Consider the following 144,179-nt stretch of genomic DNA (forward strand, 5'->3'; position numbering starts at 1 on the left):
CTTCTCAAAAGTGTTAAGGTTGTGAAAGAAGACTGAAAAACTGTTCCAGATTGAAGGAGACAAGAGATAGTACAACTAAATGTACCATGTGATCCTGGGTTGGAATGCTGCGATGGAGAGGAATATCACTGTGGCAGTCAGCAAAACTTGAATGCAGTCTGTGGATCAGACATCATTATTATGCCGGTGTGAATCTCCTGAGTTTGATGGTTGTACTATGGTTATTTATGTAGGAAGCATCCTTGTTATAAGGAAATACACATTAAAGTAGAGATAATGGGGTATCATATCTGCAACTTACTTTCAAACGGTTCAAAAAATATTTTGGTTGCAATTACATTGAATCTATAAATAAATGTAAGGTAAATGAACATCTTTATAATGTTGAGGCTTCCCATCCATGCACAGACAATGTTTTACGATGCTTCGACATAACGATTTTTCAACTTAATGATGGTACTCATGTAACAGTTTTGTTTTTCACTTTCAGTAGTGTTCTTATTACATAAGATATGCAACACTTTATTATAAAATAGGCTTTGTGTTAGATGATTTTGCCCAATTGTGGGCTAAAGAAAGTGTTCCGAGCACATTTAAGGTAGGCTAGGCTAGGCTATGATGTTTAGTAGGATGAGTGTATTAAATGCATTTTTGACTAATTATATTGTCAACTTACAGTGGGTTTATCAGGATGTAACCACATCGTAAGTCAGGAGAATCTGTACATTATAGAGTGCTCCACTTAACGTAAGATCACCTTAAATGCCTCTTGATGTGGTCTAAAATTTTCTCCATGAAGATCTTGTACATCTTTTGTTAGGTTTGTTATTAGATATTTCAATTTTTTATGCTATTGTTGAAGAGATCTTTCTAAAAACTTTCATTTCTGTTAGCTGTCAATATACAGGAATACAACTGACTTTTGAATACTGAATTGTGAATGTAGTAACTTTGCTAAACTCTATATGTTAACTCAATTGTCTGCATATAGTCATGTCAACACATCAAAATAATTTTCTACCTCTAGGAAAAAACAAACCCAGAGAATTACACTGACTATAGCTAATTAAAAAATACACAATGGTTGTCATCTAAAGAGATGTTTATAGTTGTACAAATACTGTAAGCAGCCCAATCATAGCTGGGAATAGTGTAGCCATAGTACCGTATTTAAATTAAATCACCCAAGGAAGGGAGGTGCAGTTCTATTTGCTTGTAAGATCACTAGGCAACAAGTCTCTTGCAGGCATCATATCATCTTCACCTCTGTATCAAAAGAAATACATTGCCTAAGGTACACTAAAAGTAATTTTAAATACTCATAAATTCTAGTTCAGTTCTAAGCAAGTAAAACATACGTATCTAGGGAAGTTATGATCAACCCTTCAGAAACTTGAACACTATGCTTTCCACAAAGCTCTCTCACGGTCTGGAAGCTCTGAAAGGACTCCCCACTGCTGCCCGTGCCCTTTGCTCACACCTCTATGTGTCATAAACAACTTCCAGATCAATTGCTTCCACCACATTATTGGGGAGCAGGACACAGTGCATCCTGTGGGTACTCTAGAAACGGCAACCTCTTTTCAGGAAATATTTACCTACTGCCGTCAGGAAACTAGAAAGCATCTACAGGCTGATGGATCTAAGCTGGACAAAATGCTAGGGTGCCCTAAAGGCAGAAAGAACCAAAAGTAGAACTCTCACTTGTGAGGTTTAAGTGAATGGAAATAGGCCATTTATTATATGATATATTCTTTGACTGGGTTATCTCCACATATTAAAAAAAAACTAAGAGACTGGCCGAGCCCGTGGCGCACTCGGGAGAGTGCAGCGCTGGGAGCGCGGCGACGCTCCCACCGCGGGTTCGGATCCTATATAGGAATGGCCGGTGCACTCACTGGCTGAGTGCCCGTCACGAAAAAGACAAAAAACAAAACAAAACAAAACAAAAACTAAGAGTGATTAAAAGTATAATTTCTACATTTTAGTATAACACGATGAAGTAGTTCTGGAGATGGATAGCTGGTCGTGACTGAAGAACAATGTGAATATACTTAAATGCCACTGAAATATAAATACACTTAAAACTGGTTCAAACAGTAAATTTTATGTTATGGGTATTTCACCACAATAAAAAAAATTTTAAAGGTGCACTTTCTATTGTTAAATACTACTTGATATTATTTAGTAATCACATAGTCATTAAGAGCACCAACCATCAAAATCTGACAGCCCCGTGTTTCAGATATGACTCTGTCTATTATACCTATGGAACTTAGAAGCATGTCATTTAACTAAAGCTCAATTTCCTCATCTATAAACTCAGTTTCCCTGCTTACCCACCCATTCTAGGTTGCTGAGAACTTGAAATGAAATAATTTATGTAGGTACTTAGCAAAGTTCCTGGCACACAGAGAGGGCTCAATACATGTTGGCTCTAATTATCTTTTTAGGTTTTCATGGCAGTATGATTCTTTTATATTTTGTGCAGTGAGAACTAAAAACAAGGCTTTAACACAAAAGGGCTAATTACTCATTTCTCCCTAGTCCATTAAGTCACACAAAACTATGAAACAACTTCCCCAAAAATATATTGCATATTGTAGTCAAAGGATGTATGAGCCTAAATGTTGAACACAAAGCCAATGGTTAATAACTTTAAAGTTTCGTCCCTTAAGAAGCAACAGATAAGCCATGAGAACTTGAAATAATTTAACAAGTTAATATATATATATATATTTAATCAAATATAACATGGCCATACAAAAGCATTTACTAGAAATATAATTCACATATACAAAAAGAGGCTGTTTTATTTTTTTTGTCCCTTTTATATCCTATTTTAGACAAAATGATGAAACCCAGAAAATAACAGGAATTTACTACTTCTAAAAACTGAGAATTTTATAAATGAAACAGATCTACACCTTCTCTCAAATTCCAAACAATGAGGCTTACTGAACTGTACCCTCAGAATCAACTTAAATACATCTTTGCTTGATTCAGATGAAATACACATTTTCAATGATTGACAGTCCAGGTAGAACAAGAATATACGATTCATACATCAAAACATTTCATACAAAAGGAATGATTTTAACAAAACCCAGACAATATCAAGAAGAAATGCAATGAATTTAAAAACGTCTGGAACAGGCATTTTTTGGGACCGTTTATAAAATACCAAAAAGTTTAGAACTGCTGAAAAAAAAAAGTTTATGTTAGAACAAAGCCAAGGGGTGAAAACTATCAAATGTATTAAAACTGCCATAAGCAGAGTAAGATGTAACTGAACTATATAATTTAGAAATAGGTTTAAGTGCATTTTCTTTGCACAATTTAATTGACTACCACATGTAAAAACTGGCAATTAATTAATTTGTAGATTTGCAATTTAATTAAATACAGATTTGCAAGCCTTTTGGCAATCATGCACATATTAAAAAGTTAACTGAATTGCCAACTGAAAAGTAAAAGTTTACATATATACCATAAAAGCACAAATGGTCAAACATGCCTATAAAATTGTGTGAAAACAACATATTCATACCAAACAAAGATCTTTTAGGCACTTACATTCAGAAACATTCCCTTTATAAATAAGCACTTAGTTTCACACCAAAAATAAAGCTGATTTTCCCCAACTGCACCTATTAATTGAGAACTGTATCATATATTAGGGATATTAGGCATTTTAAATGGACCATTTTATGGGGAAAATCAACTGAATTTTTAAAAATATGAATCTACCCATTTTATTCATAACTTTAAATTTCAGAATTTAAAGACAATTCCAGTGAGGCACAAATGTAGCCCTATCAAAACATTCTGCCATTCAGTATGACCAACAGAGGATAATACACAACAACAAAACGCAAAATCTATGAATTGGCAATCCTATACAAAGGGGACCCCATCAAACATTCTCACACAAAACAAACACAATACCATAAAACAAAACAACAATAAAAGAAAATTTGTTCTGAATTCTTACAACTCTATACAAATTGTGGGATTTCATCTTCAAGGTCTTCAAATTGTTGCATTCGTTTTAGCCTTGGTCTCTGACATGCTGGGTTCACATCAGGCAAGCCATGCCCCTCACAGTTCTCCTTAGGCTGACTAATCGGGTGCCCAGGACAAGCTGTTGCAGTGTCTAAGTCGTGAACTGATTTCACCATGTGTCCCTGGGCAGCTGTGCCAGGAGCAGCTGCTCCAGAGAGTGAAGCCACTTTCTCTTCACTCCCTCTGACATTGCTGGTGGGAGCATGTGGTTTATAAAACGTTGTCCAGTGTTGCGGCTGCAGGGTTCTGGGTGCTCTGACAGAAGCGAGAGGGTAGGAATCGGAGGACCGTCTCTCTGCCACCTCTCTTGCTGACCTGACTGGCTCTGTATGTGGCTTACTGGGCTCAGTGGCACTGAGGGAATGGTCCCCACTGATCCTGATGCTCGTCGTCTCTCCTTTTCCCTGGAGTGCACTGGGTACAATCATTGCAGTCTTCGCAGTAATGTTTTGTTCATACTGTTTGTCCTGAGTTTTTTCTAGAGTTTGCTGGTCAAAGCTATTGAATTTGGAACAAACAGTAGTAGGAGTGTCTTTTCTATTAACTCCTTCAAAGGCAGGATTCTTGCAGGACTTGTCTGAATTTACATTTCCCATATTTCTGCCATGTCTCTCATGAGGAGGACCTACAAGAAGTCTATCTACAGGCAAACTGACAGGTCTAACCCTGGTCCTTGGAGCATGCCTCTCCACATTGTTTGTTGCCCTATCGGATTTCAGAATAAGTGGTTTAGGAGTTTTATAAACATTTTCCGTCTTTTGGGAAGTTGATTCAATGATCTGGTCTATAAGCAAAAACACTTCGTTGTCTGAAAAAGAAAGAGATTTATTTAACTTTGTGGCACATGGTTAACAAGATGGACACTCTCAAAACAAAAGAAGCCTTACATATTTTTCCAATGTGATATTCTCAGTTATCTATGCAGAGGAGTTAAATATTCATACAGTATTAAAGGTTCACTATGAATAAAGAAGTTAGAATTTTTTTTTTACCTAAATCAACATAATAAACAGGTACAAAATACATTGCAGTTAGTAAAAAGACAAAAAAAAAAAAAAATCAAGAGACTTGCTGAAGTAATTTCTTTTTATGTTCCATGCATAAACAAGTATTTTCTGGGTCAAAGGACTGTTGGTGATTTCCACAGGCAGATGTTGGTAAATTAGCCCCGGAAAAGTTGTACCATTTTACCTGCTAACTAAATGTAGGTGTGCCTTGAATCCTAAGGATTTTACCAACTCACTTAATCTGCTTTTCCATTATACTCAACCCACAGTAAGAGCACATTATATCAACTGCCTTAGATGCTCTCCATATATGATCAACTAATAGAGTATAACATCCATTCCGTCACATTAAGGTTCAATAGTTTTATTTTAAGTAAAAAGCACCATTCTCCCCATTTGCTCCCAGATTTACTTTCTTCTCTAGTCTAGACAATGGTACATGTTTTCTCTCCTAGAACCCTCAGCTTCTCCTGCCTTGTAACTTTTTGCTGTGTCTGCCCTAGAAATTCCAATTCCAGGAAAGTTCTAGCCCTCTGCTCATGCTCCTCTTCACTGCTAGCAACATCAAATGACTGCGTGCCTTGACACCATCCTGACTCTGAACGCAATCCTTTTACCTGCTGCCCAGTCCCTCTCCCACACCTCGTGGGCAGTGGCTGCAGACAGGTGCCCACTGGGAGCACTGGAAAAATAACATTTATTATTATTACTATTCTTAATTGCAAATCCAGTTTAATGGGGCAGTGAACAAAGGTTAAGTTTAGAAATCAGATAGAACTGACTTTGAATCCTGACTGAACAATTTATCAGGGGCATGACTCTGGCATTATTTAACCTCTCTCAGACTTTAAGCTATGAGTTGCATGTGGCTAATGCTATGTACTTTTTACTGCAGAACTGCAATGAAGATCAAATCAGATAAATGGTCTCAAACAATAAGCACAGTGCTTAGCACAGAGCAGACAGATACTTGTGAATGTTAGCTCCCTTCCTTTTTAGATCCTATTAGGCTATGCTCATTGATATTTGATTATATATCAAATTTAACTTATATGGCTATATTTTGAAAAACCAGAAGTTAGCCTAATAACGTAGAATTACAGTAACAAACGAAAGCTTTTCCACCAGCTTGATAAGTACCAATCACTGCAACTAAAGTTATCATACAGAGAAAAACAGTGAATGAAATCACTAGTCAAGGAAATAAAAAAGACACATACATATGTGTGCTTAACACGTTAAAGGTAGGTCACAGGTAAAAGCATGTGAAAAAAATTTTAGGAGCCTAAATTTTTTGAATTTCAGAAATTTAGTTTGATTTCTTCAGCAGTTAGATAAATACACCAAACTATGGTAACAGAAGATGCTAAGAAATTGTCACATTTCTGCCTTAACTTTAATTGGTGGCAAAAAACAAAACTGTAAACAAAAAAATTTTCAGGAGCACAAAAAACATCTAGGAATTCCAAGATGTCTTTTATAAGAAAGATTATTATGAAGAATTACATTCATTTAAATGCATGGTTTACTAAAAGGCAACTTTCTCAATGGCTACCAAAGATTTGTTAACTAATAAAGCTTCATTCTCTGACTTCTCTCACATTGGCTTTTAATCATGGTCTACCAGCAACATTTTAAGTTACCAAACACATTTTTTTACATGGCCACTCACCAATGAGACATGCATCACATTTTTCTAATGCATTTTGCTTGTGTTCTGATTCCTCAAATGATGTAGCTGGTTCAAAACTTTTGCTTTCACTGTCTGCAGTATGGATATCCTGCTGATAGAAGAGAATTTTTAAACTTGAAGAAGCAGCACACACCTCACAATAAACAGTTCAAAGGTTTTTAACTTATTAACAAATTTCTTATATAATTCCATAAAGGCCAAAACTCACTTCCTTTGATGAAAAAAATAGTGACTTCATAGAATGTTCTGGGTCTCTTTCTTCTGGTGATAATAGAGGCTTCGGAAGACAGCCTTGATCAACCTGAGGTGCAACAGCACCTGGACTACACACAACATCTTGTGGCTGTAGAGACCCATCGAAGATCTTCTGTGAGTAAGTGATGAGGAACTCTACCAGCCGAGCCTGATGTGAATACTCAGCAAGAGAGGACATGGTGACAGGAGCGGTTGTGGGCCTTGGCCTAATGAGACTTGGTCCAAATATCACCCCCAGGTTTTTGGAGTTCATCTTGTTTTCTTCTGCATGATCTACTACCCTGCAAAGTAGAACCAAAAAGCTGTATGAGATTTGCCTATCAGAGTTCCTTGATAGTAGTTTGCTATGGATGGGAAGGGTAGAGGAAAAATGGGCTGCAGAAGTCTGGGGAAAGTGTGTCATTACACCCTAATAAAGCCGGGGGAGAAAGTCTAAGAAAAGGATACCTTTATTTGATTAAAATGTTGACCAGATACCACAGTGGGTTTCACACTACTGTATTAGGATAAAATTCAAGTAAGTAGAAGGAACTACTGCAGTTTTACCAAGAAGAAAAAAATACTCCTAAAAACTGCTCCTTACTCAGTATATGGTATATCTTCCCAGGTGCTTACACTGGAAACCAAAACATCATTGCCGATTTCTCTCTCAGTGCCCACAGCTGGTCCTCAAGCCTAGGTGATTCTCCCTCCTAAAGATTTCTCTGTTCTATTGCCACTCCCATTGCTCTGGCCTTACTGCAAGCTCTTATTGCCTTTTATTTCTAAGACTATTCAAGGAGATCTGAATTGCAGTAAAGACCTCCCCTCCAACCCATTCTCCATACTGCTGCCAGAAAGATATAACAGGCAAATCTGAGCATGTTAAATTCCTGGCTCAAAATTCTTTAGTGGGTACGGAAGGAAGATAGTCAGCTCATCTGCCAGGTATGTAAGACTTTATCAGGCCTCTCCCTAGTGCACTTCCTGCTACTGCTTGCTATGCTGTAGCCTAACCAAACTACTTATACTCCCCAAATGCAAAATGCTCTTGTGTCTTTGTGTCTGTTACCCACACTCTGCCTGGAATGCTCTTCTGAACATTCTTTGTCCACCAACCCACTACTCAGTTCTTTAAGTCTGACTCAAGGGCTACCTTCTCCCCACATCTTCTTCTGCATGCTGTGCATAGCTCTGTTAAAAAAGAATGATACTATACTGTGCTTGTCTGCAGGTCTGTCCCCCAAGCTGAGAAACCCAACAGATGGCAGAAACCCTATGTTTTCATCCTTGTTTCCCCAGCCAGAGCCTGGCCTATAGGAGGCATCTGAGGGAACGATGCTGGCTACATGTACATATATTCAATGTCTCCCTTTCCCTAACACATATTAGAAATGAAATGCTCATTTAAAAAATAACACCATGACATTATTAATCTGTGAACATTAAAGTGGGTAAGATGGTAATTTTCTTATGTTCATTTTACCACAGTTAACAAAAAAATGAGAAACTAATAATTTATCCACCCACTAATGGATGCTCTATGTATATAAAATTCTTACCGCTTAAGATGTACTATAAGGTAATGAAGACTGTTGAAATTTGATGCTGGCAATTGTCTTAAAAGGTCCTTGCTTTTTAGAAGAATTCGATTTATTTCTATATACGTATTTGGCAATTTTTTATCCTCAGGGTTATCTTTTTTTGTCTCTTGTTCTTCATTTACTTGTTGAATCTCTTTTGCAAGGTCTATAAATTCCTTGTACAATCGAAATAAAATAAATGGCTCTGGGAGCTAAAAAAATAAAATTACAATAGGAGTATCATTCGATTTTTATTGTTTATAGTCAACTAATATTGATAGCTACTGAATGATTTGGCATGTCCCTTTAGATTAACAAGATTGATAGATTTCTCTCTATATATATTTATTTATTTTGGCAGCTGTCTGGTACAGGGATCTGAACCCTTGACCTTGGTGTTATAACACCACACTCTAACCAACTGAGCTAACCAGCCGGCTCTAGATTAACAAGATTTAACAATCCTCTTTTAGAAATGTACACGTTTGCTACAAATGTAATTTATAAAGCGAATCTGAAATCATTGCCATAAATTATATCTATATTAGAAATGAGTTAATTGATAGTAAAACTCTACACTTAAAAAAGGGCATGATGGAATTTAAGAACTCTGATATGTATCCTATACCAATTACATTCATGATTGGTCCAAATTTAGCATGATCTTCAACTGTTTTATTGAAACAAACCTAGGACAATGCAAAAAAATAAGTCAAATTAATTAGAAAAAGCTGATAAACTGAATTTTATTGGCACAGAAAGAATAAAATGCTATAGGTCCCTGGTGTTTTACTTGGGCCAGACAGAAGATTAGCATCAGACAATATGACTGTCAACATTTTATTTATCTAATTTTTCAACACAATCTGAATTGCCATAAGTAGGTCAAAAGAAAAAGTTCCTCTCTCTAACTAACAAAGGGCATGCTATTTTGATCTACCCACAAATTTACCATAACAAATTTCAATGTTTTCACTGCTGCGTGATGGAAAATAGTGTATAATGTAGATGTCCTACATTATTGTTGGTGAAGTAGGTTCCCCCTTCTCTGGTTTTTCTTGCTGGTCCTAGAGAGGGGCAGCCTTGAGATCAATGTCTACCTCCACCACCCTGGGATCTGAAGGAAGTCACTTAAGTTCTTAAAGCTTCAGGTTTCCCACTCAGTAAATGAGTAAAATGAAGGCTACCCTAACATTGTTGTAGGAATTGAGCATGGTTTCCCCATGAAAGTCCTGGTCACATGATATTCCTGAGACAGAATGAGAGCTGATAGTATTGGACCCCATTCATTTCCTCTCCCTGACTGTCTAGAAAAGATAAAGATGATTCATTATGAGATTTATAGTCATTCAAAGGCGCTCAGCCTCCATTTCTCAGTTGAGAGTCCTGTAAAACGTGATTAAAGTGATATCAATAGTTTCCTGGGCTAACATGGCAGAATGAACAATTATACCTAATTTCTTTCCCTCCTGCAACACCACTAAAATACACAAAAGCCCACGAGGATTAGAAGAATAGGAGAGGAAACAAAAGCAACATTTCACAAGCTGAAAAGCAGATGAGTAAGTGCTGACTTGGCAATTCTGAGATAGATGAATTCCCAAACTGTGAACCAACATGATTTACAGAATTCTAAGGAGACTTGGGAACTGTCAGCATTAGCTCCTGTGATCCAGGGGGAGAGTGGGCTATCTGAGAAGGCTTAGATCTCTAGATCTCTGCCTCTACTCCATGCTCCTGAGCAACTTCTTCTCCAGAAGTCTGCAGATATCTTCTCTGAGTGGCGTAAAACAGACAGTCTGGATGATCAATGCCAAGCACAAGGAATAGGTGGGCACTGTCTGAAAATGGTGATCTAATGACTGTATGCGTGCTGAATGCAGAAATCTTGCAGCCTTCTGACCCCACTTGGCCTCCAGGGTGCTAGCACCACATTTCTAGGCAAGAAAAGACCCTTCTATGGGGTATCCAATCAGTCCATGAGCAGGGACCTAGATATATAGACATTGGGTGGTTTCCCCAACAGCCCACCTAGATCACCCTATAATAAAGCTCAAATATTTCAAAGCCTTCACAAGTTCAAGAGCTTCCAAAGAGATTTCAATCCCCAACTATTTCATTTTAAGCAGACAATCATGGAAGACAAAAATCAAAATGGGTACAAAAAAAACAACTTGAAGGTCTAGAACTATGCTGGCCAGTAGCCACATGTGCCTACCGAACACTGGAAATGTGGCTGGTCCAAATGGAGATGTGCTCTAAATGAAGAATGTACACCAGATTTTAAAGACTCAGTAGCCAAAAAAAGGTAGAATATTTCATTAATAATTTAAAAATACTGATTACACGTTCAAATGATATTTTTAGTATGGTAAATAAATATTAAAATTAATTTCACCTGTTTAACTTTTTGAAGCCCCCTCGTATATGTGACTTACATTTTCTACTAGACAGAGCTAGAGGATAAGCAGAGAAAGAAAACCTTGAGAAAAAAACCTTTAAAAAAAAAGCCTATGGATATCCTCAGGTAGATAAGATACTGCATTCATTAAAAAGAATGCTATAAAAGGAACAGAAAACCAGAGTTCCTGGAAATTAAAACATGATCCCAGGAATGATATAGTTTGCAACAAGGGAGGAAGATAAAGCTGAGGAAATCTCTTAAAACATGTTGAAAGAAACCAAAAAAACAAACAAAAAAATGAATAATAGAGGAAAGGTAAGGGAACTAGAGAACCAGTACAGGTTGTCAGGTATCCAAACAAGAGTTCCAGATAGTAAGTACAGAGAAAACAGACGGGAGGGAATGAGCAACAAAATAAAGAAAAGTTCCAAGAACTACAGGACTAACCAGACTGATAGAGCTCACGGGTGCCCAGAATGCAGATGAAGATGCACCCACATCAAGGCACATCACTGTGAAATTTTAGGATAACAGGGAGAAAACAAAGATTCTACAGGCTTTCAGAGAGACAAAACAAGAGGCCACACACACAGAGGCAGGAATTAAATGAGAAGGATGTCATGCTTCAAAGAGAACAAAAAACAATGCCTTCAAAATTCTGAAGAAAAATAATTTCCTGCCTAGAATACTATATAACCTTCCACCCTTTCTACACTATTACATTTCCATTAAAGACAGAAGAACAAAGACATTTATGAATAAACAAGGTTTCGAATACTTACTCCTATTTCACCTTGCTCAAGAATAGGCATGACCAAAACAGGAAAATCAACCAAAAACAAGGAAGCCGTAACAGGTGTTCACTCACAAAAAGGAGAGAGTAGAGAAGAAAGATCCCAGGATGACAGCTAGTCACCATATTAAAAAGGATCCAGATTGGAGCAAAAGAACTTCAGAGACCGACATGCTGAGGACGACCATCACTATTTTCTCTGCCACTGTCTCTTCATTTTCACTCAAGGACAGAATGCCAGCTGGGCCTGGCCCAGATCTTTTCAGCACTTGGCTCCTGACAATGTGCTGACTAAGTTCTGCAATCCCTCCATGAGCTGCTTTCTGAAGCCACTAAGATCATTTATTTCTCTCCACAGATGTGTTTTCTTTGCACCTACTCCTGCAAACTGCAGGTACGACAATGAGCACAGAAAAAGAAAACAGAGTAGCCCACTCCCTGACCATATTCTGCTAGATTTCCAGTACCCAGCTTATAGGAGAGCCCTGCCTGATGCCCCTAATATGGTAAATTTCATGTTCCCAGGATGCATTCGCGACTCCCGCAACAGCTATTTTAAAACATCTGTAAAGTCAGAGCCAGAGTATGATTCAAACACTGTTCTACTTACTGACTCTTCATATAACAAGGTGAATAGAATACTGGCCTTTCCTTACACAGACAGCTAGATTTATGCTTTCAAGTTAGTTTTCTAAAACTTATTAATACACTGTTTAAGAATAAACAACAGATACTAAAACTATTAAGAAAAGAGAGGGAGTTGGGGCTGGTCTATGGTAAGATCAGTTGGACAGAGCATGGTGTTATAACAACATGGTCAAGAGTTTGGACTCCCATAATGGCCAGTTGCCAAAAATAAAAATAAAAAACAAAAGAGAGGGAGTTATTAATATGGTTAAGAAAGACCTCTTAGGTAGAATTGGGAGGCTGCAACTTGGGAGAGGCACATAGGGGTCTTTTTAAGGTACTATATGGTAACATTCTATTTTTTTAAGCAAGGTAGTGGGAAATGAGTTTGTTTTTATTGTTCTTTAAACTGCATGTATATTTTATACGTTCTTTGAGCTGTATATTAATAATCAGAAAGATATTAACATTATTTATACCAATAAAAAAATTTATAGGAAATGTTATCAGTAAAATACAAATCATATTTTTGCTCTTTTTTATTTAATGGTAGGTTTCAAGGGTAAAAACTTTACCTGTCGAAGGTATAACTTCAAGACATCACAGATGTCATGTGGACTAAATTCTGAAATGTCTACCAAGTGCATTCCATTTTCCAAAGCTTGACACAGTTTTTCGGTTTTTATTTTGTTTCCACACACCCGGTAAATTCCCTTGAGTAGAAAAGGAAAAAAATTTGCAAAATTCTGCTTTAGTTAAATGATTAAATGTAGACATCTAAATATATTTGATGTGTCTACCTCTATTTTTATTGGTACTTTAGGAAAAAACGAGTCAAGACCACATGAGGTAACATTTTCCAAATAAATCTGCATAAATTCAATTATTAAAAGTGGAGAGTACCGTTTTTCTTTAAAGTCTCCTTGTCATTAAAACAAATTACACAGGCACTTATGTTTTTAAAATTTTAAGAGTTACAATGTACCTGTAGACATAAGGCTCTATTTTCAATCTCTGAGATACATATTTTGAGTATAAAGGGGATGCCATCTGGTTCCTTTTTTGCAATTTGTGTAAATTCTGCTCCAAATAAGTGTATTTTTCCCAGAAGTTTCTGATGACCACAAATGATGACTAAACTTTCCAAACATTTTCGGTGACAAACAAGGAGACACTACAAGAAAATGATAGTTTAAAATGATAGTTTAAAACTGTGCACAGCTGAGAAAACTACAGTTATAGTAGTAACATAGTAAAGTAAGATTAAAAGGTATTATTTGTGACGTTTGAAATACATTTCACAGTAAAACAAAATACAAAAATTATATAAGGTATGATGTAGTACAATTTATTAAAAACAGATTTGCAAAAGATCCAAGTAAACAAAATTAATAACAAAAAGCATAAAGCAAAAAGGATAAAGGGGCTGATGCAATTCCAGAAAGATCTTACCTCTTCACATTCAACACCTTGGAATACTACAATGCCTTCACAATCCCTACATTTCGTGGGGGATCTCCATTTGCGAAACTTGTGAGTGAGAGCTGCCTTTGACATCAACGTTTTCTTAAATGTTCCAAGGGAACTGGGTCCTTGCCACAGAAATAGGTTGGTATGTAAGAGTTGTAAGATGACAGAAAAACTATACCATATAATACTATATTTTAAATAATCTCTAGACTTTGCAATCATTCATATATTACAAAAACTATTATTTTAATAAGTCTGTAACATCAAAATAAGCATCAAATTTATAGATCTCTTACAAGGTACACAAATTTATCACATTTTAGCTATGAGTAAAAATCACCACCAAACCAACAAGATAATTCTAAAATAGCATGGCATGTTTCCAGAATTAGCAAATTTACAGTTACTAATACATTCTTTATAGACCTGGGAGGGGTATTCATAGACGGCATTACATTCTTAAAAAATGTATGAGGTTAGCATACAGCTATTATTTGCATTAAGGATAAAGCTATTCTTAATTCATTAGAAAATTACAGATAGGACTAGTTAGTTATATATCAATACGATACTGGAGATCAGATATTCCATTAATTTAGGAAATGATGCCAAAACAGGTATCTGGAGGTATCAAATGTACAAAACTAATTTATATGAGTCTAATTCAAGTCATTAAGGTAACTGACTTTACTTTTACATCCTTCAATACCCACAACCTTCCTTGTCTGCAAGTATACTTATTTACTTTTCCTGCTTGGCTTCTTGTATTGTTTCTTTTGAAAGGGCTTTTTCAGATTTTCTCATGCACTGTACCCCTTTAACAGTAAGTCACTGTCGTAGTTTTATGAAAGAGCACAAAAGCTAGCCCATTTCAGCACCATGCCAATACACTTTAGATCTAGTAGTTTTGCTGCTTATTCTTATACTTGTATTTGAAACGTTTTATTAATACATTATCAACCCATACTATAAGTAATTGTTGGGATATATTTAAGTCATTGTGATGCCTTTTGCTTAATACATACAGCAAAGTAATGATTCTTTCATAGTATACTATCTTTCTAATATCATGCAGTGCTACTAATTCAACTGGTTTAGGGGGACTTAATTCAGGTGAACAAAATACCAGCTTCTGAAGGGGAAGGTGGCTCTCTTTCATCTAAATCATCTGCAGAAGACATGGTTCCACTGGATGGAGTTCGTGGAAGTTTTCGATGAAAGTCTCCTAAAAGAAATTTGTGGATATAATTACCGACCTTTTATTGTTGAATTTTAGAAATGGGTAATGACAACATTTTTGGAATAATACAAATCATACTATTTTATTAGCTTCAGTGTAAGTATTTGCTTTCATCTTTCTCATATGCTGGGATAATATGGAATTCTGATACTCCTGAAAACAAAAGGGAATTTAACTAAATCTGATTTTGCCAAATAAATTTAAAACTGAGGATCATATATTTCAATGAGACCTTAAACTGCCAACTTCTGATAGTAGAGTATTAGAGATTGTGAGCTCCATAAGGATAGGTTGTATTTTCTTTTCATGCCTTATATCTAATATTTGACAGAGAGGCTGGCACAGTAGTAAAGTTATCATTATATGTTTGCTGAATTAAGTTATAAATAAAAGCATACAACAAAAAGCTTTTAAAATATACAAAAATCTTTGAATACCACAGTATAATAGTAACATCACATTTATGTTACTAGTAAGACAGGAGACTGGGAATCAGAAACAACAGCCCTGTGATCCCTGGAGGGCAGCTATGACCAAAGGATAAAGGATGCAAAGGACACTTCCATGTGTGTCAAAGCATGTCTGGAAGTAGCCCGACTAGCAGTGATGTTTATTTACTCCCTGCTTATATTACAAACAGGCTTGTGTCTAAGTAGAAGAATTCACTTCACTTTAACTCAAGGGCTTAATCATTATAAGTTCAGAGTTAGAAAAGCTTCTTTTAAATGATTTCAAACAATATCCTCTCCCCAAAAGGATTTTTCTTCACAATACACTTAAACATGGTCATCTAGTTTTTGTTTTAAATGTGTTCCCAATGACTGAGAAATCACAAAGGTCACATATTCCATTTTGAAACTATTGTAATTGTAATATGGCTTCTTTATTACTATTGAGCAGAAATCCGTTTCCCTCTAAATCCAAGCCTTTGGTCTTATGTTTCCCCAAAGGAGCAAACAAGCGCTCTAACTTTAATTCCTTTTCACTTCCAATATTTGAGGATAATAATGTCCTCAAGTCTCCTATTTCCAAATGAAGCATCCCCAGGTTGTCACCCATTTATCATCACATGATCTGGTTTCCAAATTTTGCCTTTATCACATGAAATCATACAGGATCCCAAATAATTTAGGGCTTACTCTAGGGTCATAATTTCTAGGGTTGGCTAGAACCTCTTTGTTTTTACAAAGTGCATTACAAACACTCAGTTAAGTATTTAGGCTCACATCTCTAGTGTGTCTCTAGAACAGCACCAGTTTTAAAGGAGGAGAAAAAGTGGCTGTGATAATCAGTCTACAAACCCCAATGCTGTGTGGAAACATTTTTCTAACTTTAAATTCAAAAGATTTATCTAAATAAATAAAACTTCTGTAATATGTAAAATGCTTTAAAAGGCCTTGGAATTTGAGGTGGGTTAAATCCCATAAAATATCTCCAGAGATCCTAGGAGGAAGGAATGTAGCCAGAAAGAACAGGACCAGAGCAGTCTTTGATAGAAAATTGAAGAAAGAGTGCCAAAGTAAGAATCTCATGGATTCAAGTGCTAGCTGCTTCTCCTACTAGCTGTATAGCCTATGGCAAGTTACTCTCTTAGAAGCCACTAAGGGAAAGTTCAAAATACCTACTCTGCCTCTCTGAGGATCATGAGACAATCTGTCTCAAAGTATCTTAAAGCACATTTATAAAAAATTAACAAGAATAATCGCAGACACAGGAACCGGGCTACTGGCATTGCTAGTTATAGCAACTTACAAAACAACCCAAAAGATAGATAATAATAGTTATGTTCATAGAATAGAATACTATTACAGCAGTGAAAATAAAGACAGCTACCCACATCGACAAGGATCTCAAAAAAAGATGCATGAAGTCACAAAAGAGTAGTATGATTCCATTTGTATAACATTCAGAAGAGGACAAAACTCCACTAGTTAAAGGGACTAAAAACATTTAAAATAGGTAGAAAGTGATTTTAAAAATTCAGGATAATGTTTTATTCTGGAGGGGAACAGGGCAATGTTATCAAGGAGGCATACACAGGAGGCTTCTAATGAACTGATGTTTTGTTTCTAGGCTGGGTGGTGAATAAATGAGGGTTTGTTTTATTATTTTTCTTTTTTTTCTCTACTATTATTTTTCTTCAGACTGTATATATATGTGTACATCCTCCTCTCTATGTATGAGCAGTTCATTATAAAAATAATGTAGTTAAAAATAACCCAGAAAAGGATTATTTTAATCATTCACTGAATTTTCACTGCTAGACCTAAACATTTAGGTACCTGGACTTATAGATTCTGAATCCAGAGATCTAGATTCGCTGCTCCCTCCAGTACTCTCAGAGTCACTAAACATCCCAAATGTCCATGGTCTTATAAAAGGACCTTTAAGAAAAGAATATTTAAAGTCAAAACTTGTTTAGAGGTGGATTTCATAAAGCAAAATATTGACATTATATAAAATGAGACCATGCAAATTTCTTGAAAAATAAATAGTTATTGACTTTAAGACAGGCAATGTGGCTACAACTGTCCCATAAAGTTACAACTTAAGGCCTGATATTTTTAATTCCAGAGCTCCAACTTATTTAATAAGCACACTTAAACTATTTGATCTTTCATAAATAAGAGCTCTCATTAGCGTGAAAAACTACCTGTTATATCTGCACCATTAGAGCATCTGTCCTCTTCAATTTTACTAGAACTGTCAGGAAGGCGTACAACGTCCTCTAAAGAGTCGGCAGGTCTATATCCAGAAGTTTGGGGAATATTTGTTAATTGTTTATTTACATTCCTAAGAAAAACCCAAATAAAACTCAGCAATCAGAAGAATGACTAATAATCAACCTATTTTTTTCTATGTTCAGAAAAATCTATTCATTTAATGAATGTAGATAGAGTAATTAAACTAACTAAATATTAAGAACAAACCATATTATATGACTCAGCCTCTTATAGGAGATGTGAATAAAACTTTTAATTATTTGTACTTATTACAGCTGAAACATAGAAAGGAGTAGAAAAGCATAGTTAATAATTCATGTCCTAGTTAAACTCTTCTAGCACAACGTCTGTGGAAAACATAGGTTAAATACTGTGGACATTCAAAATAGGTGTGACCATCATTTGCCTTTCCCAGAGAATTTTTAAATCTCAAAGAACTGAGGTGTGTGCCAAAATAGAAAGTTTTACTCTCAAGCAAGTTACATCTATTCCTTAAATATCTTTACTTAAAAGCCATAAAATAATATCAAAATAATTAGAAATTCTTAAAGTTAATTCTGCCAATGTTAGAAAAGATACCTCCTTAGATAGAAATTTAGCCATAAATGTTTTAGCTCTTGAAATAATTTCATGTATACGTTAATTCTCACCCATCAACTTTTTCTCCTTCAGTTGAATTTGTGGCCTTGACAAATTCACTGTACTCTTGGCCAGGATCATAGAGTTTGGCACTGTCACAGAGAGACTGTAAACTGCTTGCAAGGGAGGCAGCCTGCAGGTGCTGCATCTGGAAGAGGTTAACTGTTACCTATGGCCACAGAGAGAAAAGGCAGAATAACTCATAATATACAGAATTCTATGTAAATACAGATTGTTTCAATGACAGCATGAATAAAAAGGCCACACAGTGAAGCTTACAACACTGAATATCATTGTGAGCATACTATGTTGCCTGAAACTGTGCAAGGTCTAGACTGGGAGAAAAAAAAATCATTCTAATCTAATACCTAGGAGTGATCGTTTCCAGCAAAACTAGGTTTAAACTGAAAAGTTCAAAAATACAACCCCATGCCCCTACTGATTCACAATTTTAGGAGATGGATGTATTTCTGAGGATACTCAGCTCTGTACTCTCATGGTCTGACCACATCTGCTTAAACTCGTAAGTGAAAAACATGGTGGAAAAAAATCCAATCACAGCACTATGATTTTGACTGTTTCTACTTTTTCAATTCTGTAAAAACAGAAATGCTTTATTATTTATAATATTCAGTTTTTATTAGATATTACCTTGAATCTATTCAAAATAAATTATTCCACTGAGTTTCTACAAATGTCTAAATATACTTCACTACTACTCCTTATAGTAACAACTATAGCAACTGACAAGTGTATACAATATGCCAGACCCATTCTCAGACCTTTTCATGAATTGACTAATTTGATGTTCACAAAAACCTAGGCTTGGGCCGGCCCTGTGGCTCACTTGGGAGAGTGCGGTGCTAGTAGCACCGAGGCCACGGGTTTGGATCCTAATAGGGATGGCTGGTACGCTCACTGGCTGAGCGTGGTGCAGAACCATGCTGAGGGTTGTGATCCCCTTACCAGTACAAAAAAACAACAAAAACCTAGGCTTTGGGTATATTATGGCAAACAAATGAGATCTCAGTTCTCCTGGACCTTTACCTTCTCCCGAGGGTGGTAAGAGTGAGAGGAAACAAATCATGTTACAAGATACTTTCTGGTACTGAAAAATGCCATGAACACTACATAAGAATGTGAAATTATGGAGCATGATCAGGTATATGTTTGTGGAAGGGTACTTCAACCACTGCTTTGAAAAAATTAATGTGCAAATGAATCACCTGGGGGATCTTATTCAAATGCAGATTATTATTCCAAAGCTCTGTGTTGAAACCCAAGATTCTACATGGCTTGTAGGCCCTCCAAAGTAATGGTGGTGTGACTGGTTCAAGGACCACATTCTGAGAAGAAAGGCTTTCTAAACTTTAGTTTCCTCATCAGTAAAATGAAGCTAAAAACAATTACATTTACATTTTAGGATTTTATAAGAATTAAATGATTAGTATAGACAAAGAGCTTAATAAACTGACAGGAACATATTCAATCTTAGCTATCATTAGCTATTGTTTGAGATAAAGGGGATTTGTCAAAGGTAAATGGTTGCCCTAAATGACTTACAAGGTAATTTTTAAATCTGGGAATTCATAATTCTTTTAAATCATTTTATGATTCTGTAAGTTAATCAAATATTAATTAATCAAAATTTGGTAAATGAATGATATACAATTTTAAATACTCAAAAACACTTTAAGAAAGGTTTCAGATCCAGATGGAGTAAGCTCACTACCCTAGGGTCCCAGTGAATTCACTAAAAAATGCTGGACAGAAAGCACAGAACAGCTATCTGAAGACTCTGAAAAGTAAATGGTAGCAGGTAGATTGTGGATATGAACTACAATTCAAGGTTTGACCAATCCAGTGATATGTTTCCTTGCTCCCCTCTGCCTCCCACCATGTTTTCCAGCCTATACTCCACTCCTACACAAAAACAGTCTGCTTTCCAGACGTGCAAAATGGGTATGGACAGAAAAAGCTCCTAGAGAGGTCCTCTTTGGTCCAAGGAATGAAAGGGGATGGGAATGGAAGATGTGACTGAAAGAGAAGGGGAAACCCACTGGTTTCTTCTGTATGTTTGTTTTCTCTCTTGCCCCAGTTCCCAAGCAAGCCAAATCCCTAAGACACAATCTTGTAGCAGAAACAGTGATGGCAGTAGCAGCTCAACAGACACCTAAAATCCTTAAGGGAATCATCCTTTATGACAAATGAACTGAGTGGTCTGAAGGGTAAGGGGTTTGAAATTCCTTTTTTCTCTTTATCCTCCCCCTACCACTTGGCCCTGGAGAGCAGTAGAGTGGGTAGACTTCAGTTTCATGGCCAAATGACTAAGAAGGGAGTCAAAAAGGAGTTGAAGAGTGAACCTAACAAGACCAAATGCCTGCCAAAATTTTTTAAAGATCAATGTTCAATACAGGCTATAAACAGAACCCAGAGTCACATAAAGTAATATTGAAAATGTCTAGGATACCATCCAAAATTGCCACACAAAGGACCAGGAAAATCTCAACAGGTAACAGAAGAAAAGATAATAAACAGACACCAACTCTGAGATGACTCAGATATTGTGATTATCAGATAAAGACTCTAAAAGCAGATATTATAATGATTTCAAGAAGACAAACAATCTTGAAAATGGGAAGACAGAGTATCAGCACAAAAATGGAAGGTATAAAAAAGAAACAAAAAGAAATGTTAATACTGAAAACTAATATATCCAAAACAAAAAATGTACTGGATAGGCTGTATAGGAAAACGGAGATAATAAAGGAAAGAATCACTGAACTTGAAGACAGATCAATAGAAACCACCAAGAGAAAAAACATAGGGGAAAAAAAAAAGAGAGGACCTTCCAGACCTGTAGGAGAATAACAAAAGGTCCAGCTTTTGAGTCTCTGAGTCTGAAAAGAGGAGAAACAGTGCTACAAAAAAAAACTTCAAGAGACAATAGCCATAAACTTCCAAAATTTTGCAAAAGTCAAACTTGCAGGTTCAAGTTGTTTAGCAAATCCAAAACAGGAAAAACTGAGCATAATTCATGCACAGATACATCTTATACATCTTAATCAAACTGCTGAAAACCAAAGACAAAGAAAAAAATCTTAAAAGCAGCCAAAGAAAAACAACACATACCACTGAGGGAACAATGATTCAAATTATGACAGATTTCTCATGAGAAATATGGAGGCTAGAAGGCAATTTGTACAATATTTTTAAAGCAGTTAAAGAACTGAATTCTGTATTTAGAATTTTATATCCAGTGAAAATGTCCTTTATGAATGAAAATGGGATAAAGACACTCTCAGATGATGTACAACCAAGAGAATTCACTGACACCAGACCTGCTATAAAAGAAATGGTAAAGGAAGCTCTGCAGACAAAAGAGAAATGTTATCAGAGAGGGAAGGTGAAACTACAGGAATGAAAGGGGAATTAATAGAAATGGTAAATATATGTGAAATTATAATAGACTATTCTCTCTTCTTAACTTCTTTACAATACATATGACTTTTAAAAGAAAAAAATATAAGGTCTGGTAAGGTTGTTAATGTATATAGATACAATATACATATATCAACTACAACCCAGAGTGGGGAAAAGGACTTACAGTGCAAGGTTCCTACATTCCACTTGAAGTGATAAAATACTAGTTCTAAGTAGACTGTGAAAAATTAAATATATATGCTCGTATACTCCAATCCCTAGTGCAACCAAATTTAAAAAAAAAAAAAATACATAAAGAGATATAGTCAAAACCCAATAGATAAATTACAATGTACACAAGCAGTTTAGATATATTAAAATGTAATTTAATAGATAAATAAAAATAGATTAAGTTAATTCCACAATAGATACATTAAAATGTAATTCTAGAAAATTATCAGTTCATCCAAAAAAGGCAGCACCGGAGAAACCGATGAAGAGAAACAAGGTATAAACAGAAAAGAAGTAAAATAGTAGACCTAAATCTTAACATATATTTACATTAAAAATAAATGGTCTAAACACTCCACTTAAAAGACAGATTGTCAAAATAGATTAAACAAAAAACTAGAATTGATGCATATGCTATCTACATGCTATATAAGAAACCCAATTTAAATATAATGATAAAGTTAGAATAAAAGAATAGGAAAAGAAATACCATGCTCAAAACAATAAAAAGAAAATTGAAATAGCTATATCAATATTAAATAAAGTAGATTAAAAAGCAAGGAAATTTACTAGGATAAAACAGACATTTATTTCATAAGGATAAAATGATCAATACACCAAGATCACGTTACAATCATTAATGTGTTAGCAACTAACAACAGAACTTCAAAATACATAAAGCAAAAACTGATGGAACTAAAAATATACAATATGTTGGAGACTTCAAAACTCTGTTCTCATTAATTGATAGAAGTAATAAAAACAAAATCATCAAGAATACAGAAGAAATAAATTACACCATAAACCAACAGGAACTAATTGACACTTACAAAATACTCCAGCTAATGATAGTAGAACATTCTTTTCAAGTGCACACATGAAACATTCAACGGTCTTTTCAAAGAAACAGTTTATAGTTTCATTGATTTTTCTTTATTTTCTGTTTTCAATTTTATTAATTTCTGCTTTTTATTCTTTATTTCTGCTTGTTTATAACCCATATCCTCAATCACAAAATAAACCATAACAAATTAAAGAGAATTGAAATCACACAAAGTATTTCTCCCACTATAATGGAATTACAGTAGATATCAGTATCAGGAAGATATCCAAAAAAATTATCAAATACTTGGAAATTAAGCAACAAATTTCTAGATTTTCCACCAGTCAAAGATAAAGTATCAAGGGAAATTAGAAAATATTTAGAAGTGGGCAAAAATGAAAACACAATATTTCAAAATTTGTGGGATGCAGATAAGCAGTGCTTAGAGGGAAATTTAAAGCATTAGAAGGTCTCAATGAACAATGTAAGCTTCCACTTTTAAGAAAGTAAGTGGGAAAAAAGGCAAAATAAACCCAAAGCAAGCAGAAATAAAGACTAAAAAGCAGAAATTAATAAAATTGAAAAAGGAAAAAGGGAAAAATCAAGAAAAATGAAGGCCATTTCTTTGAAAAGATCAATAAAATTTATGCCTCCCACCAGAATGAACAGAGAGAAGATGCAAATTACCAATATCAGAAATAAAAGAGAAGATATCACTACAGTCCACATAGACATTAAAAGAATAAAAGGATAAAGGAATACTACAGACAATCGTATACACATAATTCTGACAACTTAGATGAAAAGGACTAATTCCACAAAAGCCACAGACTACCAAAATTCACCTGAGAAAAAATTAACTTGAATAGGCCTATATCAAAAGAAAGTGAATATTTAGTAAAAAATCTCCCAGAAAAGAAAATCTCAAACCCAGATACTTTCACCAGGGAATGCTATCAAACATTTAAGGAAAAAATAACACAAATTTAATACAATCTCTTCCAGAAAACAGAATAGGGGGAACACTTCCCAACTCATTTTTGGGGGCCAGAATTACCCTGATATTCAAACCAAAGACAGTATTAAAAAAAAAAATACATACCAATATCTTTCGTTAATAGAGGAAAAGGGCTGGCCCCATGGCTCACTCGGGAGAGTGCGGCACTGGTAGCGCCAAGGCCATGGGTTCGGATCCTATGAAGGGATGGCTGGTGCGCTCACTGGCTGAGTGTGGTGCAGACAACACCATAACCGGTCAGAAAAAAAAAAAAAAAAAATAGAGGAAAGAAAAAGAAAAAGAAAAAATACAGAACGAAATATCAGCAAGTTAAATCAGGCAATATAGAAAAGAAACAATGCCTCAAAACCAAGAAGGGCTCTAGACCAACACTCAAATATCAACATAATGCACCATATTACCACACTTCTATTCATTATAGAACTCTCAGCAAAATTAGAAAAAAGAGAAATTCCTTAACCAGATAAATGGCATCTTCAAAGAATTTACAGCTATCATTACATTTAACAGTGAAAGACTGAGTGTTTTTCCCCTAAGATGGAGAATAAGGCAAGGATGTTTTCTCACGCCATTCCTACTCAACAATGTACTAGAAGCACTAGCTAGTGTAAAAAGAAAAAAGAAATAAAAGAAATACAGAATGGAAAGGAAGATATAAAACTGTCCCTATTTGTAGATAACATGATTTTCCATGTAGAAAACCACAAGGAATCTATAAAAGTCTCCTAAAACTAGTATCAAACTACAAAAATCAATTGTATTTCTAAATCTTAACAATAAACAATCAGAATTTGAAACTAATTGAAATCTATACATACATACACACATATAGTGTGTAGATGCGTGCACAAAGATCACTCACACATAAACACATATATACACAGGTTTAAATGTAACAAAACGTGAGAGAGTTATATGTTGAAAATTATGAAATGCTGATTTAAAAAGACCAAAATAAATGGAGAGACATATTGTGTTCATGGACTGGACAACTTACAGCTAGGATGCTACATATACAGTCAGTTCTTCCAATCTGATCTAAGATTTAGTATAATTCCAATCAAAATACTAGCAAGATTTTATTTGCAGATATAGATAGATAAGCTGTTTCTGATATTTTAATGGAAAGTCAAAGGATCTTAAATATTCAAACAATTCTGAAAAAGAAAAAAAAAAGGTGGAAGTCACACACTACATGACTTTAAGACCTGCTAAAGCAAAAGTAACCATGATAGTGGGGTTTTGGCAAAAGGACAGACAAGTATGTCAATGGAACAAAATAAAGAATCCAGAAAGAGACACATACAAATATGGTCAATTGGCATAGATGCACAAATTTTGACAAAGACGCAAAGGCAATTTAATGGAAATGGTATAGTGTTTTCAACAAATGATATTGAACAAGTGGATATCTGTATTAACCATGTTTTTAATTTTCTGTACTTTATGATGTTTTGACATCTTAAAAAGTATGCCAGCCAGAGAGAGATTGCCCTTCCCTGAGCCAACCAATTCTTAGAGACAGCCAAGGGCTCAGCTGGGATCACAGCTTTCATATGCAAACCAATTCCCAAGTCGATAGCCCCAACCACCTCCTTATCTAACTCTTATACACCAAGTCAATTATTTCCTCTTCCCTAAATCATCCGAGGCCAGGTACCAGGCTACCATAGATCAGCCTATGCCCCAAAGCCTACCAGAATTATTCAAACTAGCCAATCCTGAACTGTTTACTTTGCCCTCCTTGCCTTTCCTAAGGAAACCCCAAAAAAGGCTCTGTACTCAGCTTTCTTCTCACTCTTGGTTCTGCCTATCAAGCCTATTTTCTATGTAGCCCTGCATGGTATGACCTGCCCCCTTCTCTTGGAAAATATAAGTAATAAATTCTTCTTTCAACGGCATTGACCTCTCTGTGCTGGTGCTCAGTCACCTCCACAAATTAAAATCCCATGGATATAATTTTAATATAACATCCATATACTAAAAATGAACCTTGACCTATACCTTACACCTTATACAAAAATTAACTCAAAATGGATCATACATCTATATGTAAACTGTAAAATTTTCAGTAGAAAACACAGGACATGTGATGGTATTTATAAGATGGAAACTTTTTTTTTAAAAAGGGAGAGATGTTTGTCATCTTGAGTTAGGTGAAGTACTCTTAGAATATCAAAAGCATGACACATAAAAGAAGAAACTGATGAGTTGAACTCCATCAAATTTAAACCTTTTGCTCCCTGAAAAAAACTACTACAGGAATAAAAAGATAAGATTCAGAATGAGGGAAGATATATGCCAGCTCAAAAATAAGAAAACAAACTAAATTTTAGAAACAGCCAAAACACAGATTGCAAATAACTCCTTGAAAAGATGCTCAATATTATTAGTCATTCTGGAAATACAAATTAAAACCTCAATTAGATGCCACTACACACCTATTAGAACAGCTGAAATTTAAAAATGACAACCACTGACAACTATCAAGGATGCAGAACAACTGGATTCTCATACACTGTTGGTTAGAATGAAAAATATTATAGCCACTCTGGAAAATAGTTTGGCAGTTTTCTATAAAGTTAAATATACATTTAGCATACCAACCAATAATCCCACTCCTATTTACTTGAGATATATTAGAACTATGTTCAATAAAAACCTGTAAACAACTACTCTTATAGCTTTATTCAAATACACCTCAAACTGTAAACAACCCAAATGTATAACCAGTAAATGGATAAATACTGTGGTACAGTCATATAATGGAGTACTACTCAGTGATAAAAAGAAATAAACTATTGATATACGCATGATGAATCTCAAAAGCATTATGCTGAGTAAAAGAATCCAGTCTCAAATGGTTACATACAATATGATTCCATTCACATAATACTGGAAGACACTCAACTAATAAGATGGAGAACAGATCAGTATTGCCAGGGGTTTGGGTGGGTGCAGAGTTTGACTACAAAGGGGCAGCTTCAAGGAATTCTTTTTGAAGTGATGGAATTGTTCTGAATCCTGACTGGTGGTGGTGGTTACACAAATTTATATGTGTTAAAACTTGTGAAATGTATACCGATAAAAGGTTTTTTGTATGTAAGGTTTTTACAAAAAAATTTTAGAGGCAAATGAAAACACTTGAGAACTAGAACATTTTGTCTTCAAATAAATCACTGCATTCAATTTTAATATTTAGTTTACTCAAATTTTGAAGAATAGATCTCAGAGCACTGATCAAGTTGCAGGGGTCAAATAAATTTTATCGACCAAGCTAAGAAAAGCAGTGGCTTACATGCAATTTCAAACTCTCAGCCTTCAATTTTAACCAAACAAATCATCAATCCAGGGGACATGGGGGGAGATCAAAAGTAACTCGAATTATATAGTATAATCACTATTAAAAACTGAAAGTCAATTTTCAAACTCAACATGTTCCATTAATCTCAGAATTTAAATCTCCTAAGAATCATGACTCATCAGGCATCCCTCTCCCTTCTGCAGATACACAGACTCTTTTTTTCCTTCTTGCCTTCAATATACTGAAGAAATTACTTACAGCTTTAAGAGTAAGATCACACTGGAAAACAAGTGTTCGGAGTTGTGTTAAAATTTCTCTTTTGGTATTTTCTAGATCATTTCGTCTTTCTTCAACGCTTGTCACACAAACTTTGTAGAGTTCATTTGCTTCTTCTACCTTCAGGAATATCACAGAAAAAAATAACACTGCTCACTAGAATTTATATTTTAAAACAAATACTTATTTTAGTAAAGCTAAATTTAAATAATTGAAAAGCCTTTATGTCATGAAAATCCTGAAATATTCTATCTATATTTTAAATAGAATATTTCTAAAGATAATCTGTTTTTATCAAAGATTCAAGGCCCACCAATCTGTTTTAACAGATGATCCAGGCATATGCTGAAGTTTGAGAACCAAACCCTTCACAGATTATTGCTAACTCAACTTGCAAAAAACAAAAAAGATTATTACTTTTTGAAGAGCCTCCTCTTCCAATCTTCGTTTTTTTTCTAGTTGCTTGTTGAGATTTTTCGCTAGTCCACCACTTGAACACAAATGCTCCTCTTCTGCACGAAACATGGAAGATTTTGCCTTTTCATATTCATCTTGACGTTGCATACACAACAATTTTGCCTTTTTAAGAGCAGTCTCTGTTTCGAGCTACAGAGAAAAAAGTATTAAACACAGAATATGAAAGAAATCCTACTGTATGAGTTTCTTTAGCAGATTCAGCAATATAGTTAAGCCAGCATTTTAGAAAAACAACAGAGTAAAGGTAGATGGTGATATAGTGCAGATGATTTTAGACGTTCACAAATAGGTACATGGAACTCCATGATAACACTAACCATTTTATTTTGTTCCTGTTTCCAAAGTTCTTTTATTTCTTTCCTTTGTTTTTCCATTTCATTTTTCCTACCAAGTAGAGGCTGCCAAGGGTATTTTTTTAAAAAGAAAAAAAGAAAAAAGCTGTTTATTAAAGAAACACAGTTGTAAAGAATATGCGTACTGTACATATAAATTAATTTTTACCTGCACAAATTTGTTGGCTTGGAGAGCTGCAATTGTTTGTTGTAAACGGTGACTGCTCTCTACATCACTAAGAAGAGCATTGGTAAATAGAGACTGCAGTGGCATAAACTCCTAGAATTTAAAATTGAAAAATAAATTTTACAATAGGAATGGTACTAGAGTTCCAAACCCACCATTATTCTTCTTCAAAAAAGAAAAACTTTAAGTTTAGACATTTTCCCCCCAGAAAAATGACTAGTCATAAACATAACTATATGAGAAAAAAATTGAAGAAAATTAATAATTATCTATGAAACTAGTTAGCAAAATTAGTAATTACCAGGATAACCAATATTTGTATAAAATTGTGAATTGCCAGATTTTTCCTAATAAACATCCATCAAAATTTAAAAAGATTTTACTTTGTCAATGAAAAGATTACCATTTAAGTTCTTTTCTTTATTAACTGAAATTTTCTGATATTGTAAGGCACTATTGGGAGCTCATCTGACTAGTCTGTACAAATTCACAGAACATTTACCTGTACTCCAATGTTAGTTCTAGTTGCCTCTGCCAACTTTACAATATTTTTAGCAGACTCCAATTCTGAAAAGGTCAAAGAAGGTATCAGAAGGTAAAATTAACTTATTTTTCCCCTCTATACTCTATTATTTGTAATTCCCCAATTAAAAAGTGAGCACAAATACTACAGTGCATCACGATATAACACAGTGATTCCTAACCATAAGTGCTCATCAGAATCAACTGGGAAACTTTTTCAAAATGCATTTGCCTAGACCTCACCTCTCTGAGGGATGGGACCTAGGCCTGCATATTTTCCCTTACAAGGCTATTCGGGTGATTCTGCTTAGCATTTCTTATTAAAAACAAACAGCATAGTAGAAAGAGCATAGGCTTTGGGTAGATTCTGTATTCTTCCTGTTATGCTATATGACCTTAAGCAAATCTGCTATATGATCTTAGGTAAATCGCCTGTCTTGTTTGTCTCAGCTATAAAATGGGGATGACAATTCTTATCTTGCTTACTTCCATCTTGCCTACATCCCAGTATTTTTGTAAGGATTAAATGAGATAATGAATATAAAAACATTTTGTCAATTGTAAAACACTGCGGAAATATTAGCTATTACTAATTAACATTAGCTTAATAATTAGTTAATACTTAAAGTTAGCTTCTATGCTTCCATTGCCTTCTGCTCATACATCTATTGTTGCTTTGGTCTCCTTTTACCATATTATCTGATTGCATTTCTCTTTACCCATTAGAGTATGACTTCTTTACAGGCAGAGACAGTATTCTATTTGGTCCTTGTGTCACTAGGTCTAGTGGTTGGTCCATAGCTAATGTTTGATAAGTATTTCTAGTGTAAGAAAAGTCTTTCCTATTTTAAGAAGAGAAAATGAATAATGATTTTATTCATTACGATGAAACAGCGACTTATTTGGAATCATATTACTTATGGTCTATAGAAAATGTGTCACAAACAATTTGGTTCTCACACTCCAAAGTTAATCAGATGCTCCAAAGGGCAACTCACCCAAGTTAAGCTTTTTCTCAACCCATGAAATTATGTTCTTGGTATATTTTGACCATGTTTTAGCATATGACAAAGCCAAATCTACAGAGTCAGTGTTCTTTAACAGCACGCTGTCTAGTTCTACTGGAGAAAAATTTCCTGAAAATAAAAATATCACGGTAAGTTATGTTAAATATGATCACATAATAACTCTAAGCAGAAGCACTCAGATCTTAAGATAGTCTTCAATAAAAACTGGCTTTAAAAAAAAGTGACAATTTAGAATTAAAGGGCCACAGTTTAAACTTAAAATGATTACAAACTGTAATCTATTGTTATCTTAATATGTATTTCTATTATTCATCAAGTTACAAGCCTTATACAATTCTTTATCAGTCTATATCATCACATTATCTCTCTACTCTGGCAGGTTTTTGCCCTTAAGTGTCGTATGTAAAACTTTATATAACATTTTACATTAAAAATGAACACACTAGATTACTAAGTAAGAAGAGATTAAGTAATCCAAAACACTTATCAAAAGTAACTGCAAACAATTCAATAAAAATTATAAGTACCTTGAGCATTACCTTTTTCATTGGACGAGTCCACTGATTCCACAGAAATGTTTTCAAAAGACTTACAACATGGGAGAAAACAAATTTAAGATTAGAGCAGAAGACAACAAATCTTTGCTTCAGAGATTGTCCACCCTAATTTGTTACTCTGACATAATTCCTGCTAAAGAATTTCAAGTATTTAAAACTCAAAGGGCCTGAGAAGTCTGTTTAAACGTCAGAACACTATATAAGAATTATACAGCTTTTTACAACAGCAGTTCTCAAGATCTAAGAATGAACAACCTCACTGTTTACTAACAGCATTAGTTAATATTAATGAATCATTCAAAACTTTAAATTCTGCAGATGCCCAAAATATTAGTCTGAAAATTAGAGAAGCAATCCAAATATATTGCTAACTAAATAGAAGACATAGATTCTGTCTTTTCCAGCCATGTTTTACCATTTTATTATGATATGATAAGCATGTTTCTGAAAGTCAGCTTAGCACAGAACTTTCTACGATGATGGAAATATTTTATATCTGTACTATCCACTATGGTAACTACTAAGTACATGTAGCTACTTGAACATTAAAAAGTGAGACTAGGAAGTGAATTTTAAATTTTATTTAATTATTAAATAATTTAAATTTAAAGAACTATATGTGACCAGTGGCTACCTTATTGGACAGTACTAGAAAACATCATCTACCAAAACTGTGAGATCTTAAACAAATTTAATCTATTTAGCCAGGCAATACAGGGTATGCAGGGATTCAACGTAAAAGGGATTGAATAGACTATGGTCTGAAGTCCAGATCTATTATAACATGTATGGCATTGGGTTAAATATGTAAGCTCAACTAACTTTAGTTTGTCGTGCTGTAAAAAGGGGATAAGAATACTATTTTCATAAGGCTGTTTTAAGGATTAAGATGATGTAGGCTTAGCACAGTACATGGTATGTAGGAAGCACTACTAAATAAACTACAGCTACTATTTTCAAAGGGTGTTTTTTCAAAACCCTTCATTAGACAAAGTAATTTTATTACTAGCATTATATCATTATGGGCTTTTTTATTCCAATCTCCAGGGCAAATAAAAAACTTCCAAAAAGAAAAAGTATAAAAGAAAAAAAAAGAAAGGAAAAAGTATTTTCCTATTAAGAGTTAGCATGTGTGTATAATAGAGGCACAGGAAATATTATTAACACCTAAAATTTAAATTGTTCAGAGCCTCGCCACACAGATAAAATGTTTTATTATCTTGTGAAGTAGTGTCAACAGCTTGAAAAAGTAAAATTAAGGAAGAATAATGAACAATAGCAAAATATTTAAAGATCATTAAACTCTATTCTTCATTCATCAATTGATGGATTCAAAAATAGTCATTTTGTGGCAACATTGCAGTACATATAACAGATGTCTTAGTCACTCATATTTTGTATAATTTTAAGAAAGACCTGAAATTATAAAAACTTCATAAAATTAAGTACCTGACACATTCCCAATATTTGCTGAAATCAAATATTTAGATTAAATCAAATATTTGGATTTGATCATCTTTAACTGGAAATGATCAGTATATGTCTCTGATGCAGTTTGTTTAAATATCTTGCATTCAGTGAAAAAAAAAAATTCAGTCTGAAAATATTACTACTGCTATAAGTTTTTAAAGAAATATTCTCCATACATTCCTTATGTTCTATTACTCCACAGCAATTTTTCTTCCCATTGAAAATTGGAACCCCAATCCTGTGACATGCTTAGGGAGAACAAAGATATACAGGGCTGTTAACAAGTATTTCATGGTAACAAACATAAACTGTAGGATGTGTGAAAAGATACACATCCTTTTTACTTCTTGCATCATTTTTCTAGGTTTTCTCCAGTCTTTAAGATCTGTGGCAATGTCAAGAGGGAAAAATTTGGTTAAAAAATTACTTACTAAAATTTTGGACTATATGACACATGGATTCATTACATAAGATGCTATAAAATTATCAGATATGTTCTTTTAACATGATAGTCCCACTTAAAAAGTATAACTAAATTATTCTCCAGAAACTGACCATAAATTGTCATATTTAAAATGAACTGGTCTGTTTTTCTTTCTATAATATGCTAATTTTTAAATTTGAAAACTGTCAAAGAGTAATGCTGAGATTAAGATTAGTAAATAGATGAATATTAAATAAAAAATATTAGAGGCTTTGCTGTCACACAAACTTAGCTTACCTTACTTTCCTGAGAAACAGGCAGTTGTAGTAATGAATCATTGCCTACATCTCCCATAAGGAAGTTTGTAAGGCTATCCAGAGAAGTTAAAAAAAGAAACAGAAATAAAAAGACAAGTCACTACACTTCTTTGTCACAGGCTTTACATTCAACATGTCACCTAGAAAATATTTTTTTAAGTAAGAACCTTAGAAATAAACTCCTAGAGGGCTGGCCACTTAACTAGGTTAGAATGGAGGCTTGTAAAACCAAGGTCACGGGTTTGGGTCCCCATACTAGTCAGCCACAAAAAAAGAAATAAACTCCTAGAAATCTGCTCCCACAAACCACAAACATATTCACTTGAAAATGGATGTTGCTTATAAATAACTACAAAGACACTTCCAAATATAGTAAGTAATAAAGTGACACAGAATGTAGCTTTTCTAAAGTTGTGATGATACTTTACAGTGGTTAATACTTTATTTTTCATGTATCTTACTGGATTATGAGACATACTCTCACTAAGACATCTAGACGTTAAATGACAGTCCTCTACTTACATATTCCCAAAGGTAAATGCCAAAGTTTCAATGGAAGAAAACACTTCACGGAAGATAACGTTTTTGTTTTCTTCATTAACTTCTGTGAAGTTCACAGCTATAGGGAAAGGTTGGTTACAGTAAGTAAGGAAGAAAATATTTGAAACTAGATTTATGCAAAATTATTTAATACTTTAAAAAGTTACCATTACTACTTCAAGAAGCATTAGAAGATTCAGAAACTAAAAAGCCTAATAAAATGGATATGATATTAAATTCTTCATTAAGGAAAGCATACAAAAGAATCAGCTTGCATAAAAGTAGCCAGCATTCCAAACTAACTACTCCGTGCATTACATAATTTGACACATCTAAAAAGTGACTCAATGTGAAATCAATTGGTTTTGGAGTCACAGAATCCATGTTACACCAGACCTCTCTTATTAAGAGTGTTCTGTGGTATTTTCTCTTGTTTACTGCTTTCAGGCATTTTTAAAAACAGTTAAACACACTGTGGCTCACTGAAGTCAATATAAAATTCATTTTTTTACTATGAATTACCTATGAATGAAGTCATACATACATTTGAGATAGCATAAAACCTATAACAAAGCATATCACATAAAAGAAAAATCCAGTGCTTTAGAAAATCTAAATTTCCATTAATTTATGACCTTATTTCTCACAACAAGATCCAAAGTCCACATTAATTGACATATAGTTGCCTTTTGCTTACAATGGGGATATTCTAACATTTTGTATTTTGTTAAAGCAAATTATGAAACTTAAAAAGTTTTCTTATTTTTAACTTATTATAACTGAAAAAGATTTCTTATTTTAACTCCTTTTGTATGCACTCTTGTTAAAAGCCCAAACACAATTTACCAAGACAAAGTCTGAAGGTAAAATTGGCAATTTTTTTAAAGTAACCCATGCTGCTCAGGCTAGGTATAAGGGTTCCTATATCCCACCCTTACTAGTATCCTTGCCAATAAAGAGAAGGTAGAGAAACCACATGGAGAGGAAGCCACCCTCTGCTTTATTTATGGCCACAAAACAAGTCTTAATACATTTAAAAAAGAATAAGACCATAGAAAACATGTTCTCTGAACACAATAACAAAAGGAAATTTAGAAAACTCACACATGTGTGAAAATTAAACAACACTCTCCTAAATAAACAATGGGTAAATAGAAAAATCACAGGGAAATTAGACAGTACTTTAAGATAAAAATCAAGACACAACATATCAAAATTTATATGATGCAGGGCTCATGCACTGCTTAGAGGAAAATTTATACTTGAAAACACTTATACTAAAAATAAGAAAAATCTCAAATCAGTAATATAAACTTCTCCCTTAAGAAAACATAAAAAGAAGAGCAAACTAAACCAAAAGCAAATATCAGTAGAAAATAACAAAGATTACAACAGAAATATATGAAATAGGGAATTAAAAAACAATAGAGAAAATCAAAATCAACAAAAACAAAAGTTGATCCTTTACAAAGAACAAAATTTGCAAACCTTTATCTAGACGGACCAAGAAAAAAAGAGAGAACACCAAAATTACTAAAATCAGAAATAAAGGAGGGGCATTATTACATTGCCATTACGGTTTTTTTGTGGTGATAAGATTTAGTTTCTCTTTCTCACTTGCATTTTTATTCTACCAGTGGGTTTTGTTCTTTCTTGTGTATTCATGGTAGTGATTATCGTTTTTTTGGATTCCAGGTGCAGTACTCCTTTGAGGATTTCTTGCAAGGCTGGTCATGTGGTGGTGAACTCCAGTTTTTGTTAGTGTGGAAAATACATTACTTCTTCTCATTTCTGAAGGATAGCCTTGCAGGGTATAGCATTCATGGCTGGAAGTTTTCTTCTTTCAGTATTTTGAATATATCATCTTATTTTCTTCTGGCCTGTAGAGTTTCTGTTGAGAAGTCTGCTGTCATTCTGATAAGGGCTCCCTTACAGGTGATTCAATGCTTTTTTTTTTTTTGCTTCTTTTAAGAGTCGCTGTTTGTCTTTGAGCTTTGCCAGTTTGACTATAATGTGTCTTGGAGAGGATCTTCCTGGGTTGAATCTCTGGGAATCTTTGAGCCTCTGGATCTGAAGGTCTATGTCTCTCCTTTTACCTGGGAAGTTTTCTCTCACTATTTTGGTGAATAGCTTTTTCCATGACTTTTCCTTTCTCCTCCCTTTCTGGAAGACCCATGATTCAAATATTTGTGTGCTTAAGGTTGTCTGCTAGTTCTCTTAGATTTTCTTCATCTTTTAAAATTCTTTTTATGATTTTTTGTCCACCTGGGTTATTTCAAAAAGACTATCTTCAAGATTTGAAATTCTTTCTCCTGCTTGTTCTAGCCTGATGCTTAAGCTATCAGTTGCATTTTTTTATTTTGTTGAGTGAATCTTTCAGTTCCATGAATTCTGCTACATTATTTTTTAAGGTATTAATCTCTTTGTCAATTTCCTCTTTCGTATCCTGGATTTTTTTCTTATTTCATTAAGTTGTCTGAGTCTTCTATATTAATGAGTTTTCTTAAGATTGTTGCTCAGAATCCATTTTTCAGTCATTTCTAGGGTTTCCTGCTCTATAGGATCTGGTATTTGAGAATTACTGTATTCTTTTGGTAGAGTCATTTTCCGGGTTTTTCATATTTCTAGTATCTCTACGTTGATATCTGGTCATCTTTTATAGAAGTTGTTTCTTCTGTTACTCTGGAGTGCGTTTTTAGGAGAGAGACATCCTCTTCTTTTTCCAGTCTCCACTGATGACTCTCCTTGTGTCAATGCAGTGAAGTGTCTGGTAGGCCATCTGCACGGTGGCTGTGGCTACTGCTGTGGCATTGAGCTGCTTTTGCAGCAGCCATGGTTGTGGCAGTGGTTCTGGTTGGTCAGCCATGTGGAAGTGGTTTTTACCTGATTATGGGTTGAGGGGGCGCTGCTCTTAGCAACTTGCCTAGGCCCCCAAGTGTGCTGTCTTGCCTGCTTCCAGGTGGAGCACCCCTCTGCTTTAAAACAGAGTTATATTCAATCTCGGCTGCACATTAGAATTACCTGGGGAGTGTTAGAAACAAAGTCTAGGCCCTACCACTAAAGATTCAGATTTCACAGGTCTGTGGTGAAGCACAGATATTCACTCTCCCAGGCGATTCTAATGTCAAATAGGGTTGGAAAGCAAGAATTCTCAGGTAGGGATGAATTAATCCAGAAGCCTATAAACCCTATGAAATTACAAACAAAATTTTACATGTATAAATCTTTGTAGATTTGGAGGGGCAAAAGTTCATACCTTTCATCAGATTCTTCTAAATATCCCTGATACAAGCAAAAAAGAAAAACTTAAGAACCATTGCAAATAATTTAAAAAATATTCTTGGACTCCTTCTCAGAACAAGATGGGGAAACAGATTACACTTTTGCCAGAAAGGAAGAACTAAAAGAATCCCAAACAAAATATAAAAAACCCAGTTTTCAAGACATTGGATAGGACAATAATCCCTGACAGATAAGAAATAAACCACGGTAACTCTACATTTGCCCAAGTTTACTGCCTAATGTCACACAAAGTAGATTTCTAAGCAAAGAATACTACCAGGGATTAAAAAAAAAAAAAAAGGTCATTTTATAATTATGAAGGAGTCAATTCATCAATAGCACATAATAATTCTATACATTTGTACACCTAATAGAGTTTCGCAATGTACGAAGTAAAAACTCTAGAACTGTAATGAGACACAGACAAATACACAGTTACAGCTGGAAATTGCAATAACCCTCTCTCAGTAACTGACAGAACATACCAACAGAAAATAAGTAAGGATACAGAAGATCTGAATAATACTATTAACCACCTTGACAAGATAGACATTTATAGAATGCCCCACCCAACACCAGCAATATTTACTAAGATAGACCATATTACAAGCCATAAAACAAGTCTCAATGAGTTTAAAAGGATTCAAATCAGGCAAAATATGTTCTGTGACTACATGGAATTAAATTAGAAGTAAATAACAGAAAGATCTCTGGAAAATCCCCAAATATTTGGAAATTAAATAACGTATTTCTAAATAATCCATGGGTCAAAAAAGAAAAAGGGAAATTAGAAAATACTTTGAACAGAATGAAAGTGAAAACACAACATATGAGAATTTGTGAAAGGGGCACAGGGAGATACAGGCAGAAAGGAAGAATTACAAAGGGGCACGTATTAACTCGGTTACAATGATGATTTCAAAGAAGTATCCATAGGTCAGAATTTATCAAATTGTACCCTTTAAATATGTACAGTCTTTTGCATATCAATTATATACGAATAAAGTAGTTTTTAAAATTTCATTGGAAAGCAGATTTAAATAGTAAACTATAATACTGTGCCATCAAAAATGTAAAGCCTATTCATATTTCCTAACTTTAACCTGTTAGGCTTTAAAGAAAAAGATTTTATAATACTATCTAAACCTCTACAATTATTCTTCCTTTCCTATAAATATACTTTTTTCATGGCCCTAAACATGACTGGGAGATTAAAAAATAATGATTGCAATCATTGTGAATAGTGAAAAGACAATTATTTGCACCATCTTCCTTCCTTGTCTTCATCTCTATTTGAATGAGGTTACAAGCATCTAATAAAAATTCCTATTACTGCCTTTGCCACCACTTCAAAACAGCCCTGTATTTCTCATACCCCTTCTCCTTTTTGCTCCTGCTCAGCATTTCAAAGAAAAGTCTTTGGCTGTTTTCCAATATAAATCTCACCACTCGCTCTTACACTCTCCACTACCACATTACTCCTGCCTCATAGCTTCACTATCTCCCATTCAATAGACATTTTTTCCTTATTCTACTAATATACTCAAATCTTTCCTATGTGGAAAAAAAATATTCATTTTACCATATTTTTTATTAAAGCTACCATCCAATCTAATTTACCATCCATTCTAATTTCTTCATTGCCAAACCAATAGGTCATGCCACGGACTGTATTGCTTTCTCTCTCAAGTTAATCTTGAATTCACCAAGATTTGGCTTTTCACCCAGTTTAATGGTTACCAGGGGCTGAAAACTTTTTCTGTTCAGGGACAGATAGCAAATACTTTAGGCATTTCAAGCCATACAGTCTTTTGTAACTGTTCTACTGAAAGGAGCCACAGATGACACATAAATGAACAAGAGTGGCTGTGTTCTAGTAAAATTTTATTACGAAAACAGGCAGCAAAAAACAAAAACAGGCAGCAGGCCAGATTTGGCCCACCAGCCCTAGTTTGCTGACCCCTGGTTAAGAGGATGGGTTCTGAAGCCAGTCTACATAGGTTAAATCCTAACTCTGTCTCTCACTGGGTTACCTAACTTAACTCCTCTGTGCTTGGTTTTCTCATTTATAAAGTAGGAATACTAACTATGTACTATAAGAATTGTTGTGAAGAGTAAATGAACTTAGAACAGGAGAAACATTCAATAAATGTTAGATATTATTTTCATATAATACCAAAGAACAACACTTTCAACAATAACCTCCTATCAGTGAAAAGAGGAGGTCTTTTTTCTTCTAAGTCTTCATCCTATTTGACCTTTCTGCAACTTTCAACAACTCTACCGCTTAATGTGTATGCAACCTTGGACAAACCTCTCTCTACACCTCGCTTCCTTATCTGCAAAATGGGAAATGATACAACAATAGCACTGACCTCAAAAAGTTGTGAGGATTAAATGGGATAATCCATGTAAAGAGTTTAACTGTGTCTGGCATACAGCAGGTATGTCCTCAGTAATGTCAGCTACAATTACTATAAATATTAACTACTTCCTTCCATCTTGAAGTATTCTTCTCTCTTAGAAGCAATGCGTTATAGTAAATGGAAGTAGCAAGGCTTTGGAGTTTCAGAGCTGAGTTCAAATCTGGCCTATACCATTTCCTGTGTTACTCTGGATACATTACCTAACTTCAATTTCTTCATGTGCAGAATGGCATATTATTGAAGTGAATGAATGACTGAGAAAACAAATGAAAACACCGAGAGTACAATGGTTGGTATTCAGTAAACATGAGCTCCCTTCCTCAGTTCTATTTTCTATCAGTAGACAATTTGTTCTTCATAGTTTTCCCCACTCAGCCTATCGTTTTCATCTTGGCTTTCTTCTCTACACCATCCCCCGCACAGAACTTCATCCACTTCCGTACCTTTAAGGCAATGAATCCCTGAAGTACCTGCCTAGTTTTAACTTCTGAGCTCCAGATCCACATTTCCAATAGTCTGATATGTTTCTTCCCCTACTTCCTACTGCTCTTTTCCAGACATTTCTTAGCTCATTAGCTTTGCTTTCAAATGCCTCTAAAATATTGTTTCTTTCTTTCCATTCCCATTGCCACTGACTTAGTTCAAAAGCTCATATTTTACCTCTACTCTGGACTATTTAACAACCTGCTAATTGGTGTCTCTGTCTCCACTCTCTCCCCTCTATTAACAGTTTTTCAAAATCTCATCAAAATGTTGCTTAAGGTTTAAATAATTGTCTCTCTTGGGTTCCCTATTAAGTCACAACACTAAACACTAAGACATTTAGTACCTCTTTAAGAAATCACATTAAATCTTACATGCAACCTACTAGAGCAGCAACTTTCAAATTTTTTTGACTACAAACCTTCAGACAGAGAAACATATTATATCATGACCAACGATACCATACACACATAATAACAGTTATGTAACAACTATAAAGTTTCTAAAACATATTTAAGTCTTATGCAATGATGCATTATGATTTTTCTTTTCTATTCTCTTTCGTATTTTAGAAATGCTGGCCACAATCCACAAACTTGATGTCATGAGTCAGTGCCCGCAGTTTGAAAACCCCTGAAATAAAAGATGTAGTGGAAGAAAAGCCATAATTTGCATGTCCACACAAAAGACAACTTGAAGAAATGAAGTGAATACTACATTCTTGTATAGAAATACTACATATGGAAATTCTCCTTAATTTAATCTATAAATTTAACTCAAATCATCCTCAGAATACCAATAAGTATTTTTTGGAACTAGACAAGCTGATTCAAAAATACTGATGGAAAAATAAAATTCTAAACAAAAAGAGTAATGGAAAGAGGAGCTATACCTATAGATATGAGGGTACTTTCAAAAGTTCATGAAAAATAGAATTAAAAGGTAATACAAATCTTTTCATGAACTTTTTGGCATATTTTAATAAAACATACTATAAGACTGCAGTAAAAACTAGTACTGGTGCATGACTAAACAAATCAATGGGAGAGAATAAGGTCCAGAAATAGATATAAATATATGTGAGAATTTAGTATATTTCTGATAAAGGAGATATCTCAAATCAGTAGGGAAAAGATGATTTGATAAATTAGTTAGACACCTAGATACTTTAGAATGTATATAAGACTTAAATTTAATCAGTGATACCATGAAAACATCAGAAGAAAATACAGTGGAGATTCTATTACAACCTCAGAGCAGAAAATTCCTTCCTAATACCTAACCCCCATAAACCATAAAAATACTAATAAATTTAAATGCAAAAATAAAATAAATTAAAAGACAAAAAACAACAAAAAAGAAAATTTGGAACTTATGTCAAAGATTGAGCCAATTTTATTTATACAGAGAGTACTAAAAAATTCTTTAAATAGTGAATACTAAAAAAAGACCAACCACTAAGAGAAAAACAAATAAAAAGTCAATTCACACAAAAGGATGTACAAATGGCTCATGAAAGGATGCACAACTGCAATCAGAATGAGGGAAATGGAAATCAAATTTACACTGAGATACCAATTTTTACTATCAGACTGGATAACAAAGCTTGGTAACCAGCTCTGCTGGCAAAGGTGCAGGAAATCAGCCTCTTCAGCACTGCTATCAAAAGGGCAGAACCTCTACAGAGGGCATTTGGCAATATCAAAAAATATAAACACACATGCTCTCTGATCCAGCAATTGCCCACTTTGGAATCTGCATGGCTATTTATTGAAGCATTGTTTGTAATAGAAACTGGAAATAATCCAAATACCTATTAGTAGTGAACTGGTTAAATAAATAATAGTATATCAATGTAATGGATTACCACGCAGTTTAGAAAGAAGAAAAACAAATTAATAACAACGAAAGAATAAGGAAACCCTTTATATGCAGATACCTCAGAACACTGAACAAGGAGAAGAATGCTTTTACATTTATGTAAAAAGGAGGTTAAAAAAAAGAATACATACATGTAATTGCTTGTATAAGCATAAGATATCTCTGCAAAGACAAACAAGAAACCAGTAATAGTTGTTGCTTATCTAGGGAAAGGAATGGGTGGCTAAGGGTCTGAGGTAGGAAAGAAACTTCACTGTTGAATACCCTTTTATGCCATTTGCATTTTGAAACATGTGAATGAAGTACATATTGAAAAATTAAGTTAGCAAAACAAAGAAAACATGAGGCTTCTACAATCTTGGAAGCATAATTAAGGCTTATTTTTCTTTTTTGTTTGCCAATTTTTAAACACAGGGCAAAATATAGATCATAAAAAACCTCAGTAAAGAGTTCTTTTCATTTATGTTACAAATAAGATTGACCAAAATAACTGGAAATAATAAAAACACAAATACCAAGTACATAATAAATTACTGACTTCTGAAGATGTCTTTATCTGCTTCAAAAATAGGCTGTATCTCTCTTACCATATTGCAAATATTTAGTCAGACTGAACTTCCTGCTTGGAAACAGGAGGAGACACAGGAAATACAAATCACTACTAAAATGAATGGGGAAAAGCTAAGGACTTTTGTTTTAAAGCTGTTAAAAGGTAAGCTTAACATTTAAAATAAAAAATAAAGGGAGTTAAAGATTCTAATTTCTCATTTCTTATAACGGAAAGTGGGTAGATTTCATGCATTCAAACCTGTGATAACATAAACAAGATTACAAATCCCTGGTTCTAAAGTTATTCTGTATATGTTTTCTTGAACCGCTTGGCACATTTGAAAAATGCATTTGATGGTTAAGACCTCCAAAGCAAGTCAGCTGCTCAGGTCCCTGTTATCTTTTAAATATAATCGGGGGTTAAGACTAAATGATCTAAAGGATCTCCACATTCCTGACAATTTTCTAATCCTACCAAATACTAGCTTTTCTTTAAGTTTCCATTTCTAAAATAGAGATAATAAAAATGTACATGCATAGGTTTCTTGCAAAGATTGAAGTATGCAAAGCACATAGACTGTTTAGCACAGAATAGACATTCAAAAATGGTTTCTACCTATCCCCTGGCTTTCCAGGTTTTGAAATTGAAATTATCATTAAATGAAAGGATTAAGTAAATTCTGATTTGACCTCCATTTTTTAGGTCACTGGATATTTTTCATTTGCAGGTATCAATGATATTTTTAGACGGTCTCAACAGTGAGACCGGGAGCAGGGAGGAAGGTTTTACTTAAAAACATGATTTTTAAAGTTTCTAATCTCATGGAGTCCCACTGAAACAGAATAAATTTCCCAACAACAAAGTAATCTTCTCCTTTTAAATTTCATCCAATACAAAAGTAAAGCAGTAACAACAATCCCGAGTGTAAAGACAGTCATAGTGGGAAATAATATTCAAAAGATTGCTTTACCTCAAAGATAAAAGGATCTTCAAGGCAGCTGAGAGACCACTCTCTTCAAGTCTGTTTCTGGAATGTGTACACCAACTACACACAGGCACACTCCTTCCCCAGGACATCCTGACTGCACACAATAGCTACTGGCAACAATTGAACTAGGTTGCAGTTTCCAAGCATGGAAATTTTCCTATCTATAGATACAAATCTCCCTATCTAAGTTAAATGTCACTTGTAAACAATCTATTTAAAAACAAATTTGGTTACTAAGCACATTTTTAAAAGTCACAACAGAAGCTACCCATGTTTCCCATTTAAAAACCATCTACATTTTTTTCAGTGCTTGAAATATAGAAAAAAGGAAACCACACAAACATGATAAATCTATGTCAGAAAGAAGTGGGGGTTCCTGAAACATGTCATCAGAAAAAGAGAAAAAAAGAGGGCGGGGTTCCCTAATGGACTATACTTTACTGACAAAGTTTTTATTTTCTCTTCCTGCCTCATCCCTTGACACTTGCCATTTGCCCTCTCCAGGTATGAGTGTGTTCACCAATCTCATCATGCTCTTCACATCCAGTAACCTCACACAAGAGGCCTACATCACAGCTCCATCCCCCCCCCCCCCCCCCCCCCCCCCCCCCCCCCCCGTGCAGTTAATGCCTACTCTACCTTTGAGACTCAAGACAGCTAAGCCTTCTTCCTAAAGAAACTTTTCTTTCCTTACTCAGCCTAGGATGGGCTCTTCCCTGTGCCCCATGGTGGCTGTGCACACCTCTGTCACAGAACTGATTACAGGATTGCTGTTACCTCGTCAGTCTCTGATTCCACTACCACCGCTACCTAAAGTGCACCCTTTATAGTTACATTACTTGAATCCATATTACCTCATCAGTGACATTTAACACTGATGATCACTTTTTAAAACTCCGAACTTTTAAAATTCCATGACACCTCTCTCCAGATCATCTCCCTACCTGTTAGGTGTTTCTCCAGTTCCCCACCTTCTCTATCCCTGGGATCTCATATCGATCCTCTATTTACTCTGCACACCTTGAGTTGGTGTCATCCTTTTCTATTACAACACGCTCTTCCATACATCACCAATTCCCAAGCCATGTCTTCACCTCCAAACTTCTCCATAACCCCTATCATTCAACCTGTCTTATGTTCTGTCAAATCAACATCCATCCCCTCTACCATATTCTACCACTACCATAACCCAGCTTCTGCCTTAGTTGAGACCTTCAACACCATCAAGCCCATTACTCCTAACAATCCCCTAATTGATCTCCCTGCCTCCAACCTCATCTCTTCTCAAATATTCCCTTTATTCTTCAATCTTTCTTATATATTGCAGCCCAGAACAATTTTAACAATTTTGAGTGGCAAGTCATTTTATCAGAGAATATGTCTCAATTTTCAATTTTAAGTTTTAGCACATATATACTATACATACACACACATACATACACATATGAGATAAATTTATTTTCTTATTTTACAATTTTGATTTCATTTCCACATTTTAAAATAAGGTTCCAAGTAAGCCCTCTTTTTCTCCATTTCCCTTGTTTAAGTGGAGTCCACTATAAATAATCATTTTCTAACATCAATTGTCCTCACTAATAAACCACCTCAGAACAGCATGTACTCATTCCTAAAACTGAAATTTTAAATGTCAGTTGATTAGATTAAGTTAGCATTTTTATAGCATTTGCTGTCAAATAAAGTTTTTGTTTTTAAAAGAAAGAAAACTTTAGGTGTGACTTAGTGGGAATATTTAAATATTAAATGTCGTGAGAGGAGATGGCTATATAGTCATTAGGGACCAAAATGTATCACTTGGATCCTTTTTACCCACAGCAACCCACTTTTCATATATCTTTCTTACCTTTCACTTTTGCAGTAAGCATTTCTGCAGCATTCTGAAGATCAACAGAATTGAGGTTCTGATGTCTATTCATTACAGACTTTAAAACACGGAGAAGTTCATCCAGACGTATATGAATAACTTCTTTAAAACAGTCTTAAAAAGGAAAAAAAAAATTTTGTTTCCAAAGCAAAGTTCTGGGATTTTTTTTTTAACTACAAAAGATCATCTGAAGCACATTCCAAGTAGAAGCTCTGGCTCTACAATCTTTGCCTACTACACGTTCACTTCTACTTTCACTACCGCAAGAATTTATACAGCCTTCAGAAAACCCTTAGTCATTTTGATTCATCAAGGATTTCAAAGGTTCTCATAGTTATGGTCAATTTAGGACTACCTTTTTCAGTCTTCTCAGTCTAAATATGCTCTCTAGATTTCCCTTGAGGCAACTTTATAAAGTAAATTTTTCCTGTCTTATAGTTTTTATATCATACACTTTTTAACACAGATGGTGAGAGAGTTAAAAATCTGATTATTAACCAATATTTTAAGGAAAAAAACACATTAAGTTTCATGTTGTAATTGTTTCTTTGCATTAAGAAATTGTCAGTTAAAAAACAGTAACTCATAGGCATATATTAGGATCACCACTTGACCTGCGCACTTTAAAACTTATGACATAACTTACATATGATAAAATGCACGGATCTTTAGTGAATTTTTGTAGTTTTTAGAAAAATTGAATTAGTTGCCAATGATGAAAAATTCAGGGACCATTACAGAAATTCTAGATTTCTTCTTACTCTCAAAAAAATCAAGATCTGGTTATACCAGGCCCACATTGCTCCTTGGCTACAGCAGCTAGAACACAGCAGTCCTACCCTCTTTGACGTGCATTCTTTCCCACTATCCACTTGTCTACCCCCTGCCTACGTCACCCATTTACCTCATCCCTGGTCAGAGAGATGTAGACAGTTTTACAACCTCTGTAAATAAGGAAACCATGTAACTTATCATCCAAACCAAAATACTTCTAGAAGTGAAAAGGGGGGTGCTAGGCATCATCATGCTAGCACAACAAGCATATTTCTGGATCATCACCCCAGGCAAACCAGAAAGTGTAATAATCCTCAAAAGTTTGAAAACATACCATCTTAAATACAGTACTCTAATTTTCTTTTCTGCAACCTTACAAAGCACTAGTGTTTAATAATAGTGAGTATTTATTACGTGTGTACTACGTGCTAGGCAGTGTTAAAAACACCTAAAGGACATGATCTCATTTAATGTCCACATTGATCTATTAGGTAAATAATCTAAAAATCCTTATTGTACAGATGAGGAAATTAAGGCACACCTAAATTTACCAAGTTTTTAAACTGTGAAGCCAGAGTTTGAATCCAGGTTGTATAATTCCAGAATCCATGCTCTTAATATTATGCTGCCTCCCTACTGAAACTGCTTAAAAACTTAAAAAAAATATATAGTGTCATTTTATAATTACACAAATTATTCATTTTTTTCAGAAATGCTAAAAGACAAAACTAGAAAGAAAAACTATAAGATAAAAAAATAAAAAATAAAATATTCTATCAATATCCATCAACTATTCCATTCATTAACAGCATTACCAATAGAGAGAAACATGTAGGATGAGAGGAGCAGGCAAGGTGGGGAGCTGGGTATATCAGTGCAAAGAGTATTCAAGGGAGAAGCAATGAAGAATAGTCCAGGTAGCACTGGAAGCAGAGAAAACACAGTTCCTTCCAGGAGAAAATATGACTCATTCATCCAACAAATTTTATTGACAGAAAAGGAAATACAGAGGAATAGGTGCTAGCCCAAGTAACTTTGGAAATAAATGGAGTCTCTAAGACTAAAAGGAAAGGAAATGCACTTTAAGTAGTATACTCTAGTTGATAAAGGTTTTTCAGTGGGGGTTTTGGATCAATAATTCTGATACTGCTATACATGTATACTGGAATTGAACTGCTGAATAAATGAATGGCAGATGGTGGGAGCCAGGTAACTCACTGTTAAGAGTGTAAATTTAGAAATGAGCAGGGTGAGAAGGCTATAATGATCCATGTTGCAATGGATTAAAGATGAATACTTCAGTAAGAACTAGTGTTTAGCTTAATATAGATATAGATGGCTACACACAGAAATATTTAGATATATGTATATGTATACATGGTTAGTATATGCACATACATTTCTTTGTTCTGTCAGCTGAGAGGGCCTAAAAGAAATGACATTCCAGTAGAAATGAGCACACCCAGCACCCAGATCTTGGTTTCTAATACCATTCTCCAATAAAAGGAATCAAGGCTCCTTGGAGAAATGGTTAATTCTAGGACGGGGGCAAAAAATGTACAAGCTAAATCAGGAACATTTTGTAGTTCTAGAAAGTAAGGAAGAACTTAAAAAAAAAAAAAACTAAAACAAAAAACTAAAAAGAAACCTACAGTAAAAGGGCATTCCAAACGTACACAGGAGCCAACTGAAAGCATTCCCACTGGCCAAAGCTGGAACAATTTGAGCAACAAATAAATAAAGTAGTATTGGATTATAACTTAAGAATAAAATAAATATTCATGCATCCATACTCATATAAATGCCTGAATAAATTAATAAATGGAGGAGAAGAAACAAATCTCTTGCGTAACAAATTCTAAATAATTTATGTAGATACTTTGCCCTCTGGGAGGTAAAGCATAACTCCCTTAAGTGTGGGCTATGCATGCTGACTTCTTCCAAAGAGTATAGAAGGGAGGACAAAAAGAGTAACTTTATGGTGGAGAAATGTGACAAACACTACTTAAGACAGGTGACCAAGGTTGATATCAACAGTCATATATCTTGTTCATAGTAAGTACCCTTTGATGTGATGTGATGTGATGTGACGAAATGATACTTCACATGTGAGCATCTCAGTCTAATCATGAGAAAAACATCAGACAAATTCTAATCAAGGGGCATCCTACAGAATACCTGACCAGTACTCCTTAAAACTGTCAAGGTCGTCAAAAATGAGAAAAGTCTGAGAAACTTACAGCCAGGGAGGACCTAAGGAAACAAGACAACTAAACGTAATGTGATAGGATCCTGGAGGAGAAAAAGGACAGTAGGGAATACCCACAGAAATTGAATAAACTATGAACTCTAGTTAATAATAATGGATCATTATCATCGGTTACTATCAAATATTGGCTCACTGACTCTAACAGGTGTAAGATGTTAATAAATAGGGGAAACTGGGTATAGGACTATATGTGAACTCTGCACTATTGTCTCGATTTTTCTATAAATCTAAAACTGTTCTAAAAAATAAAAGTTTTTAAAAGTGAAATACAAGTGGCAAAAATTACAGAAATTTTATATACTATTGAAATTGTTCCCATAAACATATTATACTTTAAAAAATTTATTTATAATTTCTTCAATTCCTAGAGAAAATGTGAATAACAGTTTAAGGAATTATCTCAACTAAATAAGCAATCATTATCTATTTTATCAGTTTTATAATTGTGGGTATTAGTTCAGTAGGTTTACTCATACAAGGCAATATAGTGGTTTAAAAGCATATCCTCCGGAACCAGACTACCTGACTTTGAATTCCAACTCCATGGCTGTAAAAACCTTGGCTAAGTGGCTTAACCTCTCTGTGCCTCAGTTTCCTCATCTATAAAAAGAAGACAATAGTAGCTAATTCATAGTGTTGGATTAAATGAATTAAAACACATAAAGCATTTAGAACAGTGGCTGGAACATACAAAGCCCTCCATAAATGTTTGCAGCTATTTTTATTATTAGTTTACACATCAGTAGAAATAGGTTAACCCTGAAATAAAATCTAGTAACTCTGAAATACAAGATATTTCTGAGAAAATAATGTAATTTCAATAGCTGTAAGAAATAATAATTATAAAACCTTCCTAACTTCCATTTTTCCCCCCAGTTTTGAACAGCAAAGTCTCTTTTTTGTTTGGCACATATATAAATAAATAAAGCTAACATATGCTAGTACTCTGCATACTTACCAAAACCAAAGTTGAGTGATTGCCTATTATCACAGACAGTTGTACTACACTCTTTTTGAAACCTAACCTTGGTTAGCCTTAAAAGAGGGAAGAGTCAGTTATTTCTATCCCCTATTCTAATGTTTCACAATAAAATCTACAGATATTAATATACTTAGGGAATACAGTGGGAATACTTTGTCTTATTTTGAATTCTCAGGACAAAAGGGCTTAATTTTCAAAGAGTGTCAACAACAAGCATCATAGTCAAAATTAGTGTTGGATATTAAGCAAGAACTACAAAATACTAATGCCCTAAATGGCCTAAACCAAGGTAAAAAATGCTGGTCGTCTTAGAGTCAAGGAATTAAATAGTAGAAATCAATATACTTCAAAATTATTAAATGTATCTCAGTTTTCTCAGTTTTAATTCTTAATATGGTGTGCAATATGTAACAGATACAATCCACATAAACAAAAACTCTCTGGGATCCTCAATAATTTTTTTCTTTTTTCTTTTTTTTGTTTTCTTTTTTTATTTTTTGTGGCCAATTACCGAACCCTTCCTCCCTCCTCCCTCTCCCCGCTCCCTCCCAACAATGTCCTTTCTGTTTGCTTGTCGTGTCAACTTCAAGGAATTGTAATTGTTGTGTCTTCTTCCCTCCCCACTGAATATTTTTTTTTAACAGTGAAAGGTGTCCTGAGAATCCCTGCTATAGTTTTTCTCAAAAATCACTGCAAAACATCCCAAAGACTGTCACCATAAATGGTTTACCAACTTGCAATTCCTTTTTTCCTACAATAAAGCCCTTACAAACAGATACTGAAGTTGTTCCAAATCAATATACTGAAAAACAGTAACTGAGTCAGTTAGTAAGAAGTTACAGAAATACCTCAAATTTCACTATAAATAATTCCAATTCCTGTGACTGAACACACATTTGAAGCCCATAAATCAGCAGAAATGAATGAGACAACGAAATAAAGAAAATGTTAATTACAAAGATTCATAAACTTTCATATTTGGGCAGAAGGATCAACTACTAGGACATCAACATATCCTGGTAATACTTCAGGCTGGGACTTCATAAATTAGCAAGCCTTCAACTCTTTGTGCCATAAATGGTAAAAACAAGTTCCATTTTTACCAAATGTTTTTCCCCTTATAATAAAGTACCTCAGAGTCTTTTTATAAGGCAAAAAGCCTCTAAAGCTGAAAATATAACTTTTAAAAAAGTTTTAAGGAGTTTAGGCAGCTCTTTCATCGACACTAAATATTCCTTCTTCTCCCCCCAAAACAGCAGCAGCAATGAGTAAAGCAAAAAAGGCAGTAACTATTCATCCTCAATATGAGGAAAGTTTAAATGGCTGCTTGGCATGGTAGAAAATAGATTTAGATCAAGAAACCTGGGTTCTAATCTTTGCATTTGCCACTTCCTTGAAATAATAATATAAAAACTCTCTGATCTGATTCATCATTGGTAAAATGCAATTGATAAGAATACCTGTTTTACCTATCTTAAAAGTTTGTTGTGAATATCAAATAAACTAATAGAAATTAAACTGCTTTATAGTCTTAATACATACAACAATGATTACTAGTAAATTGTAAGCTATTTGAACTAAATACCTTTGAAAACAGATTTGACTCACATCGAATTATATTAAATAATATTAAAATTTTATTAAATATTAACATTTAATTACATTAAATTATATTAAATAACTTATGGTCAGGTCCCACAATCTTTTGGCTAATGAAAAAAAGACATTAAATTCATTTAGTTTCAATTTCATTTTATACATAAAATCTAAATTAGTAAATTAATGGAAATAAAACAGTAATTGAGGATACATTTTTTAAAAATATTTCTAAACCTGTCCAGTTAAATTATAGTATTTAATTTAGTCACATAACTAAATACAAGATAATTTTTAAATGGGATAGTGGCACACTGTAAATGTAACAAAATTTAATTTATACTACAAAGGTATTATAGATGTGAATTACAAAAGTTCAACCAAAGTCTTAACACTAGTTATCTGGAACAGTAGAACTCCTATATCCCCACGTTTGCTTATTTATCTACTATTCCTGTAATCTAGTAATCTAAATTTTAATTTATTGTTTCACCTATTTGTGCCATTAATTTTCTGTTTCATTCACCTTATCAAGTGAAAACAGATTAGCCAGCTCCATTTTCTGGTTCTCATGCTTTAACACAATACCACAGTGTTTATGTTGCAAACACTTCATGGAAGTGCTTAAGTAAATAAATGAAAAAACCATGGTGTTTTCCTTGATTTAAAAAAAAAAACAAAACCTGACAATAATTTTAAAATCAGCCTTATTAATTCGGCTTAATCTCTCCAGGGAAAGCAATGAAAACAAGGAGGAAGAAAGTTTCAGAACTTATCACTAGGAAACTCCTATTTTTTGCTGTAATGACTTTTACATGTAGAGGATGAAAGTGAAGCCTGAGGAACAGCAGCTTTCTTTATCCAGCTACCTGGGGATTGTAAAAATAGTAATAGCTAACATTTAAAACACTTATTCTAAGAGCTTCACATATATGAACTCATTTAATCTTCACAAAAACCCCAATGAGGTAGGCACTATTACCTCCTTTTAACTGAGGTAGAAACTGAGGCACAGAGAAGATAAATAACTTGCCCTCAGTTATAAAGAAAGAGCAAGTAGGAGAATGAGGATTCCACCTTAGGTATTCTGGCTCTAGAATTTGTGCTCTTATTTACCATGATATATTGCCACATGGTTAAAGAAGTTATAGCTTAATCTGCAATCAGTGATCTAACAGGCTTTAATTTCCAATGAATATGCCAGTTACTACTATAAATGGTGTTAAATTATGTAAGCATTCTAGGCATCTGAGGCGAGTAACTTAATGTTCCTAATATTTTAGAAAATGTCACATTGTGATGCCAAAAGGTAAGAGTCATCAATGGTAAAATTAATACTCAATGACATTTGTCTGAAAAAAATTTACACATCCTCCTGTATATTCACCTTGAAAAAACTGAGTTAAGACACAAGACAGGACTCTGACTGTTTGCAAATTTATGCAGAACCTCTCACAAAAGAACATATTATTTAATGGCATTAAACTTTGCATTTAACTCCTACTGTTTAATAAAATTTGCTTCAGGAAGTTAACATACCTCTTCGACTACAGTACTGTAAATCTAGGACCTAGAATTCATCGGAAGCTATCACAAATTCAGAGAATGTAATTAGCTTATCTTATACTGGTAATAAATTTTTATCTTCCTTTCTTGCCTGTTTAAAAAACAAACAAGCCAAAAAAAACACACACAAAAAACCCAGAAAAACAAGGCACCATAGTCACAATAGTAAGCTTTCATTAAATTGCATTTAAAAATAGTGCTATACAATCAAAAAGCTATAAGAGGTATTAGAATGCTGCTTTTCCTTCAAATATCGCTTAGAATGGCAGTCAAATGTCCAAGCACTGAGTAGCAGAAAAATTAGATAACTATGTGATTCTTTCCAGCCCAATTAAAAAGACTTGCACTTTTCAAGTTTCCAGATTTTGAGCTTCCTTGGATGATGTTCCACCTGGCAATGGTGAGGTATGTCACAAAGATAGACTTTAAATTTACTGTATAAGCTACAGGAACATTTATGAATGTTATTTGGAATTTAGAACACATTGCTCCTCAGGGGAGCCACCTAAACACGGATTGGTACTTACACTGCATATATATTAATCTATGGTGTTATAATTAAAAACAAAGCACATATGCTTAAATGAGTGCCTTCAGCATTTTAATAAAAGATGCAAATTTTACCCCTACACTTATTCATAATGCACCTTTAATGACACTAGAAAAAGATCTAAAACTTCAAATTCCATATCTGCTACTTGTATAAGACTACAGGGTAACCTCCTCCTGCAGATAAGCAGTGGAGGGAGAATCACCAAACTCTATCACTTATCCTATCAAGGCAAGAACAAAGTGTTTTCACAGTCCTCTGATCTCCCACATTAAGCTTTCCATTTTCATCTGTAAATAAAAACATTAGAGACAAACTGAATACATATATTAACCCTGCTGTGGGCAGAGAGCTTTTAGGCAGACATTTTTTGTAATCAGCTCTTCAACAACTATGGCAATATGAGCTTCATATTATTATTATTTGGGAAATTTCCATAAATACCGCATTTAAGATAGTCATTATAAAACTCACAAAAATTCCTACAGACTATGGGGAGAGAGGGAGATATCCTCTAAAATGAATTACATAATTTGACAACAAATACTTAGCTGTCTTCTTCAGCTCTAAACTGTTAATATTCAGAACAATGTACAATCTCCAACTCGAAATTTTGAATCACAGAATCATAGAATTGATAGCATCTGGTGCAAGTGCCTCATTCTTAAAAGATTAAATGCCTTAAGCCATATTCCAAAGCTAGTCAGTAGCAGAACTAGGCCTACAACCTAGATCGTGTTGATTCTCTTTCCAGAGCTTTTTCTGCCATCGTTTACTACCAATTTAACTGAATTGTATAACCTGGCCAGAAAAGGATCTGCTGGTTCAATCAAAGAATGGCATGAAAGTTACATTCCAAAGGCAACTTAAGGAAGGGGATTCCAAATGGACCCCTATTCTATATAAAATTTTCTTAAAAATTTAAAATTTTTATTTTAAATTTAAAATTTTTGCTTCAGTAACAACTTTCCTAGGCTTCCTCTAAATGCTATAAAAATAAAAAATATTTATAGCTTAAGAATTCATCTTAATATTTTCAATATTGATAAAGGCCAAAATGTCTACACCAGCACTGCCTGACAGAAATATCTGCAACAACAGAAATTTTCTGTATCTTCACTGTTCAATATAGTAGCCCCTATCCACATATGGCTACTGAGCACTTGAAATGTGGCTACTGTAATTAAGGAGCTGGATTTTTAATCTTAATTAGATTTAAATAGCTATATGTCTAGTAGCTACCATACTGAAAAGTGTAGGTCTAGATAATCCCCACAGAATACAAAATTGGCTAATGAAATAATGAAAACTGAGCAGTGTTTTTACAGAGTACCTGCCTTGTGAAGCAGCTGAGATAGCATGGAAAGAATGCACCATTTTACATTCATGCTGCCTGCATTCCAAATAAGACCATTTTTTATCAGGAACAAGAGGCTGACGAAATTACATAATCTAAATTATACTAGGGTACTGCAAAAAGTTTGTGGAAAAATAGAATTAAAAGATAACGTGAATCTTTCCATGAACTTTTTGATGTACACTTGTACATACATCTCATCTCTGAAATGGGGCGACAATACCTTCTTTGTGGGGACTGGGTAGTTAAATCTGTATGTGAAAATATTCTGTAAAATGAAAGCAACAAATACAATTATATATAATTTCTACAAGTAGTCTGGGGAAGGAAAAACATGGACATAAACCAATCACAAAGCTATTAATGGAAGTCTAGCCTCAACAGTGTAATTAAACACCTGAGGCAATAGTCAAGTGATTTTGTACATCAGTGCCTCATTAGAGGTAAATAAAATATACACCTTTAAAGAAAATGATATTCTAATTAAACAAAAAGATGATTTAATTGTATATCTACATTCTTCTTTTTTTGTTTTTTTGTTTTGTTTGTTTGTTTGTTTTGGTTTTGGGGCTGACCAGTGAGGGAATCCTAACCCTTGACCTTGGTGTTACCAGCACTGCACTCTAATCAATGAGCTAACCGGCCAGGCTTACATTCTTTATTCTTTAAAACTAACTTTTAAAGCTTTTTAACAGCTAACAAATTTGAATTAAAAGGTAATAAACAATGCCAAAAGTTTGGCATTCTTCCTCTTAAGAAGGCAAAAGACAAAAAATACTGGCAAGACCACTGAGAAAATATTGGCAAGGCTCATTCACTTGAAAAGAAAAACAATGAAACAACTCTGCTGTTTGGCTATGATTTATAGCCATGGTGGTAACTTCAGAAGTAGAAGTCCAGGGATATTTCTCAATACCCAGGAGACAAAATCATGGCCCATGTCTAGAGGAACATAAGTGATAAAACTACCTTAAATAGTTACAGCATTTTAAATGTTTTACCTGTTTTCTGGAAGACATCTCATGTGATTCTCACAACAATTCTATTAAATAAATAAGGAATAGTCTGATACTCTAAGAAGCTGAAAATCATGATTGAAATTAAATGCAAGCATATCGTTATGTAGCATTTTCCTTATCTTTTATAGGTGTTCATTTATGTTTATACATACTTCCTTGTTTAAGGAAAATAAGAAAAGGTTCTATCAACTCAAATTAACTAAACAGTATATTTCCAGATTTTGACAATAATGTTCCAAGAACAGAGAAAACAAATTCTTATTAAACCCAAAATTTATTCTGACATCACACACACACACACACACACACACACACACACACACACACACACACACACACACACACACACACACACACACACACACACACACACACACACACACACACACACACACACACACACACACACACACACACACACACACACACACACACACACACACACACACACACACCCTTTTAACCCTGACTGAAGAACTAACTAAGCATTAAAATCAACCCAAAGGTAAATAATGAAAATCCTCTGGCTACTGGATACTAATGAGAGTTGGTTATACAAAAACTAGTTTTTCCATTTTTTTAAAATTAATTTACCAGCTATAAACTGCAAGCTTTTGATTACTAGTGATATATTCTAGTATTTAAGTTTTGAAATACTGGCTTGCTTATTAAAAGGATAATGTCCTTAAAGAATTTTCTAAATTAAGCTTCAGTGAATAAACATATTTCTATACACATGCTTTTATCTCAAGGGGAAGTCTCCTTCTGTATCTTATAATTATTACCATTTTTCTCTTTCTCACTCAGGACCAACTTTCAATCCTCTTCCTTCCTAATCTCTGAATTGTCTACTCATAAATTAAAATTCACATAAAAAGACTTTGAAGATAAGAAGTGGTCCAACTTGTTTTAATTTATCATTTTAAATCTGTGAAACAAGGAATAACTATGTAAGATAAAGATGTTAAAGAATGTAAATCTCATAAGAAAAATAAATTAAAACAAATAGAAATCCTAACTAAGGCCTGGCCAGTTAGTTCAGTTGGTTACAGTGTGGCCTTATAACACCAGGATCAAAGGTTCAGTTCCCCGTACCGACCAGCTGCCCACCCCCACACAAAAGAAGAAATCCTAACCAAAAATCTTACTTATATTAATGAAAATTTATTTTAAAATACATTAGATAAAATCAGGCTTTACCCTAAATTGAGGTAAATGATTTGTCAAAAACACATCATTTTAAATTTCACCTTAAAAATTAACCCCATTAATGAACATAAATCAAAAAGAATAAATTCTAATGTAAATTTTAAAAACTAATTTAAAAAATTAAGCCATTTAAGAATAAATCAATATTACAAAGCTATACTTCTTTAAGTAAACTGCAGATGTGTCATTTGGTAAGAAATTTGTTACAATATAACACTTACTGTATTTAGAATATATTTCCACAATAACAAGATAAGTTAATTGCCCTTTAACCATCCATTAGTAGACTTCAAAATCAAGCTAGTAAAATGAACAGAAGTGTGAGCAACTTCTTTTCTAATAATATTTATATAGTCTCAAAAGAATGACTTATGGGAAAATTCAAACAGTAAAATTTTGAAGATTCAACTCCAGTCTGGTTATTTTGGGCTCTTCCACCAGAAAATTAGTTAGGTTAGGAATAAATTCTTAAATTTAGTACAACACAAAATGTAGTTTTAGTTTCTATTTTTTTCAAAACATATATCAGAAAATAAATATTTAACTTGTAGATATAGAAATATTTGTTGAAATCCTGTAAATTTCTATGAAGCCCCAGGAGGTCTCATATAAACAACACCGGAATCTTCACATTTACTCTATCTAGGCATACCATTATGAATGTGGAGATGAACTGCTCCTTCTACTTATCAAAAAAGAAAAGGAGCTGTATCTTTACTAGTAATTATCACTGCAATCAAATTTGGATATAGAAGAGCCACTAAAAGTTGAAAGACCTAGGTACTAAGATTGAGTCAGGAATGTACATTCCTTTACTTCAGGAGAATCAAGTCTCGTGCTCCATTATCCATTTCTAACTAGACAGAGAATAAATTCTGTTGGTTATCCCTTAATTCAAGAAGAGGTTACAGAGAACAAAACAGAATTAAGTTTGATTTTTGAGAAAAAAAAAAATTCACTCAAATGTAATCAATCCATTGAGATTAAATTCCAGCAATGATATGGAAAGCTGAATTTAGGCAAAAGTGTCAACAATGTAAATCACAAGCATTAGTCTGCTTATTAAAGACCAATCAACGCCCTGTGTTACCATTAACAAGAAGATTAAAATTCCAAAGATCTCAAATTTTCCTATGTCAAATGGACCTAATGGCTAGGAACCAAAGACTGATTTTACTTTTTTACACCTTTGCTCCCTCACACTTACCAAAGTTTCTATTATGTATCACACTATTATCTGATTATAAAATAGTTTATACTGTAAACAACAAATATTTGGGGCAAATATATATATATATATATATGGCCATAAAATAACTAAAGCAGAATACCCTACTCCTACCACTGTGTACACACTTATCTGTGGCTGTGCTGGCATTTAAAATTTTACAAACTATCCAGTAAGAATGCTAAGAGAAAACAGTTGACAAACCTGAAAGAATAGCTTCTTTCAAATATAGTAACATATGGGAGAACTTCCTGATATCATTCACCAACTCCTTGATGTAATCCGGATCAAAAATGGAGTTGGAACTTACAGACTTGAGCCCCATTTCAGAAGTTGTAACATCAATAGAAAGTTGGTTTGATGCCCAAACACGTTTTTTCTTTGTCTTTTTCTGTTTGTGAGCAATCATCCTTTTATTTAACAGTCAAAAAAACTGAAATCCTTAAAGAGACAAGAAACAAAAACAAAACAAAAAAAAGTGAGAGAGAAACACAATTACTACATCACCAGGGAAACATTATATTAGGCTTCCACAAACAGCCTGCAGCACACTTCGGTACTCTACTTTAAAAATTTTTTAAATAAATAAAACACTGTATTACTACTAATAGCAGCTTCCATTTATTAAGTGCCCACTTTACAATATGCAAACTACTGTTCTTTTCATTCCATAAGTGAGAAACATGGGGCTTAGAGATTAAAATTTTGTCTAAGCTCTCAATTGATAAATGATGAACTGGCAACTTAAACTTAAATCTGTCTTGATGCCAAAAATTCATGCACTTAATAACTTCCTCTGAATTCCTAGGGTATAGAAATTTTTTTAATTGTAAAAGTTACTCTAAAACATCACATAGTGGAAGGTCATATTCTCCCCCTGCGACATTAATAATTGTAAGGATTAAGTGAGACAATGGCATAGAACTGTCTAGCCCATAAAAAAAAGTTCAATTACACTTAGATTTTCCTAAACACACACACACACACACACACACACACACACACACACACACACACACACACACACACACACACACACACACACACACACACACACACACACACACACACACACACACACACACACACACACACACACCCCCCCCCCCCCCGGTTATCAATTCTCATTAGGAACATTTCTTTGTTGGAAACAAGCTCTAAGGGTGTTCACTAATCTGACATACCTTGGTTGGTTGAAAAAATAAACGCATGATTATTGGAACAATATTTTTGGTAATTTCAGGATGATATAGCAAAAAGGCAATTTTTTTTTTCTATGAGAAAAATTTAGATTTGAATCCTGATTCTAATATTCCCTAGATGTGTGACCTGTACAATTTACTTACAGGCTTGTGTGAGGATGAAAATGGATCACAAAATTCAAAGACTTCATATTTTAGTTAAAACATCTAATCCTGCCACATAGTTGGAGCTCAAGAAAATCTTAGTTTGTTTCTTCCTCATCCTCATTTTACCTTCTCAGAATTAAAAGTCATAATTTTGTTCATATCTCTTAAAATCAAAAAGAAAATGGCTGGAGGAATTAAATTAGTTCAAGCATCATCACTAAAATGTTTTTCAAATATTTCATCTCGAATATTTGGATACTTTCAAAATGGTAGAATGACTAAGGATTTCTGCGAAATTTATAATAGAAAGTTTTATGTAATATTTCCCTTTCTAGTCATATGTAAGATATATTATTGTAGCATTTACTCTTTACTATACCTCACCCAACTCGATAGATTTTTTTCCTTCCTCATCCACAGTTCTTTAATCTATCTTTCTGTCTCTGATGCTACCATACCAGTGAATCACCATCACTTCTTTTCTGAACTACTATACTAATTTCCTAATGACCTCTTCTGTATCCATTCTTGTTCCATTCCAAATGTAGTGAGTGAACTTTTCAAAAATATCATTATTTCATTTCTCTGCTCAAAACCCTTGCAAAGGACAAGTGAGAAGCTATCATACGCTGTAAGACTTGACATGAGACCTGGCCCCTACCTACCTCTCCAATGACATCTGGAGTCATGACTCCTGGCTCTCAATACTCCTGTCACACACTCCTCCTTCTCAGTCTTCCAACAGTATTTGTTTACCATGACCCACAGCAGGAAATAACTTTACATCATGAGCCACTATATATGTTAAGTATGTTATGTTTATGTGTGGTACGTGTGTAAGAATGCATTTGTGCTTCATAAAACACAGACTCTGGCTGAGGATCCATGTAATGTACTTGGATTTATTTTTTATTTTATCCCATTTCATTTTTTAAAATGCTGCTTGCAACTCACCAAATTGGTTTCCTACATGTAATGAGTCGTGACTCTATAGCTTGAAAAACACCAGTTGTTTTTGTCAGCAGTTCCATTTTCCTAGAATACTCCTCCCTCCTCCACTTACTCATTCTGATCCCAGCTTAAAGATCGCTTTCTTGAGAAAACCTTCCTGGATCCCCCCAACTCAATCCCCCTGTAACCACTACCATCACCAAACTAGAGCAGAAATCTCCTGTTAGATGCTCTATAGCATCCTGTACTTTTCATCATTGCACTTAGCACAGTTCGAATAGATGGTTCATGTCTTCCCATCTAGACCTATAATCTCAAGACCATGTCTGTTTGCTAAATACGCGTTCTCTGCTCATAGCATAGTGCTTGACATATGAAAGATGAAATACTCAAAACTATTTATAGAATAATGAATTTGCAGAAACAATAATGGGCTTATAAACTCATAAAGTTTCAAGTAATATTTATAGAAACAAAAAGTTAACTCTGGGTTGTTGCAGTGTTTTGAAGGGAAAATATATATTAGAAAAAATCTCTCTCTAAAATGTTATCTTTCCAAAAAAAAGCATATGAAGATGAGTGAAGGCAAGATTACATAAAACTAAAATCAAAGTTGTATTTTTATTGTTGTTTCTATTATTAAACAGTGTGCCCCAACACTTTTCTATTATAACAGCTTTTAAAGTTTCTTTATTCAATATCCTTTTGTTAATCTCAAATTATTTCTGAGGATGTAATTTCTATACAGACTAGTTTCAAGCCTATCTAACATTAATCCTTAAATGTGCAGATTATTTCTAAAATGAACCAAGGGCAATTTTTGAGCACATTACACCTACATGTCGCTTCCCACCAACCAAAACAAACAAAACAAAAAACTCAAGTGACTTCTTCCGGCAGCTCTTTTACAAATCACTGAGAAGGCTATTAGTCTAACAAACCTTATCACTTTTGTAATTTACTTAATAAAGTCATTCTTTTTCATTCTGACAGCTTTTAAACTCAGTGAATTACAGAATCGGTCATTGTCACTGGTAAAGATGGTTACAAAAATTAAAGACACATATCACAAGTTTCAAATAAAACAATTCCTATATCTCAGCAAAAAGAATTTTAGTAACTATGTGTCAAATCAGCAACCCAAAATTGTAAAAAGTGTTTAAAAAATGTTTGAACATTTTTAGGTAAGACTAAGAAAATCTGTAAAAAAACAAATCAAAAACAAAACCACATTGGGGGAAGAGGAACTAAAAGGATTATACTCTACCCCTGGTCAGCATCACGAAGATTAATGTGCTAATTTTGTTATATATTCCTTACCACTTTTCATACTTTAAACTGCAAAAGGAAACATTACAATCGAAAAAAAATGTTTAAAATAACAAACTTAATCCAAGCTTTCATAATTGAACTATGATAATGAGAAAGTTTGGACAATATACACTTTCTAATATCATATACACTATTTTGCCATGTGCCAAAAAGAACATTCTCTAGTTGGTGGTAATATAAAATGCAGTTACTAACAAATTGCAACTGGCAATTTAGTTAAATTAGGTAATAATGCATGGAAAGTACTTAACACAGTGCCTGGCTCATCATAAAGACTCAATAACTGTTAACCATTATCACTAGCACTACTTTACCGCTGTAAACTGTTTTTGAACATACTTAAGTAATGAACAAGATGTAGCTTCACTACAATAATGTGTAGATTGTGAGCAAGAAATATAGGACTAGAAACAATTCCAGGAACTTAACCTACTTTGTGGAAACCTACTAAAAGGCTTCCAAGTGAAGTTTGAACTGTACAAACTGTACAGATTGTTGAGCAAAGTATTTGTGAAACTCTAATTCTCGTGCATCTCCTTCGACTTCAAACCATCAACATGAAAAACATGTATTATCCAATCCCCAAAGAATTCTTTAGCAAATAGAAAATCACTGTGCAAAACTACTTTCTCCATATGTTCTGAATCCTAAGTAATATGTACATTAGAAATTTAGGCACAAACTTCTTGGTCCCCCAAAACATGGCTTTTCCAAGACTTCAGTAGCCTGTTTCAATCAAATGTCCCAACGCACATTATAGAAGTGTTTTCATTTTAGGCACTGGGCTGTCTAATTGAAATGTAAAACTGTTCCAAATATCTGTACTTGATAGTACCTATCTTACTATTTCTATCTGAGGAAAAATTGTCATAAATTTCAGAAGTCTGCTGTTAGAGCACAACTTCTGATTTCGGTAAGAATCCACCTAAAGATGCTAAAAAAAAAAAAAAAAAAAAAAAAAAAATCAGGAGAATCCATTCGGAAGGCCTCAAATTATATTTTTAGGCTGGCAGACTAGCTCAGCTGGTTAGAGAGTGATGTTATAACACCAAGGTCAAGGATTCGGATCCCCCTACTGGCCAGCCGCCAAAAAAAAAAATTTTTTTTTTTTAGGAAGGACTCCCCACAAAAACAGAACAGGGATATGTCATAAAGAGTTTTACCAGTTATACGCAAACTTTTTCTAAAGGATGATGGGCAGCACACAAACTTCATTTCTGTACAGTTTGGACCGAGCACGCTTAAAGAAGAGGGAGCTGCCCAGCCTCCCACGCCTCCAGAATGTCTAGCATTCCTGGCAGACAGGGCTCTCCTTTAACCAGCCAAAACTACCCAATCCCAAGGAGCACGTTCCCCATCCCAGGATTTAAATGCAAAAGGAAGAACGGAGCAAGCGAAAAGGACAGATGACGTTGATACCGATGGACAGAAGATACAAAATGGACAAGAGTCACGAAAACAGAGAAAGGGAAAGGGGCGCTCAGCTCCCTCCATTAGCAGGTAACATCCTGCCCTCCGAAAATGCGTAATGCCATTACCCTCTTAAGAGAGTTAAAAGAAACAAACAAACAAACAAACAAACAAAAAAACCCCCATAAACATAGAGACACGAGCCTCAGCAGTCACTGGGGCTCCACGCTGAAACGTCTGACATGAGCTTAACCCCTCCAAAAAAGTTTTTCTAAAGTTTTAATTAAAACCGTCAAACCCCACAATACATCCAACAACACAACCGGGACAAACCGCTGAGACTGAGGAGGCCTCTAAGCGAAACTCCTTTTCTCAACCCAAAAGAGACGAGAACAATGCACCAAGGAAGTCCTAAAACGTCTCGGGAATGAGCGCCCACTTGGAGTGAGGACGGCAGCCTGCGAGAGGGCAGGACGGGGATCAGAGGCAAGACCACAGGCTCCGCAGTGGTCAAAAGCACAGACCCCCGAGCAAAAGCGCCTGGGTTTAAATCCTGACGCCGTCAATTACTAGTCTGTGCGCTGGGACAGGTTCTTAGCCTGTTTCCCCAGGTGAAAGTCAGTTAAATAATCATGGACCTGTCATGAGGATTAAAGGAGTTAAAAATGTGCAAAGCTCGTAAAACAGTACGCGGTCGGTGGTACGCGCTCTGTGTTGGCTTTCACTATGCTCTTCATTATCTGTTCCTGGCCAGCGCCGGCCTCGCTGGGGGCGCCCCTCGCCCCGGTCGGACCCTCCTGAGGACCAGCAGCCCCGAGGGCTCCGGCCCCAGCCCAGCCTGCAGCCGCCTCCGCTCGGGGCCGCCGCGTGGGCCACCCAGACCCCGGATGGCACCCGCGCGCGCCCACACTCACCGCGGCGCTCCATCCCGCGTCGCGGACGCGGACGCCCGCCCAACACTTACGGCCACCGCCACCGCGGGTCGGAGCTCGCTGCCCCCATCCCCCACAGCCCGCGGACGCCCGGCCGAGCCGCCGCCGCCGCCGCCCCTGTAGCTATCGCCACGACCGCGCGGCCCCCGCCCCGCGCCTCCCGCCTCCGCCCGGCCGCGGCCCGCCCCCTGGAGCTCGGCCCGCCCCCTGGGGCTCAGCCCATTGGCTCGCGATCCCGGGGGCGGGGCTCCGGCTCCCCGCAGCAGGTGGGGCTCCGGCGGTCAGCAGCGCCTCGGCCTGACACCGTCCCCCACATCGCGGGACGTGTCGGCCGCCCTGCGCGGCTTGCAGCAGGGCAGGCGGAGCGACTTAGGGAAAACTCACCCGATGACTAGATCTGGCTAATGGGCCTTCTCAGATGAGCAATCGACATTTCGTATGAGGTACTTTTTTGGACCACCTTTTTTCCTCCCTCTCCAATAGCCTTTGGAGGGGCGGGCGGGGGAGGATCCGCACAGGTAAAGTGTAGTTTTGACGTTTTTTTGTTTTGTTTGTTTTGGCGGCTAGCCAGTATGGTAAATGTAACACAGGCCGGGCTGGCCCAATACCTTTCCAGAAGAATGAACTACCTCCAAATCAGCCAACTACTCTGCCCTCTATAAAGGGTAATATTTTCCACTTAGACCTATATTACTTTTTTCAACTGCACTCTCAAACTCACCTCCAAATGAAGAAAAATCTGAGAAAGGTGGAATAATTAAAGAAAGCAGCAGGGGCCTGAAAGCAAAGAAGCTCTCATATCATACTACTTACTGAGACAAGCAATGTCATTTATCTGAGTGCTGGAACATTCAGAAAGAACTGATGAAGAAACTGAGGGAGAAACATGGGGAGGGTGACCACGGGTGGTGCTGAGGGTAGAGAGAAAAATTATCATACAGGGGAGAAAACGAAAAAGACTCAGGAGAGTGTAAAGAGAAGTGGATAGAAAGTGGGGGTACAGACATAGGGAGAGAGAGGAAAACCAAGAAGGCAGAAAGAGAAAATAAGAAAGAAATAAAAGAGAGAAGGGAGAGACTGCCCACTCTGACAGAAAAAGGAAGAGAGCCAGCAAGCCCGGTTGTGAGAAAGGGAGAGATCCCAATACTCACCGACAAAGAGAAGAGGGATACCTCTCATATCCTTGAACCCTTACACGACAAACAACGTTAGGGAAATAAAACAAATTTGCCCCTCAGATATGCTTGGAAAAGATAAATATGAAAACATTCAGCTCCTCGGTTGCTTTAGCTCCACGCTAAATTTTACAGAGTCAACTTACACAAATTTACCCCTGCAAACCCCCAACTTGACAGTACCAAGGACATGCCACAAATACTCAGGAAACCTCAAAACCAAACTTCCTTCTAACCACACTGAAAAAGAAAAATTCATCAAGGACTCTCACCATGGAAACCGATGATGCCTGAAAAGAAGCAAACTAACCAGAAGAGAGGAAAGAAATCCCAGGGCCAAAAAGGGGCTGGAGCAGTGCAACTGTGATTAAATCCTTAGTAAGTTTTTTGGAAGGAAATCTGAGGAAGTCCCTCAACCTCAAACACCCCCTTAAGTCTATTTTGAAATATATTATTTTGCACGTATCCTATCTGTCATTCCCCTTAATAAAGATCATTGTGTTCCTGATTAAAATGTAACTGGCAATGTCACTGACAATATCATGAACAAATTCCTGATGGAGAGGGTATGTAGGATGGAGGTGATGCTGTGACAGAGATGAAAAGGAGCACACAGGAGGGAGGGAGAGAAATGCAGAGCAAGAGGGGCAAAGAGAGTTATGAGAAGGAGACAAAGAGAGGGAAAGAACAAAGACCAAAGAGGATGAGGTGAATGCAAAGACAGGGGGAGGCAGAAAAAGAGAAAATAAGATGGAGACAGAGATAAGGAAGATAAGAGAGACAAACAGAGATGATAAAGAAAGAGGAAGAAAGAGAAAGACTACCCACTGATAGAGAAAGGGAAGAGGGACATTTCTCACATGCAAACAGTTCTGGGGGAGATGAAGCCATTTAGGCCCCTGGGTTGTTACCTGGAAAAGACAAATATGAGAACCTAAGGCTCCTTGATTAGCTGGCTCCACAATTATTTTTCAGACTTAATTTTTAAAAATTTACCCATTAAGCCTTACACATAAGTGTACCAATATCAAAAGCACTGGAAATACTGAAGGCATCTAAAAAACAAACATTCCTTCAAATTGCTCTGGAGTAGAATGATCCACCATAGACACTCAAGAAAACACTGATGATTCAAAGCTGAAGGACACAAATAGAGGGAGAGGAAAGGATTCTGAAGGCCAAGGTGGGTGGGGGCAGAGCAACCCACAGGGAGCTCAAGGAAGCAAAGTCTGCCCCTCATATCTGCTCTGGGTTATCTCTACACCCTCCACACCAGATCTACCTCTAAACCCTCCCCAAACAGCCAACTACTGTGCATAGTGCCTGACACAGAGTGGGTCTCCAACGAATACTAAATGGTTTTTTATTTTTATATTTTGGCGGCTGTCTGGGGTACAGGGATCCAACCCTTGACCTTGGTGTTACACCTGGTGTTAGAAGGCCGCACGCTAACCAACTGAACTAACTGGCCAGCCCTAGATGGTTAAGGTGTAAGTAAGGTTGTCTGAGGGGAATTTCAAGAAGTCCCTCAATCTCCATCTCAATCTCAATCTTCCTCTTAAATCTTTTAAAAAATACATTATTTGTCATCCTCCATCCAGATGATAATGACATTTGGAAATATTCACAAAAATGGTAGTTCACTTTTAAGTTCAAAGGGTTATTTCATGAACCCCCCTGGACTTGCATTTTGTTTAAAGTAATTTTATATCACACAAATACATTTTAAGTATGAAAAGTACATTATTGCAATAACCTTTCGCAAGTCCAAAATTCTTGGTTTGTAATAAAATTGTGAAGTTTTTTTTAAAAAACAGTAAAACCATCAGTGTATCTATTGTAAAAGTCCAATGTTCTAAGTTCAACAAGTTGCAGAAAAACATTTCTGAAAGCAACATATAAATTGAAAAGAAATTACCTGCATTTTTACCTCTATATTATTATCTCTAGTATTTTCTCCATCTCAAACATAAATTCACATACTCTATAATGTTGCTCTTGAGTCAGCCATTCCATGTGGCCTCAAGTTACATATTCCTAAAATCTTCACATGTTCTCTTCAAAATGTCTCTGGTAACAGACTGAACAGATAATCTTTTTATCTGCAGTGGTGATATCATCTGTATTGTTAATTTTGCTAGGTAGGTGTCTTCACATTCTTGAAGTTGATTCTATAACTTTGGTAGCCTACTTCTCTTAGCAGAACATATGTCTAAAATCATTTGACAATGTCTGGAGACATTTTCGGTTGTCACAGCTGGGAGGGGGGCTCTACTGACATCTAGTGGGTAGAGGCCAGAGATGCTGCTAAATATCCTACATGCACAGGAAAGCCCCCATTCCCCCAACAAATGATCTGGCCCAACATGGTCAACAGTGCCAAGCTTTAGAAACTTTGTTCTAGATCCAACTACCACTATATAAGCTACAGGACAGAGGAACATGTTAAACTATACAAGAGGATGCACCCAGCAAAATCTGGACTGTGGGCCATTTTATAGTACAAACAACATTTCTTCAGCAAATAAGTTGCAAGAAAAAAGACAGTAAAATCTCTAGATTAAAAAAAATCCTTAAAAGATATATGAATATCTGGTCTTATAAAAAAGACCAGACTTATCTTTCCACTGTAGTAAACAACTACAAAACTAGACAAAATATATATTGTTTTCAGACAGTGAAGTAAACATAGCACAGGACTGTGATCCCTGAGAGATGGGATCACAACAAACGAAGTAAGCCCTACAACTGCCCCAACCTTCTGCCTAAAAGTGCATTCTAGACCATGGCACAGGAAGGGAAAAGCCAGGCAGAGTGTGGCACTCTTGCAAGTTGAGGAGACAGGGATCATAATTCCAGGAGACTGGTGTAGCTAGAATCTGTAGGACAGAGTACCAGAGAGGAAGGAGGTAAGAAGAGGAAGAGCTCTAGAATTTGCATAGGGAATTTCTTAAACTCTTACTGAATACTAAGCTGCACATGTGTAGAACAAAACCTCACAAGGATGGGCAAAGCATTTCTAAGAATCTGTAGTTGAACAATTCCCAGGTTTCCCACAGGGCTGGGTGACTGCAGCCAGAGTGGAGACCTGTTGAACACCCCAGGGGAGATCCCAGAAGGGCATGCCCTTGTAGTACATATTACCTAGCTCTAATAAAAACTGTATTTTAGGCCCATCCTAACAAAACTTCAAAACAAGCACATTTTGTAATTTTTTTTTTAAAAGCTGATGTTTAAAACAAAAGTAATAACAATGTATTGTGGCATTTACAACATCTACAGAAGTAAAATGTATGAAAATAGCATAAAGAAGAAGGGAAACAAAAGTATACAGTAAAGTTCTTACATTATATGTTAAGTATTATAATATTATTTGCAGGTATATTATCAGTTAAAAATGTATATTAGAATCTCCAGAGGTATGTTAATAAGCCAATAGTGGACATACATAGAATTTCAAAAGTGTAATCAATCCAAAAGAAGACAGGACAAGAAGAAAAAGAAACAAAGAAAAGATACAGCAAATAAAATACAAACAACAAGGTGACAGACTTAAACCCAATAATATTAATAATTACATTAAATATAAATACCCTAAACATTCCAATAAAAAGGCAGAGATTCTCAGATTGAGTAAACAGTGTAAGCCCCAACTATATATATATACACACACACACATATACATATACACTGCCTATAAAAAAAAAAAGACTTGAAATACAAAGATACAGATATATTGAAAGTAAAACAACAGAAAAACATACACCATGCAAATACTAATGATAAGAAAGCTGAAGTGGCTCTATTATATCAGACAAAAAATTTTACCAAGGATAAAAGGCAACCCTTCATAATGATAAATGAGTCACTTCATCATAAACATATAACAATCCTAAAAGTGTACATACCTTAAAAAATAGAGGTCCAGAACATATGTGGCAAAAACTGACAGCAATGTAAGGAAAAACAGACAAATATCCTATGATATTAAAGACTTCAACCATCCTTTTTCAGTAATTGATAGAACAGAAAATAATTAAGGATCTAGAAAACTTGAACAACACTATAAACCAACTTGACTTGATAGACATTTACAGAAAGCCTACCCAACAACAGCAGAATACACATTCTTTCCAATGCACACAGAACATTCACTAAAATAGACCATATATGGGATCATAAAACAAGTCCCAATAAACTGAAGAGGACTGAAATCATACAGTGTATGTTCTCTGACCCAAACAAAATTAAATTTGAAATCAACAACAGAAAGATATCTGGGAAATCCCTAAATATTTAGAAATTATAGAACATACCTTTAAAACAAACCATGGGTCAAATTTCCATAGGGAAATTTTAATATATTTTGAAGTGAATGAAAATGAAAATATATTTCAAAATGTGGAGATTACACAGTAAAAGTCATAGTTAGAGAAATGAACAGAATTAGATGCTTTAATTTAAAAAAGGAAGGTTCTAAAATCAATGATCTAAACTTCCACTTTCAGAAGATAAAAAACAAAGAGCAAATTAAACCCAAAGTAAAAGGAAGGCAATAATGATAAGAGCAAAATTCAATGATACAGAAAACAGACAATAAAGAAAAATCAACTTAACCAAAAGCTGGTTCTTTGAAAAGACCAAATAAATTGATAAATATCTAGCTAGACTGATCAAGAAATAGAGAAAACACAAATTACTAATCTCATGAATGACAGAAGGGATGTCAGTACAGACCCTACAGATATTTAAAAATACAAGGGAATGTTATAAATGTCTTGCCAATGAATTCAACAACTCAGATTAAATGGGAAAATTCTTTGAAAGATACAAATGACCAACCTCACACAAGAAATAGAAAATCTAAATAGCCCTATATGTATTAAAGAATTTTAATTCAAAACTTTCCCCAAAGAAAACTGTAAACCTAGATGGACTCCACTGATAAAATCCATTCAACAAGGTAAAATAATCCTATACAAACTTTTGGAAAATATAGAGTAGAAAAGAACATTTCCAAATTCATTCTATGAGGCCAGTATTACCCTGACACCAAAAACAAAGATATTACAAGAAAACTACAGATCAAATTCTGTAACACAGTATCAGCAAGTCAAATTCAATGATATATAAAAAGGATAACACATCATGCCCAAGAAGGGTCTACTTCAGGAATACAAGCTTAGTTTGTTATTCCCTAAAGAAAAACCATGTGAACATCTCAAAAGATGCAGAAAAAGCATCTGACAAAATTCCATGCCCATTCACGATTAAAATAGTCAGCAAAGTAAATACAGAAGGGACTTTCTTCAACCAGATCAAAGGCATCTCTTAAAAAAAAACAACCCTATAGCTAAGTCATAGTTAATGGTGAAAGATAATGTTCTCCCCTTAAAGTCAAGATTAATATTGTTACTGAAGTACAGTAAGACAAGAGAAATAAATAAAATACATTCAGGTTGAAAAGGAAAAAGTAAAACACTTTATTCAAAGACAACATATTTGTGTACCTAAAAAATCCTAAAGAACCTATGAATAAGCTACTACATCTAATAAGTGAATATAGCAAGATCACAGAATACAAAATCAATGTACTATAATCAATTTTATTTTTATATACTTGCAACAATCAATTGAACAATAAAAATTTAAAAGCCAGTATCATTCACAATAATATCAAAAAACAAGATATCTTAGGGATAAATTTGACAAAACGTGAAAGATTCTAAGTTGAAAACCATAAAACGCTACTGCAAGTAATTAAAAAATTGAATAAAGGGCTGGCCAGTTAGCTCACTTGGTTAGAGCAGGGTGTTATAACACCACGGTCAAGGGTTTGGATCCCCATACCGGCCAACCAACAAAAAAAAAGGTAAAAATTCAATAAATCAACATGTGTAGCACATTAATGGTCTGGAAGACTCAATATTCTTAAGATGTTAATTCCTCCAAAACTGATCTGTAGTTTCAAGCCATCCCAAACAAAATCCCTTTAGGCTCTACTGCAGAAATTGACAAGATGAGTCTAAAATTTAAATGAAAACGTTAACGATCAAAACAATTTTGAAAAAAAATAAAGTTGGGGAATTTATACTGTTTGACTTGAAGATTTACCATAGCACTACAGGAGTCAAGACGGGGTGATACTGGTAAGAAGAGACATATAGATCAATAAAACAGAAGAGTCCAGAAGTAAACCTGTATTTACATGGTCGTTTGATTTTTGACAAAGGTGCCAAAGTAATTCACTGGGGGGAAAGTAGTCTTTTCAATAAATGGTATTGAGATAACCTGATATCCATATAGGGAGAAAAATGAATCTCAATACTAAATTTCACTGCAAACCCTAAAATTATCATAGACCTAAAAACATATAACCTAAAACTATCAATCTCTGAATTCAGGGGTGAGAGGGGGGCAGCTGCCTATTTTTATAAACAAAGGTTTTTTGGGGGACACAGCTATATTTATGTATTGTCTATAACTGCTTTTGAGGTACAACAGCAGAGTTGAGTAGTTGAGGCAGTACCACCTGCAAGTGTGAAATATTTACTACCTGGTCCTTTAAGAACAAATTTGAAGATCCTGAAAGAAAACATGGGAGAAAATCTAGGGAACGATTTCTCAGATAGACACAAAAAGCAAGAACCATAAAAGGAAACACTGGTAAACTGAACTTCATCAAAACTTAAACCTCTGCTCTTTGAAAGACACTGTTAAGAAATGGCCACAAATTGGGAAAAAATAACTGACAAAGTATTTGTATCCAAATTATATCAGGAACTCTTACAAATCAATAATAAGAAAACAAACCAACCCAACAAAATAAGGAGTAATGAAGTGAAAAGATACTTCACAAAAGAAGATACACAACTGGACAATAAGCACATGAAATAGAGTTCAATATCACTAGTGTCAGAGAAATGCAAATCTAAACTGTAATGAGATACCACTAAAAAGCCACAAGAAATTTTAACGTCAGTTAGACTGAAATAGCAAGTGTTGGTGAGGATGTAGAACAACTTTAACTGTAATACAAGGGTACTTCAAAAAGTTCATGCAAAGATTTGTATTATTTTCTGATTCTATTTTTCCTTAAACTTTTTGAAGTACCCTTTAACAATGCTGCTAAATAAGGTACACAATAGTCTCTCAAACTGAACTTATCCCATTCTCTCATACTTTTCAAAATATGTGAATATCTCCCACTTTTTCCATCTTCTTCCTTAGAAAGGGAGATTACAATATTTGAATACTTTTCTCAGCAACGAATACTGGAAAATTTTTTAAGAAAAAGAAAAATTTTTACCTAGAGAGGCAGTATCACCCAACATCTGCTCTCTGAACAAGATGATTTATTTACTTATCAGAGTAATAATGAAGACAAAGAATAAAGTACATACTTTATCCTCCACAAAATTCCTTATCATACCAGAATGTGCTCCTAACCTTCCTTTTAACCCCCCTTGTTTTTTACACATGAATGTGCCTTTATGTGTTGTGGCTCATCACTATGCTAAGGTGAGTGGGAAATTAAAAACAAACAAACAAGTCTTTAAAGCTTCAAAGCAGAAACATGAAAGCTGTATCAGTGACATCCTGGTATGCACTAGAGATAATCAGCAATTTTGTCCAGAAGGGCCCTTTTACTTTTGTGCTTATTAAAATCACTGTCTTACCTTCAAGCTCACACAAAACATCATAACTTCTTCCAAGAAGCCTTTTCATTCGATCCACTGAAAATAAATCATCCCTCTGCTTTCTCATAGGACATTCAACCTACTTCTCTTAGGGAATTCATTATATTATACCTCAGGGCACTATTTATTGGGTATTGTCTATCGCTACCCAATAGATGGAAAGGTTCTACAGGACTTTATCTAGCACAGAATGGAATCATTTTAAATTTTGAGTGAATGCTGAGTGAATCACAAATGGCTAGAGAATGAAAATCTTTCCTAGGCACAGTCAGTCCTGGCCTAGTGGTTAAGGTGATAGACTTGTCAATCTTTCCAGGGTGCCTTCTGGGCATGAGCTTTGTTCATCATAGTGCTAACTCCCGGGAACAACAGCAGTGGCTGTAAAAGCCCACATTCCTAGGTCAAGGGCTTTTACAGCTGGGAAGTGAAGGTGATGATAACTTAGATGGATGTTCTATTTCAGGGAGGTGGGGGGAATGAGAATGACAGCCACCGTACATTCGCTGAACAGTGCTTTCTTCATTTCAGTCGAGTTCTATTTCCTGCCAACTTGGGGACTGAAACATTTTCTCCCCAGGCCTATCTTACTTTCTTCAAGTTCACTCTTAAACTCCTCTCAGAATCATGAGACCGGAGTTATAAGTACTGTAAAATTAACTAAGCTTAAGTGTCAGGGTTGCTCATTTGGCAGTTCTTACAAAAAGGAAGCATTGCTAAGTAGGCATTTCTGGCAAACTGCCTAAAGAAATCACTGAAGAAAGGGACCTAAATCTCCAAGACTCCCATAATTTGTTGTGATTTCTTTACTCATTCTAAATATTAACTTTCATATCTAATCTTGAATCTTTTTCTTGAAGAGGGAAGCCCCTCTCCCAAACTGAATAAAGAAGCGAAGCTAATTCTCCAAAAAGAGGAAAGAAAAAGGTAAACGTAGAACAAAAAAAGCTCCTCGGCTATTTCAGCTCCACCGCGGGTCTTGGAACTTTCACAGGACACCTCCTAACACTCTCCACCCCTACCCACTCCCCACACACGAAAAGATTCACCGTTAGAAAACAAGATGTCAAAGCTCCAAAAACACAATGTGGTGCTCCACGCTTTATCTTTAAGGAGGGGTAATGGTGAAAAAGTTAGGTAAACCCTGAACATGTCAGAGGGGCACAAAGACAAGGAGAGTCTTGTCTATCCTGTTCTGGCCAAAGCAAGGGCCTCCCCAGGAACACCAAGTTTCGATCACAGACAGGATCCTGGGACATTCAGAAAAACAAACTCACAGAGACACGCTCTCCTTGTGGCAGCTGCAATCTCCCATGTCAGTTCCCATTTTGCAAGGCACATGACTTGCCCTAAGCCCACAGATGGGAAAAGGTGGATGGGAGCGAAGTGCGGGGGGAGGGTAGGTGAGTGTGGGGTGGGGTGAAGGGACAGCAACTAAGGGAGAAGGGGAGTGGGGGGGGGTGGAATAGAAGGGGGTGAAAGAGACGCACCAGAGGGGGCACTAGGGGAGAAAGGGCAGTAGGGTATTTTTGCACCTTCAGCTCCCCCTCCCCCAAAGTAATAAACAGCCAAGGCCTAGGTGAGGTGAAGTGTGATAAAAAAAAAAAAAGTAAATATGGAACACAAGATGTCTGTAATTTCATCTCAGCCTTTGCATTTGTCAGATCTAAATTTTAGAAAACTTCACCAAACATCCCAAAAAATCCCCAATGGGGAAGATGGACGTGAAGACCCGGTGAAGGAAATCAATGGGGGAGGGTAACGGTACCCCTAAATTCCGCAGGGAGGCGATGAGAATGGATGGCTAGAAAAGGCAGCGGGGCTGCCGGACGCTCTGGGCACCTGGGACGGGAGGAAAGTCCGTCCGGCGAGCCTATCCCCGGCGGCCCGCGCGGCGTTGCCCACCTCGGGGAGCGCACCCGGGGTCCGTGGCGTCCCCGCAGCACCCGCTAGCGTCCTCCTCGCTCGTCCTCTCCTGCCTCGCTGGGCGCGCCCCTCGCTCCGGTCGGACCCTCCTGAGGACCAGCAGCCCCGAGGGCTCCGGCCCCAGCCCAGCCTGCAGCCGCCTCCGCTCGGGGCCGCCGCGTGGGCCACCCGGACCCCGGACGGCACCCGCGAGCTCCCCACACTCACCGCGGCGCTCCATCCCGCGTCGCGGACGCGGACGCCCGCCCAACACTTACGGCCGCCGCCACCGCGGGCCGGAGCTCGCTGCCCCCATCCCCCACGGCCCGCGGACGCCCGGCCGAGCCGCAACCGCCGCCCCTGTAGCTATCGCCACGACCGCTCGGCCCCAGCCTCGCGCCTCGCGCCTCCGCCCGGCCGCGGCCCGCCCCCTGGGTCTCAGCCCATTGGCTCGCAATCCCGGGGGCGGGGCTCCGGCTCCCTGCAGCAGGTGGGGCGCGGGCGGTCAGCAGCGCCCCGGCCTGACACCATCCCTCACGTCGCGGGACGTGTCGGCCGCTCTGCGCGGCTTGCAGCAGGGCAGGCAGAGCCACTTAGGGAAAAGTTACCTCTTGTACCCTCCATCAGGGAGCAGTCCCTCCATCGTTTAACGGACATTTATCGTTTAATTGGACATTTCTCAGGTGGACACTATGAATTCCTGCCAGACACGACTCATCTTCAGCGTGTTTTGTGGGCCTCCTTCCCCCACCCTTCTTTTCCCTTTCGAAACAAAAAAACGTTTTGTGCTTAACTCTGCAACGTCCCACTCTTTTCTGTCTTCAACTGGTTGTTATTTTCAGAAAACTACTATGCACAGTACCTGGCACACGGAAGATGCTTAATAAATGCTGGTTGACTGTTCCCCTAACCATGCTACTTGCTTCCTATCATTAAATGCTCCTTGAGTAATGGGACTTGTCAAAGGGTGGGGGAAAGGAACAACCAAAATCAAAGTACTTATGTAGATGATGGGTCACACATCATATATGGGGGGGGAGGTACAGCATTTAAATGAATAGAGTATATGTTAGTAACACTTAATAACTCTACCAGGAATACCCTCTTGTCGTCTGTGCTGACACATAAAAGGCACTACATGAATATTAACTGACAAGTGGATAAAATTATGGAAAGGGAATTTGGAAAAATTCTTTAACTTCATCCTCCCCTTAAATCTTTTTCTAAATATAGTAAACATTTACTATATTCTCTGCTCTTCTTCATTAGTCAGGAGGAATATGATACTTGAAAACATTTTCAGAGGAAGATGGTAGTTTATTTTTACAATAAACTGAACACAATTATTAACTGAGAGAGAGAATGAATGTCAAATATCTGCTATCTGGGACGGGTGGCTGTGTTTGGCAGAGAAACTAAGGAATAAAGGACAATACCTACACCAAATCCTCTAACAGCGTTCCAGCACATGTCCTAAATTATCCTTATAAGCCAATCTCTTTTTTTTTTTACCAATAAATGTTTCTTGGTTAAAGTGGCTCCTGATCATGGCTTTGGAGGACAAGGAATAACAGACAAAGAGGAAATGAAAGGGTAACTGGACACTGGATTAATAATGAAATACATATAACAGATGATATAATATTGTTATTTTATAATTCCAGTATGTATTAACACATTTCTGCATTGAAATATTCTTTCTTCCTTCCATGACAGACAATACGGCCTCTACTCTGAAGCCTTCCTGTTCTCACCACTGAAAATCAATCATCCTATTTGACATCATGTGGTATATAGGATAGTATTTTTGTGGCACTTGTGGTTCTGATTCCATGTTTATTTGGTAGTGTTTATTTATACTAACTAGATTTGATGTTCTAAGTACTACATTACCTAGGTCTGTGTCTAAAACAGAAGGGGAACCCACTAAGTATTTTCTGGAGGAATGTTGAGGGAATAATCAGTGGGTCTGGGAATAAAAACTCTCCCGGGGTGCTTTTTATTTTATTTTATAACCATAAGCTGTGTTCATCTTCATGGTAACTAGTAGAACCAAATGCAATGGCCACAAAAACCTCATGCCTAAAGCAAAGGCTGTTCCAGATATCTTGTGCCCTGAGGTGAAGGGGCTGTTCATGGAGGTGCATGTTCCCTGTGGGCAGTGGAGGTGGAAGCCCAGCACCACAGGAGAGCACAGTGGACAGGTGCTCTTCATCTCGGCCACGCTTCAATGGCAGTCTGTTTAGGAGGCTCCAACACAGTCCACCAGGCCTATCCTATTCGTATTCATTCTGTAAATATTTATTGAGTACTTCCTATGTGCCAGCTATTGTTGACTAAGCACAAGAGGTATATTAAGAATCTTTAAATTCACTCTCAGATTCTCTCCAACCATGATTAAATACCTAGGAGAGGGGAAGAAATAATGGAAGTGGGCAGGGGTGGCCCAAAGGCAGGAAGACTCTCTGGACTGCTGCTGTCCTTGACCTCACTGCTGGTGCATTTGGAAAGAACAACTTACGAAGAGCCCAACAGGCCACAATGAGTACAAAGGCTCCAGATTCCAAAGTGAACAAAACTCACCAAGCAGGTTATTAATCTTGATTCCATGATGGTTGTAATTGAGAAACAAGGAATCAATTCAGACCACATGCTGGAAATGAATGTGAAAGACATAGCAAACGTCCAAGAATTCTGTGTTGTCACGAGGAGCAGAAACTAAGACTGACTGATGAAAATAAAGAAAAACTTAAGTATATGGATATGATATTCCACTCATTTTATGTCTGGATTACGGTATTACACTTCAAACCTCAATTGTATATGTATTTTAAACTTTCTTGTAAGACTCTTAATGACACAAATCTCTGTGCTTGAGCCACCACATAGAACAAGCCTGCCTAGTGGTCCTAACAGCGTGAGTAAGGAAACTCCCCTGATAATCAATGCTCAGTACAAAAAACAATATTGGCCTTTAACAATGCAATTATTGATACTGCTCTGAATAAAGAGCTGATAATGATGTTGCTGATAATAACCGTAACTAGCCATCCCTGGTTTACTCTGTGCTAGACACTGTTTTAGTTACACCCTACATTTAGTAAACCATTTAGTCATCACAAAAACCCTATAAGGTACTATTATCATACCAATTTTACAAATAAAAAAACTGAGGCACAGTACAGAAGAAGTTCAATAAAGAATTTCTGCTGGATTTGATGAAGGAAGTTTGACCATACTTTTCTTAGAAAAAGATAGTGATGAGTCACTCCTCTTAGTCTCCCTCTGCCACTCTGTCCTTGCTCTTCCTCAGATACCCCAACGTCCCTCTTGCCGCAGGGCTTTTGCCTTTGCTGTTCCCTCTGCTTGGAATGGGCTCTTCCCATTTGTCTACCTGATTCGCTCCTTGCTGGTTTCTGTTCTGTCCTTAAATGGTCCATATCATTGATATGTTCCCTGCTCACTCCATAGAAAACAGCATTCCCTCTTTTTGATGTTCCCTGTCTTCCTTCCTCTGCTTTAATTTTTGCCATAGCACTTATTCCTTCACTGACTTGATATAGAGTTATTATATTTGTTTGTTTGTACTTTCTTGTTTCCCCTCACTAATGTGGGAATGGAAGGTCCCCGAAAGAAGGGACTCTGCCTGCTTTCTTCACCAATGCGCCAGCCCCTGGAAAAGTACTTGGAATTAATAAATAAAGGGTTTAAAGAAAATAACAGTACATGTGCCCAAACATTACATTTATCTTTTGAAAAGATTAGCTTGTTAACATTTTGAAAGCTTTAATCAGGTAAGAGAACCACATTGCACTGTTTGACAATGATTTTACATTAGTGGCTGGTAACCAACATACTAACACATGTAAAGTTTAGTTACTTCACCAAATCTTTATCTGAAAGAACCACAAATGACTCTAGAATCTGAAATTATCTCCTTCCTTCTTTAAAGTAGAAGTGGAATTTTCTACTAATGTTTTTCTTTCATCTATTTCACCAAATGCTGAGTAGATGAAAAAATAAATACAGATATTTCCAACTTGTGTATTCTATTCTATGATGCTTACAAAAACCCTCTAAGATGATAAAATGAGATACATTTTTCCCAAGAGAATTTTATAATTATCAGTCAGAGGGATGTTAGATCTCATCTACTCCAATCTTCTTTATTTTATAAGGAAAGCCCAGCCTAGCTTTCCCAGAGATCACGAGGTTAGTCATCAGCCTAACTAGACTGCAACTAAGACTAGGACTCTTTCTACACTAATGGATAGGTTTTAAAATTTCTGCAAGTCTATGAAATTAAATCGAAGCACCTTCCTGAATCATTCTTAGTTTAATGAGTAAATATTAAGATATGCTAACATGTTTAAATATGAAATTTGTTCTACAAATTTGCTCCCATTATTTGGAAGGTTGAATTTACTGTTACTAAAAAACAATGGCCCTAAAAATTGGGTGGCTTACCAATGAGGAACTTGGTTTGCTCTTGAAGTAGAAAGTTGCCCTGAGGCTTTCTGAAACACACACACACACACACACACACACACACACACACACACACACACACACACACACACACACACATTACTGCCTTTCTCCTAGGGAGAAGGCTGGCTTTAGGAAGGAGTAGAACCCAGTGGAAACATTACTAATCTCTTTCTTTATCTACCCACTGAACAAATATATTACTGAACCCTCTGAGAAACAATGCTGCCACTAGTGACTTTAATGAGTGTTTATCTTTCTAACTACATTTTGATATAGGGGTGCCTGCCTGTGGCCTGCTTACCAGAGGATTGAGAAGTGACTGCTTGTAAAAGTTGAAAAATATTTGGTTTACAAACCTGTTTTTAAGTTTACTCAAGAGGACATTACATTTCATAGCATCAGAAGAACTACTATTATCCAACCATTTAGATACTTGGATTTAAATGACTTTATTCTGAAATTATCACAATAGCTGACAATGTGAGACTTAAATTAAAAGGAAGAAAATACAGAAAAACATAGTACTATGAGTTAATAATCCTATAATGGTGTCCAGAAATGTCTATAGATGCTTTTACTTCAAAGATCTTCAAAAACATTGATTGTCACTGATGCACTGACATCCTTGACCTTATTCTGCTTAACGACATATTCAGTTTAGGATGTTCATCAAGGTAATTAAATTTTGTCTGGGAGCTACATGATACTAGAATATATGAGGTCACAGACATAACCATATATACTACTAGCCAAAAAACTGATGAAACACCTGTTATGTAACATCACTGAAACCAGCAGCTCAGTACAGTCAGGGCGGAGAGCAGATGGAATGGCAGACGAGGCAGCATGACAGTAAGTAGCCTTGCTGAGGAGTTAGCCCAAATTGAGCTGCAGGGTGAAATATGATTGGCTCTCTCCTTCGAGTAAAGGAAGACAATGCTGCTTGGTTGGAATGGACAAGGCCAAGCCAACTTCTAGTAAATTCCTTCTGGGTAATGACTAAGAACCAGGGGGGAAAAAAGAAAACTCCATTCAGGAAAAATGACTAAAAGATAAAACAAGCTTATCAAGAAACTAGTATCTAAGGAAATGAGTAGATCATAGACAAGAGATTTTATATAGACCTTGCAGTTTCTTAGAGACTCAAAAAAAGTAGAAGCATAGAATGTGGGTCAAGGGACAGTGGATTTTAGAAGGATCTTTTGAAGGTGATTCATAGAAAATTGGTATTTTAGGGCTGGCTGGTTAGCTCAGTTGGTTAGAGGGTGGAACTGATAACACCAAGGTCCAGGGTTCAATCCCTGTGCTGACCTGCTGCCAAAAAAAAAAAAAAAAAAAAAAAAAGAGAGAGAGAGAGAAAGAGAAAATTGGTATTTTAATTGACACAAGCTCTTCTTGATCACCAGCAAGTCAGTGAAATGGAGCTGCCGATGCCAAAAGCCATGTTGTATTCATGAATCAATGTTTGAAGTGCTATGAAAACTGAGGGGGCTAGGTGGTCTTGGTAGCACGGGCAAAGCAGGACTGTGAGGAGAAGGAAAAGATAAAAGAGATAAAGATCACAGCTTAGGGAAAATGCCTTGAGAACAAAGTAGACCACTGATTTAGCAGATAAGGTGTGCGGGCTGAACTGTATCCCCCAAAACTCATATGTTGAAGTCCTAACCCCCAGTACCTCAGAGTGTGAATATATTTGGAGATAGGGCCTTTAAAGGGATACTTAAGTTAAAATGAGATCATTAGCATGACCCGTAGTCCAATGACTGGGGTCCTTACAAGAAGAAGAAATTAGGACACAGACACACACAGAGGGAAGATCATCTGAAGACACAGGGAGAGAACAGCCAGCTATCAACAAGCTCAGAAGACACCAACCATGCTGACACCTTGATCTCAGACTTCGAGTCCCCAGAATTGTGAGAAAATAAATTTCTGTTGTTCAAGCCAACCAGTTTGAGATGTTTTGTTATGGCAGCTCTAGCAAACGAACACACAAGGCAACACCATTTAAATTCTAGGAATTCAATAATAACAGGATCAATGTGTTCTAGTTGGACCCAAGATCCCCCCACCTTCTCTACCCTATGGAAATATTAAGTCCAACTGTGGCTGACAGTTGCCATTACCTAACTCTTTAAGTGGGGCATTTTTTTATTACTAATATTCGCAAGTCGCAATGAGTCAATATCACTCCTACTCTCAGGTGTGGGCCAGGATGCAGCATCATATCCATTGTAATATTGTTATTAAAATCAGAAGGCAGGATGTTTACAAGCCTGGTGTTCTGTAAGTATTTTCAGTGGGAGGAGACTGACTAGTTTCTGCTCAGATTTGAAAGGATGCCCTGGTCTCTTCATTTGTATCAGCAAAGGAAGATTTAGTGTGGCAGTTTTAAAGATAGTCTTGCTGCCACTGCAATTGGTATCGGTGGCTAGTTAATAATAGTAATTCCATCACAGTGCTTGGTTTGTAATATGAGCTCAATAAGCATCAATTTACTTTTCTATTCTTTTGGTTCTATTGCATTTCACAGTGTACAATGCTATGCCACATACATTATCTCAATTAATCATCAAAACAAGTCCGTGAAATATGAATTATTGCTTTGTCCTTATTTGGCTCTTAAGAAAACCGTATCTCAAGGAGGATGAGCTATTTACTCAAAGTTGCACAAGTTAATAGCAGAGATTGAACTCAAAGCAAGGTCACCTGCTCCTCAGGCAAGACTCTTTCCAATACACCCACCAGCTCTAGAAAGTTCTATTCCATCCTGTAAGTTTCAAATAATACACTTTAATTAAGAAATGACATTTTCTGTATTCATCAAATATTCTTGGTAATAAAGAGCTTTGATATTTATTACACAGATTGTACCTACCCTACAAATATTACATGAATAAACATTTTGCACACATAAAGGGGCAGAGGAGGAGAGTGCCAGCAGAACCCCTTCTTAAGTTACTTCTCCCACCATTGCCCTTGGTTCAGAATTCCCAAAGAGTAAGTGCTTAGAAGATACTTTCTCTTACATAAATAAAGAGTTTCAACTTAATCAATATCCAGGAATAGAGTTAACAGTACTCATCTTTATATATTCTATGGTTTATTTTTTATTTTACTTTGAGTATGTATGTGCACGGGGTGGGGAAGCAATGACATTGTTTCTATAGGAATATGCCTTTTGGATTCTTTATTCTACAATTACAAGCAAACGTTTGGAACACAACCCATTTATTGGAAGGGGGACTCCTTGAAAATTAAGAATTTGCAAAGAATTGGTTTATGTTTCTCTCAAACCAATCCTTTTATGATTTAGAAGGCACTTCAAGAATCTTTCAATGTCTCTAAATGATTATCATGACATACGCCACATTATCCCAATGATATATGCCCTATAGTGCAGAGAAGGACTAGTGAGTAAGACACTGGATGATGATAGATTGACAACTCATTGACGACATTGCATAGGTGGTGCTATTCTACTGGAAATCCTATCAGAACCCCTGATAGCACCTGAATGAAGTCCAGCACATGCATTGATTTGAAAACTCACTCCACACCTTCTCATTCTTAGAGAAGGAAGATGATAGAAGCCCAGAATAAAGATTAGATTTTGATGGTGAAGGACTAATTATTTGGTATTATATAAGAAAGTGTTAAAATAGAGGCTGAAAACTCAAAACCCTAGAGGTAGGAGCAAACCGAGAGACCAGACTCCCTACAAGAGGCATCCCTTCCTACTTAGCTCTAGACCACAGAAGTCACGGGTGAGGTGAATGACCACACACCCCATTTGGCCTGGGATCTCTGTTAACACCTGTTTTTCAGCATAATCACTAAAAGAACCTTCTCTCACAAAGTGTGCCAATTTTACAATACGATAAATGGGCACTCTAATTCATAGGAGAATTCAGGCTTAGTATTGTATGGTCTTCCAACTTTTTAAGCCAGAAATTTGGATTTTTATGGACCACCTCTGGATTTTGAAATATGGGCAATAAATCCCAAACTCTTTTAATTGGCCAAGCCAAATAAACTCATTGTGGGGCAGGGGGTGGAATCTGGCCTGAGAGCTGCCAGTTTGCAACCTCTAGGTTAAAAACTCTGGCTTGTAATAGAATGCTCCTTGCTTTGCTTTTTTGAAAAATTTGCCTCTCACATGGCAGAGAGGAGAGGGTCTTAGGGTATCCCCACAGAGGAGAGACTTTTGCTCTAGGAAGTTCCAGTGGCAATCAGGGCAGGGGCCAGGAGAAAATAAGCTTGATATGGGCAGTTTAGGTCAGTTGTTGCAGGCTGTACTAGTCTGTTTTGTGTTGCCTATAACAAAATACATGGAACTGGGTGATTATAAAGAAAAACAACATTTATTGCTTATGGTTTCTGAGGCTGAGAAGTCCAAAGTCCATCTGGTGGTGGTGACAGTAGTCCAGGGGTCTCACACTGCAAGATGGTGGAAGCAGAAAGAGCAGAGAGAGAGAAAGACAGACTCTCCTCTTTTTTTAAGGCCCTCAGAACCACACCCCTGACCACCATTTTTAATCCATTCACTACTGCACATCCTACAATCCAATCACCTCTTCAAGGCTCCACCTTTTGATGACCATAATAGGATTTCCAGCCCTCTTAACAGTCCCAGTGGGGGCTAAGTTTCTAATACATAAAACTTGGGAGACACAATTCAAGTTTCCGTGAGTTTTAGGGCGACATAATTCAATCCACTACACAGGCCTTAGCAATGATTATAGCTAGCACTTCCCATACACTAAGGGAATTACACAGATCATCTCATTTACCCTTCACAGTAGCCTATGAGGAAGATACTACCATCTCCATTGTTCTAATGAGGCAGCTGAGGACACTAATTAGTTTGAACAAGTTCACCCCGCTAGTAAGTGGCAAAACCAGGATCTGAACTCATGTCTGATTTGATTCCAAAGCCTACACCTTTATTCTCTGTGTCTGCTGCTTCCCATGGTAGAAGAATCAACTTTCTCTTTCCCTTGGGACATTTTTCATTTGGGTGCATCCTTTTTGAACTGTCATTATGGAAAATTATAAAGTTTTGACTCTGGGTCTGTAAGAAGATATAGTTTTGCTTTTATTCAGGGCTTGAGACCAGAGCCTCAGTGGTTCAGCCCAAATCTTTAGGAATTGTTGGGTGGGGAGGGGGGATATTGGAGTTTACAGCCAGAATCCCAGTTAGTCATAAGCATTGTTTATTTACTACTTGTCCCTCTTGCCTAGATTTCTTGGGAATCTCTGCTGGTGATAGGCAACTGGTCAAAGACATGAAGTTTCACAATCCCAGTCATCTCTGTGGCCTTACCTGTTTTAGAGATACAAGAAATAAATGTACCTCATCCAACTGAGGCTAAGAAAAGCATAGGGGTAGAGACTCCCAGTCAAGATGGTGGAATAGATGGTCCCCAGCATCACCCTTTCCCACAACCAATCAATTCACAACTATTAAAAAGCAACAATTACCAAGCTGGGGCTGCTAGAGCTCAAGGGAAGAAGAGGAGAGACCCAGAGAGTTCATGAAGGCAGGAGAAGCCACAATGAGAGAAAGAAAGGCCCGCTCCAGCCGTTCCGAGCCCCAGCCATTTCAAGGCTGGCTCTGGTGAGCACAGGGAGCAAGAGCTAGAAAAAGCTGCTGCTGTGCCCTTTGTGTGAAGTTGCCTGGAGGTGGCAGGGGAGAAGAGGGTCTTGGTGGCCCCCAAGACCACTAACAGGGTTCCAATGGACCCACATAGGAGCAAGAGGCCACAGACAACTGAAAAAAGGAGCTACTCGGGGGCCAGTGTGCAAGGGACTGGCACACAGCCCACACCATGGGAAGTGTTTGGAGGATGGCAGGTGGGGGAGACGGGCCCACCAGGGGAACACTGAGGCACAGCATGGAGAGCTGATCTGCCCTCCAATCAGCACAGAGACACTCAGTGGAGACTGGTCAGGAATATAGAACTGCAGGGGGTGCATTTTGATGAAAAGACTCAGTACCAGACCCGAGTTTCCACACAAACCAGGTGTACCAGGCCTCACAAGACCCAAAAGAACTTACAAGGTCAACCATTAAAACCTGAGCTGCACAAAAAGCCTTCCCCAGAGGATCAGCAGCAAAGCAGAAATTTAGCTCAACCACAGGGCTCAAGTGCTTGTCCCCACAGGAAGTTCCCCCATTTTAGAAGTAAGCAAAGGACAACAAATTAGTTCTAGTGCAGAGTTTAAGTGGTGGGAATAGTGAATAATCCAACACAAAACTGAAAGAAAGCAAAAACCCCGCAGAGATCAGAGACAACGTTCTGATATTAACCAGTAAAGGTCTAACACCACCAAAGAACACCTGTAAAACCTAGAAGGACCAGAAGCACCTGGGCTCCCAAGCTGGGGTGGGGGGCGGGTGACGAGGGCCTCAACCATGCCCTCTGATGTCCATATTGAGAGCTCAACCACAACTGAGCCACCGCTGTAAGTCCCCTGAGCTCCCCTCCCAGAATGAAGTGGGTGCCACAGATCTCGACCGTGCCCCCCCCTTTCTCCTCCTCCCACCGTATGTATCCCCCTCCCCTTTTCCCTCTCTCCCTCCCCCCAACTGCTCCACAATAACATCCTAGAATGCAAAATAAGAATAATAATTATAAATAAATAAATTTAAAAGAAAAAAAGAGAAAAGCATAGGACTTTTTTGCATTATTAATTTGTCCAAAGATTAGAAAATATTTAACATGTTGTAGTGAGTTGAATAATCTTCCCCCAAAATTCATGTCTACCAAGAACTTCAGGATGTGACCTTATTTAGAAATAGGGTTTTAGCAGATATAACTAGTTAAAAATGAGGGTGGGCCCTAATCTGATGACTGGTGTCTTTATAAGAATATAAAATAGAGACACAAAGAGAAGATGGCCACATAAAGACAGAGTAGAAAGTGGAACAATACCGCTGTATGCTGAGGAACACCGAGGACTGCTGGCCACGGTCAGAAGCTACGAAGAGACAAGGAGGGATTCTCCTCTAGGGACTTCAGAGGGAACATCGTCCTCCTTACACCTTAATTTTGGACTTGTAGCCTCCACAACTGTAAGAGAATCAATTTCTGTTGTTTTAACATCCAAGTTTGCGGTAATTTGTTAAAGCAGCCACAGGTAGCTAATACACACATTACAGAAGAAAATTTAAGTAACGCTAATGCCCTTTCAAGATGGAATGGAGGAATCTGTGTTGGATGTTTAAATTCAGAGTTCCAGGGCCGACCCCGTGGCTCACTCAGGAGAGTGCGGCGCTGGGAGCGCCGAGGCCGCGGGTTCGGATCCTATGTGGGGATGGCCGGTGTGCTCACTGGCTGAGTGCGGTGCAGGCGACACCAAGCCAAGGGTTATCCCCTTACCGGCCACAAATAAATAAATAAATAAATAAATAAATAAAAATAAAAAATAAATTCAGAGTTCCAAAGTCAAGATTTCAGGAAGTATTTTCTGATCCACTATTTGCTAAAGAATAAACTGTTCAGAGATGAAAAGTTTCCTACCTATATAATGCAAAAGCATCTATGGAATTTCTAGAGAGGACCAGAGGTATCCAGCCTGTTGATTCAATATGGCTCAGTTCTGAGCTAATCCTGACCAAGACTGGCTTGTGTTAGGAAGCCCATCTACCAATCTACCACCATTTGTCATGCCATCCCAAGCCTGAGATCCGTTATGCCTGGGGTGAGCCATGGGCGTTTGAGTATCCGTTATGTGGCAGCATTTTCCCACTCTCTGTCATGTTAACCCTGTCTATCTGACTGGCTTCTGGCTCAGTTTCCCTTCTGGGACCGTGATTCTGACAACTGCATCAGCTTTAATTACTCTAAAGGCAGATCCCTGCCTTACTTTAACCTGTGGCTGGGTCCTGCCTCAAACTGAATGGACTCTCCGCATTAGGGAAGAATCTCATATACCTTCAGTTCCTGGAATGCCCATATCCCCTTCTGAGGAAAGCTGACCACAAGCTCCTGCATCCCAACCTCAGCCAATTCAACCAAATTTGGGTGTTCGATCCAAGGGCAGCCCATCCATAGTTGTGTCAGTGTTTTATGAAGTATTCTGGCAAGGGAGCTCTACCTAATGAGGAAAAGAGTAATCAGTAACACCAATAAGACCTTCTGTCTTAGAGAGTTTAAATAGAAAGTTTTGGGGGGTGGGGGGGACAGCTTTGAGGGATAGAGGTTGAAAAGACACACAGAGAAGACACACAGAGAAAGACACACATAGAAAGCAGAAATCATGAGACAGCAGATGTGCCTAGTGAGCAGAGGCCATGAGACAGAAAGAAGAAAGGAAGTTGGCTGGTAGTGGCGGAAATAGTAGAAACAGAGCACAAGCAGCTGTGTCATTGTAAAAGTGGCTGAGCATTAGAGTCAAGGCAGCTGAAGCTGTGCCGAGGGGCCTACAGTATAACCAAAGTTGCGTTGTATTCTAAAGCCTCTTCTAGTTCTTAAAGGGTGTTCTGGTCTCTGTGAGGCACAGCTGTGCAGCAGCTGAGTGTCTTCTGACTTCTCTACACCCTCGCACATCCCTACACCACCAACATGTTACTCTTGCACTCCCATTAACTAAGGTAGAAGTGTTCCCTGTTCCTGAAACTTTAAAAAAACAGGCCATGAAACCACCATCTGCTGCTGCTGAATTCCATCAGACTGGACTTCCTTGATACCACCCCAGCAATCCTAAGCTCCCATCTTCATCTTTTTTTTTGGTGGCTGGCCAGTACAGGGATCCGAACCTGTGACCTTGGTGTTGTAAGGCTGTACTCTAACCATCTGAGCTAACCAGCAAGCCCACTCCCCTCTTTGACATTGATGTTTGGGCTGTTCCTTGCTACTGCTTGGCTAGTCCTTATCTCCAGCTCTGCTGCGTCTCCTTCCCCAACTCACCTGCTGCAGAAGTTCTGGCATACTTTATAAGTCAAGGCATATGAGTTACGATAACACTGATTTCATTTAATGTCACTTCATCTCCATAACTGAACATGATAAAGTAATGAACACTTATTTGTGTTTATTACAAGAAGTCTGGGTCTTATTTGGCTTTGCTGTGCTATGCATACAAGTCAAGTAAAGCTAATCTGAACAAAATTAAAGGTAAGAGAATTAAAGAAGATTTTATAATTTAGAAGTAAGAGACTTGAGGTCTCATGTGTCTGTTTTTACCTGCAATCAGAAACAGCAGTGCTCTAAAGATGTTAGAAATCATGCAGACCATGTATGCATGCGTAATTTTGAAGCTCAGTTATGAAATATCACATATGGAGGCAGAGCTCCTCAGTAATGAACTCCATCCCCTTCCCTATTTCCCCCTGGGTTTTACACGATGTATTTATGTTTTCTGTTTAGAATGATACAGACTAATTTTAGAAGATTTGTGAAAATTCTAAGATAATTAATAATATCACTATCCAACATAGTGATTATTAATTCCTTGGAATTCCTCTTTTCAGTCTATTTTCTTCTCTTTGTGGATATATTTAAATTTCTTCACAAAATTGAAATTATTCCACATATACCACTTTGTACTTGTTTGTTTGTTTTGTCTTTTTTCACTTAGTACTTCACAACATGAGCGTTTTCCCATGGCATTTAGTATTATTCTTCAAAAGCATGCTTTAGCACGGCCACAAAATAGTTTGTTTTCCAGAAGTTCCTTGCTTTAGACAGTTCAGTTTTCTAGCATTGAATGTTTGCATTGTTCCCAGTTTCCCTTGGGTATAAATATCATGACAATGAACTTCCTTGTATGTAAAGCTAAGTTTGCATCAATCCTTATTTCTTTAGTTTGGATCCCTAGAAGTGGGAGTTTTTGGTCAAAAGCTACCTTTATAGCTCTTCCTACACAATGCCAAATGGTCTCCAAAAAGAGTGTACTTATTCACCATCTTGGCAGTAGTACATTAGAATCCTAGTATACTACTCTACACTAGCCCTTCATTTCTTTCTCCCATGATGTAGATAAATCTCATTGAGCCTCAGAGGCTCTTCAAGCTCCTCTCTTAGTCCTGTGTGAACATCTGTGTGGATCCTCATCTCATCTCCACTGTTCATCCAGCTGTCCAAAGCCTGCATCTTCCATCTCGAGACTGAGACGACTCTGGCTGGGAAGAACGTCAACAGCCCCTGGATGCCTGTCTATGGCTCCCGTCCACTTGCTTCTCCTGGGCTCCTGAGTTCACTCAGAGAGTCCCACCCTAACCTCTGCCGTCAAGCTGGCACCTGCCTTCCCTGCATCATCCTTGCCTACCCCATTTCCTGGGGCTGGGCCATCACTTGCTCTTTTCCACCTCCTATTGGATAGACATTCCTAAGAGATTCAGCTTTACATCTCACAGTCCTCCATCCAATCCCATCCCTGGTCTTTGCCAGAGGCCACTGAGGCCATTCTCTTATGCTGCTCTCCCATGTTAGCTGTCCCTTTGACCTTGGCATCTATGAAATGGGACTATATTTTCCATGCCTTTCCTTGGTCTTGGTCCCTTATTGCCATCCTCTCCTTTGGGTTGCCACGTCTGCCCTAGCTTTGCCCTGACTCTGGTGACTCCCTCTCACTTTGGCTCACTTCTCTGTTCCCAGCATGCTCTGGCTCATATGCTATAAGTCCAATGAGGAACTGTCACTTCAAGGCTTTGCTTCAGGATATTAAGAGAGTATGCTAAATGTGCAGAGAAGGCAATGGCAGTTTGCCAGTTTCATCTTAATAAACGCTATTCCAGTACCCAGACATCTCTTCCCCACCCTCCTTCCATTTGGTCCTTCCTGCCTCCCATTTGTTTAAGTTCCATCTCTGGCTCTGGCATCTTGGTGGACCTGCCCTCTGCTTCTAGCCTACCATATGATATCCCAGTGCCACACTTGGCTCTCCTCTCCTGCCTCGGCATTGCTGGCCAGGTCTGGCTTCCCCATTAGCTGTATCCATAAGCTACCCTGGCAGGTATATCCTGGCATTCCTGAGGGCTCTGCCTCCTTCCTGGCTCTGGCCCTGCTCCAGAAGCTGTGTGGATAGGATATTTTAACCCCTCAAATTTCAGTTTTCTCCTGAGAAGTAAGAGCCTAATTCTTGCATACAGACAGCCCAGGCTCAGACCATCCACTTTTCAGCAAACCCTTTCTGGGGACATGCCCGGGGAAAGAATGTGGAAAATAGGGGCAGCCACTCAGATTTGAAGGAACTCTAAGAAACGAACCACCAACAATTGCCTAGAATGTCCCAATCATCCCTCTATAGGGTGTTCTTACCCAGTTCCATATCATCGATTTATTGGGAACTGCCTACGTGCTTTCACCAGATGGCTGGGATCTCTCTCCTTGCTACTGCTCCTGCTCCCCAAACCCCAGTGACTTTTTCCTTCTACCTGCTGCTGACTGTCTGAATTCCCCTGCTTCAAGGGCGGGGGTGGCTGTTCACCTTAGTGAGTTCTACAAGGCCAGGGGCTATTTCATCAGAGAGAATGGGAAGCACATAAACTGAGAAGAGGAGGAGATGTTTCTTGGTTTGTGGAAGCCAAAGTCCAAAAATCCATGAGAGTCTGGTGCCTCTCCATTCTAACAGCTGTGATAAACTTGGCATAAAACCAGGCATGTGGATGCAAGGAGACTGGGAAGAAATACTGTCCTGGTTTCTGGCCTATTTAATGAGCCAGCAGGGCAAGGCACATGGTGGTGTTCTTTCTGGTCAAGCTGCTTTTGATTAAAAGAAACTGAAACCTACTCAGAGTTCAGGCAATTGGAAGAGGAGGAAGGGCTGGCCCTTCTAAGGTTAAAAAAAAGGCTAGCAGGAAAGTAGGGAAAGACAGGCACTTTGACTGACATGCCCAGGGCAGCGGGTCAGCTAGGCTCAAAGCCAGGCTCTAAATGAACACTGGTCGCTGTCATTCTGCTCCTTCTATGTATGGCATGCTCATTCCTGGGCTTCCTCTTGGCTACACAAAGACTGTGAACTCCTGATAGCCAGGCTATTCCAGAAACTGCTCTTAACAAAGTCAATATTCTCTCATCTCCAAACTATGTTGGGGAGTTACCAATGCTTTGAATGGTGTTCTGAGTCTCCCTTCCTGATAGAGAGGGTTTAACTTTTTCTGAATATTGTGCTCACTGTGCTAATCTAAAAGCTAACGCCATCTCCTCGCCTCTCCTTTCGCTTCCCCTTCATGCCCAGAGTCCCTTAGTGCTATGGCCTTTGCTTCTTTTCACCTGCATTGTGGTGGGCCTCAGGGTGTGGATCACACAGAGAGGCTGGGAGAACCAACTCATTCCCATAACTCTAGTTCTAAAGAGGACCCTTCAGGTGGAGTACCTGTTGACCTACTCATGCTAAATTCATGGTAACTTACCTCTTAGTGTTCATAGCCTCCCCAACAGTGGAGTTTCCCATCCTATGCTTACTGAATCAAACTTGCCAGTTGCCCTCAGGTCCATAGACACATATATGAATCAATTATTTGTGACAACCAATAATTAGCTCCTAGAGGAAGCACACCCTTTGGCATTCTTTAAGCTTTGCAACTTTGGACATCATACATATGTCTCATAGAGATGAAGTGACTAGACCAAGGTCACATGAGTCAGTGATAGGGCCAGGACAAGACCTTGATCTTCTGCCCTCAATCCATGGATCTTTCCATTATGCTATCATGCCTTCTTCAGGATTTCGTTCATCTCTGGTTTATGCAACACTATATCTTGAGTCAAAATTACTCCCATAGCTTAGAAATAGGTCAGTTGCCTCATTAGCATTTACTTTCTGGCTTTGAACAGGGGATCCTCAAAATGTTATGGCCTGCTAAAGTAGAGAAGTGGGGTATCACAGGGTCATCTTAGATCCTCAGCATGTGTGTTAGTAATCCCAAATCCTGGAAAGTCCTTGTTGGTGTGTTCTCCATGATGATGTGACTTACAGCTTTGGTTTCCAAAAGCTACAGTGTCACAAGTCTTGAGTATGGATTATGGCCATGAGCCTCCTTGAGTGATCTATGTAAAGTTCTGAGATCGGGGAAAAGTGCAATGTGATTGTCAAATCCTATTTACATTTCTCCTCTGCTCTTGTGAAGATTTACTTCATCTATGGTTTACCTCCCACCATAGACAGAAATGCAATAGTAAAACATAATAGAGAAGCAGAAATGCAATAGTAAAACATAATAGAGAAGCAGACTCTCTCTCATGAATATTTCTAGGTACCTAGAATAGAGCTTGGGACACAGTAGGCATTCAGTAAATACAGTAAGTACTGGTTGAATATTTGTTGAATGAATACACTGGTATATTTAATTAACATAGATCTACTTAAATTACCAAATGATTATCTTCTGTAGTATAAATATAGACAATCTCTGACCCACTTGCTTCTATTTGTTTTCATATTCTCCTACTAAGTCAAACTAGACTTTAGCAATGACTGTTTATATAGGTGTGCATGTACATATATGTTTACACATCTACATATATAATATGCATATAAATGCACATACATACACATATGTAAGACTTTATTTTTTCATGGTGCAATAACTTTTAAGTCTCTTAACAGAGTATAATCTTTTTTCTTTTTTTTCTATTTTGAGGCAATGTTATTTCTAAAGAAATAGATACTTCATCACATATCCCACAGAGCAATGAATGCCCTGGGGTAAAAGTCCACAAAAAGTTCCTTTCAAAACTCGCAGAGTTCAGTCCAGTTTTGCCCAGACCCAGTTAGATAATTGAATCATTTGCCATGGTGCTTGAATATGGGGTATCATTTTAGAGTAAAGCTCAGAAGTCTGTTTTTATCTAAATTAAACATGTTAGTTGCTGCTTAGCTCTGTCAAGGTGACTTGATTCATTTATTCATGAACATTCATTTAATTAACTTATTCACTGTCCATTTTTTTGTCAGGCATTGTGCTAGTTCCTGGTTATATATGATGAAAAGACAAAGTTCCTTTCTTTAAAAAAATCTAAGCTAGGGGAAGGGGAAGTAATGGACAAGTTAAAAAGGCAATTATAATGTACTGTTTGTGCCTCATTACAGCTGACAACAGGATGCCAAAGGACCACAAAGAGGTTAGGATATATTCATAGCCTCTAAGTAATACAGACCACTGCCAAGTTCACCTTTACACAATCAGGTTTTCAGAATTGGACCAACTCTTTTGTCTGCTCTGAGATGGCAATTGGCTCCGGCCAGGAACAGAGGGAACACAATATATTATCATTATTACTGTTATTATTATTATATTTTTACTAATAATGATGATGGTGAGGAAAAGGCATTTTATAGAACAAGAATCTTACTCATAATTCAAGTAATGCAAATTGAAATAATAACGCAATAGCTTTATTCAATTATTGAGTGCCTACTGTTAAAAGTGCTGGGGACACAGCAGGGACTAAAACTGACAAATACATAGTTCTCAAAGAGCTTATATTGTAGTTGGGGAGACATAAAATAAACAAATGAGTAAATAATAGGTAGATTCATGAGCTTATAATCAGAGTCCTGGATGAAGGCCAGTTTAGAGGGGGTCCACTGAGTTCGTGGATCCAGAGGAAGGTCATTTTCCTAGTCCCCAACTGTATAATTGACATCAATATAATGAAGTTGGAGAAACCAAGGGGATAAACAACAACACTGCAGTTTTGCTCCATGGCTATGTTAACTCTCCTACCCTCTGTCATAATATACTCTGAGAAAGAGAGCTGGACCCTTCAGATTCCCTGAGAACATTATTACATTGATAACATCATGATGATCAGGTAAAAACTCAAGAAGCAGTTAGTATGCTGGAGACTTTGGTCAAATACATGCACTCTAGAATGTAGGAAATAAACTCCATGAAGATTTAAGGATCTGCCACTTCAACAGTGTTTTGGGGGTTCAGTGGTCAGGGGTATGCTCAGATATGCCTCCAAAGTAAGAGACACATTACAGCCTCTTACATTCCCTACCTTATCAGGAAGTACTGCGCCCAGTAAGTCTTTTGGGTTCTGGAAGCAACGCATTCCACACCCAAGAATATTGTGCCACCATCCACTGGTACAGAAGGCTGCCTGCTTTGAGTGGGACCCAGAGCAGATAAGGACTCTGCAACAGGTCCTCCAGGGCTGCTTGGGCTGTAAGGTCTGGCAGACCTGTGCTGGTGGAGGTGTCAGTGGTGGGAAAGTGGAGTTTATGGTGAGTCCCAGTGGGAAAATCATGAAGCAGGCCCCTGGAGTATGGGAGCACCATTTTGCTTCTTTTGAGAAATAGCTCTTGATGTGTAACTGAACCCTGGTAGACATGGAATGTATGACCACGGGACACCAAGTACCCACAGCTACCCATTATGAGTTGGGTTATTTTGGACCTGCCAAGTCATAAAGTCAGACAGATCTTGCAGCAGTCCATTAAAAGATGTGACCGGTACATATGGGATCCAGTCCAAGCAGCACTGGAGGACCAAGTAAACTTCACGAGCAGGTAACCTAGACCTTCATATCACCAACCACAGTTGCACCAGCACCTCTCCCTCAGCTTGCACCTATGCCAAATAGGGGTCCCTGTATGATTAGCTTAAACAGAAGGAAAAAGCCTGAACTTGGGTTATGGGCAGGTCAGCTTAGCATGTGGGAGCAAGCCAAAAATAGACCACAGCTACATTATTGCCTCCCTCAGGGGTAGACTTGAAAGAAAGTAAAGAAAGTAAATCTCCCCAGTGGGCAGAGCTGCAAGCAGCATTCCTGAAAATCTACTTTGTGAGGAAAGAGAAAGTGGCCCAAGACAAGAATATATATTATCTATCTATCTATCTATCTTTCTATCTATCTGTCTGTCTGTCTGTCTGTCTGTCTATCTATCATCTATCTAATCTATATCCATGTCTATATATCTATTGCTGCATTACAAATTACATTAAAATTTAGCAGCTTAAAACTACACATATCTCACAGTTCCTGCAGGTTAGAAATCCAGGTGTGGCTTGGCTGAATCCTCCACCTCAGGGGCTCTCGCAAGGCTGCAACCAAGATGTTGGCAGAGTTGGAGTCATCTCCAGGCTTGACTGAGGAAGGATCTGCACCAAACTCACTCATGTGGTTAACAGGACTCAGTTTCTCATAGGATGTTAGACTGAGGGCCTCAGTCACTGGCTGCCTGTTGGTCAGAGGCCTCCCTCAATTACTTGCCACATGAATCTCTCCATAGGACAGCTCACAACATGGCAGCTGGCTTCTGTGACAGTGAGCAAGTAAAAGAATAACACAGGATCTGCAAGATAGGAAGCCAAAGTCTTTTTGTAACTAATCTCGGAAGTGATATCCCATTTCTTTTGCTGTGCTCTATTTGTTTGAAGTAAGTTACTAGGTCCAGCCCACACTCAAGGATAGGGGATTGCATAATGGCATAAATACCAGCAGGTAGAGATCATTAAGAGCCATCTTAGAAACTACCTACAATACAGATTCCTGGGCAATGGCCAGTAGCAGTGGTTCATTAGATGATTGGAATGGCCTGCAGAAGATGAAGCTGAAATGCCAATTTGGTGACAATACCCTACAGGATGATGTGCTATCCTGCAGGACACAGTACCTTTTAGAGACCTCTTTATGAGACTATACCCCCTCTAGGAAGAATACAAGGGGTGCAAGCAGGAGTAGTCTCACTTACCATTACTCCCAATGACTCATCCTGGGAATTCCAGATTCTGCTGGTTAGAAATCATGATCCCCAAAGGAAGTGCCCTCTTGCAAGAGAGATAGGGCTTCTTTTTTACAATGGGGGCAGGGATGAACTTATGTAGAACCCAGGCCATCCATTTGGGCACCTTTTGGTAATCCCTTACCCAATTGTAACTGTGAGTGGGCACATGGAACAATCCTGGCATAGGAAGGATATGAATACCAAAGGCTCAGGCCCCTCAAGAATGAGGGTTTGGGTTAAACCACCAGGAGAGCCACCAACACCTGACAAAGTGAGAGTTGGGGATGAGGGAGACTTAGAATGGACAATAAAGGAAGGAAAAGGCGAGTGCCAGTTTGACTCTAAAACTAACAGACCATTCAGATATGGGACTGTAATATGTTCCAAGGACCTCCTTTTTCTAAGTTTCTCCTCAAAAAGAGAGGACTATGGGGACCATGGAGGAGCTGCTCCTTGAACTTGTGAGGAGAAGTAGATCAGTAAAATGAAGGGTGAACTGTAGTGATCGTGAAGGTGTGTTGCTCAGATCTCCCTTTGAGAGAATTGGATGCAAGGAGGTAGTTAGCCAACAGCCTCCAATTGCTGGACATTTAGATACATCCAAGCGTTCACTCCAAGGTCCCAGTCTATCAAGCCAATGACTGAAACAGTGGGGAGATGGGGTAGTAGAGCCATTTATGCCCAACATGAGACTCCTGTGATGGACAGTCTTAGCTCTGGAGCCCTCCACTGGCCTTGCTGATACTCCCGCAGAGTTCTGAGGTTCCTCCTATCCAATTCTCCTTCCCCTTATCTCCCTTCACGTATGTCAGACCTGCATCACACAGTCTGAAGGTTCTTTCTGCCTACTCTTGCTCCCTTCCCCTATATCCCTGATGGACCTTGCCCCCAGTAAATCACATGCATATCTAGTTCCTTCTTTTTGACTGCTTCTTGGAGGACCCAAACTGACACAGAAGAGAGTGAGCTTATCTCTTTGAGTTCAGAGTAAAATTCCAGAAGAAACTTCTTAAACCCAATAGATTCTAATCCAATGTGTGAATATTCCAAATATACAAATCCAGACTGCAGTCAAAAATTTAGAGTATAGATTTATGTATTAACAAAAACTGTAAATTCCTATTGCTATCAGCAGTTAGGCACTGTGCCCAAGCAGGTAATTCCTTGGATGGGTAAATGAATGAGTAGAAGTCAAAGTAGGAGTTGCCTACTGCTGTAAATTCTCCTATGGCAGAGACTTGGTCAGTGCCAAGACTTTGGAAATCTTAATGCTAAAGGGAAAACTGAAATTCCATTTAAGCTCCATGATTAGAAAGAGAAACTAATAAATAAAATGTTAGATGAGTCAGAGTGCTGTCCTCCTTTGCATGAGCTACAATCCGCTCCACAGGACATCTTTCTGATTAAAGTGCTTAAGCCATTTATGTTAACAAGAGTGGTCAGTAGGCTTTCCAGCAATGAAGGTTGCAAGTTAAGCAAAAGATACCCTTGGAGATTCTTGGCTTGGTCTCTTATTTATCCTGCAAACCTTTCTCGTTACAAAACTATTTGATATTTTTAGTGCTCCCTCCCACCCCACCCCCCAGCATTTTTAAAAGAAATGTGATAGAACTGCTTGGGTGTTTGGTTTCAGAGGCAATGGAATACTCTGTAAGATATATACCAAATTAGGGGATAAATGTATGTGAGGTCAAGCCTTACTTTGTCTATCATGATTAAAGCTTGTGCAAAACAAACATCTTGTATCAAAGCATGTTTATTAAACATGCAAGAGATCTTGCCTTGGATTTTTTATAGAATTAAAGAATTTTTTAGAGTTGTTGTTCTGAGGAGCTGAGTAGTTTAATCATCAAAAAGTGATTGAACCCAAAGTTCTTTCAAATGTCATTGTCCCTATTAAGGCTAAGGGAATGCTCTGGATTTATTTCGATTAAAAATTTAAAAAGTTATAAAAATAACAGCTCATATTTACTGAACACCCACTATGTGCATGTTTACAGGAATTTTCCTGTTTATTCCAAACAAGAATGCTGTAAGATAGGATGCCATTATTATCCCCACTATCCAGATGAGAAAACCAAGACTTAGAGAGGCTAAGCAATGTGCCCAATGTCACACAGCCATGTCTGCATGACTCCAGGGTAGGAGTGGGCAGACCCTTTTATACAGGGCCTGATGTAAATATTTTCAGCTTTGTGGGCCATATGGTCTCTGTCTCTTCATTGCAACTACTCAACTCTGCAGTTTTATTATAAAAACAGCTATAAATGATAAGACAAATAAATGGTTGTGACTGTGTTCCAGTAAGATTTAAATTACAAATATGTACCAGCTGGATTTGGCAGGTGGGCCTAACCACTATGAATGTTGTTTCTCATTCTTAGGTGGGACAGTGTTTTAAATTGTGAGGCACATAGATTGCTTTTCAAAGTAAATGTACTTGGAATCCTGCAGAGAAAATTCTAAACAAGTTAGAACTAACTTAGCTACAAAATTCATTCATTCAGCAAATACTAGTTGAACGTTTAGTGCTGTGATGTTGACAATACAGTGGTAATAGATACCTTAATAGAGTTTACTATGAAAAAAAAGACAAGTAAATAGGCAATTATTGTTTTCAAACACTGTTAACAAGTTCTGTATGATGGGGCAGTGATTGAGAACCAAGGAAACATAGAGGAAGGTCAACTAACCTGGCCTGGGCAATCAGGGGGCCTCTGGCAGAATGGGCCAGTGGCCCAGTGCCAACTCTCTGCTCCTAACACTCAGCTCCATTCTCCAGGAGCAATGGTTATTTGAATAACAACAGCCGGAACATGGTTTTAGCTTGCTGTTCAGTCTCCATTGGTTTCAAGCTCAGGATCTTTACAATGTAAATGTTTCACATACCAGGGCTCGACAGTGTCACCTGGAGGTCCATTCAAAGAAATCACCAGTTTACCTTTGAGTTGTAGTTTCTCTAACGTTGCCTGAATCCTGACCTCTCTAAAAAGCCATGGTGCTCATTCTCAGTTATCATCTACTCACCCAAAGAACAGTATGCCGAGCAAATGGGTAAATATGGATCGGTCTGAAACCCAGACAGTTCTGAAATCCGGCTGTCTATGAGCTATTTATTTGAACTAGAGCTCTAGGGGCCGAGCCCGTGGCGCACTTGGTAGAGTGCTGCGCTGGGAGCGCGGCGACGCTCCCGCTGCGGGTTCGGATCCTATATAAGAATGACCAGTGCACTCACTGGCTGAGTGCCGGTCATGAAAAAATGACAAAAAAAAAAAAAAAAAGTGAACTAGAGCTCTAGGACCCTGATCCTAGTGGTTGTCATTTAGAAAATATGAAGGTACCTCAAAAAGTTCCTGGGAAAATAGAATGAAAAGTAAAAATCTTTCAATGAACTTTTTGAAGGCCCCTTGAATTTATTAAGTGTCTGAGAATCCAACTTTTTAACAAGCTCTACAAGTGTTTCTGATGTGCAAGAACCATGTTTGGAAACTGCTGGTTAGGAGGATTTCTAAAGTTGCTTTTAACCTTTCCAGCCAGCTGTTTATTGCCATGACTACGTTTACAAACATCTTACCAAGAAGGAAGGAAAAATCTAAATGGTTTTAGGGATGTTTGCCATAGTTTCTACCTTCCCATCACAACCATATAAGGACAATGGTTTGTTTGATAGGCTGTCATGTGGGAGTCAATTTTGTTGCCCTAATATGCTGAAGAATGGTCAGGAGTTCCTCTTTGTTAGGTAACAGAAGAAAAATGTGAGTCTTGGATGGATCATGCCTGCATGCTCACTTACACGGTAAAAGAGCTGCACCTGTGTATAAATTAAGCCTAGCAAAACACAAGCAAGATTCTTTCTGCCTCCAAGTTTGGGACAGGTAGAGGGTTTGGCAGTCTTCTTAGTCCCATTGTTGGTTTAAACTAATGTCCAATAAGGCTACTGTGTGCCAGTTGGCAAAAGTTATTAGCAGGAGAAGAAAAAGGGTAAAGAGAAGGAACATAGGAGAGAGTTAGAAAACAATGAGAAAGAAAACAGATGTTGAAGTGGTAGAAAGTCTCCTATTTTCTGATTCTGATTTCAAAATTAGATCAATTATTGGGTTTGGGGTTCTTTCACACTCCAAAGACCTAGGATTCTCAGCTTCTATCCCAAATCAGGGCATTTGGGGAGAAGCAGAGCTACAACATCAGCAGGAGGACTTTCAACCTTAAAAAAAAGGTTTTGGAAGCCATCCCGGATATTAAGTTCTTGTATTTTTCTCTTCAGAGGATAGGGCAGGAGAGCATCTTGTTAGGCTGCAGAGATATGAGTAAGATGGTCAAATAGGAACAATCTTACAAAGGTATAAAATGGTCATATTAAGCTATAATTGGACATTTTTAGAGATTTTTAAAAAGATGCAATATAGGTATTAGAAATTCCTGAGTCCCAGTTCTCCATTGCCACTGTAGTTCCTATTATTGATATATTGGAAAAGTTCTCATCCTGTATGTTCCTCGACTTCTTTTTTTGTAATACTTGTCACCCTGCTCCTGAGCATTGTAAAGGGCCAGCTAACTTTGCCTAATAATTATGACCCAAGCGTCTTAACACTAACCAGCCAATGGGTTTAACTTCCGTAGCCATGACCCCCCAAATTGTTACTGAAGCCTTTATGAATACTGAGAATGAAAACAGGCATGCTTTCAATCAGTTTTGACACAGCAGGAACTTTTTCTCAAATAATACATTGGCTTTGGAGTAGAGTGCACTTTTTCATCTTACTTTCGATTGTGTTTTTATTCTAACATTTGAATACGGATGTTTCTAAAGTTCTGGGAATTCAAGTGGACTTTAAATAAAATAATGTTGCCATTCTGGGAAGATCCTGCTCTGCGGAAATTGGAAGGCAGGCCAACTTCTCATTCTTAAAGATGAGTGGAATATGCAGAGGGAGGGAGTAATGTGCACAAAGAAACTGAAAGGCGGATTTGTCATGGATTTGAATAATCAACATTTGTCTGTACTGAATGAGACAGTTCAGACCTTGTTTTCCTCACATCATGCTCTCTCATATTACTGCTCTATGTGAAAGCAAATGCCCATTTTAACTAGTGTTTTAAACATATTATAAATAGTTAATTTTTTTAAAGTATCAATTATTTTTGTAGGCACTAGGTAGATCAGATTCAGCATTTTATTCTATCTTGTGTTTTTGGTTTTTTGTCATAATATGAAAGAAAAAAAAAATAGAGGATTATACTCCCCAAGTCTGCCTGGAAAGGAGAAGGACGTTCAGTTGCAGCAAATGAAGCAGTTGATACTTTGATTTTCTTCTTTTCCTGTGTCTGTGATTCTCTCCTCTTTTCCCACCAAGGTAAATTTCCCACCAGGGGATTGGCCTGACATGGCAATGGGAGAAAGGAAGGCAGAAGGATAGGCTGGTGATTTGCTTTTCCCTAAAATCCCTACTGGAGGGAGGCAGATTGGTCGGTCTATTCTTCTCCATCAGTTGCTGAAGGGGCCTCCCGGATGCAGCTCCCAAAGGGAAAATAACCCAGGGCTAAGTAATTTGGGGAAAATAGACACATCTCGGTAACTATAGATTGTCTACAAATTTTATCTGTACATAGGCCAGTTAATAAAACCTTTTAAGGAACCTTTCTGCACACCAATAACATACCCAATCCTAATTCTACTATTTGCATAAAGCCACTGATTGTTTGCAATTCATTTACGCACACTCACACACACACAGAGTGTAGTTTTTGTAGATTAGGAACCTCTGCCTCCCTAAAGGGGAAGCACTGATAATAGCCATTCCACTGTCGCATTAATAGAAGGTAAGAACTGGAAGGATCTTTGAAAACTTTGTTCAAATCTTACCTTCATAGAGAAGGAAAAAGCAGCCCAGAGATGTTTAGTAATTTTTCCAAGATGACACAGTTAGTACCTGGCAAATTAAAGATTAAGATCCATACCCAGTGCACATGCATTCATGTGTGTTTCTCACCACATCTAGGGAAGAAGTGTCCTCAGAGACGTTCTGAAACCCATTTAAAAATTAACCTAATGGAGGTTGAAATTAAGGGTGTCTTAATTAGTTATTAAATTTATTAAACCAAACTCTTTGCTGAGGGCCCTCAGGGCACTTTCATATTAAAATATTTTAAGCCATATAAAAGCCCCACTTTAATGACTAAGTATGCATGCCAGCCTGGAAGGATGGGTTTAGACCAACCTCACTGTCACCAAATACAAGCAAATGCTTAACAGCCCCAAGTCTTAGGCCTGCGTACCTGGTGCAACTGTGGTGCTGCTTTGGTTTGTCGCGGGCCTTAGAGTAAGAAAAGTCATGAGAACTGTATTCAGGCTTATTGGATAAAGGCACAAATGTAATCTCAGTGACCATTAGGAAAAACACTTCTGATGCATAGGAGAATAAGGTGGTGATAATATTGATCAATTTACACGTGTAAGGAACCAATGCAGTAACTAACAACGTGTTATTTATCTGGCCAACATTCATATGAGTGTTAGACAACAACGTCCTACTTTCTAGTTTTCTACTTTACTTTCTAGATCATTTTGGCCAGACTTGTTATTTTTCAGGTTTTCCTTTTATGCGTGAATATGGTGGTCCTCAAAGACCAGCTGTGAGGGTCCTCCAGATGGTTAATTTCCGGTAGTATTAGATTTCCGTGCCAATTAGTGGGCAGCTGCTTATAGCATGAAGCAGTGCTTTATTTGCCGTGCAATTTCATGCCCCCTTATATGTGCTGTACCCTCTGCCTGGAACACCCTGTCTCTCTTCTCTCACTTTTCTGACAAGCTGCTACTTCAGAGACTAGATTTAGGTGTCATCTCCTCTATGAAGTTTTTCTTGACACCCAAAGGGTGGCACTAATGTCTCCTTCTACTACGTTCCATGGCCTTTAGCACATAACCTCTATTATAGTTCTTTTCAGACCATATCAAAATTGCTAATTTAACTTTCTATCTTTCAAAATAGAATGGAGAGCCTTAAAGGCAGTGACTGCAACTTTTCCATTTCTGTGCCCACAAGCACTGCCCTGAGTAGGTCTTTAGTCCATGTTTGTTGAATGCGTACCATTGCTTCACTGTTCTGTGACTCACTAAATAAGTGTGTTCACAGACTCTCTTCTCTGATCCAAACTTCTGTCTTAGTTCTTGGGCCCCACCTTCACCCCCTTTCCCACCCCAGTGCCCTGAGGCACCTCTAAAGGTGAGGGTTGACTTGGGCTTTCACTGTATCTACAGTCTTTCCCTCATGGTCTTTTTTTCTATTCATTCTGTTGGGGATTTGCTAAGAAGTGCTCTTTTGGGCCAAGGTCTTTTCTAATCTGGTTCACACAGCATCTTACCAACACCTCCCACTGTACATCCTGGCCACATCCAGCCTTTACACACTGTTCATCAAATTTCCCTTGCACTTTTACAGTTCCTGGCCTTTGTTAAAATTTGGCCCTCATTCATTTATTCATTTGTGTATCTGTGCATTTCATTTATTCATTCGGTAAATAATTACTGATCACTTACTAAGTATCGGGCACTGTTCTTTACTGTGTTCTGCCAGGATTACCCTTCTATCTTGAAAATTCCACTGTCTCCTGATTTACCCTAGTTAGACCTAATGCTTCCTTCTCCTTCAACCTCGTAGCACGTATGTACTCTAGTGGGTTTTTAATTTTAATTTCATTTTTTAAATTGTATTTTGATGGATTAAATTTTAGGTCTGGCCTTCTCCAGCTAATAAGGAGCTCTTAGAGGACAGGAAATAGTCTGCAATGTTATGTCTACCACCCAACCTGGCACAGCCTTTTGCAGGTAACTCTCCCACAGTAAAAGTCTCTGGAATTGAAAAGTGGGTGAATGGTAAGGAACCTGTAGGGAAAGATGGAAAGGTTGGAGGCTTCCAGAGTTCTCGCTTGTGCCATCTTATTAATCTCTCCCACACGCCACATATGCTAGCCATATGAGCATGGTAGACTCATTCAATTTACCATTTCAGAAGTACAGACATTTAATGCCACTGAATTGTACACTTTTAAATGGTTAAAAATGACAAATATAAGATGTATATTTTACCACACAAAAAAAGAAGTACAGAAATATTTTTCCCTGGAGTTAGGGAAATGAAGAATAAAAGAATACAAACAACTTGGGGGCACTAGCAGGAAAGGAGGTTGTTTCAGGAAGGAGAGAAAGAATGCCTAGAGCTTATTCTGATTCTTTTCTGCAAACTACAATCCAATTCTCGAACTATTGCATGGCTCATTCCTCTTCCCTAACCATGAGGATGAGATGGATTTGTCAAATTACCTTACAGATGGAGTTATGGCAGATAAGCAGAGAAGATGAATGTCGTCCCTTCTGTCCTCCTCTGCCACCTCCCTATTAATACTGATTTTCTAGGAGTCACTTCCCAACAATAAATGATAAGTTCCAGTGAAATAGAAGCGTTTCAACCCTTTCAAGGGTTAATTATACCTCCATAGATGACAACTGTGCTCTGTTATGATTATTAGATACAGAAGTAGTTGTAATATTGTTCTTTGAGATACAAAAAGCAGTGGAATAGTTGTGTCATGGTATATTGGTGTACACATACACCTTAGTATCACACATATGCACACTCCTATACACACATAATATGTATCCACACATATGCATTTGTAAACTATTCATATAGATATACATGTATTCTCATTTAAACTCCCTTTTTAAGAAGGATCTGTAGCTTTCTAAAATTACACTAAATCCCTGTGTTGCCAAACATGACAGCATGATAGGGAAGGAATTGGGGCCCTTGTGCTATCATATCTCACTGGCAAGCACAAAGCAGGAGGTGTGCTAGAGGCTGCTCTTCCTGGGAACGGCCCAGCACTTAACGCTAACCCTGAGATCAACACAGTCAGTGAGATGAGTTACAGGACTTCGTGGCAGAGCATCACAGAAATTCAGGAACATATCAAAGCATTCGTCACTCTGGTGGCAGGAAATAAGCTGAAAGAATTTAGAGAATTGCAATCACACATAATAGTGTTATCATTGGGGACTGTAGAATTTAAATAATGTGCACACAGGCTTTTTAAAAATGAGTTCCTCCTGCAGGTACTGCTTACAAGCACTCAAGGAAAAGGGGTTCTGGATAAAATCAACTAGGAACCAGCTACACACAGTTGGAGAAATGTTATGCAGTGTAAACAGTAGAATGGAGTACAGCCAGGGTGGGTAAAAATCTATCTGAATGGTAAGTGAAGCTTTGGCAGCATTGCTGGGGATCTCCCCCCGGGGGGGATGTGACAGTTTAGGACTGTCATTATGATGGACATGCAGTCACTGAGTAAGGCCCCTGCATGTAACATTTTCCGTCCATAGGCTTGTGCTCCTCAGCATCTACAGTGGTGTGGTGTATGTGTGAGAAGGGGGACAGCACAGAGCAGTGGTGGCAAGAGCTGCAGTTCTGACCAGATCTCTCTAATTTCCAAAATGATCCAAGCCCCAAGCTTAGTCCTTTTACCAAGGGTGGAGGCCTCTCAATACCCCTTGAAGTTGGCAGATTATCAGAATCACCAAGGAACTTTAAAAAACACAGATTTCTGTCTCTACCATCTAAAGTCAGATTCAGAAGAGCTGGACAGGACCACAGAACCCCATCCTTTTAAAAAAGTTCCATAGGTCATTCTGCAATCCAATAGGTTTTGGAACCATTAGCCTAACTGATAGTCCCCTTTTGCCAATGATTGGTAAAAATGAAAGAGAAGAAAAAAAGAAAGAGAACAGAATTGGATTTGAGAGTACTATCTCTCAAGGTCTCTAACCTCTTCTCTGCTGTGTAGATATCGATGACTCTAAGGTTTTCTTTGGATGATATGAGGGGAAGCCTGGCAGCCTGGAGAGCTATGAACTGCTTGATGCCAACAAAGAACCAAAAAACACACCATGTAAGCTGATTAAGGTGATTTCCCTTGTGTGGTTTGTCTCCAGGCAAAAATTAGGATTTTGGATCCAAATGAATCTAAATCACTCAAATCCAGCTCAAATGGTATTTCTCTTTCTGTGAGTAAGGGAGAATGTATTTTTTTCCCTTTTGTGGACATGGCCTTTCTGTCACATTTCTCTCCCTTGACAGTCTTGGCCCTAGTATTTAGAGCTTTATAAATAAATATGAAGTTTAAAAGTTTTACAAAGACATAGATCAGTGGTCAGCAATCCTCTCTAAGCTTAAGAAAAAATGCATAAAAGCATTATCCCAAACTTTTATGCCAACCCTGTAAGAATCTTGTTACTGAGTATATTTTAATGAGATTACAAACATGGAGCACTCTCTGTTTTTGTACCAAATAGAGTACATTGGTTTGAATGGCAGCCTGGCCACCATTGCTTTCTATCTTGAAAGCACTTCACAATCACTAAGGACACTCTGCACAAATTGGCATTGCTGCGGGATAACCTGGTTGCCATGTACTCATGATTCACAGGGATGACTGATTTAGAGAAGTCTTGGAAGGTGTCACCCATGTGATTCACAATCATCACTTCTGTAGCTCCCTTCAAAAGAAGTTTCTTGAGAGATTAAATTGGAAGATATAAAATATATTCCAAAATCTTACTTTTGAATGCTTTCAACTGCATAATTTTTTTAAAAAAATTACTCTTGATAACTCCCATGGTTACCAAATTTTAAAAAGACCTAGAATCAATTACCCGTTGGAAAAAAATTTCAGCTCTCTGCATATATAATGTCTTTCAGTCATTCTAGGAAGAGAAATGAAAAAGCAGCAAATTATTATTCCACTTAGTTTTTAATGGATAAATCCAGAAGAAATATTACTAGGATTTGTGTAACTCTGTACATATATGCCAAGTCAGAAAACCATGCTCTTAGTTCTTACATTATGTGGTAGAAAATAGTATGTAAATTTAACAAATAAACAGGACACATTTAAAAATAAATATTGCTAAAATGTAACTATAAACTTGGAAAATTAATGAATACTGTGAAATGATAACATAGAGTCCCTTCAATTTCCAAAATCCTTATCAGCACCAAGAAATTCTCTGGATAGGGAATATTGCTAGTTTCCAGTGATGCAAAAAAGTATGAGAAGTCATCCTATATGCAGTTACTTACAATCTTGTTTGGAAAACAGACCTTGAACGTGAAGAAAAGAATAATAAATCATAGGATTTTTATCTAACCTCTTTCTTCACATATCATCTTGATTCTGGCAAAAAGCTTAAAGTCAGAGATGGAAAAAACATCAAGCCAGTGCTGGAAACTTAATTTAGACAGTTCAAGTGAGTCTTAAAAAAAAAATTCAAAGGAAGAGACAACTAATCAACTTTACTCTTAAGTGCTTAGAGAGCTTTACTTACAGTAATTTTTCATGGTGAATATAAAGATTTTTAAACTTTTAAAAGAATTTAAACTGAAATATCTACCATTTTCTGACAGAACAATGTGCCAAACACTTTACATACATTATTTTGCATCCTCACCTCCATATTCAATGCAGAGATTATTATTATAATTTTATAAGTGATCAAGTGGGGACTTGAGCAGGCTAGGCCATATAGTAATGGTAGATGATAATACTGTTCACCCTTATCCACCCTGCTCTGTGTGAATCCAGACACGGACATATGACTTACTTTGGCCAGTGAAATATGAGCAGAAATGATGTGTGACACTTATGGGCAGAAGCTTTAAGAGCCAGTGCATGGTTGACTATGCTTTTTCTCTGCCATGAACCAGCAGTGTTCCAGAGGGAGGCAGCCTGGGTCTTGGAGTCAAGACTATGTGCCACAGCCACATTCAGACCATGATGGACATTTAGCATGAATGAGAAGCAAAACTGGACTGTGATAAGCCACTGACATTATGAGATTGTTTGTTTCTGCAACAAAACCTAGCATATCCTGACTGATACACACAGTAACTGGCAAAACTAGGAATTTTAATCTAAATCTGTTTAATTTCCAAGGCATGGGTATGCTTGACACAGAGTAGTCACTCCATCACCATTTGTTGAAGGAAGGAATGCATGGTTGTTGCCCAGAATTCAACACAATACTTCAGATGTGATCTGATCCATATAAGAGTCATTAGGAGTACAAACACTCTTTTTTATACTGAACATCTGTTAATGAAGGCTTAGGGTGCATTAGATTTTTTATTGACCATACTTATTTCTTTAACAACAAAAAAATATTGTCTACCTACTGTGTACAAAGCACAGAAATAGGTGTCATGGCTGATACAAAAATAAAAGATAAAAATAATTGTCTTCCAGTTGTTCATAATTTCATGAGTCAGAGTCACACATTCACAACCAGCTGTCACAAGGCAATGAATAGAAGGTTGGAGAGAGAGTTTTGTTGAATGCAGACTGAGTGTGGAACTAGGAAGCCATAAATTTCAGTCATTCATTCCACAAATATATGTTGAATATCAACAATGAGTTGGGTGCTATGCTGACCTCTGCAGATACAGATAAAAAAAACACAGTCCCTGATCTCAAAGATCTCACAAGCTAGTGAGAGAGACAGGTTAAGTAACAGGGAATTACAATAGAGCATGATAAGAGCTGTAATTAAGTTAAGCTCAAGAAGCTATGGATATGGAGGAAGAATATGGGATCAGCCTGGAGGAGTCAAGGAGGAAGTGATTCTTAGGTTGATTTCTATCAGACAGGTGAGAGTTTGATGATGAAGAAGGGGTGTGGATGTACTGGAAAGAAGAAGTACATTCAAGCCCCAGTGAGCAACTGGTGAAAAGACCAGACCACAAAGACAAGATAATTTGAAATAGCATGATTTATTTCAGAGGACAGCAAGTAGTACACTCAGCTCAGGCTGCCATAACAAAACACCATAGACTGGGTAGCTTAAACAACAGAAATTTATTGTCTCACAGTTCTAGAGGCTGTAAGTCCCATGTTAGGGTCAGGTTCTGATGAGGGCTCTCTTCCTGTCTTGCAGACAGCTGCCTTCTTACTGTGCTCTCACATGGTAACAAGCGAGAGAGAGAGAGAGAGAGAGAGAGAATCTTTCTGTTTGTATAAGGTCACCAATTCTATCAGGTTAAGATCTTACCCTTATGACCATATTTACCCACAATTACCTCATAAAAGCTCTGTCTCCAAATATAGTCACATTGGAGTTTAGGGCTTCAACATATGAATTTGGGGAAGACACAAACATTCAGCCTATACCACACACCATGGCTGGAAAATAAAAAACAATTTGGGGAGTTATGGAGAAAGAAAATGAGAGGTAGAAAGCACAGAATATACAGGATACCCATTAGATGTACTATCGGCTCATAGTGATTTCCTGTTCTTGAGAATGCCCTGTATACAGGAGGGAGTCCCTGATGGTCACACCTCTGCCATGTGCTCCCCAATTGAATCTAGAAATTAATTGATTTAACCAAGTTGGGCCAATCAGAATATTGTTTCTGGCAATTTTGAAACTGAAAGCAAGGGACATAGAACCTGGGAGTCTTTAAATTGAGTTACATTAATGACAGTCCCATAGAGAGAAGGGCCACTACAAACAATGCACAGTTGGTTCTTCCTGGTGCTTGGTTGTTCAATTCCATGAGCTTCCCCAGTATCTTCCCAATAAATTATCCTCTTTTTCTTCTTCTTATTTTTTTTAAAGATGACCAGTAAGGGGATCTTAACCCTTGACTTGGTGTTGTCAGCACCACACTCTCCCAAGTGAGCCATGGGCCGGCCCTCTCTTTTACTCTTGAGTTAGCCAGAAGCTGATTTTTGTTCCTTGCAACCAAAGGCATTTACACTATTTGGGATTATTATATCATGCTAATGTATCTGGATTTTACCATTAATGCAATGGAGAGTCATTGAAGGGTTCTGAGAAGAGAAGTAACATAAGATTCTATTTTTAAATGATTATTCTGTTGGTGGTATGGAAGACGGAGTTTGGTTAGAAGGCTGTTTTAACATTCTAAGTAAGAAATAATGAGGCCAGAAGAAATAGAGAGGATGAATACATTTCAGAACTATTGAGAAAGAGGTAGAATCAACAGGTGCTTGGTGATCAAATGAGTGGGTAAGAATAGGTGTATTAGGAGTAAAAGATGACTTTGGTAAGTTGAGTTCCAGTGACTGGGAAAGTGGAAAATGGTACCACTCAATGAAGGAGGAGGATTTGGGTAGAGTGTAGGGTGGAAAATACTATCATTTAATTTGGAACATATTAAGTTGTGGGTATCGGTCAGCATACAGTCAAAAGTCAGCAATTAGATACACATAGGAGGAAAACTTGACCCCTAGTCCTAGAGACGATCAGTGTACAAGTTGTTCATCTAGTAATTATTGGCAGTGGATAGGAAAACCTAGATGAGATGAGAAGAGGGCTGGATGAGAAGGGCATTACATAGAAGAAAAAGATGAGAAAGGGGAAAATAATGAAATGCTGGGAAATACCAACATTAGAGAAATAAGTAGAAGACAGGAGATAATATTATCCTAGAAGCCAAGACTGGAGAGATCTCAAGAAGGAAATGGACAACAATGTCAAATGCTGTCAAGGGGCCAAATAAGGCAAAGGCTAAAAATGTAATTATATTGAGAAATTAAGAATTTATTGCTGAGTGCAGTAAAAGCAACTTCCGTGAATAGTGCAAGACTGAAAGAGATTTGAGTAAATTAAGGTGAGGAAAGAGGCAAGGAAGGTAAAATAGCAAGTGTAGACCCCTCTTTTCAGTTCAAGAAGAAAGTTTGGAATTGTGTTGTTGAGGGGAGAGGGAGATGATATTGACTAGGGACACCTAGAAGGGTCAGAGGTGAGGTTGGAGATCTTAAAAGAATAGTGACACCGGTATGTACAAATGTCTGTTGCCCCTTAGCAGCATTAGGTATATGTTAGAGAAGGTAGATAGTTGGATTGATCCAGAATTGGGATTTTTTCAGGGAGGTAAGTAGAAGAATGAAGGGGGAATGAAATTGAGAGTATTAAGCAAAAGAAAGATTGTAAAAATAATTTTTTTTTTTTTTTTTGGCTGCCTGGAGAAGAAAATGAGAAGAGGAGGCTGAGAAATTGGGGTGGAGTGGAGGAGTCAAGGGGCTTAGTAGCTTTGATGCAGTTAGAAACCACGCATTGATAAGAAGATTGTGCTCAGATATTAAAGTTTAAGAGTTCAGAGATGGAACAATTCCTGTTGATGATAAGATCTAAGCTGTAATCAAGAGTGTAGGATAGAAAAAGTTTAGGAAAAGATTAAGGGTCCGTGAAGCCAGGATACTTGGGCATGTTTATATGTTGATGGGGAGAATTCATTAGAGAGGGAGAGTGTATCAGTCAGCAGGAAACACAAGAAATACGCATCCTAATTCTAACCTGGAATTCTAACATCACATAATGTGGAATATCCTAATTCTGCATTAGGATAATTTGAGGAAGGAAGTACTTAGAATGGTGTAGTCCCAATTCCTTGAGAACCAACAAGGGATTGTAAAGTATCCTGAGGAAAGAACGGTGGAAAAATTACCTTAGATTTAAGGGGATGAGGGGAGGGAACAGTTATAAAAACCCAGAAGGATGCTGTCTTGAGAGGACAATGACTTTGGTCAAAAGAAACAGCCAATCCAAGAAGATTTTGCAGGGAAGAAGTCAGAAAAGTAAATACTCCTAACTCATGCCCCACCCTCATTCTGATCTTTTGCTGGAGTTTCCTATTAGCTGAACCCACCAGAAAGTAAAGGGCAAAGAAGCCTGTTGATACCATTCATACAGACTTCAGCTACCCCCAGCACAGAGCAGGGGAAGAAGGATGAAAAGAGGCTGTGGAGAGGCGAACAGAGAGCTGTCCTGCATAGTGAGATTGAGGATACAGCTGGGAGAAGGGCAAACTAAGAGTGCCGATTTCTGACAGGATGAGTGGGAATGAGGTCCCAGTCTCAGAGAAATGTAAGGGATTTAAATAGGAAAGATAACACTGTTATTATGAGGAGAGACAAGTAATAAAAAATGGGATATATTTGCAGACAGCTTTGTGGTTTCCATTTTTGTCTGTAAAGCAGAGGGCATCTATTGAGATGGAGTGAGTGATAAGAGTGAGGAAGGAGAGTTGTAAAAGGTTTGAGAACAGGGAGAAAGATTGGATACCATTAGGGAAGGTAAGAAAGCCCAACAGAGAAATGCAACAGGACTCCCGTTTGCAGGAGGGTCCGTTTAAGTTATGATCACTTAAAGTGGAATCGATCTGCTCTTGGGGTGATTTTTCTCTGGTGTAGTTTAACTACTCATACTCAGGTATGGGGAAAGCAGGTGCTTAGGCTCCGTGGATTGAATTTTGCCAAATGGAAGTGAACCATAAATCTATGTTGCAGAAGGAGGAAAGTAAAGGCAGAAGGGGACTGTTGGATATGGAGAAAGTGGGGAAGTTGATTGTAGACTGGGTACTCTACTAAGGCATAGTTGAACAAACAAGCTAGAAAGAAGACAGTTGTGGAGAAGAGAAGGATGCTTGAATTAGTGATTTTGGAGGTTGCATTAGTCTGTTCCTTTTCAGTTGCAAGTACTAGAAACTAAACTCAAACCAGCTTAAACTGAAAAGGAATTTATTGGTTCACATAACTCGGACTTCCAAAGGAAGAGGTGGCTTCAGACATGTCTGGATCCATGTGCTGGAGGACACTATCAGGGCTCTCTGCTTTCATTTCTAAGGTTTACTAGCAGTTTCTATTCCTTACTCTGTCTTGCAGTAGACAGGCTTTCTCCATATGGAAAGATGGCTGCTGGCAGCTCCAAGCCCAGCTCACGGCAGCTGATCATCCTTTAGGAGGAGAGATTCTCCCAGTGTCCATAGAGCAAATTTCCTTCAAAGACTGTAACTGGCTCTGCTCAGGTCTCAGCCCATCCCTTGATCCAATCACCATGGACAGGGGATGGTCTTCCTTGCTTGGCCAGACCTGGTTTGCATGACCCTCCCTGGAGAAGGGAGTGTGGAGCAGAGGGGAGCATTGCAATTGACAGATTTTCCAGCCTCAAAAATAATAAATAAAAAAAAGTTATTCCCAAACAAAAAGTTTTCCCAAACAAAATAGAGGTGTTGAGAGGACAGCAGCAGATACCCACTGCAGAGGCGGGACATGATGTTGATACGGCAGGAGCACGTGAATGCTCACTTAGACTCTCAAAAGACTGCTTTGCGGAACAACACTCATTGTATGTATGTGTCCTAACAAGTTTCTTTGAAAGTCTCAGAACTTTTTTGTCACACATATTATTAAATCTTAAAATTCCATATAATGGCTAATGAGGGTAAAAAAGTAGTGTTCTAGTGAGGCTTCCAACAGCAACAGCCATCACTTCTTGAGCACTTATGGGAGCTGGGCACTATGCAAACTGTTTTATATCCATAATATTATTTAATCTTCATGAGAAGCCCTATGATGTACTGAACCGGTTGCTTCTCTACTACCCATTCCTCTTCCTTCTTTCCTAGTAGTGCCTGGATTTTCTTTGGGGAGATAGAAGCTCTCCATTCTTAGCAACATTGTTAAAGGACAGATAATCCCTGGCTGGGTTAAGCTAATCAGAGTCACCCATCTCCCTAGTTTCAATAATTGGCCCAGAGCTGGGCATGTGAGAAGGCCTGTCTAGTCGGGGACTTGGGGGGTTTTGCTGGGAATGCTGGGACACAGGCTGTCTCTTCCTCCGGACTGTGTGGTGTGAGAATGGGAGGCCTGGAAGGGCTGCAGCTGTGAGAGGAGCTGGGCTGAGGATGCAGTGAGCGCACAGAAGAGGGCAGAACTGGGAGAATGTTAAGAGACGTTGAGCTTGGAGCCCCGTCAGGCTAACTCCAAACTTCAGTTACATGAGCCAATAAAGCCCCTTCTCTGGGAAAGCTATCTATTTTCTCTGAGACTCCATTTCTTCATTTTTAAAAAGGTAATGATAAAAAAAAAATTGCTGGCTTATTCTAATGGTTAAATAAAATAACGTATGGTCTGGAAAACATTGATCCTCTAAATACTTCTCTTTTTTAATTTAATTGAAACATATTGATTGTACATAGTTATGGGGTGCAGAGTTATATTTCAATACATGTATACAATGTGTAGTGATCAAATCAGGGTAGTTAGAAAATTTATTATCATAAAAATTTATTGTCTCTTTTTGGATGAGAACATTTAAGCTCCTCTCTTTAAGCCCTTTGACAGCATACAACAAATTATTGTTAATTATAGATGCCTAGCTCTACTATACACCAACAGAATTTATTTTTCCTACCTAGCTGTAATTTAGTGTCCATAACCGACCTCTAACTTTCCCCCCTCTCACTCCCCTGTCCTATCTCTAGTAACCACAGATCTACTCTCTACTTCTATAAGTTCAACTTCTTCTTATTATTATTGTTTTTATTTTAGCTCCCACATATGAGTGAGAACATGCAGCATTTATCTTTCTGTGCCTGACTTACTTAACATAATTTTCTCCAGGCTCATCCAGGCTGCTGCAAATGGCAGAATTTCATTCTTTTTATGCCGGAGTAGTATTCTATTGTGTATATATGCCACATTTTCTTTATCCAGTCATCTATTGATGAACATTTAGTTCAGTTCCAAATCTTGGCTATTTTGAATAGAGCTACGGAGTGCAGGTGTCCCTTCAACATGTTGATTTCCTTTCCTTTGGGTATATACCCAATAGTGGAATTGCTGGATCATACGGTAGTTCTCTCTGTAGTTGTCTGAAAAAACTCCATACTATTTTCCATAATGGCTGTACTAATTTGCAATCCTATCAACAATGTATGAGAGTTCTTCTTTCTCTGCATCCTCGCTAGCATTTGTTATTTTCTGTCTTTTTAATAATAGCCATTCTAACTGGGGTACAATCATATCTCAATGTGGTTTTGATTTGTATTTCTCTGATGGTTAGTGATGTTGAGCATTTTTTCATATACCTGTTGGCCATCTATCTGTATGTCTTCTCTGGAGAAATGTCTATTCAGCTCCATAGCCCATTTTAAAATCAGATTATTTGGTTTTTCATTATTGAGTTGTTTGAGTTCCTTGTATATTCTGGGTATTAATCTCCTGTTGGACACATATTCTGGCACCAAAACAGACACATGAACCAATGGAACAGAATAGAGAACCCAGAAATAAATCCACTTATTTACAGCCAACTGATCTTTGACAAAGATGTCAAGAACATACATGGGGGAAAGGACAGCCTCTTCAATAAATGGTGCAGGGAAAACTGGATATCCATGTGTAGAAGAATAAAACAATACCCCTATCTCTCACCATTTGCCAAAACTAACTCAAAATGGACTAAAAACTTAAATGTAAGACCCAAAACTATAAAACTTTTAGAACAAAACACAGGGGAAACACTCCAGGAAGTAGGACTGGGCAAAGACTTTATGAATAAGACCTCAAAAGCACAGGCAACAAAAGAAAAGAAATAAACAAATGGAATTATATCAAACTAAAAAGCTTCTACACATCAAAAGAAACAATAGAGTGAAGAGACAACTTACAGAATGAGAGAAAATATTCGCAAACTCTAAATACTTCTTATTCTAGTAGATTGTGGGACTGATTCGTGTGTAGATCTTTTTAACTTATGTACATATACTTTAGAAAGCTTTATACTGCACAAATAAAAAGAAGCAAAATTACTTTTAAAATAACATGACTTCAACATTTTTCTATTACAAAATTATGTCCACTGTAGAAAATATAAATAGCTTAAATATCATTTATAGTTGCAATAAGTGTTTGTGATCATTTCTATAGAGATTGAGCATCAGATAAGTAGCAAAATTCTTCATTATTTATTGTTCTGTAGGAAATTGCCTTAACCATTTTCAACTTATGTTGCCTAATTCAGAAGCATCAGCCATGACAAACAAGAGGATTACTTGTATTAAAGCAGTTTCTCAATTTCCCTCTCTCTGTTTCTGTTTCTTTCTCACATTCTTTCCTTAGATTTATGTTTACTTGTGTTTATAGCATTTTATACAAAACAAGTTAGGCATGATCCTTAAAAAATTGTTTTTGTTTTTACTTAGCCTACAACGTATGCATAAAAACACCAAATGCGCAGTGAAATAAATCTCTTTTCTTATGGTTAAGAACCCATGATGCTATTTGTCATAAAAAGAGAGATGGAGAAATAGAAGAGTAAAAATATATAATGAGTTCATTTATGTGATTTCACATATTTAATGTTGCAAACCCAACTCATGACAATAAATTTATGAAAACAAAACTTTAAAAAACTTAGAAAGTAATAATAAACCATAAACACAATGCTGCCAAAACTCAGCTGCATCATATCCTCAGTCCTGGTTTGGAGGTAACACAAGTGTTTTAAATTGCATTGGGTGGAGGCCCTGGTAGGAAGGAAGCATCGGATATTGCTGGAACATATCTTTGTTTGAGCAACAGCTAATGAGAAAGGTCACCATTATGCTTTGCTTTCAAACACTGTTTCTGTTTTGAAATTAGTACTGAACATTTCATCACAAATGCTCGTTTGGAATCATTGAGGTACGCAATCCCATAGTATTGATGTTTTTTTTTTTCCTAAGTGGAGAATAAAAAACAAAGTTTATGTTCTCACTGTTTTGATCAGAATATACCAGGAAAAGACAGAACGACTTCGTATTTATGGGCTCTGGGGTTCCTGGTTATTTACAAAATTCCAACAGTAAATTTAAAGGAAATTTAGCCTTCTCATTTTTTCCCTGCGGTTTTCGTGTCATTTGTACTCTTGTTAAACTCATTGCCAGGACTTTGTTTCCTAACATTTATCGCATTTGTTTAGTGGATCAAGTGAATGGCAGCTGAGATCCTAAGAGAGAGCTTAACTTTTCTCCATGCAAAGTGTTTGCTGACAAATGCAGTAAACTTCAGAAGACCTCCTCCCAGGAAAGGCTGACTTTGAGAACAGTAAAAGCAGTATATAGCAGACATTTCTGCCACAATTTTGCAGGGCAGAGGTGGGGGACAGAAATCTATTAAATGTCTCAGTTTATATTTTTGGTTTTCCCTGTTGGCTAAGCTGTTGTATTCCCATGTCCACAGCACATTCCACTGTGGGAGCCTGGAGCTCTCAGAATAAACTTTGGGAAAGGCTGGGCCCACCCTCTGGGGATAAGGGAGCCAGAGGGAGGAAGGGGAGGGGGAAAAGGAAAAGGGAAGGGGACGGCTGTCTTCCTGTGTTTGGATGACCTTTCCTTATGTTTATCTGGAGGGACTGGGCAGCCATGCTGTGTTTGGTGTCAGCCTTCCATGTTGCCTCATGTGATTTCTTTTTCAGCTTTATGTGGGTAAAGAAACTTAGCCTCTGCTGGGAGGACTAGATTTAACTCTCTGAGTCTTTTTTAAAAAGTGTACAAGTCTGCTAGAGACGAGGGCCTAGAGAAAGAAGTCTTATTATATGCATATGCCTGTGTCTAACAGAGTCCCTAAGGGAAAGACCCCGGGGGTCTCTCTGGGAGCCACTTGAGAAATGGCCCACTTGTGCTTCTGCCCTCCTGCTGAGAGCTGGGTGGGAGACTGTCCCCCTCCCAATCCTCATCATTTAGCATAATGCTCCCCACCTGTGGGTATTCCATAACTATTTCCTGAATGAGTGAATGAATGAATAAATGAGCAGAGTCACTGAGATGTGACTGGGCGACAGGCTGTGGGGTCCCTATAATACCTAATTTATTTGCCAGTCCCTGCTCTAAGGGCCTGTGTAGCTCCACTTCAAAGAAACCAGTTTCAAGCCTCTGGGTCTCACATTCCTGATGGCTGAATCACTGGTTTCTCAGGAGTGGGTCAGATCAACTCCTCTGGTTTCCACCTTTCTTTTTCATTTCAGTGCTGACCTCTCACTCGGCCTGGCCTTAGCTGAAATGTTATTTCCTCAGAGAAGCTATCCCTTCCTCCTCCCACTCTCCTCCGTCTATATTAGATCCCTCCAATGCATCGCACACTAAACTCTTTCCATTTTCTTCCCAGCACTTAACACAATTTTAATTATATCCACTTGTGTGATAGTTCATCCTATGTCTTTCTCCACTAGATCACAAACTCCTTGAAGAGAGGAAACCATATTTATTTTCTCGTCACTGTATTCTCAGCACCTGGCATAGTGCCTGACATATAGTGAGCACTCAGCAAGCACTTGTTAAATGAGTAAGTGAACAGATTAATGAATAAATTATATTTGGCAGAATTTATGCTAGCTTACTGAGTGGAACTGAGGGAGAAAGGCCAGAGTCCAAAAGCCCTATCCCAATTGGACCTTGGACACATTCATGAGTCTGAGATTCTGGAAGAGGACGAAGCAGTTAGCAGACATAAGTAATATTGTGCAATTAACTCTGGAAGCTAGCTAGCACTCCGGACTCCTGGGAGTACCAAACCTTCTCTCCCAGCTCTACCCCAAATAGCAAGTTCTTCCACCTTTTCTGTAATAGCGCTATTATTGGTCACCAGGTATCCAAACCTCAGAAGGACCCTTGGCTTTTCCCTGCTCCTCACACCACACAGCTTCACAATGCTTCTTGTTAGTTTCTCCCTTTCCATTCCATGAGGACCTTTTGATCATCTAGTGCATTCGTCAGATTTCTTTCTCTTGCAAGTTCCAGACACTCAACTCCACTTAGCTTAAAAGCAAAAACTGGGAATGTATTTGATCATGTCTCTGGGAAGTTGATGGGGACAGTTGCTTCAGACATACCTAGATTCAGGGGTTCAGATGTTGCTCAGGACCTCACGTCTCTTGCCATCTCCCTGCCAAGCTTTAAAAATGGACACCTACAGGCCCTGGCTCGCAACCTCCTCACAGCACCAGAGAAGACTCTGATTGCAACCATGTGACCATTCCTGAATCAGTCATCATTGGAGGGGCTCTGACTGGCCTGGACTGGGTGACATGCTCACTTTTGTGATCCTTGTATTGGGGGGAGGGATGTACAGTCACAGAAAGAGTTCCTTAAGGAAGGAAAGAATTATGTTGCCAGTATGAGCTGAAGAAGTAGTACTAGATAATCACAATCACAAACAATAGAATGCCTTCCTGCAATAGCCACCCTGTGCCAGGTGCAGTTAGAGACCCTCCACCTACATGAGGCAGGATACATGGCGGAAGCGAGGATGGGCTGTGGGATCAGATTGTTTTGTCCAAATCCTAGCTTTTTCTCTTAATAGCGATGTTATTTTGGACAAGTTAACCTCTCTAAGTCCAATTTTCTCCCAATAAAACAGTGATGTAAGACATTCGATGGAATACTATTCAGCCATAAAAGGGAAGAAAATCCTGTCATGTGCTACAACATGAATAAACTGTGAAGACATCATGCTAAGTGAAATAAGCCAGTCAAAAATGACAAATGTTATATGATTGCACTTACATAAAGTACCTAGAAAAGTCTAATTCATAGAGCCAGAAGGTAGAATGGAGGTTGCCAGGGGCTGGGGAGTAGGGGGAATGGGAGTTATCGTTTAATGGGTACGGAGTTTCAGTTTTGCAAGATGAAAAGAGTTCTGGAGATGGGTGGTGGTGATGGCTGCGCAGCAATGTGAATGTACTTAACACCTCTGAACTGTACATATAAAAATGGTTAAAATGGTAAATTTTATGTTATACATATATAACCACAATTAAAAAAACAAAACAAAACAGTGATGTAAGGGTTAAATGAGACAACAGGCATGAAGTATTTAGTGCAGTGTCAGCAGGTAGTAAGTGCTCATAAATGTGCAATATTATTATTCTCATAACAACCCTGGAGACATTATCTCTATATTTACAGCTGATTAAATGGAGACTTGGAGGTTAAGTTGCTGTTCCAAGCCCATCCAGCCAAAAAGTGGCAGAGACAGACTCAAACCCAGGACTTGACTCCTAAGCCCCTGCTGTTTTCTGTTACGCCACGTTACATCCCAGCACACTCCCTGCTCATGTCTCTAAATGCTGCTTTGATTGTGTTAAGCTCTGGCTTAACAAAACTGGAGGGAGCTACCCCTAGTCTAAAGCACAAATGCCTCTTCCTGGTACAATTCTCTTTTTTTTTTTTTTTAATTAATATTACTATTTTTTACATTCTATGATGTTGTTGAAGAGCAGTTGGGAGGAGGGGGAGAGGGGATAGGGGAAGGTAATGGGATGGAAGAAAGGAAGGAGGAGGGGTGAGAACAAGGCCCATGGTACCCCCCACATTCCCACAAGGGAGACCGGGGGGCTTCCAGTGGTGGCTTTGTCATTGCCACGCTGGGTGCTGGTGTCAGGGAGGTGTGACAAAAGCCCTTGCCCCCACCATCCCAAATCAGGAACCTAGGGCCCTTCTTGCTGTGGCTGGGTGGTCATTGCTGGGCTGGTTGTGGGCGTTGGGGGGTGTGGTCGAGGAGAACTCAGGAGAGCCTGTGGCACTTCCTGCAGTGGCCCGGTAGTCATCTCTGGGGTGGTTGTGCATGTTGGGAATGATTAGCCAAGGCCCTTGGCCCCCACCCTCAGGACTGGTTGCAGATGTTGGGGGGCATGGCTGAGGCCCCACCCTCCCTCCTTTCTGGCTTGGTAACCCAGCAACTTCCAGTTCTTTTAGGTGTTATAAGTGTTCTTTGGTGAAATTAGACCTTTACTAGTTAATGTCAAACTTTGTCTCTGGTTGTGGGTACTCTGTTTTTCCTTTCAGTTCTGTGTTGGATTATTCGCTGTTCCCACCACTTAAACTCTGCACTGGAACTAATTTTTGTCCTTTGCTTACTTCTAAAATGGGGGGACTTCCTGTGGGGACCAGCACTTGAGCTGTGTGGTTGAGCTAAATTCTGCTTTGCTGCTCTTTCCCTAGGGGAGGCTTTCTGTGCAGCTCAGATTTTAATGGTTGATTTTATAGGTACTTCCAGGTCTAGTGAGATCTGGTGCACATGGGTTGTGTAGAAATTCTGATCTGGGCCTAAGTCTTTTCATCAAGCTGCACCCCATGCAATTCTATATTCCTGACCAGTCTCCTCTGCGTGGTCCTGCACTGATTGGGGGGCAGAACAGCTGTCCTTGCTGTGCCCCAGTGTTCCCCCAGTGGACCCATCTCCCCCACTGCCTGTGCTCCAAATACTTCCCATGGGATGGGCCATGCTCTGGTCCCTTGTGATGACTCACCGGCCTCTGAGTGTCTCCTTTTTTCAGTTGTTGTGGCTCCTTGCTCCTATGTGCCACCAAGGCCCTCTTCTCCCCTGCCACCTCCAAGCAATTTCATCCAAATGTCACAGCTGCAGCTCCTGCTCCGTGCACTCAGCTGCTCCATCCTGGAAGCGGCTGGGATTCTAAATGGTTGGAGCAGTTTTTGCTTTCTCCCATCGTGGCTTCACCGATCTTCATGAACCCCGTAGGTCTCTCCTCTTCCCCTGAGCTCTATTGGCCCCAGGTTGGCTGTGGTTGCTTTTTTATAGTTGTAAATTGATTTGTGGGAGAGAGTGACACTAGGGACCATCTATTCTGCCAGCTTGACCGTAAGTCCCCTAGTACAATTCTTTTTGCAGGCGAACCTATTACTTTTCTAGCCTCATCTCCATGTCAAGGCTCGGCTTTCCCCTGCCCGTGTTCTGTATGTCCAAAGTATACGCTTGTTCTTCTGCTTGAACAATGTTGAAACTCTACCCATCTTTCGATGCTCAGTTCAAGACCCAACTCCTCCAGAAAGTCTCACCTAACTGGGAGAGGGACAGGTCACTTCCTCCTCTTCACTGCTACAGTGTTTATTATTTGGTAGCAATGCATAATGTCGTGCTTTGATAAAAGCTATCACTTCAGTTGTTCATGCCTTATCTCCACTGGAGATTAGGAGCACATGGAAAACAGGCATTGTGTCTGTTATTTCTTTAATTTCCTTCCATGCCAGTTTAGTGTTCTGCATTGAGTAGTGACTTGATAACAGTTTCTTAATGATGCTGATGCAAGAAATATGATTAATGATGACTAGTTCACACAGCTATGATTCGGGTTGGAGAAAAGCATGTGTTATTTTTTTGTTGTTAGAAAAGGTACTGGAACTTTTCCTTGTACTTTTAGGTCAGTTCAGAACATAATGCTTCTTAGTCAGTGCAGAAATAAAAAGATCGAGCCAGGTTAAAAAACTGATCTGCCGGTGGGCCTATGTGAAAGGTAGATGTCTCTCATTGATTAAATTCTGAGAAACAGAAGCAGACAAAAGTATTCATGGAGCAACTAGAGATAAGGCAGTGGTTTATTTGAGAATATCTCAAAAAATATAAAAGGTCATTTCAGGTTTTGTAAATAGTGCCTACTGTGCAAATATTTGGCCTCTACACATGTACTGGAAATGTTATCCATGTTGCCTGCAAGTCCATAAACCTTTCTAAATAATGCTGTTCCTCACCTCCATCCCCTGCTCAAAGGCTAGTCCTCTGTGGACCATGTAAAAGATCTGCACAAGTTCCCCAGGAGGAGAATCAAAGTCAGGGTGCTGAAAATGGACAGCCAGAGCTGATACTCAGCAGTAGGCCCTGGGGCGGCAGTTCTGCATGGTCACGGGGTTGTTCTGATTGGTCGGCTCTTTAAATATTTTGAATATCACCTCTGGTTAGAGGAAACAGCGCTGGAAGTGCAGACAGTACCATGTGGTAGGAGTCCAAAGCACCAATGGGAGAATGACAGAAGAAGAGGCAGGAAACCAATAAGGACCAGCACTGGAAGGAATTCAGATCAACCATTTGAGAAGATGAGCCATAGAAAATCGTTAAGCAGACACGTACAAGTGCATGTACGCTTTTGAAGGATATGAGAAACTATTTAGCAGGCTTTTATGGTGGACCAGGTGAGATGTTATGAAGACTTGAACCAAAAGCTTGGCAGTGCTGATGGATGGGAAGGGATGGATGTAAGAGACACATTTTTTGGTAAAATTGACTGGATTTATGATTGGATGGAGACAGTGGGCGTAGAGGTGTTAAGAGGAGTCAGAAGCTGACATGAGAATATTCTATTTGGTGCTATGTGCCAAGAGTACACTGGTGTTTCATGCTTACTTTCACTGTCTGACCTCAAAGTTGAGGGAATAAGTGTGGTTGATCATACATAACACACACGAGCAGAGCAGTTGAATGTGAGGTTGTTGGCAACTCTTGGAAAATGCGGTCACCCCACCTGACCACATTTTGGTTCAGTGAGAGTGTAGACTGGAACAACGACTCATTTGGTATTGTATGGGTCCAGCTTCCCATGGCTGAAGAAAATATGAAGAATGTTCTGACGACCGATGGGAACTATGAAAACAGCATCCAGATGCCTGTGGACTGGGCTATTTCATAACCAATTTACAGGGCATCATTCTCTCTTCCTGTGGTAGTGGAGCCCTGGGTATCAGGGGGATTGCTACCGCTTCTCTGAGTCTGTCCCCCTCCACCAGGCAGTCAGGCTGAGAGAGCCGTGATAGGAATGTGCAGCATCCTGAGTCTGGGAAGCCCCAAAGGAAGGACCCTGAGATATTTTTCCAGGGTGCAGCACAGAATCACCCTGCTGAAGCCTGGCTCACAGGGAAGGAAAATGTAAAAAGGTTGGTTTATGGATTTACCTTCACGACTGTCTTCTTTAATAGTTCTTTAACTTTGCTTGCCTAAGTAAAGGAAAACATAATAAACCAATAGGCAATTTGAAACAGTAGACTGTTGTGTTTCATCTGGAATTTGAATCTGCAGTTTTCTAATCTGGGATTTAATTTCAAATGATATTTCTTTAAAGATGGTAGCAATCTCTCCTCTAAATGCGGACAGAAATCATGGTATCTTTAAAGCTTTCAAAATAAACTGTGCTTTGGACCTGCAAAGAAATATTTAGATGTCATAACCTGAAAATAACCTCTGAATTTTCCCACACTCTAACAAATCCTTAAACTGCCAAATGGATATGTACCAACATTTCCGGATTCCCCTGGGAACTCATTTGAGAATGCTTAGTTCCAAAGAAAGAAAACGATAGGGGAAAAATATACACACTCAGAAAATAGGGGGTTACACCATAAGTGCTCTCCTCTCACAAGGAATTTCCTCAAAAATAACATGATACAAAATAGAGAGAGACAAGATAATTAATTATGCAATAAAGAGCTCAGTTGCAATTTAGCTTTCTTGACCACAAGTTCACATTTTTATCTCATGAAGATGTTTAACACAAAAATGACGGCAAAAACAAAAACAAAAAAACCCAAAATTGCACCACTCTTCATTTATTCACATATATTCTTATTTGGTGGATGAAAAACAGTTATTTCTATTCGGTCTTTACTGAAAGAAAAACAAATAAATACAAGTATCTTCTTTCTATTTTATTTTTCCCCCCTCTCCCTCTGTCGTGCTTATTTTACCAAACCCAATCCCAGCATGAATCCGACCAAATCATTCTTCATGCCTGCTCTTGAGCAGCTGGGCATTGATGAAGAAAATCAGCCAAACTGCGGGTGATGCTGTCGTAAATTCTTGGTTGCCTCCTTATCTGCAGGACAATCTGACAAGTGAGCTCTTCTACTCTTCACAGCAAGTGTTTTATACCTTCACTTTCTTCAAACATCTGATCTCCCCTTCATCTTATTCTACATAGATGATCTTGGGTAATATTTCATACAGAAAATAAATGCAAATCATGACCAAAACCCCAATGAGATTTTTATAATGAAATATGTAGTGATTATAAATGCTGGCCAGAAAAGTAAATACATAAGAATAACCAAGAAAATGAGAAAAATAAGAATGAGGTAATATTACTCTACCATTTATAAGACTATAAAGCTACCATAATTAAATAATGTGGAATTATTGCTGGAATAGACAATTCATCAGTGGCATAGGCCAGAGAACACATATAAGAATAAAATAAGATAAAGGTAGTATTTCCAAACAGTGGGAAAGGATAGAATATTCAACAAATGTTATTGGAAAAATTGACTAGCCATTTGGAAAAAAAGAGTTATACATATTTCCACTTCTCACCAATTCAAAAAAGAATTGAATAGATTTTAAAAGCTGTATGTTAAATATAAAACAAAATTATAAAAGTACTAAATGGAAATATAGGAAAGTGGTTATAATTTTCATAATGGCAAAGGCTTTACAAAGCAAGGCTTAACTCAAGAAATAAGTCAAGACTTTGTTTCTGTATAGTTTCTTCTAGCAAAGCACTGATGCCTCTGCTCTTCCCTGCTGGGACAGTCGTCGTCATGAGTTAACATTCTGCTTTATGCACGGTTGTATCCTTAGTGGATTACACAGAGCCTGGCACAAACTGTGTGTTCTAGGTTTATTGTTTTTACTTGGCTGAACTCAAATTACTTTGATTATGGTGGAATACCGGGGGAAATAGACTTTAGTAACCAACACTTCATAATACCCAAATGATGATCATCCTTCCTCATTTATAAAATATTTTCATATACGTGATTTGAGGAACCTCCTCCCCTCACCCCAAACCGCCCCTCCCAAATCCAAAAAACTCTGTAACGTAGGCAGGGAAGATGGTAACAGTAGCATTAGCAATTTACCCCCTTTTCCCCCCTGCTTCACCAGAGAAATTGAGCAGATTCCCCAAAGTCTTGGTCTTGGTCTCTTTCAATTAGGTCATGCTGTTTCTAATTATAATTTGTTACCAAAAAAGCCAGGTGGGACATTTGGGGATTACATTCCTTAATTCTGCAGAAACACATAATGTCTAGAAACATAGGATTAGATACTAATGTCTAAGGTCTACCCTCTTTTTCTCCAAAGAGGTGGTATATGATACCTGCTATACATACCCAGCCCAAGTCATGCCATCATTTCTCTTTGTTTTCATTTCTGTCACATGGGGTTGTAGCTTGTGTACCATTTCAAACCCTCCTGATCTCACCTCAGACTCCAGCCACTGCTGCAGGAACCCATCCCAAGCCAGTTTCACAGGTGCAACCTGACATGGTCTCGCCTCACCCTATATATTCCAACCGTTCACTTCCTTTCCTTGGGCTTCTGTAGTGTCCGCTTGGCACATGCACGTGTGCAACCCTGAATAGAAGAGGAGTCAATGCCCATGGGTCACCCCTGGCCAATGGGGAAAGGAACCCTTGGGTGAATGCCCCCTTCAGTTTCCCAGGTGGGCAATTCTAAGACACATTTCATAGGGCTCCTCAGCCCTGAGGAGTCAAGCACCAGCCGCCTGCAGCCCTGAGCAACTTAGCAACCCATCCTTGTACTGGGTTCAAGGATGAGAAAAATAAGAATGGGGTAATATTGCCCTTCCAGTTATGAAACTACAAAGCTACCATAATTAAATAATGTGGATTTATTGCTGAAATAGACAGCTCATCAATTCTTCACTCCTCTTCCCCAGTCCTACTCCTGGGATCACATTCCCAACAACAGGGGTGTCATGCACACAAGCCTTAGGCTCTGATTTTGGAGGAGCCCAGACACAGGCTGGGGTGAACCGCTTTCTTTTAAAGAAGGACTATTGTTGAACAATAATACTTCCTAACATTTGTTTCATATTTTCAGGTATCCCTATTTCACTGTCACAACAAACATGAGAGAGAGATCATTTTTTCCATTTGATAGATGAGGAAACTGAGGCTCAGAGGAGTTAAGTAACCTAATCAGGGTCACAGCAGCTGGAGAATGGTAGAACCAAGATTCAGCAAAGGTCCTCTGAGGGGAGGTCAGTGCCTGCTTTGCTGTAACACAGCTGCCTCCTGTCAAAATATTTGCGGAGGGCTTTGATCTCAGTGCCTGGCATGCTGGAAAGAGCTCTTCGTCGCTTATCAGCTTGCTGCCATAACACTCACAGCTGTTCCAAACACATCCACGCTTTTTCCAGCATCAGATATGCTGTGCGTAGATGACTTTTTGTTGTGAACGAGTGTAAAGGAATAGAGCGGTAGCTGGAGAGGAGAATGTGGGACTAGGAAAAGGGTTTTGAAGGTGAGAAATATTTGAGCAGATGCGCGTGCTGTAGGGAATCACCTAGAAGAGAAGGAGAGGTGGGTGTTGCAGGTGAGAATCCATGGGTCCCAGAGTAGAAGTGAAGAGACTGACTTTCAAAAGGATAAGGGTCAATTCCTCTGCTATAACTAGAGGGCACAAGAAGAAACCCCTGCAGATCAATTCAGGTTTCCCTTATTAAAAAATACAAACCAAAGGATTTTCTTTTGCTCCTACACTGCACACTCCACGAAGGCAGGGGCCATGTTGGGTTTATCTACTGCTGTAGCCTAGTACCCACCTTATAGAAGGTCCTCAATAAATATTTGCGGTCACTGAATAGATATAAATAAATATAAATCTCCCTTCACCCCCAGAAACTTCTGATATTAAAACTAAATGATCAAGAAATGGATAAAAATATCAAGTAAAAATTTTAGTAAGAGTTGAGATGACCCACAGATACATTACTCCTCCAATCCTTGCTATTTAATATGAAACAAAATATACACATGAGGTTAAAAAAACCAAAAACTGCCCAGGTATGGTATGGTGGAGACCTCACCTCATAGCAGTACCTGTGCAAAAAGGACGTGGGGGTTGTAGTGGACAAGGAGCTCAGGTGAGTTGGAGAGGCATGGGACGATCCGCTTCCTCTGCCAGTTGAGGGAGGGCCTCTATGGCCATAGAAGATGGGCACTCCCTGTCTACTCCAGCAGGATGCAGTCGTGTTGTAGCCTCCAGGTGCCTCCCTTTCAAAGGAGCATGCTGGAGCTTGCTCAGTAGAAAGCAACCAGGCTGTTTTAAATACATTTGAAACATTCTCATATGAGGACAACTGAAGGAATTGAGTAGTTTAATCCCAGCAAAAAGACTCAAAAGGACCATAATAGTGATTTTTTTTTTCAAATAGGTGAAAGACTATGATGTTTCAAGCACGTTCCCTCTAAAACCTCAAAGTCAGTCATTTTTTGACCCCACTTGGCTTTCAATTGATTGATCCTACCTCCTTTCACTATCTCACTTCCTTCCTTTGCTAGCTCAGATTACATAGGCCAGCACGGTAATCAATTCCTTGTTTATACCCTCAAATTTCTCAGTCTGTCACACCTATTTGGTGCTTGACTCAGGGCTGAAGGGGGGTTGAAGGCCCAGGCATGAGGCAAGACAGCCTCCCAGGGTCAAGACCTCATTTTCCATTCGTGACTGTTAGAAGGAACCTTCCTTCCCCACCTTTTCTGTTTTGTTCCATGTGGGGGACATGAACTCGTGTCACAGTCCTGGCTTCACTGGACTCTCCTACTTGCCCTTCCCCACTCCATCCCCAGCAGATGGAATGAGATACCTGACTGGAGACTTTGGAGGAGAAAATGGACCTGCACCAGGTGGGAACACCTTTCTTGCCTCTCTCCTCTCAGCAGTGAGCTGCCTACAGGGAGTCACTCATTTTATGCCCTCCATGCTACAGGTTTTAGACAAGACTCCCTCGGAGAGGTCTGGGATGGTCCACTGAAGCTTGGGCCTGGGTGGGTAGGCCTGTCACATTCTAGGGTTCAGTATATGGAAGCTCGTTTTGTTCTCAAATCGAAGGCACATTTTCCAGCTGCTTCTTCCCTCCCTTCTGAAGGTAGTTTGCGGCCTTCAGAGATGTTCATGGGGGATGGAGGCAAAAGGCCCCACGGAGTCAACCTGTCCTTCTCGCTCTCTCTCCTCCCTGTCTGTCCCTGGAGAGGACATGACCTTGACTACCCTGTGCACCAGGGCCTTGGTTAAGTGCAACACGAATGTTTGTTAGATCAAATAAAATAATAAATGCTACTATGTTTTAAAGGAGACCACATTTGGGGGGTGGAACAAAGGGAGGCCTGGAGTTTGGTGCTTTAATCTTAAAGAGCCAACAATGACATCAAATCTTAAGTGACCTCAAAGCCTTCGTGCTGCCTGGCAATCCTAGCTGATTTCCTCAGCCAATGCACTCTCCCACATTCTCCTAAAGAGATGGTTTCACTGATTCTTCTCTTTCCTCAAGCCTCTTTGCTTTCAACTGCTGGACCTGTTTCTAATATGACCGAGAAAAGAAAAGCCTAACAGGAGAACTCTGGCACAGGTAGCCCCCAGTCTATCAGATGTCTGCACTTGTGTCCTCGCCCGCTGCCTTCCCTCCTGTTCCATGGCTCCTTCGGCAGGAGTCAATGTTCCTCTCCAAGGCCAGCCCTCACCTGGGCCCTGGATCTTTTCCTCTTCCCCTTGCAGGAACCTTGCTCTTGCAACTGTCTCCGCTTCTGCACCATCCATCTCCCTCCCTCTCCTGGATTATTCAGGTAAACATGCAAATGTGCAGTGTTACCTCCCATCCTTAAACAAACAGCCTTAGTTTGACCCCTTCGCCCCATGTCCCCTTCCCACTACTGCTTCATTTCTCTGATTCTCTTTATGACAACGTTCCTTGAAAACTGTGTTATTCTTGCTGTCTCCACCTCCTGTTCTCTTGTTTCCCCTTGAACACACTTCCGGCAGGCTGTCCTCCCACCACTCCACGCCCCTCACTGCACTGTCAGGATAGCCAGGGAACTGCAAATCCAGTGGCCAGCTCTTGATCCCCACTGTACTCAACCTATTAGCATGGTACCAGTCTGATCCCATCCTCCTTCTTTGCCTTCTTTTTAAGCAAAGACTTATTTATTTTTTCTTTTTTGAGCAGTTTTAGGTTCACAACAAAATTTGGAAGACGGCACAGACATTTCCCCTCCTTCCTGAAACACTCGCTTTGTTAGTTTCCAGGGCATCATTCTCTCCGGGTGCTTCAACCTCCTCTGCTGGATGCCGCAGCCTCCTGAGTTCTAAATGAGAGTGCTCAGTCCTCAGACCTCAGCCTTTCTCCATCCACACCTCATGTGGTCTGTGGTTTTACATACCATCTCTATGCTGATAGCCATAAAATTAAAATTCCAGCCTGGGTCTCTCCCCTGAACCCCAGACAGACTTCAACTGCCTTCTCAACATATCCTCCTGGGTGTCCCACAAGCATGTAAAACCTAATATGTCAAAACTTGAGCTTCCTTTGTCCCCAACCTGCAGATTTTACTATCTCAGTAAACTGATAACTTCATTTTTCTAGTTGCTCTGGACAAATCTCACCTCCTAAATTCCTCCTCCTGCTATTCCTCACCCCAGGGCCTTTGTACTCTCTGCCAGAGAAGCTCTTCCTCTGCTTATTTACGCACATGGCTTCTTCTTCATTTCATTACGGCCTCTTCCACAATGCGTCACATCAAAGCTAACTCCTTGGTCCATCTCACGTGAGAAAGAAGCCCGTCCTTCCCTCCACAATCACCTCCTGCTTATTTTCCTTCACAGTACTTCTTCCCACTAGTGTTACCCTTCTTATGGTTTAAGGCACATCTCCCTTACAAGGTAAGTTTATGAAGCTAGAGAATTGGAATATTTTGTTCACTGCTTTCATCCCTAGTGCTTAAAACTGTGTCTGGTATGTAGTGGGCAGTCAGTTTGAGAATGAACTCCCAGGGAGTCGAAGGTGTACAAAAGCACGAGGGCTGCCTCAGAAAGCCGCTCCTCGGTGTCACTGGAGTAGGCAAGCAGTGAACAGCTGGGGAATGTGGTGGGGGTGGGAATAAGGATTTGGGTTAACTGAACCTAAGACTCTATGTTTCTGTGGAATTGTGTTCCCTGAGGTCATCAGTAGCTACCTGAACACAAAACCCAGGGGTCTTTCTCAATTATTATCTTGCAGATGAAGTTTTCTCTCCCTCCACCCTCGGTGTAGGAGGCAGCTCGGGGTTGGCAGGGTCCTACACCCCTTCTCTGACCACTCAACCCTTTGCTGGCTTCTCTTCCTCTTGCTGGTCCAGTGTAGGTGTTACCCGGTGCTTTTTTTGACCTTCTTCTCTTAACACTCTCTCTAAACACCTGTTAATTATTTCCCTTAGTTGATGTCAATAGGAGGAGAAAGATTAGCAAAAATGCTAGAAGGAAAATTAAAAAAACAAAGCACATTTGGCTTCACATTTTGGAGAACAATGCTGATTTTGATTCAGACCTGGGTTTGAGTCCAGCTCTGCCACTTACCGGTTCTGTATTTGGGGGTAACACTTCTAAGTTCCCCTGGGCTTCTGTTTTTGCATTTACAAAATGATAATAAAATCATACCTCACATAAATTATCTTAATGTATGAGGTTTCAATGATGCATGTGTGGAAAAGTTTTATAAGATATAATCTGATCTATAAACAGAGACTCTATTATGGTAGACCACAAAAAGGGGTCACTAAGCACGCATTGGTGGTTCAGTGGTAGAATTCTCGCCTGCCAAAAAGGGGTCACTAAACCATTGTCTATAGGGAATAATAATTGATTTGGGAAATTGTCTTTTCCTTTCTGTGTACTTGTAGAGGGAAATTTGTAGGCCCGTAATTGTTTTAGGCCTTATGTCAAGACCCAGTCAAATCAATAATGTGCTGTAACAGCCCATAGACCTGGGATTGTATTTTCAAATAATCTAAAAATAGGCAACCAACAGAACTGAGCTGAAATACTTCTTTTGCCCAAATCAACCAGGCCTCCACTCCTAAAGGTTAACATTCCTCATATTTTCATTGACTTCATTCATACCAGCTCTGCCCATTTGCACATGGTAGCAGGAATCCGGCTGAATCATCTTCCCCTGGTAAAGGGGGCTCATTTGGGGTTCCAGCCAGGCACGTCAGCACATTCCTGTATAAGAGAGGAGAAGTTTCAACATATTTCCAGCTGAGCTTTCCTTTCAATTGCAGATCAGACAAGGGGCCGACCTGAGTTTAGTTTGCTGTTGTTGTTGTTGTTGTTTTGTCTCCCCCCCATGACATGGAAATGTGCACTTTGAGGGAAAAAAAATCCAACCTGTTTTACAGTTGGTTCCATGAGAAGCCAGGCTAGTTATTAAAATTGCAAATATTTTAAGTTGCTCAGCTGAGATTTTAACAGCTCTTGTCTAATCGTTAACATACAAACCTCCCTAAGTAGAATATTTGTGGGGGATGACTTCTTAACAGGATCTAAAATCAACCCTTTCCCAAAAAGCCTGTTAAAAATTACACATTTGGAATTTTGTCCTAGTCTGACTTGGCTGCTGAATTCCCTTTTGATATTTCCTGGGGGGGGGGGGGGGAATAAATAGCCTTATTCCAATTAATATAGTACATTTTAAAAAATCTGGTATTAGATTTGAGTACTTGCTGAAGGTAGAGTCACCAACCATCTCAGTTCACCTGGGATCGAGAGGTTTCCTGGGACACGGGACTTTCTGTGATTTGGCAAACTGGGCTGAGTTGATCACCTGAGAAAGGAAACCCTAGTTCAAATTACTCACAGGACAGGAAAGGAAGCTGAGGCCTAGCAAGAGGAAAGACTTTGCCCCAGTATCATGTAGTTAGCTAACACAAACTGTATTGCTGAGACCAGGACCCAGATCTCCTAAGGCTTAGTTCAGGGTTCCACTGACCCACTGTCCTTGACCATGGCAATGAAAAATAGCTTCAACCAGGTGGAAGAACTTAAGTTTGATAACTGGCTTATGGGCATTTGACTGCTTTATTTAATTCACTTGTGAGCAAAGGAAAGCATTGACCCAAGTACATTCTAACCTGTGATCATAGGGATACAAATGTTCCAAAGCAACATAAAACAATCCACTGTATACCCATGGTCATGGCAGCATTATTCACAATAGCTAAAATGTGGAAGCAACCCAAGTATCTGTGGGTGGATGAATGGGTATGCAAAACATAGTATGTATGTACAATGAGATATTTAGTCTTAAAAAGAAAGAAAATTCTGACATATGCTATATAGATGACCCCTGAGGACATTATACTAAGTGAATAAGCCAATCACAAAAAGCAAATACTATATGATTCTACTTATTTGGGGTACTCTATAAGTGGATACGTACAGATCTAAGATACAAATATTCTTAGAGTATCTGATTATGCTAAATAGTCAAAATCACAGAGAAAGTAGAATAGTGATTGCCAGGAGTTGGGAGCATGGGGGAATGGAAGTTAGTGTTTAATGGGTACAGAGTTTCAGTTTTGCAAGAACGAAAAGAGTTCTGGAGATGGATCGTGGTGGTGGTAGCACAACAATGTGAATGTAATAAGAGCCAGGGACCTGTGTGCCTAAAAATGTTAAGGTGGTAAATCTTATGTGTTTTCTATCACGATTTTTAAAAACAGAAAAATAAAATAATGACCACAAATAGCTCATCTATTCCATTGGAGCAGTGTTTCTGTTAAAGAGGTCTGCAAAGTGCTTTGCAACAATCTGTTAGCTTTGGGATGTTTTGTCAAATCAAACCACATTCTTTAGATAAGGAGTTTGGTTTGCTTTGATATTCCCTTTAGCTGGGGCATAGAATTTCCAGATGTGCAACACCCCCCAACACGCAGCCGAGACCTCACTGCCTGGCACATAGTAAGTGCTCCATAAACATTTTTCAAATAAATAAATAACAGCAAGGGCGAATGCTCATTTTGAACATTTATTCAGAGATGGGTTTACCTTGAAGCTAATGAAGCTTAAGCTTCAGGACCTCTCACTTTAACAAGCCTTTCCCTGACCCTCGGAGGGGTCTTAGCAATGTGTTCATATAGTCATGTATTCATACAAAACTTTGCAAAAGTAAGATTTATCTTCTTTTTCATTAAAGAGAGCTTCCAAAGTTGTATAATCTTCAGGTTCCACAAAACCTGGATCTGTCCCCTTCAGTTGCTGCCTTTCTAAGTACACTACTAATTGCTTTCCACGGTTATCTCATATAATCCTCCCAGCACTCTGAGGTAGGTGCTACTGTTATCTCCACTTCTCAGATGTGGAGACAGGATAAGTCATCTAAGGTTACCCAGCAAGCAGTGATATGCCAGGATTTGCATCCTAACACTTGAGGCCAACTCCACTGAACATTAGGGCTGGCCAAACCTAACTCTAGTTCATGTTAAATTAGATGTATACTTGGCAAATACTGTAATTTCACCTGATGTAACTGTACTAACAACAATGAAGATGGCTGGTCTTTTGAAATAACCTATGATTTGGGGGAAACGTATATTATACTTTTCCTGTCCCCACCTCCATTTAGTATTTTTGTTTAGTAGATGGAAGGAAATTTAGGAAAAAGGAGGGAATGAAAAGGATAAGGCTGAAGAGAGGAGGGGGGAACAGAGATGTCATCTATGCTAAGGAAGATTCCCTCCTGTGCCTCCCCGGCTACTTTTTCTTGCTTTTTGAAGGATATGCAAGGGTGCTTTGTCTCTTGGAAAGTTCCACTCTGCTTTTATCTATTATTTGTACCTGCTCTGACCCCCTAGGACTTCTACACTGGAGTCCCCATTTCTAGTCTAAAGCTCTACAAGTCAAAGGGCAGAAAGGAATCTTTCCTGTAAACATCCTCTAGGCCACTCCTGGGAAAAGTGACCGGCAACCACTGCTTCCTGTCATTATTCTGACTCTTGGAGAAAATAATACAATGTCTATTCCTCTAAAATTTCTTGGGCCCAATAGGAGAATGGGGTTGAAAATGCCACAGGATTGAAAATATCCTCCTATTGAGGACGCTGCTCTCTTCAAATTCACACTCTCTGGCTTAGAAGCCTCATCACACACTTGGCTTCGATCAAGATGCCTGGGATGCGCACTGTGCCCGGCACTCAGGTCATCTTGCCGACTGACTCCCACCTCCTCAAAGAGGTGCTGACATTAACCTAAAGGCAACCCGTCTCAATTTTCCGTTCCCCCGCCCAAAGTTTTCTGTCTTGATCTCCCTATTTCTAACTGCAGTGCAATTATCATTCCTCGGCCAAAGCTCAGGGGCACCTCTGCTGACCTCTCCCTCCGCTCAGATCCCCCTAATTATCAAGGACCGTGGATTTTCCTTCCTGTTGATGCCCAAACTAGAGCTCTGTGTTCCATTTTCTGTGCTGATACTTTGTTGTTGGCCATTGGCGTCTTGGGTCTGGGATGTTACAATTTCTTTCTGGCTGGGTTCCCTGGCCTTAGAGTTGCTCCCTGCTGGAGGTAGAGCTGTCATTTAGCTGACAAATCTTAAGCTTCAGGATGCCTTGCTCACACAGGCAGACCCCTTTCAAGTGCTTGCAACTAATTTTGTATTTGAACTGCCCACCCCCACCCATTTGCATTCAGCTGCAAGATTAATCTTTAAAAAAAATAGACTTTATCTTTTTTTTTTTTTTTGAGCAGTTTTAGGTTCACAGAAAAATTGAGCAGTTATTACAGAGAGTTTCTGTGTATCTCCTGCCCCCCACCCAACACGCATGACCTCCCCCACTACCCACATCCCACACCAGAGGGGTACGTTTGTTATGATCAATGAACCCACCTCGACACATCATTGTCATCCAAAGTCCAGAATTTATGTTAAGACGAACCTTTTAAAAGTAGTACTTTTTCATGTCACTTTTCCACTTTAAAACTGCCCATGAAAATGCTGCCCATTTCTCTAAAGTCTATTTCCTTTCTTAGACGCTCAAGGCTCTCTATGATCTGACCCCGTTTACTTTCTACCTTATTTCCCCAAAATCACCTATACACACTCTCCACGGAGGGTGCTATTTGCTGACTTCCAAGCAGGCCGTCCCCATTGTCATGTCCACAGCTTTGCTACACCATCTCCACACAGAATTTGATCAAATTCAACTCAGCAAAGGTGTGAGGAGACTTAATATGGGAAAGTCCAGCTGCCTCCAGTCTGACCATGAAAATTCTACCCAGTGTGCTGCACCCGGTCAATGAACCCATTCTCGTTGCAACCCCGCTTGCCTCCACAGCAGCAGTTCTAGTTTGGGAGATTTAAACAGTCAGTAAGATTTTTTAAAATAATAAAAAATTCTAATATAGGATTGTCAATTTCTTATTCTATCAAATAAGGACTTAAAAAAAAACTACCACTGTATGATTATTTTCCTAAAGAACGGATATTTTACCACTCACAAAGCACAAAAGGTATAACCTCAAAATAATGGTCAGCTCTTTAAATGTAATTTACTTAGCTTTAGAAAAATTCACTATTACTGTGTGACTGTTTGAGGTAGTGAAAACTAGTCAGACTGGCATTTGGGAGTGATTCTATAGCACATCTGTTTCTCTGCCACCTGTTTGACACTTAATCATAAGCTGCCTTGGGGCACATTTGTGTTGTTGACTCTCTATTTACCTTCTTGTGCACATATGTCATTTCCTCAACTAGAAGGTGAGCTTTGTAAGGAACCTGTAAAAGGGCTGCGCCTTTAACTCTCCAGCAAAGCCATGCACATAGAAAATGTTCCATAAATATTTGTTGAATGAATGAATTGGCCTAGAGTAGGCTTTCTAAGCCTGTAGTAACTAATAAATCTCCTCTTAATAGGGTCTGAGCGCCCCAACTCGAGGCAATTTCTTTCAACAGACTTCTTTAAGAAGAGTTAACCAGCACAAATTGCTTTGCTTTTGAATGAAAGCTGAAAATTTAAAAAAAAAAAAAAAAAAATCTGATCTGAAAAGTAAACTGTTTCTTCCTCAAGGCAGTAGCAAGTCCCAGCAAAGAGAATCAAGACACAAACGCACATTTTGTAGCCTGTCATTTAATTGATCCCAGTTATTTTGGGCTTTGTTGGTAGTCATGCACGCAGTACGTGCTTCTGGCTTGGCTTGACTTGTTAGAGTGGTTGGCTTTCCGTCTGTGGCTCTCACTCATGTGCCTGAAGCCTCCATAATACCCATGTTGCTTCTTTCCCTCTACCTGGGTGATTTAAAGAAGAAAGGGGAGGGGAGGGATGGGAAGGGACAACGTTTAACATCTTCCTGGCCAAGTCTTGGTTTTAGATTCTGGAGTTGATACAGAGCAATGCAGAAAAGTGTTTTTTGAATTTAAAACACTGTTTTCACTCAGCATCCAGAGTTATCTTCCAAAAACATAAGCGAGATAAGGCCCCATCCTTGCTAAAAACATTCATTGACTTTCAATTCCATGCAAAGGCTATTGAATGAAGACCTACCAAATGCCAGGCCCTGTTCTAGACATTGAGGATAAATCAGTAAACAAAACAGACAGCAATTCCTGCCTAGGATCCTGAAGCTTATGCATTAGTGGGGTGGGGAAGACAAACAAGAAACATAATAAATAAATAACATATTTTCACTATATTAGAAGGTGATGGATGCAATGGAAAGTAATTGGAGCAAGGGGGTGTTACAATTTAGATGGGATGGTCAGGGTAGGCCTCATTGAGCTGGGGTGGGAGAAAAGACTTGGAGGAGGTGAAGGGCGTGACCTCAACACATCAGGAAGAGGAGGAAATACCTTGCCGCAGCATGACCTCACTGGGGACCTGTTCACCTCATTGTGTGCACACTGGATGTCCCTCCTCCTCTCTCCAGCCACTGGGCCATCTCCTTCCCACCCTTGGGCTTTGCACACAATTTCACAGGTCAGGATTCTCCTTCCCTGTCTCGTCACCAACTTCTCCTCCTTCAGGTCTCAATCCAAATGCCATCTCCTCGGGTAGGCTTTCTCTGTCCCCCAACCCATTGTGACTTAGGTGCCCTCCCTCAATTATTCTTATAGCTCTCCCTGAAGATGCTCAATAAATACTGTTTGAATGAATGAGCAAACAAAATGGCTCAAAAGGGGTGAGCTCATTGAGGGCAGGATCCTGACTTGTTCATTATCTCCAGTGCTGGGCACATTGTTGAATGTATTTAATAGACTTGATCATCATAAATAAGCTCCTTATTGAAGGTAGATAGACGAGTCTAGTTATGGTTGCTTAAATTCAAGCATAATAATACTATAAACAGGATGGGGGGGAAAGGGTAGAAGCATTAGATTGTGTTATGGGGAGTGAATTCTCTCCCTGCCTCACTTTTCAGCAGAGTAACCCTTTCCTCTAGATGAAGTAAGCTTTGGTTTCACCCCTCCACTGACAGTCCTTTCCAGGACCATTTCCCACCCAGTGAAGGGTCAGATGTCACTTTTATAACTTTATGTGAGTCCTGGTTTTGTCGACAGAAGAGTCCTGTCCAAGATAGTATTTTTGCTTCCATGTTTTCCTTGAGTTTGAGATCAGCATGTCCTTAAATTTCTTCAGTGCCTCAGTCAAATTAATTAAAAATATCTTTGTCCTGAGGTTTGTTAATTAAGGTATCATTGTAGGTCAAATTCCCAAGTCTGGGTTCGTTAAAACATCCTCAAATTTTCTCCCATAATTATTCAAACTTTGGGAGTATCTATTGATGGAGTGTGAGACACTTACCCCAAAATATGGCACCTTGGCATTTGAGAAAACCACAAAAGCAGGAAGATCACTCTCCCCTTCCCCTTCTCTCCTTGAAGCAGGTCATAAAACGTTCATTCCAAGGGTGCCCACCCTATGCCCTGAGGAAAGAAATGCCCTTATCTCTGAAGACACAGAACACAGAGAAGAATCTGAACAAGCAGACCTTGCTAAGTTCCCTCTAGTTTATCACACTTAGATCATACTCCCTGTGTCCAATTATACTTCACAACTACTCACTTGTTCATCCAACTTAACAAAAAAATACATAGGCGTCCCTGTTTCTTTGGGTCTTCATTTCTGAAGTGTCCCATGTCATGTAAAACTTACATTAAATGAATTTGTATGCTTTTCTTTCATTGATCTATTAATCTGTGCCTCAGCCATGAACTTAGCCATAGATGAGAAAAGAAATTTTTCCTCCCCTACACTCCAAAGGTATATTATTGCTATTTGCTCAGGCAATAGTATGAGAATGTTTTTATTAATGCAATGTCTTCATTTAATCCCCACCTCACTTCGAAATGCATCTTAGGTGACTTATAAAAATCATGCACTATAATTGAAACAAAGAAATAAATCAGAACAAAGAGAAAAATAAGAACAAGACAGTAAAGTAAAGCAAGAAATACAGTCACCACACAGAAATTCCAACCATAATGACTCAGTTACTAAAGAGGGACCACAAGTTCGGCTGTGAGCAATGAAGGAAACAGACCAGTTACAGGATACACGATGTTTTGTAAGCTGCATACCAGAGGCTCAGGAGCCTTGAGACCTGAAAAAACTTTCCCCCATGCATCCTCAAAAGGGACACTGATGTCATGAATAACACTGAAAACAAGTGGGTTTCCAATTATTGTTTCTTAAGGTGTCACTCAAGGATTCTTAACTTAGGGCCTAATGCCAAAGTCAAGTCCTCTAAAACTCAGTTCTCTGAGCGGACAAAATGATGCAGTTCAAATATGAAGTTCTTTGTCTGACTTTATCCAGGAATATAGTTTAAAATATCTAAAAGAAACAATGGACTGCTTCCCTCCCTCAATGTTATTATCTCCAATCAAGCTTCTGTAAGAACCAAGTAACAGAGAAGTGAAGGATAAATCATTTGGCAGGCACCTAACATGTTGTAACTCTATATTTCTGATTAGATGCATGTCTACACCTAAGAGCTTGGCATCCGCTAGTGAAAACGAAGATTCCTAACCAGGCCAGATGCCTGCATAGACCGACATCTGCAAAGAGGTGGACTATAGCGTACCCATGGGCAGAGGCCAGATTTCCTTCTGAAAACAGTCCGTGTTTGCTCTAACACGACAACAAATGGACAACCCAGCCCCCATGGCATGTGACCACAGTGTGTGACATAAATAACAACCCTCCCACAAACATATCACACATTCCACAGTTAAATATAAATTTAGCTTTCTATTATCTTGTTTTGGTTTTTTCATTGTACGCTTCCCCACCCATTAGAGTAGATAGCTGAGAACTGACTGTTAAAAACTAAATCAATCTGCAGAGAAAAAGTCCTTTTGGATTCATGACTGGGGCCCTAGGCTGCTGGCTTAGTGTTTGATTTGGCTCCTTCCCAATCCAGTCCTGTGTAGGTCACCCATAGCTTCCTCCATCAGCAGGATGATTTTGTTTTTTAGAAAACATGTACACTTGGTAAGCTGTCAGCAGTGAGTTGTAGTTAAGGTATGTGTTATTCAGTGGGAGAAAATACTTTCAGCACTACTTGAGTCTTTATACCTGACAATGCATTAAGAATTCAACACAGTAATCTTATGGTTTTAGCTGTTTCTTTTACCATTACTCACACAACATGACTGGGAAGAAACTAATGATGACTCCCCACCCCCAGTGCTTTGTGTGTGTGAATTTTTTAAAACTTTTGGTTTGGGATGAATGCTCCAAACAATCCACCATCTGGTGTACAAATAGTTTTATAGACACAAATGCAGATACCAAAAAATCACTTCCCTGGCTCAGGTTATGTGAGTCTTGTTCTCAGGCATAGTTTTTATTAAATGTGATTATTCTTGAACTATGAGAATCTCAGCAGGAACATTATGACTTTGCCTTGAGAAGAAAACTTGCTGTGTTGACCAATACAAAAAAAGATGGAAAGGAAAACTTCCCCTGGAGCTAATATCAAGAAAAAAACAGAACAAAACAAAACAGAAAAACTTTGCTTTCGTTTTTGTTTTTGATTTGTTAGCATGCAAGCAGTTTACAAACTGAATCAAAGTGACAACTTCTGTTACATTCCTGTGTGGGAGAAGAAGATAAGGAACCTGTAAGCTTTAGGGAGTCAAGTTTCAGCCCTGTCAGGTGTAATCAGAACCCTATTCTTAAAACAAAGGCCTGTACTCCACCTCCTCAGTCGGAAGACACTTCACTCCCCAACCCCAGGCACTAAGAAGAAAAAGGAAAATTAACTCTGCAAGGATGAAATAAAACAACAGGGCAACAGCGAGCTTGTGTGATACCTTGCTCTCTTTTTTGCACACTGGGTTCAATGCAAAGTGTTGCAGAGTCCTCCTCCCGCCCCCTCCCATGTAATAATGTCAATAGATCTTAGAAAGCATGGAGTGTGGTTTTAGAAAATTAAGATTCCCCTCTTAACCCAATGTAAAGAAAATTGGTTAGTGAGTCTGTGCATTATAGTGGGATTCCTACGTCACCAACATGTCATGAAGACACAGGGTGAAAGAACATTTTTCTGAAAGAAAAGAGATGGTATGCTTGCTGCAGATGCCACCTTAATTTTTAGAGCACAGAGAAAATTGCTCTTGTCAGTGAATGTGTCACACAGGGAAAATTAGAATTTTCATTGCTAAACTCCCTTGCAAAGTTGAAAATAAGGGTTACAGAACCAAAAGTCTGTTTGAGGGAATGCGGTGATCTGGAGAACAGAAGGATGGCATGTCCTTGCAGCTTCCAGCTTTGCTAGTGGAACTAATTGGAATGTCCATTAAAATAATCGCAGAAGTCAGCGTGTCCAGAGTTCTTTATTGGTGAGACTGTCCTAAATGACTGTATTTGGATGCAGCTGCCTTGGGAGAAATGAGAGAAATAATACTCCTACTTCGGCGGCTGGCAAACTAAGGTTCGGTGGAAATGAAGCGGTCATGCCAGGGTCACCAAAAGTCATCAGTGAGCTGGAGACAGGTCAGAAAGAGAGGAGGAAGTGTAGACGTTGGTGATCAGACGATAACTCGAGGAAATTAAAACCCTGTAGTGTGGGAAAAGAACAATTAGCCAAGACAGAGGAGCAGGAAGGAATACAGAATGAATTACAATCAGAGGAAACTAGCCAGAGACCAAGGAGAAGGACTGGGGGTGGAGGCCTGACAGGAGTTGGGAGAAGTGACAGAAATCCTGGCTGGCTTTTGCATTCTGTCAGGGTCCCATTGTCTGGTTGCTGTGCCTCATAATTTAACCCCTTTATACCTCAGAGGGTCTACAGCAGATATCTTTATTCATGCAGCCCTTTGAGATTATTCCATGAATATTATGAATCCCAGATAAGAATGACTGCAAAATTACTTTAAAAAAACTTGACCTCTCCAACCCAGAAAAAGACAAAAGTTTAAGCTTGGATCAGTTAGCAAAATATTTCCATCAGAAACATAAGAAGAAATACTTAAAGCACAAGTATTAGCAAGTGTAGATGAGTTAAGACCAAGAAGAAAGTGTTTATGAAATGAAATGATTTTTTATAAAGGAAAACATGTAAAAGAGTTGAAAATAATTTTGATGACTATCATAATTACCTAAAGGATAAAATGTTCTATAACTAGAAGATGACAGAAAAGAATGTAACTGTTTTATGAAAGGAAGAATTTTCTTTTTAAAAAATTTATGTGTTTATTACACATAATTATTGGCACAAGAGAAAAAGATTTATTGTGAGCCCCAATTAGATTGTTTTTTACTTCAGTCCTACAGATCAATTGGCAGAAAGCTAAGAGGAAGCTCTGCTTGAATCAACTAAGATGCTAAAATCACCGAAAGGCAAAAAGGACGAACCGCAGCAGCTGAGTCATTCAAAAGAAGGAGGAGAGTTGATTATAAAGTAGAATGAAGATGCTAAATAGGATAAGAAGAACCAGATACTATTACAAAGGGTTGATTGAGGGGGCAAAGTGGATAAGAAGGCCAGTTAAGGACGCTTAAAAATCCTCTGTGTCCAGGAAATGAGTTAACCATTCAGGCAACTAATAAATGAAGAAGCATCACACCAAAGAGAATGACTAAAAGTTACCATGGAAAAAACAGAAGGCTCCTGATTTATAAAAACCAGCACACTTAACAAGAAGAAAGAAGGGGAGGAGCATTTGAAACAATACTAAGAGGGTGTGAAAGTGAACTTAGAAAATCTAAATTAGACAGTGATGGAAGGACGGCCTTAGAAAAGACCGCACAATAAAAAAGGTTCTTTAAATACCTTAAGGTGACTGTGGGTAATGGGGAATGTTCAGAGACTTGAAAAATTAAACTAGGGTTTGTTTTAATTTATGTTAGTTTAGTTTGATTTTTTGGTCTTGCTTTCATTAGGCCAATAAAATGTATCAGAAAGGGAAACAGTGTCAGAAGAATGATAAATTAAGGGCAATTAGGAATTTTCCTCTAATAAATTAAGATGACTCAAGAAGAGACAACTCCTGAGTGGGAAGAAAAAGCTACAGAGATTAATGCTGGTTTCATGCAGCGTTTGGATGGCTCCCCAGAAAGTCAGAGATACTCGAGGAAACCAGAGCCAAGAAAATCTAGTATATTTCAAGAAATGGACCGGGGAGGAAGTAGAAAATTGCTAATCTTTCCCTTGCAAATCAGGAGCAATTGAAATTTTTAAGTATAGATAAAGCAATCAGAGTGAAATTACCAAATTTCTAGAGATGTGTGAATTCAGCAGACAAAATAAATTTTAAGAAAAGTGATCTCTTGATTAAAATCCTCATTTTTAAGGTTTGCAGACTTTTAAATTATGGCTACTATCTTAGAATTTGTAGAGAAGGCTGATAAATGAATGGTTACTGGAATCGTCATCATATTCTGCAAGTGGTATTTGTTAACTAACATCACGGGATAGAGACTGATAAGAAAGAACTGGGAGCAGATTAAACAGCCCTGTCCTCCCTTCAAGGTTTGAATATTCGAAAGGAGCTAACATCAGTGTAGACGCAAAGGCACCCACAAACTTGGGCCTCCAACGATAGGAAAGCTAATAGTGTCCTCTACACGAGCAGTACAGTGTATGTATGAGCAAGAGACTCTCAGTCTCAGATTCGTCTAAAAAGAGAAGTCATCGTAGAAAAGGCACACATGAAGACGTCCTTGAAGAGGCGATGAAATGAACAGTTTGCTGGGCAGGGAGGGTATTTCTTTTCTCTGCTCAGAACATACTTCATTTCTCCTTAGCCTGACCTCCTCTTCTGATTCCGAGAACACAGCGCCCCAACTCCTTTCCAAGGCTAACACCCCTCTTGCACTGTGGATTCAACAGTTTCCTCAGGTCTCCAGCAGGATGGTGTTTCATCGGTACACCCCTTCCGCTCCCCCAGCTGTGGCAACTGCTCCAGCGGCTCCTTCTCAGCCTCCAGCTATGCTCGAGTCTTCTCTGGCTTTGCACTTTTCTTCCTCCAATGTGCACTGCCCGCTTCTCTCCTTCCCTGCATAGACTCAATTCTCCTCTTTCTGACTTTTACACCCTTACTCTGCTTAAGAGGCTGGTTTGACGGCCACCAAAGGAGAAAGTTTTTCTCCATCTTATTCTATTCTAGTTTCTTGTGATTCTGGTTTTACCTTTGGTGACGGGTTGTTCTCTCTTTGCTGATAGCTTCTTCTTAGCCTTCTTTTTCTTTCTTTGCTTTAGGCTGTTCCTGTAAGTATCTTCAAGAATTTTAGTCTTAGCTTGTTCAGTTTCTCACACTTCAAAAAGTTCATGGAAAGATTCGTATCATCTTTTAGTTCTATTTTTCCATGAAATGTTTAAAGTACCTTTGTATTTCCTCTGTGTAGCCTCATTCAAGCCCATGACTTACCATTTCTTTGCAAGTCATCACTTGACCACCCTCCTGAGGTTGGAATTTCCAACTGCCTTTTGAAAATCGCACGTCGTTGCCTTTTCATTCATTTATTCATTCACTTAAATATTTATTGAAACTTGCCACTGAAACTTGTCTAAAGCCATCTAATTATCTCTCTCCTTCTCCACTCCCATCTGCATTCTGTCGTGTCATTTCTTTGGGTAAATGACATCTTAATCACTCCACCTGAATGAGGATCTTAGAAGACATCTTCAGCTTCCTCACCTAGATATCTAATCAACCACGGAGTCAGGATGGCTGTATACATCGGACTGGACTTTTACTTTTCTCTCAAGGAGCTAAAAGCTAGTTTTTCATAGAGGCAGAAGCTAATTTTATTTCTCTTTGCAATCTCCCAAAGTGACATTATAATTTCTAAAACAGAGTGGAACTCCATAAATATTGTTGAATTATATTGAGCTGAAATCTTACATGAAG

At 38.3% G+C, this 144,179-nt stretch overlaps 1 protein-coding gene across 5 annotated transcripts; it reads right to left on the minus strand.

Annotated features, from left to right (window-relative positions):
* Positions 1–2,765: 2,765 nt before the first annotated feature.
* ARHGAP29 (Rho GTPase activating protein 29) lies at positions 2,766–63,525 on the minus strand. 5 transcript variants are annotated; one of them, XM_063104536.1, is made up of 23 exons: positions 63,406–63,525; positions 57,654–57,890; positions 44,879–45,013; positions 33,390–33,486; positions 32,848–32,920; positions 30,639–30,687; positions 30,070–30,207; positions 29,052–29,116; positions 28,532–28,642; positions 28,348–28,428; positions 27,971–28,159; positions 27,536–27,673; positions 18,490–18,626; positions 17,770–17,909; positions 17,399–17,500; positions 15,003–15,101; positions 13,859–13,998; positions 13,392–13,580; positions 12,982–13,119; positions 8,562–8,794; positions 6,974–7,301; positions 6,745–6,856; positions 2,766–4,873 (listed from the first exon to the last, which is right to left on the minus strand). In XM_063104536.1, the coding sequence occupies exons 2-23, from the start codon at positions 57,856–57,858 to the stop codon at positions 3,999–4,001; spliced, it is 3,774 nt and encodes a 1,257-aa protein (XP_062960606.1). In that variant the 5' UTR covers positions 57,859–57,890; positions 63,406–63,525; the 3' UTR covers positions 2,766–3,998. The 5 variants fall into 5 exon arrangements, with proteins under 5 accessions (XP_062960606.1, XP_062960607.1, XP_062960604.1 ...); XM_063104537.1 differs by having other exon boundaries at positions 17,770–17,861; positions 18,490–18,647; XM_063104534.1 differs by having other exon boundaries at positions 6,745–6,853; positions 18,490–18,647.
* Between the last annotated feature and the right edge of the window lie 80,654 nt (positions 63,526–144,179).

Source organism: Cynocephalus volans, chromosome 8, assembly GCF_027409185.1.
Source record: "Cynocephalus volans isolate mCynVol1 chromosome 8, mCynVol1.pri, whole genome shotgun sequence".
Taxonomy (NCBI): Eukaryota; Metazoa; Chordata; class Mammalia; order Dermoptera; family Cynocephalidae; genus Cynocephalus; species Cynocephalus volans.

Coding starts and splice junctions, on each gene's coding strand:
- ARHGAP29 (XM_063104533.1), bottom strand. CDS start 57,858: ATGATTGCTCACAAACAGAAAAAGACAAAGAAAAAACGTGTTTGGGCA. Junction 32,921..33,389: donor GCATTTACCTTTGGGAATAT/GTAAGTAGAGGA, acceptor TTCTCTGGATAG/CCTTACAAACTTCCTTATGG. Junction 7,302..8,561: donor CTTATAGTACATCTTAAGCG/GTAAGAATTTTA, acceptor TCTACTTTGCAG/GGTAGTAGATCATGCAGAAG.